Source organism: Uloborus diversus, chromosome 9 (assembly GCF_026930045.1).
Source record: "Uloborus diversus isolate 005 chromosome 9, Udiv.v.3.1, whole genome shotgun sequence".
NCBI lineage: Eukaryota > Metazoa > Arthropoda > Arachnida > Araneae > Uloboridae > Uloborus > Uloborus diversus.
The window spans coordinates 102104066-102227843 of NC_072739.1; the positions used below are offsets into that span (position 1 = coordinate 102104066).

The 123778-nt window shown below is 33.8% G+C and overlaps 4 protein-coding genes across 4 annotated transcripts in view; 2 read left to right on the forward strand and 2 right to left on the reverse strand.

The window, feature by feature from the left end:
• The window catches only part of LOC129230064 (UPF0489 protein C5orf22 homolog), a 739515-nt gene extending 715597 nt beyond the window's left edge, over nt 1–23918 (reverse strand). The window contains exon 1 of the mRNA XM_054864453.1: nt 23809–23918. The gene's annotated coding sequence lies outside the window, so the exon portion shown is untranslated. The remainder of the gene's footprint in view (nt 1–23808) is intronic.
• Nucleotides 23919–28191: 4273 nt separating this feature from the next.
• Nucleotides 28192–49779, forward strand: LOC129229852 (DNA repair protein XRCC3-like). Its single transcript, XM_054864227.1, has 6 exons — nt 28192–28443; nt 30458–30595; nt 37110–37298; nt 39063–39202; nt 41455–41664; nt 49356–49779. The coding sequence occupies exons 1-6, from the start codon at nt 28344–28346 to the stop codon at nt 49560–49562; spliced, it is 984 nt and encodes a 327-aa protein (XP_054720202.1). The 5' UTR covers nt 28192–28343; the 3' UTR covers nt 49563–49779.
• A 2612-nt stretch (nt 49780–52391) lies between these two features.
• LOC129229595 (mitochondrial nicotinamide adenine dinucleotide transporter SLC25A51-like) lies at nt 52392–75366 on the reverse strand. Its single transcript, XM_054863932.1, has 2 exons — nt 75236–75366; nt 52392–57363 (listed from the first exon to the last, which is right to left on the reverse strand). The coding sequence occupies exon 2, from the start codon at nt 57346–57348 to the stop codon at nt 56419–56421; it is 930 nt and encodes a 309-aa protein (XP_054719907.1). The 5' UTR covers nt 57349–57363; nt 75236–75366; the 3' UTR covers nt 52392–56418.
• Nucleotides 75367–75732: 366 nt separating this feature from the next.
• On the forward strand, nt 75733–106874 carry LOC129230399 (uncharacterized). Its single transcript, XM_054864797.1, has 12 exons — nt 75733–75859; nt 75945–76146; nt 79060–79128; nt 82709–82785; nt 82873–82923; nt 88004–88071; nt 88153–88272; nt 89674–89754; nt 91698–91836; nt 103062–103144; nt 105084–105177; nt 106671–106874. Exons 1-12 carry the CDS (start codon nt 75824–75826, stop codon nt 106872–106874), a joined length of 1224 nt encoding a protein of 407 aa, XP_054720772.1. The 5' UTR covers nt 75733–75823.
• Nucleotides 106875–123778: the final 16904 nt, after the last annotated feature.

Genomic DNA, 123778 nt, shown 5'->3' on the forward strand with positions numbered 1-123778 from the left:
ACACAATAATCCGCAACAGTTGGAAATTTTAAATTAAAGTTTCTTTTTAATGAAATTTTTTTTAACACTATTTCTTTCTTATAAAATTAACTTTGTTTGACCTAAGATATGTTATTTTCGTCTTTTCAGTAAGAAAGACTACTTAATTTAAAAAAAAATATACCAACTCAGCATTCCGAAGTGGAGGGGGGGGGGCGGGGGCACGTGCCCTGTGAGCTTCCCGTCTGGTTGCACCACAAATAACTATTAACATTAACTAACACTTCATTAAAGTAGGTCCGATGAAGCAATCCCCTGTCTCATTAGTAGTATGAATACAACTTAATGTGCTCTGAGAATGTTTTCTTATTTACGTAAAGGATTTACTCTGTTCGGTTTCTGTATAAACAGTAAACAATTATTTCATAAACAGCAATATTATCTTTACGTAATGTTGTAGGAAGTTTTATAATGCAAATGTACTGAGTGTTTTTTTTTAAACCACAAGAAAAAGATATGTTAAAGAGGAAATATTTAAAAAAAAAAAAGAATTTTTCTAGTATTTTATTCAATTTTTTTTTAACCCAATAAATGCAAAGCCTGTTACACATAAATGGGATTAAAAACGAGCTGATGTGTGCATCACATGACTTCCTTTTACATTAATTGAATGATATTAGTTCCTTGGACTTGGAGTAAGTAAAGAAACACAGGGCCCGACTAAGTAAAAGTGAGGCCCTAGGTCCACAATAACTTGGAGGCCCCCTGAAGACTTTATAGCGCAATGCAGTGGTTGATTTACAAGTTTGAGGCTTGTCGGAATGCATTTTTTGGGCTTTGTCTATCACAGAACTATGTAAATCATTTATAAAGTCAGCTTATTCATCCCGAGGCCCCTCATAATTTTCACAAGGTAAATTCACTACTGGCAGAATGAACAAAAGTTTTCCATTAGGGAAGATTTTTTTTTCTTTTTTTAACAAGTCATTACATTTTTATTATAGTTGTAATGTATGAATAATTCTTTAAGTATTTTGGGACCCCTTAGGAAGATGGGGCCCAGACCCAGGCCTAGTTGGTCTGTGTGGTAATCAGGCCCTGAAGAAACATTTCAAATATTTTCATCCCATGTTAGTTGCGATCCGAAGCAAAAAAAAAAAAAATTATACTTTTCCCAATATTGGCAATTTTAATGTAATTCAATGGTTAACTCTCTAAATATCGCCAATAGTGGACAAATTGAAACCAGATTATAAAAAAACCCCAACAACTCTGTCGCCAAGTTGGCGACATATTGACAAGTGTTTGCCAAATTATAACGCCACTTGAGTTTGCATTGAAGTTAACATTGATTTCCCCCCAAAAAGGTGCAAAAGACACCCTTTGGAATATCTGAATGCAACCAAAAAGGGAGGTGCACAACTAGACCCCACAAGGAGTCTACATACAAAATTTCAACTTTTTAGGATAAACCGTTCTTGAGTTATGCGACATACATACGCACATACATACGTACATAAGGACGTCACGAGAAAACTCGTTGTAATTAACTCAGGGATCCTACGTTCTTAGACATATATCCACGTGGTCGGGTTGAAAAAAAAAAAAAACCTCAATATTCATTCGGGGGAGAGCAAAATGGAAATTAAGGTCATGCTCCTGCGCCTGGTCTTATTGGAATATCAGAGACTGCACTAGACGTTTTGTAAGCACCCCCCCGCCAGCGTTCGTAGCCTTATTACCTGCTGAGATAAAACAATGCAACGAAAGACGAAATAAATTATTTTCAAAAAATAAAGCATTTTCAGTCGACTCATGTGACCAAATTCTTTGGGTTAGCTTCTTTCTTTTATTTATTTTTTTTAAACAAATTTTGAATTATGCATTTTGCTAAAAATCCTGCATTATGAAACAAATTGAAGGTCGTTTCATAATTCAGCACTACGCAACCATCGGAGGCACAATCATTCACGGCATTTCTTTAGACATCTGCTGCCATCTATTAACGACTACAAAAACTTTAATGTTATTGGAAACACCATGTTTCGATGTTATTGTATTTTTTTTTTAAATTATTAAGTTTGGTTTTAAAAATTGTGCAATAAAATATTTCGAAGCTTTTTTAGCAAATTAAAACGGCAAGTTTTTGCTCAATGTGGAAGGAGGCGGTAATAAGAGTGACATCACTTTTTTTTCATGACATGTGAGATGTGACAAGGGGAGGGCATGGGTATGGCGAAGTGTGACATTTTGTGACAGGGGGAGGAAGGTTAAATTTACAGTAAAAAATGTGACATCGTTCGTGGGAAGCTTTATAAACTTGAAATTCTTTTCGTAGGGTAACCTACAGTGGATCCACCAGTGGTGCCCAACCTACGGTTCGCGAAGTTGATCCATGTTTTCTGTTGTATTATTTTATGTTACAAATCAAAAAGAACGATTAGTGAAAATGGCCCAAATTTGGAACCAAATATTCAGAAAAAAAAATTCTGAAAAACAGATGCATTTAATAAAATAAGCATCGAATAATGATAACGACAATCCTTAATTTTAATTTTCTTTCCTTTACCACATTTTACCATGTTACTTGAAAAGAATGAGATATTTTGAAATTTTATTTGTGTTCTGGCGTCTGGCCCGCGAACATGATTTTAATATGAGTATAATTGCAATTTTTGTGTAAAAACAAATAATAATTTTAAAAAAACAATAAGTAAGGCAAAGGAGCTGAGAAAAAAATATTTTTCTATAACGTTATTTACATGTGACCAGTGGCGCAGGGAAGGGGGGGGGGGTGAGTACACCATTGGTTTCAGAGCCATTGGTTTTAACATAAATGCAAATCTTAATACAGGTGTTTATGCATATGAAAGGGATGTTTTGATCAAAAAAAAAACCCTTCAAAAGATATTTTTGAGCAAAAAATCCCCTTCAGGAGGTATTTTTGTTTAAAAAAAAACATTCAGCAGGTTTTCTCATCAAAAAATCCCCCCCCCAGAAAGTATTTTTGATCTAAAACCTCCTCCAGAAGGTATTTCTGGATGCGCTAGTACATGTGACACACAAAAGCATTATTAGTCCAGTCATATTAGACATTAAAATCGCAAAACACGATGTAGTTGTGATTTTTTAATGTGTTGTTTGGATCAGTAAGGGTAGTGTAAATCTAAGTTTGCAGTTTTAAAAAACCTGTGCTCGCTGCGTAATTCGCGAAAACATTTTTCGAAATCCATTTTTGGATAGCGCTCAAAAGTTGCGTAGTGAGCTAGTTAGCACTCACAAGAAATTTCTTGGATTAGTAAAAAATATCTAGCCGGCCCTATTTTATACTGAAAAACCGAAAAAAAAAAGAGAGAAATATGTTTTGCTAAAAAAAATTTTACCCAACGCGCCTGACTGCTTATTCCAGAATGCATTTTCTAGAGTCAAACAACATTGCCAACGGTAGCTGTTCGGGATGAGCGAAATATGCATTATTTGAGAAAACTTTGAAAACTGTCTGCTTAACTTTGTCCGGAAACTGCCAACCTTGCAAGAGAAATCATTTTCCAAAAATGTTGGGGACCATACTGGCAGATCGGTTTCATTTTTAATTTCAAACCATATTGAAGCATTAAAAAAAAAAAAAAAAAAAACGGTTTGCAGTTGTCAGACATCGTGCATGACTGAGTTTGCCTGGGCTTCTGTCAGCAACGCTAGAAGGGCAACTACCATCTTTTATGGCAAGACAGATTCGATACAAATACTGTTGTTCAGTACTTAAATTTTGTATATCTTCCACATCCAAAGCCAGAACATTGCAGTCAATTTTATCAAATTTGACCACTGGATTTTTTTTTTAAATCTCTGAGGAGCTGTCCGATAGCTCCAGAATATGAATGTGGTCCTTTGTGCAACCATCCATTTACAGAATAAGATGCCTCAGTGGCAACTCATAAGTATGAAGCAGAGATATGTAAAATGTATCCACTGTAAAAGTCTTCTGACATATGAGGCAGTGAGAAGCAAAGGGATATAAGTGGACATTTTCAAGTTTCGAATAAAACGCGTTTAAAGTTTCGAGTTAAACGCGTCCTAGGTATAGGCTTTCATTGATTTTTTTCTAAATCATGCTGCAAAACAGCAACTACCAGGGCTACTAGTACCAACTCTTGCCTCAAGACGGAGGAGAGGTTCACCTACCATGTGTACTGATTATCTCTAAATTTTTAATTTTGCTACTTACATCCCTTTGCTTCTCACTGGCTCATATGTCTTATGGAAACGAATTACTCCACCTATTCATCCGTATTTACAGTTGTTCCGTCGCATCCAATAACCGATACGTTGAGCAAGCTCATATTACACTTTTTCGCAAAGCCTATAATACCTTGCGAAATTTCTTTTGCACTTTCACCAGCTGTTAGTGGTATATATCTAAAATAGTAGTAAAATAACCTTAGGAATAATAAAAGCAGTTGAGCGCCGTTTATTACCAGGAGAAACAACTGAAACTGCAAATTAGAAAATTAGCATCTTGTATAACTATTTTTATGTGAGTGTGTGTATTTTTTAAAATTGGCGAACAAATGTTGCATAAAATTGATTGAATTTTCAATGTATAATCTAAGTATCGCAATATTTACGTAACATTTCAATATTAGTACTTAAGTACTTTTCTCCGCTCACACCCCACCACTTAGCTGTAAGCCTTAGATTTTACCGTCCGGGGGGTCCGCATAGCGGGCCCCCCGCACGGCTGGGTGCGGCGGTCGGAGTACTTAAGTACTTATTTCGAAACTGTTTTTTAAACTAGCGTTGTTATTATTATTATTTTTTTTTTCATTTTCTCCATGTTTCAGTTTTAAAGGGGCGCAGCTATGTATTCTACGAAATGCATAAATATCTTAGAGAATTACAACTGATTCACTGACTGATACTTATACTGTCTGCTGGAACTAGTTACAAACTAATTTATTTCTTGCCCCCCCCCCCTTTTTTTTGAAGAAAAAGTACATTTTTGCGTTTTTTTTTTCTTTTTTCAATTTTTTTAAGGCTAAATGGTAAGCAAATTTAGCGAAATTTTTTCAGGGAGATAACAGATCCATATAGCAACTTTTCCACACTATCCAAAAACAGATTTCCAAAAAAAGTTTTTTCAACCCACCCTCATATGGATACCCACTTTAAAGCACATTAAATTTTGAACAATTTAAGCTAAAGTGCCGTTCTGTTCGACCAATAGTTTAGAAGATATCGTACTTCGAAAATCGGTCATTTTTGGAGGAAAACAAATGCTTCGATCACATTAAACGCCAAATATGGACATGAATTCCCACTCTAATTGAAAAAAACTGGGCATACTGTTACAGTACATTTAATTGGGTTTTCTTTAAGCCAAAAACGAAGTCTAGATTCAATAGTTCTTTTACAATTGCAAAACGGAAAATAATCGGAAATTCGATTTTTTATGAAATGAGACAAAACACTTCTCAAGAATATATGGAAGATTCTATTCTAAAAAAGGGGGGCATAGAATGGTATAATACGACTCGAATGTGTGTTTATGTAATTTATGTGTGCTGACAAAACACGGCGGTTATAGAAAACTTAAATATAAGTCAATGATTAATAGCTCTATGCGAGTAACAAGAACATTCATCCCCCTACATCTAATCTATTCCCTTAACATTGATGAATTTTCGGCCGTATTTCGTTTTTCGACTAGAAAGTGCCCAGTATAGTGCCCAACATTTTTGGAAAATGATTTTTCTCGCAAGGTTGGCAGTTTCCAGACAAAGTTAAGCAGATAATTTTCAAAGTTTTTTCAAATAATGCATATTTTGCTCATCCCGAACAGCTACCGTTGGCAATGTTGTTTGACTCTAGAAAATACATTCGGGAATTAGCAGTTAGGCGCGTTCACAATTCTAGAAATAAGATGAAGAGCTCGGATTGTGTGCGATTTTTTAAGCTTCCTAAACTTAATTTTGAAGCCGTTGGTTATGTTGATTTAGTTGATTGGGCAAACTGTGTTGTAAGAGAGACGCCTCTATGCAACTAAAAGACCAAAACTTCAAAGAAATGTCCAAAGAATAGCCAAAAGAATTAACTTTCGAGAAATTTCCCTGTCACACGCAGGCTGTGGAACGTTGTGTGAAACTAATAACCGAAGCTGCAATAAAGGTGAAACTGCACAAGATGGATATATTCGTGCCAAACTTCAAGCTAGGAAAGAACTTCCATCATTTGATAGTAAGGGACAATATTATTCGAAAAGATAATATTCATTATGCGTGCATGAGGTGTTATAAATCAAATTTGTAGATACGTTTTCAAAATTTTATTCGCTCTATATGTAATTGTAGAAAATGTATGATACTATTGCGTGATAATAATTACTATGATTAATAGTGCCATTTAATTAATCAGTCTATGAATAAATTTTGAAAAATACTTTTCATATTGGTTCTTGAAGAAATCCAACATTTTTTCATTTTTCTCAAATTTTTGATGTCAGAAAGGTGCGGTTAAATATTCATTAAAATTGATAAAACATTTTATGGCTCGAACTGGCTCATTATATAACATTTTCGTTGCATTCCAGCAAAATATTTGAAATTTATTATTATTTTTTTTAAATATTTGAGCAAAACATATTTTTTTCTTTTTTTTTCGGTTTTTCAGTGTAAAATAGGAACGGTTAGATATTTTTTAACATCCAAGAAATGTTTTGTGAGTGCTATAGCTCACTACGCAACTTTTGTGAGCTACCAAAAATGAATTTCGATAAAAAAAAATCTTCTCGGCTTATTTCGGTTTACCCTAATCCACATTTAAAATCAAAAGTTTGATAGTTTAGGAGTTATAAAGGAAAAACTAAAAAAAAGTCCGAAAATTTCGCAGTTTTTCGCGAATTACGCAGCGAGCACAGGTTTTTGAAAACTGCAAACTTAGATTTACACTACCCATACTGACCCAAATAACTTATTAAAAAATCAGAGCTACATCGTTTTGCGATTTTAGCCCCCCTTTTCTGTATAATATAACTGGACTATATCGAGGAAATGACAGGAAAAAAACTCTTTGTTGGTCCGAAAAGTGCAAAATCCAATGCTTACAATCGATGAGCGATTCGTGCTGGAAACATTACCCTGTTAATATAATTTTCTTTGCAATAAATGACGAGATTGTCATCTTGCCCCATGCGACAGAGTTTTACGAATTGTCATTTTACTTAAACGAAATCGTCATCTTGACAGGCATTAGGGGCAAGATGACGAATCCCTACATTTTCTAAAACTTGCTCAATATGTCATGAAAATTTAGAGTATTTTTATATTAATCACGTGGCTTTCTAGATTAAGGTTCGATAAAAAAATTCAATAGCAAAATATCAGTAGGCATTTTTTCACACGCGCGTGAAAAATTTTAAAAAAAAAGCTGTTAAGGTCGTCATCTTTCGCCTTGCTCCTTTAATTATTCGAAGGAGCGCGAGGGGGGGGGGAGTAATACTAATTGAATGGGGAGTGAAATATATTTCGGGGTAAACATGGAGGTGGCCCCAAAAAAGTCATTTGTGGCGGGCCACATTAATTTATGTGCACGGCCCTGGCGTCAACTGCATTAGCAAAAAAACATCAAACGTCTATGTTTCTGGTTTTCTCGGAGGTTCATAACTGTGTATGTTCAGACTTTTCTAACAATTCTCCTATTTTCCCAGGCTATTTTATTTATTTTTTAAATTCCCTGACATTCACGCTACATAAACACGATAAGTGATAATTTCCTGCCCGTTAAAAAAAAGGGGTCGGGGGGACGATTTCAAGAAACAGACATCATGTTAAACGACCAAGCTGTTGACAATCCAAATGACATGTACATGAATTATTCAATAAATGCTCTTTTATCAGTGCAAAACGTGATAGCAATTCATGCTCGAAAGCAATTATAGTTTTTGATTATAACAACGAACATAAGATCAGAATCAATCCTTGAATACTAAATATTAACTCCCTGAAGATTCCTGACACCTTTTTTTATTCCAAGCAAATACCAGCAATCCAACACCTTCGACCAAACCTTAGACAGCTAAATTGCCGTCCAATCTTTCATCGTCAATCAAAGATGTCTTTGCCATTCCAAACAGATCGTGTCTGCAATTCTTTTCTGTTCCGTCACGGAAAAAGAACAAAAAAATTGCCAAACTAATAAAAGCTATAGAAGATGAGCCCCTCCCGCGTAGTTGAAGCTGGTGCTAAAAAACACAGGTTGCACTTGGGACAAGGTTAAACCATTTAACAAGGTTAATCTGTCAAAATCAGAAATTTTGTAAACTGTAAATACGCAGCGCTATAGTTTTGACAACACATATTAAATAAATTACCGTCACAATTGGAAGTAAAATATTTATTGTATCCTTAACTGGGTTCGAAAGTAGGAATAAAAGTTAGGCATCGTTGGTACCAGTTGCTCAAAATGGGCGTAATTTTAAAAATAATTCAAACAGGTTAAGCAGAACTTTCAACTTCCAGCAGTCACGATAGTCCTATTTTGGAAAAAAAAATTCCTTTGAGCAAAAGAAAAAGACATTTACATTTACAATCGTAAACTATCACCCTAACGTGGATCAAGTCCTTTTCAACCTGAACGCCTCATTTATGAACGTAACATTTTTTTGCCAAAATCTACAACGTTCAGAACTCAAATTAAGTCGGAATGGACTTGATCCACTTTAGATCTGAATGCCTCATATAAAGAGTACAGGGGAAAAACCCTGCCACACAGATTTTTCAAAGAAACGGCAAAACGCTACCATCTAGTGCAGGGCTCTCCAACCTACGACCCAAGAGAAGTTTACAAACTGGAAAGTTATTTTTTTTTTTTTAATTTTAAAACATACTTCTCTTTAAGCATCAAAAAAAAAAAAAAAAACTGGGGCACTTGCCTCTCCCTAGCGGAGAGTTTTAGCTTTCACTTTCCTCCCTAAAGTCACCAAAGATAGTTTAAAATTGCGTTTTTGTTATTTCAATTTCAAAAAAATTTCAGGGGGATAGTAGCTCTTTTCCCCTTATTTGATCAAAAAATCCTCAAATAGTTTTTATTATTTTAGTTCCGAACGATTTCCGATGAAAGATTCCGATGGCCCCTTAAACGTCTCAAAACCTTAAAATTGCTTTTTTGAAACTTCAATATCAAAAAATTTCTGGGACAGCTCCTGAATTCTGAAAATTCTTCTAACACCATCAAAGATATCTTAAAATATGATTCTAGGGCAAGATGAGAAGAACCTATTGCCATTCTTCATTCCTGAGCATTGTTTTCTTTCAGAAATTTTAAAACACTCTCCCTTAAACTGAAAAATCTCTTGAATACTTTTCTTTTGGAAAGCTGGTGCACACTACAACAAAAGAATAATTCGCCATTCTGTCCCGTTATCTTCAGAAAAAGCTCAGAAAATCGTCATCAAGTCAGAACTCCGAATATTGTTAATACAAAGCACTCATGGGTTTACGGGAAGCCCGATAAGAGATCACGGAAGTGTGACCTTCCATTGATATTCCCCTGACTACTGTGACCTTCCAAAAATTTCCTTAATCAGCAAACTTTGTTTGACGATTCAGAAAATTTTGGAGTTCTATTTCGCAAAATTGTCATTATTCGTCGAAATTTGGAGTTCCATTTGGCAAATTGAGAATTTCCGCCCACCCAAAAATAGTTCAGAGAGCGGGGCTATAGTGCCTAGAAAGAGTAGTGTGCCGACCGGCGCTTTTTTCCCCACGATTCTTGAAGACAAATTGTATGAAAACCGCTAGATGGCAGTGCGGTCGAGATGTACGTTCAATTTCGCGGTGTTTACATTAGTAGACGCGGGATTTTGCTACAATTTAGTTCCGCGTTTCTCTTTTTTACGTTTATTTTGTGAATATTTCATGAAACAGCGTTTAAGGCTTTTAATGGAGGCATCAAAGTTGAACATTGGAAGAAATAAAGCTTCATCTTGTTTCGTACCAGGATGCAAAAGTGGGTACAAAACATGCAAGGAAAAAGTTACGCTTTTTAAAGCTCCAGCAGGTGAAGAAAAACTAAAGTGGAATTCGTTAATTCCCAGGTTAGATAAAGTTTTTGATAAATATTGCTCAATTTGTGCTCTGCATTTCGAAAAACATTTTATTGAAACGCATTTTAAGCATATTATAAATGGTTAGGAAGTTTTGATTCCTCGGGGAAAGACTTTTTTTAAGATGAGGCAATTCCGACAATTTTCCCAAGTCTGCTAACATACTTTACTAAAAAATTACCAAAGAAAAGGTCCATCAGGAATTATGCAGTTAAGAAAAATGTTCCCTGTTTGAAAAAAATAAAACTTGATCTTTCCGCAGATGAAACTGAAATAACCACGTCTAACTCTATTATAAATGAAATTGTTCATATTAATTTGCCTAACGAATATTGGGTTTGTATGAAATTTAAAAAATCTCCAAATATTGTAGTTTTTGTATATAATGAAAATTATGTGGAAAATGATATTGACGATAAAAAGATCATTATTGAAGTAGGCACAAAGACAAGGATGTTTTCAAAACAAAACTTTACACAATTGACTGAAAATTTGATACTTATATTTTAAGGCAAATGTATTATCAATCGAGATGGCTTAGGGCGCAGTTTGTTGTTGTTTTTAATGCCACTTGGGAGACTCAAGCCCCATTCATGTAGCCAGCATGAGTTTAAAGCAGAATGGAGCGACTCCTGAGTCAATGAGGCCCCTGAATGAGAAAGAGACCGACTTGGGTACGGTATATAGCAGCTTCACCTCCACAGTTTATAGGTCTGGAGAATAGGTTGGAAATCTCCAGCAACGCTAAGCCTGGTAACTGTTAGCGACCGACCATTCGACTTTCGGACAAACGGAATCAACGAGCACGTAAGTTATATTTAAAAAGAAATTTATTTTTAATTTTAGCCTTTTAAAATCCTGTACGAAATTGATAATTATTTTTGTTATCGTCCCCCGTTATCGAGATAAAAGGTATTTAAGTCTCCCGAAATTTTAAGAAAAGTGGCAAATTTAAACACTTGGCGAGGGATTGAAGGTACCAATTTCTCACAGAAAAAAACAGGTCGGAGTCGGTAGGTTTTCAAGCGACTCCGACTCTTCGATTCAGACTGAGAAGCCCTGATAATTTTAATTAGCTTAAGAATTTCGAAGCAGTTTTATTTTGAAAATAGCGGTACCCGCAGGACTTTGCCGGAGGAGAAAATTAAAAGTTCATTTGATTAGCTTGTATATTTACAAATAATGGATGATGAATTTCTCGGCAACTGGCTATGTTCATTCGCTCTTCCCACGTTACGGTTCCACGTCATTATAATTTCGTAATTTACTAATTTTGCTCCGGAAACTGTTCTTAAAATTGAAATTAAAAAAAGAACAAAATCGAATTTGAAATCGCTTCGAGGTGCACACCCCCATGCAACAAACTAACTTTGTATCAAATTTCATGAAAATCGGTCGAACGGTCTAGGCACTGTCCGCGTCACAGAGATCCAGACAGAAATCCGGACAGAGAGACTTTCAGCTTTATTATTAGTAGAGAAATAAGAGACGCGCAGTTATTGAATACTTAGGGGCCATTCATTAATTACGTAAGGATGATTTTGGCAATTTTTGATCCCCCTCCTCCATGTAAGGGTACGTAAGATTTTTCACCCCCCCCCCCTATTCTTACGTAAGATTCCATTTCCTTTTTCAAAATGAGAAAATAACAAATCTTGGAATCGTTACATCACTGGAATCGTTATTAAATTCACATTATTAAATTTAACTTTTTGCGTAAAGAAATAGTTACTGAAAAGTTAGAATCTAAACTGAATGTATTTCGACATTTTTTTTTTTTTTTTTTTTGATGTAATATTAATTAAAAATAAAACATGCCATACATAATGTGACTCTTTTATTATATTTTACACTATTCATTCTTTGTAAAACAAATAAAAAAACATCTTATCCTAACACGTTTCTTACCTTCCATACGCAAAGGGAACATAATCTCTGCCTAATCACTTGTTGACCGCGCAATTTCTAATGTGAAATACCGACTTGGAAAATATTACGTAAGAATGAGTTTAACCCCCCCCCCCCCACCCAAAGGTACGTAGATGCTTTTCCAACTCCCCTCCCCCTCGGGACCCTTACATATTTAATGAATGGCCCCTTATAGTCTACTATTTTCATCGAAGATAAATTAGCATAAGGTAATTTTATATTCTTCAAAAAATAAATGAACACCCATAACAAATAGCACTTATTACAGAATTTGTCTTTTGCGCAGAAATAAGTTCAATCCGAAAAACGGGGCTTTTAAACTGCGAAATGAGCATGCAATCGCTGATTTAAAACGAGTCTGATTGAGGAGCATAACGTACACCTCGAGCGCAGCGCCATCTGGTTTTTCCTCAGATCTGACCTCACTTTTTCCCCGTCGATCGGCACACTACTCTTTCTAGGCACTATAGCGGGGCTCCCCTGCATGGGTCAGCACTCAGCAATAGAAGATAAGTTTTAATCACTGACACAAAGACCTTCTTGATGGATTATACAACGATATTTAAATTTTCTTTCCCCAAATAATGTTCAAGCAAAGTAACAAAAACCTTTATGTTGCTAAGAGTGCAAGAAGCACAATGTGACAAACAATATCTAATCTCATCAACTATGTTCTCTTTAAGTGAAATTAAATTTTTAAGTTCTCTAGAATATCCTCACCTATAATCAGGCCTGGATCCATAAATTTTGGGTCTCTCTGCAAAAAATCAGCAAGGCGCCCTTGCCGTCCACAGGATTGCTCTACCCCCCCCCCCCCCGCAAAAAAAACTCATTTTTTTTTCACGAATGACTGTTGTGTTTTTAACTGCTTCAATCTACTTAAATTTTGGATTATTTGTTTAAAAGTGTTTTATTTATTGATTATTATTATTATTGTTTTAAGGTTTTTAACTTAAAACCTTAACCCTTGTGTAAACGCTTCTGGGTAGCTGCGTTTTTTATCCTGGTTTTTGGAAACTCATTTTATTTACAAGTTATGTCAGCAAGAAAATGTAAGAAATTATATGCTCCACGCGGTTACATTGCGTAACACTTGACAGGGATCCCAAGATTAATAACTGGGATCTCCATAATTGCGCAATGGGGCTTTCCGCGATTGCCTTGCGCAGATGCATGAGAGCGCCTGGTTCATATGGCTATAGACAGTCATGAAGGCATGACTTCAAAAAAACCTCCTGACCGAATAGCGGGATAACTTTATGGCATATCTTTTGACCGATATTCAGGAAAAAGGGCAACTTGGCTGCCCATCATGTATATTGTGAGTAGAAAAATAAATTAGTTTGTGTGTGCTGTGAACATGGTCTCTTCAATTTTCTCCCTCTCCAAAATTTGATTTATGGAAAATGTGACAAAGAAGAAAGGGCGAAAATCCTCTTCAGAAAACAAGTATTCCATAACTTTACATTGTGCCCAGGGGTGCAAGTAGACTCAAGTAAAATTTTCTGAAGACAGTATGAAATTTTCGGAAACTATAAGGAAGCTCGAAGCATCCCCCCCCCCCCTCTGTAAAAACTCCTCAAATGTACAGAAATAATTGAAATCATGGGGGGGGGGGAATTTGAAAGTTTTTTTTTTTTTTTTATCTTTCAGTTGTTAAATGTGTCAGCCCAAAATTTTCGGAATTTTCTGAAATTTCGGATCACAAACACCCCTGCTTGTGCCCCTCTCTTTCGCATATGTGCTTTTTTGTAATATGTGAAGAGTTTCAATTTTTCCTCCCATTTTTGCCAAAATATTACAGAAATATATTCAACTGTTAAAACTTGAGTACAATTTTTAAAAAAAATTCTTTTTTTTTTCGTTTCTTGGGCCGTGGGTCCCTTAGAAGCGTGGCCCCCTCCCCCCTTCGGCGCCGCAGGATCTGTGGGTAAGTAGATCCGGACCTACCTGTAGTTGAAACAAGTTGGTGCAAACAGGGCCGGACTGAACTCCTCGAAGGGGCGCAAACCTTAGAACTTCAGAGGGGCGCATGATATGTATGCACTTATTTGCCAATTGTAGATTATATATAACAAGGTGGGTGCGAGGGAGAAACGGTTTTCATGATGTGTCATTGCTCATTACTAATTACAAAACTTCTTGCATACGTGTTCACACGAGAGGTGCATTTAAACTTTTATTTGGGTGTTTGCGGGGTATTTTCGAAGGGAGGGGAGTCGTCGCCGTTGTGTGTGTGTGTGTGTGGGATTATATATAATATTTTGCCTGCTACCTTTTTTTTTTTTTTTGATTGACCTGAAGAGAGGGAATGGGTATTAGGAGAGTAGTGCAGGGTTTTCCTTTAAGTGAGATATGTATGCTCTAAAATTTAGTGTTTTCTCCTAACAGGGGCGCAACAAGAATTTTCTTTAGAGGGAACACATGAAAATAAAAAGAAAGATAAAAGGATTCAGATCTAATAGGGAAAAGGAAGGAAGGAAAAGGTGGAATCCGAGGGTGCTCCCCCGGAAAATTTTTGACACTTGTAGTTTTAAAAACGCAATTTTAGACTTTCTTTGCTGATGTTAGGGGGAAAAAGTACATTGGTTTCAGCGGATATTCTAGAAATTGAAGCCTTAAAAGAACGATTATAGGCCAGATTTACTGAATTAGGGTAAGGAATGGAGCTTCAAGGACTGGCCCCAATCGATTAAAAAAAAAAAAAGATCGAAATCAGTTATTCCTCTCCCTTTAAATTTTCGAAATTAAAATTAAAACCTCATTTGTCGACAAACTTTGAAGATTTTACGTTAAGGAGATTCTGGAGCTTTTCCCTGGAAAAGGTAAGGAGGTAAGTGTAGTTTAAAGAACCTATTTTTTTTATGCATCGATTCCCAAAGTATGTTCCGTGGAACACTATGGTTCCGCCACGAATTAGTTATTGCAAAACAAATTTTCTACAGTAAATTAATAAAAAAATTAAAGAAAAAATAATATTAAGAATTTAAAATGCCACGACAGATAGTAATTGTAGTCGTCATTGTGTTTCGCATCGCCATTCCACATGACAAAAAAAATTCCATCTGATTTGAAGCAAATTTTTCCTTTAGCTTTAACAGTATTTTTAACAAGTTTCATGCCCTCCAGTTAAGACTATACAGCTATATTTATATTATTCATATTAGAGACATGAGTAGTTAACACAAATAACTACTTTCCGAGACAGAAATATGCTTGCTTTCCGCAGGAAAAGTTTTTATGAGATTGAATGAACTTCCTGACGAACCGAAGCTTTTTTAATTGGAACAAAAAACATCAGTATCTATAAGCTTTCAATGTTTTTCCACGCGGAGCGATAGGGATAACTGATATGTACCGAATTTCGTCCGATTCTATGCTTTACGCTTTGAGTTGGAGTGCCCACAATAAATCGGTCAAATATATGTAGACGCATACACACGGACAGATTCGAAAAATACTTAAAGTAGGTTGGACACAACTTAAAACTGGCTAATATGTCAAAATATGAAAAAAATCTCGAAACCGAGTTTCTTCTATATAAGTAATTATCATAGCGAATGATTATTACTTTTCATTTGATTTTCAGATCGTTAGCATTTTGTCTTAGGGTTCCTTGAAGTGTAAGTGAAGTACTAAGGGTTCCGTAGCTGAAAAAGTTTGGGAACCGCTGTAATAGAGGAAGGCGGTTCGGAGACCTTTGCTCGAATATAAGTCTTAAAAATGTGATTGTAATACAGTGGACACCGGTTAATTGAATCACTGGTTAATTGAATCAACCGTTTCAATGAATCAAATTGTCAAAAACAGAATAAAATCCAGCTTTGTTGAATTAGCCACTTTATGGAATCAAAACTGTTTAGAGCAAACGTGATTCATATAAGCGGTGGTCACTGTACTAGAGCCAGTAATTTTTCGAAATTAAAGCTCCAAAAAACGTAGTTTTTAGCGATTTTCGAACTTGCTGGGTATTTGGGGTCTCTCCGAGAAATTGAGAAATTGAAGGTTTGGACATGAAATTTCAGATGTTACATAATGCTTTCGGCGTGGAAGGGGGGGGGGGGGGGCTCCGGAGGAGTAGCATTTTGAAGACTTACTTATTTTCAGACGAACTAGGAAAAAAAAAAAAAGGAATAGGGGTTGGGGGGAGGGATAATTAACTGAATAAGCTGTAACTATTAAATATTTTTCATTCAAATATTTCTTCAAAATAAATTAAGATTTTCCCCGTACCGTATTATTGTTATTATTATTTTTACATTAAAATCACTTTGTTTTCCCAATACGTGTTCTTTGCTTCTCTTCAATGATAAAGAATAGTCTAAAAAACATTCAACTCAGCGTTTTGGGGGAGGGACACCCTTCAGGTTGCGCCACTGACCTCCAACCAAAATTTCTTTAATAATTGCATAGAAATTTTGCAAAAGGAACCTGTAAAGCTTTTATGACGTTTCTACTTCAACTGATTAAATTTCATTGACTTTCTTACTCTTTTTGAAAGAATTAAAATATTATTGTTTACCGATACTTGATAATATTAAATACTAGCAAAAATACCCGGCGTTGCCTGGGTCAGTAATAATTATTAGAAAAAATCGTTACTTGCTTTTGTTTTCTGTTTGAAGTGAAAGAATTTAAAACACATCTTTTTGACGTGATTAAAAATCGAGTTTCTTCCTTACCCATTAAACTAAAATAGCAATAAGTATAAAGAACAAAGTAGTATTGATTTAGAAACGAAAGCACTATATTTAAGCATATACAAATTTAAAAAACATGAAATTAATCTTCTCATGTTTAAAAAGATTAATCTGTTGATACTTTTTTTTAAACATGGAGTCTAAAACCTTCTCTCTATGGCTAATGAAGTACGAAGTGATTAAAAAAAGTAGCTGCGCTCGTAATCCCCTTATACTTGCTTTAGTTATTTCGGGAAATTTCAATCATTGTGGCTCTTGGTGCGATTTTACCGAATTTGCGAAAGTCGTTTCGGGGTACCTTCGATGATGCTCCCCCATTCTTTCCTTACTTTGTAAAACGGTATGATATTAATTTTCGTTAGAGAGATATCGTCGCCAGATGCTGAGATATTTTTGGTCACCATAAAATGGCGCTAAACAGTTTCATCCGAAATGTTACCAAAATAAGTAATAAAATTGGTGATAGTTTGAAATTGTGCAAAAAGGAAAATTAATGGAAGTTTTTGTGCTGTTTATGGATTTGCCTAATTTATTTGCTGGATTATTTAACACAGTAAAAAAAGTCTTTTGAAAATTCTTTGCTTGGCGATATTTTGTCTACATGGTGAAAGCTGAGAAACATTATGACGTAGTCTTCGGCTTCAAAAACAGCAACGTTGAAAAAACTGCCAAATGCATCAGCTACGGAAATCTTTCTGCAAAAATTTTGGCGATCTGCTGGTTGTTTGGATAATGAGTAAGTGTTCAATCAGCATAAATAATAATAAAAACCATTAATTACATTAAAGTTCCGTTTAAATGGAAAATCATCAGCCAAATCATGCATTATTTGCCAATCTTGTGCAAAAATCTTACTTCAAGATTTGACTTGAGAAAAGCCTTGAACAATCACGAAAAGCAAAGAAAGTCAACAATACAACAATTGTGGCTATCGACAGGGAGTTGAGATGATACACTAAATACTGTATTGAGTTGAGGAAAGCCTTCGAACATGGATCTAAAAAGCTCATAACTCGTTTTTTATTCTACTTAGAAATTTCGAACAGGTGCCATCTTCAGCAGAAAAATCAGAGCTTTCGATGGACAAATAATGTAAATATGTGCAAGTATTTTTTCATCCCAATATTAGAGAATTTATACAAAAATTGTGTTTTATTGTCCCCTTAGGGGGTTTTGCTCCCCATAACGGGACGAAAACTACCCTATGTGTTATTCTGATGCATAAGCTATATTATTGTAAAGTGTCATCAAAATCCGTTCAGTAGTTTTTGCGTGAAAGAGTAACAAACATCCATACATCCATCCATACATCCATACAGACAAACTTTCGCATATATAATATTAGTAAGATTTCATTACAATAAAAGGAAAATAACATTATTACCACATCCCAAGCTAAAGTAACATGACTAAACATATAAATAAAAACGTAATATAATGTTATCTGAAAATAACGGAGTAAAAATTAAATAATATAAATCTATATATAATTATGAATAAATTTTAAGAAATAAGAAAATGAACTGAAGTCAATAATAGCGATTGTGGAATCAGATAAGGGAAGCTATGAATTAACAATATATGTACATAATGATGCCTCTTAAAAGGAAACATTTTCCTCAAAAAAGTAAAAGGTAATAAATATAAAGTTTAAATCATTAATAAATCTTCTCACAATGATAAAAGTAGTCTCATTTCTTGACTACCTTCCCACAGTTCGTCACTAACTTGTTCATTGTAAATTGCAAGAAGTTTCTGATGTCTGAAAATGTATTTTTAAAAAGTCTTTTCAAAATTCAAGGTGGCAGAAACGGACCCTTCAAGAAACTATTCGCCTACAACAATGTATTAAAAAATATCCTTGAAGACCTGAAAAATGGGGGAAGAGACAGGCCCGGATTTACGTAACCGCACGCCGCACAGTGGTTCAAGGGCGGAAAAAATAGCCATTTTTTACTTTTAAGATAAAAAATATTTTATCCCGTAATTACTTAGCCCTTGAGTTGTAGTAACTTACTCCATACGGGTTTTTTGAAAAAAAAAAATCGTTTTTTACAAAAATGAGCCGAGATTGTTGAATAATTATGTTTTTACTTTTTTCGGACGTACGACTTTTACTTCAGTTTTAATCCGTTCATTAATGAGGACTAAAATTTAATAAAAGTTATTTTTGATTGGTTTTTCACACTTATAGGATGCATATTACATCGTAATTAAAAATTAAAAATTCATCAAAATTGAAAACTACCTGAAATAAAAAATCATTATTTTCTTAAAAATATAATGAAAAGTATTGTGAAATATACTTTTATCGGCGGCTTCCGGTGGGCTAAAATTTACATATATCAATAGTTTAATCCTTCCTGTAAATAAACAACAGCATTTTAGCTGCGACCACCTGCGACTGCAGTCGTGGCAGATGTTTTTGTTTGATCTCCGCTATTTACGAATACCAATATAGTAAGTTAGAAAATAACTCGTAACGGTATAACGGGGGTAAATTGCTTTTTTATCAAAGAAATTGGTCATCAAATTTGACATGCTCCAGACTAACGTACGTCACAGTTTCACTACTTTGCAGGAGAGCTTAAAAACGTTTGTTTACTGTTTCCGAATGTTGGGGCTTTTGAAACATTCATCAATAAGTATAGAGGATTTTTTAAAAAGAGTTTTTATGTTATTATGGCTTAATGTGGAGCATTATTCTACATGCAATGCAGTAGTAACCTGAAAATAACAATTTTCGGACCCGTTTGGCTTTAAAGAACATACATATGAGAAAGAAATTTTTAAAACTCATACAGAATTCTATATAAAAAGTTAAATAACCATTCTGTTCATAAAACAATGAAATTAGAAAATCATTAGACGTTTGAAATTTCTGATTTCCTTTTCGAAATCATTCAGTATAAAGCTGTTCTCAGTTTGTCAACATTGCCAGAAAATATTGTTTGAGGATATCAATTGCAATAAATAAACCTTGCGTGTGGCATACAACTGATTTAATTTATATTTTTTACTAAAAAGAGAAATGAATTTAAACTACTGAGAAACCCCGATTTCACGTTTCTCAGAGGCCTGAATCAAACATAAAATATGGGAAAACGTCAATTCAAATCCAAAAACATAAAATATGGGAAAACGTAAAATAAGAGAAAAGTACAAAAAGCAAAAATCAGATAAGGAAACAAAAATAGTAATCAAGTTTGCTACGATAACGCTTATAAAATGTAAAAATGCGAAATTTTACGAAAAGAACATTATTGTACACCCAAGTTTAGATCATTCTAACACATTAAGTAATGAATTCGGGCGTTTAGGTTGAAAATAGTCAGTAATAATGAGTTATTGAATCCATAGTAAATAGAAGCATCTTCCAGGATTAGAACACTTTGCGAAGTTTTTTCCTTGTCTTTATGATCAAGAAAATAGTCTTTCACTATTATTAAACTCTTAAATGCAGTATTGAAAAAAGAGACGAGTTGTATTTCCTCTTCTTGTTCATCTTCATTGGCGGCCGAAAAGTCCATAAGGTCAGCTACGGATGGAGCAAAAGCGTTTCTGTTTTCATGGATTAACTTTCAACAGAGTGGATTATGTTTAAAAATGCACAGAGGAAAACACTTTTCTTAATTTTAAAACATTTTTTCTCTTGTTTTAACTACCAACGGAAAACGTAAAATGCGGGAAATTCATAAATAACAAACTTTCCATCCGGGTTAAATTAATAAGTGTACGGAAAAACTGGGACCTGATGATAAAAAACGTAAAATGTGGGGAAAACGTAGATTCGAGGGACGTAAAATCGGGGTTTCGCAGTGAATACGATCAGCAAGTATGAAGATAAATATTACCATGCAACAATGTTAACAATTTTCCAAATCATTTTTTGAGAATATTCAAAGTTATTGAATTTTTTCTGCTTTTTTGTCATTCTGAACCACTGTGCGCCGCAGTGCGGAGGGCAGGGCACACCACAGAGGGCCTCCTTTACCCTAAAATCAGTCTGACTCCGGGCTCTTCGCCTCTGACTCCGCAAACCTGGAAAAAAGACATTTTTGTCGCGATAACGTGAAATGAAATAACTGAAGGGATATATATAAATGCAACAGAGCGCTAAGAAACTGACTAACAATTACAAGAACGGGATGTTTGTCTTAATTCTAGATTGAATGAGCTCTCTTATCTGCAAATGTTTTTTTAATGTCACAAAATATCTGTTTAAGTTTAAGTAATTTTAAAATTAACGATCGCAACAAAGGGGCCCCTCAAAAACTTCTTTTAAAGACCTGAAAAAAGAAGGAAAGAGGGTGGGGGGGGGGGTCACAATATGGCTGCAGGGCGCTTTAAAATGACAGAAGGGCGCAATTGGGCGTTTAAAATTTTTCGATAACAGGTACGAGGTGTTTGTCTGCATAAGGAAAAAAATTCTACATGGCTTTTTAGAAGGCAAAAGGGCGCAACAAGATGTTGCTTTCTGCCAAATAAAGATGAACCACCTCTAGAGGCTCGATAACTGTGTGAATGCAATAGGAAGTACGATAGCAAGAAAACTGATGATTAAAATTGCAATGGAAAATATTGCGGTCCTAATACACTCTTACAGAAACAAAACGACCTGTACAATTTTTATTTAGGAAAAAAAAGGAAGCAAAATTTATATTACTATTAAAAATGATAACGTAATATATGCAACTGGTAATTGCTTAAGGAATCACCCAAGATAAAAACTGAACTTTCTTTCATCTACGTCTACCCGCTCTCCTTCCTCCATCCAAATTACCAATGTAAAATTTCCCTGCCAGAATTTTCCAGGTGATTCTGGGTATTGAGTAAGCTATCAGCGGTTCCTGGTTCCGGGAATTTATGTTACTCGTCAAGCCACCTTAGTCTAAGGCAGTGGGGGACTAGGGATTTTGACCGTCAAATAACTTTTAAAGTCGCCCAGCACAATGATTGAAAAGAAAGAAACAAGTTTTGAAAAGGAAGGCAAAATAATTCGAGGCTACTCAGTGATTAGCTAAAAGGCTTTTATTTGCTGTAAAACTTTTGCCTGAAGAATTTCGAGGTGCCAGGAACAGAGAGTAGAAAAATTGATAGTTAAAGGAAAAAAAAATTTAAGTAAAAAAAAAATTTTTTTTTTTTGCAAAGAACCTTTTTGAACAAAAAAAAAATCCGGCGTAGGGGCGCACCGGCCATGTGGCCGGTTGTCCGGCGGGCCAGTCCGGGCCTGGGTGCAAATCCAGAAGTTATTCTAAATTTTAAAATTATCATTTGTATAACGCACAAGTATGCTAAGTGCACATTGCTTATGATGTCATAGCTCCTATACAAAGCTAGTGATAAGTGCTTGCAATATTGCAGTGAAGACAGTTAACATGCTACTCACTTGATTTGTGTCATCTATTTCTATATACAATGCATGACGGCTTTTCCAGATAGAGCTATATTATTTCGACCATATTTTTGAACATTAAATATAAAGTAACAAATAGATTTCAATGGTTTTCTTTGACTATAAATAGCAGTGTTAGAAATCCTTAAAAAAGGGGGGGAGGGACTGATCCACAGATAAGGTGATTGGTTCACCCAAAGTCAAACATAAAATATGTCCCTTGGAAGTTTCTGTTCTCACATTATTTGTTTTTGGTAAAATTTACAAACTTTATTAATTTTAACTCATAACTGATTTTAGTCTAAGATAAACTTAGTAAAATATAAAAGCAAAAAAAAATCTGAAAGAGAAAAAGATAATAATGATAACTACAACAAGTACACATAAATAATTTAAAATGATTCGATTGAAAGCGAAAAGCTCCTGGCCGCACCTACTAGTCTGATTTTGCAGGGATCTGAATCAGTGGCGTATAGAAAGAGAGGGTCATGGGAATCATGGCCCCCCCTCCCCCCAAACCGTCAACAATAGTATCCATCCTCATTGCATTCAAACACTTTATGCATAAAATGTAAACGATTACAGAATCTTTTCAATTCATTAATTATTTTTGAAAGTCAATATTTGAACTACTACTTCATTTCATTGCTTATGAAAATAATTTACAATGTTTATCCTCAATTAGTTGCTTTATTCCTGGTCGATATGGTGTTTTTTATTGACCCCCAAGCAGTTTCATAAAATGTTTGTATCCAAAACAGTAAGTTCGTTCATGGGGGAAGGGAGGGGGTCATTCCTTCAGCATGACCCCCCCTCCCCCCTGAAAACGGATTTCTGTATCCGCCCCTGATCTGAATCAGGTTTTAATTGTCTCAGGCCAGTGGAACACCAATGACGTTGAATGTAGTTTAGTGTTCAGAGTTTGACAAAGTTCCTGAAAGATTTTTCAATGAGTGCTGTTGCCACTATTAATAATCTTCCGTGCCACTATGTGGTACACATTCATGAATTTTGAGAAATCTCTAATGCAGAACACAAAAGATACCTTTTGGAGAAGAGAAGGTGTGGGTTTTTTTTTTTTTTTTTCAAAATAGCTCCTGTCCTGCTACCTGTTCATTCTAGAGCCAACACAATCCACATGTAAATAAGCGTACATACTGTGTGTCTTACTCAAGAAATGAAGCACTCTGTGTTAAAAAGTTAAGTGATAAAAGCAATGTTATAAAAAGTGCAACATTCGCAAAGGATTGCAATTTTGTTTCGAGTTAGCAAGAGATCAATTTTTCAGTTCAAATGAGAGTGCAAAACAAATGTCTGCAATCTTTTGCAAATGTTGCACTGTTGTTACAAATAATTTAATGATTTATGCTTTTAATTGTTTTTACAATTATTAATCACATCATCACAAGCAATTATAACAGTAATTATGATTACAACAGCAAAAAACGTTTGTACTCTTAGAAACTTTTTATTAGAAAACTTAAAATAATAATAATTAACAATTTAAAAATTGTGCCTTTAATTTTAATTATTTAAACTATGGAAAAAGGGTAACCTTTTAATTATTTTTTTGTTTAAAATAAATCCCAACCAGTTTATAATAATAATTAGATTTCAATTACTCAATCTGATAATATTACCTGAAATAAAATATTAGCCCAAATCTGCAATAAGAAAGAAAGATAAAATGCTACTGCAAAACTCACTTGATTTGTTTTGAATGTCTATCAGCACCAATTTTAAAACTGTGCAGTCCATTTGCGAGCTGTGTAGCCCAAGGAGGTTTTATCCATGCAACATTTGAGAAGTGACCCGCATATACGGCAGGCATTATCCAGTTTTCTATACTGAGGGAGCTGAAAGCAAATTTTAAGACCAATGAGTTTTAACCATTTCACTCTCTTGTCCCCCCCCCCCCCCCGTTGAGGGAACATCATAATTCTTGTATCAGGAGCACTACGATGGGGGGTCACTGTGATCTCCCAAAATTGTTTCTTATTCGGTACATTTCGACTGGTGTTTGGGAGACATTGAGACAGTTTTGCAATGTTGCAATCATTTTTTAAATTTTTTTTTAATGATGTTCAAGGTCATTCATAGATTCAGGCATGTATGCATAAACACATATTTTGTTTATTTATCTTTCGGTAAAATTCAGAGTTTTATTCGGTATGTTAAGAACTTCTTCCCTCCAAAAAAGTTAGGTTCTGGTGCTCCTGTCCAGCAGCATACTCGAATGCTCCCTTTAAGCCTCGCCACTTTAGTTTCAATATGACACTCAAATGTCCCCTTTGAGCAGTCATCTAAATTCTAATCTAGCATGACGCTCAGATGGCCTCCGTGAGGGGACATCCTATTTCTGGTATAATACCTCGGACGCAGACTCCTGATTTTGAATTTCTCCAGGGGGGATCAAGTGGTATAAAATCAATGTAACTTCTTTCAAAAAAATAGCAGACCCACACCCACTTATATTTAGATACATTGATTTCTGAAAGTCAGAAAGGAGAGAGGGGGGATTGTCCTCCTGATCCCCTAAACGATGGGAATGCTTGGATGTCCCTGACGATGAGACATTCAGGTTTATTTTTGGATTCCAGGGAATCTGCATATTATAACATGTATTTTTGAGAAAGACAAAAATCAAGCAAAATCATGTGCAATTTGATTAGGTTTGGGTCAAAAATTAAAATTTGAACAAAATTGTGTTTGAGTGCATAGAGCTAAAACTTTGACAGGTCTGTCATTTAGGGAAAGGTCAAGAGGGGGCCATTGCCTCCTCCCCCTAGCTTAGAGAAACTTAGTTGCATGTTTTTGCCGGGACATGGTTTTTGTTGTTTTTAGGTACAATTTACATTGAGCTTATAAAGTTTGACCCCCCCCCCTCCCCCAGAAAAATTCAAAATGAAAGGTCTGCACTTGGGGGTAGGCAAAACATCTAGGGGAGAGCGGGGCTAAAAGTTCAAAAATTTCGAAGATCTAACTATCTTTCATACTTTAATTTTAAAATATAAAATTTGAGAAATTTGTTGTTCTAGAGCTTGATGACGCCACCTTGCGGTGATTTGAAAAAGTAGCTAAATAGGTAAAACAGTTGAATTTTGCTTAGACATGGCAGATGTCTCATTGGGCAGATCATATCCTATGCAAATCTTCATCTGTTTAGCCGTTATTTGCCAGAGACTGCAGCTTCTCTTTTGTGAGTTTAGATTCGTCAAACTGTGTGGGACTTTCATTATCGGAGGTGTAAATTACAAATGCAAGTAACCTTCTGTTTCGTGATCCAGAGAAAGGTAGTAGCCACAGTCGCTGAAAATGGTAATTAGAATATCATGGATGTACAATAAACTCCTGGTTACCCGTAAAATAGGGTGGCATGGTAACCGCAGACAAACAAATTTTGAGAATAGTTGCTGCTGTTGCACAATAGGTAAAAAAGAATACTAGTACATACAAGCAGTAAATGACCTGGTTAGCTTATAACAATGATTTTTTACAGTTGGAAAGGTTTTTAGGAGAAAGCATTTATTGCTTAACTATATAAATATAGACCATAGTTTGTCTTTAAATCATTTTGAAGCTTTAAAAATAGAAATTGAAGAAATAGTTTTACTATCTGAACATAAACATTTCAAAAATATATTTGCTTGATTTAAAAATAGTGCTTTCAATGAAATAATAACAGTATGCATGAGTTTAAAATAATATATCTCACAGTTCAGACTTCAATATTAGTAATATTGACACATTTTAAATGCTTAATTTGCTACATTGTTGCTTTTAAATGAATAATGAAAATGATACTGCTGAGGTAAAAATGAAAAACAGTCATATTTGATATGTTTTTGTTTTTTCCCCTTGCTTTCAGTTTTGTAGAGGGGGGAAAAGCAGGGGAATGCGAACCCAAATATTTGATTTTTTATCGTAAAAATAAAGCAAATTTAATGTAAATAGGTTTCAAACCACCTTTTTGTTGGGTGAGTCACTCCTTACCCCAAGGTGTGCCCCCCAGCCCCCACTTTCTCCCTCTAAAAAAAAAAAAAAAAACTACAGCACTGTGTATTATGTAACATTTTAATGCATGGAAAAAAGCTCTTTTGAATATGCTTGCTTGATCTGATAATAATACTAATCTCAATGATTTAATAATATTACAGAATTACTTTTTTTCTATTATCTTAAATTTTGATGCAATGAATAAATAATAATAATGATGCGTAGATAACTGTATTGAAATAACTTTTTTTTTTCATGCATGTAACATATAATTGAAAACTTTGAATACATTTGTTTAATTTTATATTAGTTTCAAATAACTTAATTTTTTTTTTGCATGAATTAGCAATAATGGATATCGTAATAAAGATTTGCATTGCAATATACGGAATTTCCACCAGCATTTCTATGGGAATGTTTCAATTGAAACTAAAGACTGAAATGTCGTCAATATATAACAAATACACAATATTTTGTACAATACGAATTTGATTTTCACTGCCTTTTTAATTTAAGGCATATATATACTTTTTAAAGGTAGCAGGCCTTTCTGAACATTCTATCAATTTTTAATATTAGATAGATACTAAACTTGACTACTTTCACAAACAATTGAATTATATTTTTTTCAAACAAAATATTATTTCAGAATCATACTTCAACACATGATCCTTGTCATAAATTTTTTCAATGTCCAAATCCTTCGGAATCATCATATCAGGATGAGAGTCAAAGTGAACCATAGTTCCCCCTTTGAATGGTATTCGCTTTGAACCAATTGCTCGGTAAATGTGGTGAAGAGCCTAGAAAGGAAAATTAAATGAAATCATGTTTTCAAATGTTATGATTGTATGTAATTAATAAGTTTCAAAAATTTTAATGCATATTCTCAATAGCGTACATAGACATCAGTGCCTCCCCCCTCATAAAACATGTTTTTTAACATAATTTTAACATAGCATTACTTTATCAGAGCATGTGCTCTCACAATTCTCAAGCAATAACATTTGAAAAAAAAATGCACTCATAAAGTCATTTGGAGATTTTTTTTTAATTCTGAAAAAGTGGCATCTTAGTCAACTATATGGTGGCGTAAAACTTGAAAAAGCAATTTCTCAGTTTGAGCTGGAGTGTAGATACTATATTTTTCCATAGCATTGCAGACATATTATTTGGATGCATAAACAATAATGCCCCCAGTGTCGTCCAAAGAGCCAAATGTAAGCCTGGTTCAACCTCATGCGAATGCGCTGCGTGATGAGATATTTATTACTTCCAAACTTTTTTTAAATGAAATTCGGTTAAATGTTTTTTTAAACTAAAAAAAAATGATATCTTATAACTTTTAGGCCATAATGTCAATGGTGTAATAATTAAAGCACAAAATTTCCCCCCAAATGTGCATTTCATTTATAACCAACTTCATATTTCTGGAGAGAAGAACCAATATATATTCAACGTAGGCGCTGTCATGTTGAAGGCGCTGAATGCCCCTTGAAATAACTTCATCAGCTGCGCAAGATATTGATTTAAAATTGACAACATGCCAAATTGATCGTACAGATAATGACTTTAAGTTTAACGCAAAATTCACCTCATTATGATCTTCAACAATAACTACTGGCATATCTCTTTTCTGTTTCTTAGACGACATGCTTTTAATTAAAACTCCCGCGAAATTTTCCGAAGGACACGATTGTTTACGTTTGAAACAGTCACAGTTGCAGAGCACATAAAAAATTACATAACCGTCTATGGTTGCGTTCCATGAACTCAACCAGTCGACCAGTGACAAACCGTAGCCGGGTTACCATTTTCAGCTGTTGATGGGAGCACGTGATCATTAGCTGTCACGTAATCACCAAATCGGTCGCCACCGGTCGTCGAAAGTAAGCTATTTCTCTGGCTTTTAAGTGTTTGAAGCAATTCTTAATTTAAAGAAATATTGCACTCTATTAATTTATATCCTAACTTATAAAAATTGACTCCTTTTCTGTATAACAGATTTAATAACTGACGATTTGGTCTTCAGATACATTAATATTTCTTTTTCTCCTCTTTTTGTTGGCATCAAATCGTTGCGTAATGCGCGGTTTGCTCAATTTGTTTACTTTGATTTTGTTTAATATTATGAGTTTCTTTTGTAGCATTAAACTGGATGAGCAACTGAAAGTTTCAGAAAAAATGTTTTCTTTTTGAAAGAAGAACTGAAGGTACCGAAATGGAAAATATTGAGTAGAAGGCAATGCTATCTTCCATTATGTCCGGTTTCAATTCCACTAAACTTCAAACTGTGGTTGACAATCTTCCTGTCAATCCAACCCTAATTGCAAAACTTAAAGCAGGTATTAAACGTAAAGGAAATAAAGTATCATATTATGTTATAATCGTTATGCCCTGCAGTTAATTGTATCTAGAAAGAATTTCATCTTCCCGTTTTTGACGTCTATGTTGCTATAAATTTGTTCGTTTTCTTCATTTTTTTCTGTTTTCAGTGAAGTGTATTCTTAGATAGGCTTGCCAGATTTCTGAAATGCTCAACCGGGACACCTAGAATGACCCCCCCCCCCCCCCCCCCAGCATCGCGAGTATTCAAATTACGCACCCTTGACTGGATTTTAGAATATTTTACAGGACTGTACATCCTCAATGCTATGAGTCAGTGGTTACTAATTATGAACCTAAAACAAGAGTATTAAGAAATAACACAAGCATATCATTTTTAAATTTTTATGTCTTACATGTTTTGCCTACTAGTTATTTTGTAAGAAGAAACACTTTGAATGAGGAATAAAAAATTGAACAATATTTACTTATACTTTTCATTGGCAGGGACTTTTTTTAGAAAGCCCTTTTTTCTTTTAATCTTGTAAAAATCCTCATAAGATATTCCGCGATATTAATTTTTAAGTCAATGTTGCAAATGACAAAGTAATAATCCTCGATAATCCTTACCAGTTAATTATTTTTAGACTTTTTTTGGTCAACCGTAATCAAATTTATATTTTCCCGGGACATGAAGTAAACCGGCCAGGACAATAGGATCTTCTCTGAAAACTGGGACGTCTGGCAAGCCTATATTCTTAGGAGGAGACCTAATATAGTTTTGTCATTGCTTTCAGTGATTGGAGAGTAATTGAGAACCGATAATTGTTGTTTATTTTCAATATTTATACAAAAAAACAATTTTCAACCTGTATATAAAGAGTTAAAACTTGTTAATTATCAATCTGTTTATAGTGAGTTATAGTTGCCTTTAGTTTTCGATTCGTACATAATGCGATACTTTTCACTGGAAACTTATTCAATGTAAGTTGAAACTATTTCAAACAATGCAGAATACTGTTAACTTTTTTTTCTCTGACTTACAGATCAGGTAAAATCCAGTTGCTGCATTATAATCATTAACAAATTATTACCAAACGATTTTTATATTTGAGTAAACAGATTTCATACTGGAATTGCACTTGTGACCAGTTGACTACTGAACTAATTTAAAAGAAATGAAGATGCTCTAGAAGTTTTTTGCTATACAGGGGGACAAAAATAAATAAAGGTTAAAATTTTTAAAATAAAGGTTAAATTTTTTTAGTTACAGAATGTAACTAAATAATAAAATGGAAGAATAATAATGGAATTTTTTAATAATGGAATTTTTTAGTTACATAATGTAAGTTAAAACTGAATATAAAAAGAAATTGCTCAAGTTTTAAAATAAGTGCATATATTTAATCATCAATTTGATCTAAAATCTATTATTTTTAAAAAATTGTTAAAATATCATGTAAAACTTATACACAGAAACCATTTTTTAATAAAATTAAGCTTTTTTTCTAGCAAAAAATGTTACACATTTCACAACATTCCTTTGAGTTATAAATGGAACTGATATTTTTAGTCTTGGTAGTAAGATAAATAAATACCTTTGTGCTGAAAAGTAAAGTAAGAAATAACAACGTCATAAAAGCACAAATTGCAGATTACTGCAGACACATGTTTCGGCGTTATAGGGAACACCTTTTTCAATGCAAAAAGTAATGAACTTATGGATGAAAAACTTCCGATGTCTTTTCATCAAATTGTTTTTAAATCAAGCTGATTGAAATCGGTGAATCCTGGTAAATACGAATTGATTTGATTACACCCCTCTAGCTTTAGCATATTTTTGGAGAGCTTAAGGCACTTTTGGACGGTAAAAACCACCTGTCGTAAACCAGTTTTGGACAGTCCAAAACCCGTCAAGTTTTGTTTGGTGATATTTCTTAATTTATGCTGCTACCCTCCAGCATTTTGATGTAAAATTTATGAAACTCAATGATTGTGTTGATTAATTTATTGTTCTATTATTTTTGAAAACAGGCAACTTGTGTTCATTAAAGAAGATCCTTCATCTTTCAATACCAGAACTTCAAAAGTGTGCTAAAGTATCAAAAGGTGAAGCTAAAATCATCATTGAAGCGGTTTCTCATGCAGTTCTTGAAACAGATCCAATATCAGGTTATGATTTATTATATTTTATTTATTTTTAAAATTTGTATATTTATTCTGTTTCTGAGTACTTTAGTTAGGTGATAAGGAGGAGGGATACAAGGGAGCGGCAAACATCCCCCCCCCCCTTGAGGGACCATGAACTGGCAATTTTTCCATATTGAAGTCCTGAAACGCATGTGTGGGCTATCTTTGATGACGTTAAGGAAAGAAATGGGGGAAATTTTAGAGTGCTCTTTCAGTGGAAAACTTTCGGTGACCTCCTTGGCCAAATTTCAATATTTTAATTGTTTTAGATAAAATGCTGTGGCATCCCTGAGCGTGAGGAAACCAGATATGTAGTAAGAGGTAAATTTTAAAATCAATCACGCCCTCCTTGAAATATTTCTAAATCAGCCCTCGGGTGAAAGTTGTGTCCAAAAATCTATTATTTGTTATATACACTATATGACCAAAAGTATTGGAACACTTTCCAGTTACTTATTGGAAAGTGTCCATTTTTAAGAATTTCTCAAGAAATAAAAGACCAATGAATTGCTTTTTAACTTTTATCACATAAAAGGTGTGCTTCAATTTTAATTTTCCAATAAAAGTTAGATCACCCTCACGTTTTAGGGATCTGTAACAAAATATTTTTTGATCATTCATCGTAAACAGCTGAGAATAAGCTGTAAATTTTAAAAATTAGTTAGCTTACTATGTACAATTATTTTACATACTTTTGAGCAAAAATCACTGATATTCACTAAAATATAATCATTTTTTTTTTCAAAACTATGAATTTTATTTGAAGGTTTTTGGCTCATATCACACAAAGCTTTCCATCAAAGCTTACCAAACTTCCAGAAAACTTGACAACATATATTACATTACACCCTGGTGTCCGTCATACCTACCCAGAGAGGTATAATACAAAAATTTGAAATTAAAATGTTGAAAGTTTGATAAAATATGACATTTAAAGCCATTAATTTTTCACTGAGCATACGCAAAAGATAGCGATTGATAACTTTCATAATCTAAAACCCAACAAGATTCCTCATATATAACAAAATTCCAGTTCAATATCTTAAAAATTCAGAAAGTTATCAGCAATCTAATGAGCAAAGTTTCTTGAATGGACAACAAGTTGTGAGACGTCGTTTGCAAGATTGCAACATTTGCTTGCCATTGTTCACTATGATTCATGATAAAAACAGATTATTTGCGAACGATCCCTTACCATTAGTCGCCTATCCAAGAGTTATTGAAATTCAGCTCATAAGATTGCTGATAACTTTCTAAGTTTTTAAGATATTCAACTGAAATTTTATTATGAGTTGAGGAATCTAGTTGGATTTTAAAATTTTTAGATTATGAAAGTTCACAAATGCTATCTTTCGTGCATGCATAGTGAAAACAGTACAGGTGTGATATTCCCCCCATTTAGGGACATCTGATTTATTGCACAAAATTGAAATATTTTTCTTGCCAATGAGGCGATAATTTTTTAAGCATGGCATACCTGGAGGAATTAACCTGTGCATGGCAACCCGAAGGAACCTTAGATCTGTTCAAACTTGTTGACTTTTTAGCATTCCATGTCAGATAGTTTCTTGTGTTCCACGTTAGATAGTTTCTTGTTTTTTCATGCAATATACCTTATAGGAAAGCTTATTTTATGTTGGTTTAAACTAGAGACGTACCGAGTACTCGGTAACTACTCGGTACTCGGCATACTCGGCCAATTTGCCGAGTACTCGGTACTCGGCCAAATTTTGATCAGATACTCGGCCAATACCGAGTAGTTGCAAAAAATTGAATATTGTCCAAGACAGATATTAAAATTTATAAAAAAGGGCAAGCATATTTAATATTCTGCAGTCATTTACAAGTCAATTTTAAATTTTGAGAATAATGAAGTTTTTAATGCTTAAATGGAATAAATCTTTATTTTAATGTCCCCCAAAGTTAATAAAACTTATTTATTAAAAATTGTGCAAAAAAGGTAAGTATAGAAAACATGGAACTTTTACATAAAAAATAGATTTTTGCTACAAACAAAAATTAGGTTTAAGAAATAAAAAAATTCCTTTGCTTAAAAAAAGGGAAATAAAACAACGTTAAAAGCATAGTGCAGGAACACTGCAGACACATGTTTTGGCATTACAGGAAATTCCTTTTTCAATGCACAAAATGTGAGCTTGTAGATTTAAAGGCATCCGACAAAAGTCGTTTTTTTTGTCGAATGTCTTAATATTCTTTAGCTCACATTTTATGCACTGATAAAGACGTTCCTTGCAATGCAGAAACACGTGTGTGCAGTGTTCCTGCACATTTGCTTTATTTGCTTTTAAAAACTATTTATGTTTGGTGCACTAGAACTAAAATAGATTGGTATAGTTTGTCTTAATTCCAACTTGATCAATCATACCTTTTATTTATTTATTTTTAATTTTAAAAATAATTTTTTTGTAAAATTTTTGACGTAAACAAAATTTTTTAAATAATGCGTAATTAAATTTCAGCAGGAATTTAGTTTTGAAAACTTTTATATGGAAAAGAGGTCTTATACTACTATTTCAATAAGTTCAAAATTGATCACATGTGTGTCAGTGGTTCTTCTTAAAACATAATTAGTACTTGTTAACTCGGCCGAGTAGTGAAATGCCGAGTACTCGGTAACTCGGTACTCGGCCGAGTAGTGAAAGGCCGAGTACTCGGTACTCGGCTACTCGGCCAAAGTGCTACTCGGTACGTCTCTAGTTTAAACTCAGTGGTTGTGTTTTGATGAATAAATATTAGAAAATGCCAGTTTCTTCAAACTTGAGCGTTAATTAAGAGTAAAATCCAACTTGGGATGTGTCTCGGTAAGACGCTATTGTTTCATCAGCTTGAGTGTAAGGATTTATACAATAAAAACGTAAGTTTTTCTTTTTTTAGAATTAAAAAAAAAAAAGAAAAACCTCTCACTTCCGAAATTTTTTATGTTTTCACAAATTTTTGAGGGTTTCTTGTAGTTTTTAATTTTATGTCAACTGTATGTAAATTTTTTTTAACAAAAATAGTACGGTTATTTTATTCTAAAAGTTAATTCTTATCAATGCCAAGAACTATTCAGGCATATTCTGTAAACGTGCCACATTTAGGTACTGAATTTCTGAAAATAAGTTGACTCTAGAATTTTGTAAAAATATGAAGGTGTTTATGTAAAATATAGTAGATATTTTTGGTATGTATTTTGAAAGCATTTCTGAATAGCAAATTAATGCATAGTATTTTTGTATTGTTTATGTTTGCGATGTTCTGTCGAGTCATTTTTACTTTTCATACATCGAAAATTGAATAACTAAGCTTTTTCTTGACTGAAATAGTTATATTTTGGGGATGTTTTACGCTTTAAATATCGCATATTGAATCGCTTTGCTCCTATTCAGTAGAGTATAAGAAAAGTTTTTGTTCACTGAAATGCATGGTGGAAAATAGCTTTTATTTCTATTGGAATATATTTCTTTGGTGAGCTATGATTGTAATTTGTTAATTTAAGCATTTTAAATACCTTCTAGTAATTTTTCTTTGTGTAAAAAAACTTTCTAGTTTCTGGTATTTTTGAAGCGTATAATTCGCGATGTTTTTTGTTGTGGTTTTATTTTGTTTTTATATATATTGTGTTCTGAAGTGCTTTGATCATGTTTTTTTTATCTGAATTTTTCCTATTGGCACTAAAAAAAGCATCGTTAAAAACGATGTATGACATATGTCGTCATATATCGTTTTCTTGGCGCCAACAGGAAAAAGGCGCCAAGGGTGGGGTATATGACATTAGTTTCGTTAATTGCTTTAAATGTCCATATTTTATCAAATTTTCAACATTTTAATTTCAAATTTTAGTATTATACTTTTCTTGTATGCTTACAAATTTTCTCAAAGTTAGGTAAGCTTTGATGGAAAGCTGCATATTATGAGCCAAAACCCTTCAAATAAAATTCATTAGTTTTGAAAGAAATGCTCTTATCTTCATGAATATCAGTGATACTTTCTTGAAAGTATGTAAAATAATTGTACACGGTAAGCTAACTATTTTCTGAAAGTTACAGCCTATTCTCAGCTATTTACAATAAATGATGATTGAAAAAATTTTTGTTTACCTCAATTTGTTACTACTAATTCCCGAAATGCAAGGGTGATCTAACTTTTATTGGAAAATGACAGCTGGATCATACCTTTTATGTGACAAAAGTTACAAAGCAATTGGTCCCTAATTTCTTGAGAAATCCTTAAAAATGTGAATTTTTGAAAGTCCCAATACTTTTAGCCATATAGTGTGCATATATCTTAAGAGATATTTAGTTAATAGATACATTTTTATTACAATCACATATGTCAATCAGAAATTGCACAATGCTCTTAAGATGATATAGGCTTCATATGCTCCTAATTTACTTGACAACTTTTGATGTAGACCAAATATTGAAAAATCTTTGGTCATTTGTAAGGTTACATTACTACAAATGTTTTTATTGCAACTAAAGCATTGCTATATCATGTCCAGGGATGAGATTTTTCCGGCTTTTGCCGGAATTCCGGCTTTTTTGTTCATCTTTAGAACCTTTCCTCCTTTTTTTTTTGCTTCTTTCAAGCCTTATTTTTCTCAAAAATCGGGAAAAATACGATTTTTTCAAATTTTCGGTCCTCGATTTTTTATTTTTTTCTACTTTTCTCCCGCGAATCTTCATCCTCCGCGATATCTGCCTAAAACGTATGTTTTGGAATCATGCCAACGATGTCAAACACGTGCTGCCCCCGAAATTTGCATGCCTTGTTTGAGATTTCAATCTTTTTGCATCCTGCAAGTATTTCAATTATTTTTAATGTTGGGTGGTTTTTCACTATATGCTACCTTATATCTGCTTATTTTATTCATCATTTCAGTAATATTTTTATCTCTTTTATTTATTTTGGAAAAAAATGCAAAAGTCGATCAAAAAATGTGGCATAGCACCCACAGTCCCGAATTTTATTGAAACTTTGCATGGTTACTTTTTTTGTGTATTAAATGAAGTGTAAAAAATATTTATGGGGAATCTCAAACCGTTTAGGCTTTACAGCCTGTTAAAAGTTTTGAGATTTCATGATTAAATGAGGTGGCTGCAAGTTGTTCTTTTGATTCCGAAATTGTATTGGGAAGTTTTTAAAGACAAATTTTGGCTTCCAGTGCAAGGAAAAAGATAACCAATCGTTTATATACATATATATTTATTTTCAATTCTTACAATGAAAAGTATGTTCTACCACATAAAGACATTTTAGATTCTTCTCTCCATTGTAAATTTTTACTTTACAAACAGACCCGAATTTTAAAATTTATGTTCTCACTCATTTAACACTATAAACTCAAATGGTTTTAATGAAAACAAATGTATTTTTCTCTAAAAAATATGAAAAGTTGACACTATTGTGTGATACAGCCAAGATTGACTTCTGACTCTCCCAACCCTTTGTTCAATAGCTCAGGGGTTAGAAATTGATGCCTCTTTTTCAAAATTTACACTTATTTATTAATAAACACTCTTGCAAGGAATGATACATTGCAGCAAACTGTACAAAATTATTACTTATACTTAATTAAATACGTATTACCTTTAAAACTGGTAAATTAGCCTTTTTTTATTGAATTTTTGAAAATCATGGCTTTTAGGTTCTATTTTGATGCGGTTTTGGATGTCATTCCTTTTACGAAATTTTTTAAATTTCCTCCTTTTTGCTCTCTGACCACTCTCATCCCTGCATGTCAAATGATTTTTAAGAGTTTTTCTGATGAATTCTTTCTTTTAGTCTTTTAGTTGACCTTTTGCGTAAAAATAATGCTAATAAGACAATGTCCAGAGTTCTTTGAGGGCTAGATGATATAAAACCAAACAAATAACCAGGCCCATCATTCAGAGATTTCAATTACCTTCCCTTCTCGCTTTGGGAAATTTATGTATTTGCTTCTAATAGACATAGTTTTTGCTGTGTTTTGATATATTATGGTCTCATGATAAAAGTTCTTACTAGGGCGATATGTCCAATGCCCTTCCTCCTAAGCGGGATGGCAGCCCTCCTCAAAAGCTATGAAGAACCCCTCATCCCATGAACGAAACCTACTCCCCAAATTGAGATCAAAACCTCTCTACAATACTGCCTTAATAAATTAAATGCCACAGTCTGTGTTGATAAGATTGACTAAAATTTTATTGAATGTAAGATGAGTGGTAAGTTCAAACGCACAGCATAGAAACAGATAACAACAGGACACAGAAGTTTTGCTAAATCATATCACTGTACTGATGTCTAAACTATTTCACAGAAACATAAAACTTTGGTAATGCCACACAACATCCTTTGAAATTATCTAACATGTACAATAAAATGCCCCTCATAACCCCACCCTGCCTTTAGGAAAATATTTTGTGCCGTTAAAAAATGTTTTTAATGTTTTATATTTATTGATCAACGTTTTAGAATTGCTTCTAATGTAACTAATAAAAGTTTTTTCTTATAGGTTTTGATATTTTTTATGAACCATCTTCTAAAGAAAAGCTATCCTTAGATTCCTTCAAGAATTTTGATGGAATATATGGTGGAACGATTACTGAAATCTGTGGGGAAAGTGGCTGTGGAAAAACCCAATTGTGCCTTCATCTAAGCATTTTAGCACAATTGCCACAATGTTATAAAGGCCTCAATGCAAGTATGAACCGTCTGAAAAATATTATGTATTTATTACATTGTCTGGTGCACTAATAAATTGTTTTTTGGATTTCAATAAAAGTTTTTGCCAAAAAATAAATTTGAACCCAATTGTGTATTTATGTTATTATCAATATTATACATCTTGATTACAGAAAATGGAACTGTCGAGGAAAATTCCCTCCTTGGGTATTCAAAAGAATTCACTTATTCTCCTGAATCCAAGACTATTTTTTTTTTCTCATAAAACTTTGGTACCTGCACTGAAGATGGGCTGTTCCTCGTAATCATTATGCATTGGGCATTTGTACCTAATAATTTTTTTTCTTTAATGGAGCTGTGGCTTGATCTTTTGCAGATCTGGTGCAATCTCCCAAGTGATACTGTTATTGGAATTCTGTTACAGTTTAACCCTTGTAAATCATTTTCAAAATGCTGCATTCAAGCTATATACAGTAAACTCCCGATTATCAGTGGGGCGGATTATCCGTGAGTCAATCAACAATCAGGAACATGTATTTTCGCAGCAAATATCAATGGCTCTTTTTTGTCGAAAATTTACAAATTCAAACTTAATTGTTTTATTTATTTATTTTTTGTGCTTTCTTCATCCTATATACACTTGTTCTATATTGATGTTAAGTTCTGTTGTTCAAAAATATAAACATTTTTACTGTACTGTATATATTTTCTTTGTTTGTAGAGAGTATGATGCATCAATACAGCTAAGTTTTTGAGGAAGGACAGTTTTTACCTTATTTGTCCCTCATTTTAGTGTTTTTGAGGTTCATCCACGATTTTTATTATCTGTGGCATTCGTGCCACCCAATTCTGTCAGGCGTATGTCCAGGATTTTTCACAGGGACCGTTTTTTGTGAAAAATAAAATAATTTTGCTTTTTTTTTTTTTTTTTTTTTTTGTAAAAACGAAATTTTAGAATTTTGAGATGGTGTAAACTGCATTATTGACACTTAAAGTTGAGTGTTTTCCCTCTGTTCTGTTGAGAATATCATTTTTGAGTGTTTTTCAAGTATTCAGGGGAGGAGGGGGGAGGCATCATCGCTCTCTGGGAGATGGGCACCCCTCAAGTGTCAATATTTTTTACCATTCTACATTATGTTAAATTATACTAGAAATGTTATGTATAGCATTTAAAATGATTATAACAAAAGAAATTCAGACAGTCATTCAGCATTTAACCTTTTAAACCCAGACACTGTTAAAGGGCACAGAATTTCGTTGGAAACTTATAAACTCCATGATTTTGACAGTTAATTATCCTTTTTAGCATCAAAAAATCAAACCCATATAATTTTCTCGCAAAATAACAGTTAAATATCGCAAGTGGTGATAAGTTTTCCGTTTTGGTTGATCGGATTTTTGTGAAGGGTCCGTTAACGGACCCAAATTTCCTCTGGCCAGACCCCTGTCTGTGGATAATCGGGAGTTTACTGTACTAAATTATGAAAGAAAATCCAGTGGTTTTGCAAGAAAGTGGATATTAAAAAAGTTTCATGCTTCTTAAAGAAATTAAGAAATGCTGATCAAAAGATGTTTAACTGAAGCCTTTTTTTTTTGGCAAAGCTTTTATTGAAGCTCTTTCCAATAATAAGCGCACATCTTTTTGCATTGAAAAAAAGTTTTTGCATTTTTTTGTTGATTTATCTTGCAAATCAGTTTTTTTTATTGCCTTTTTTTTATAATATGTTTATTGTTATTGCTTATTGAACTATACAATTATTATTACTTTATTTTTTTAATACAGAAATACTGTATATTCATTCTGAAGGAGACTTTCCCATCAAAAGGTATATGCAAATGACTGAACAATTTAAACAAAAATGTGCTGGTTATAAAGCCTTGAATTTAAGTGATAACCTTATCTTGAAAAAAGTGTCAAACCTGGTAAATATTGAACTTTAAAATTTTTGTAAATATTTATTAGATAATATTCTAATTATATCTAATAAATATGATTGTAATATAGTTCATATCATCAGTGTGTATGTCTCCAATCTTCAATTTGATGTATGTAAATGTAGTAGAATGTGCGGTATAAGTATACCATATTACCCAGCATTATCCAGCATGCCGGAAAAAAGCGAGGTTGACCAACATGCCGGGAAATGCAAATTTTCCGGCATGCCAGATAATTTGAATTTTTTTTTGCAACAAAACAAAAGTAAATTTCCCCATTCAGTTCCAATTAGAAACCAAACCAAAGGGGGAAAAATAAACAAATTCCGAAAGTAACCTTCTTTCAAAAAAAACATGTGTATTGCATATAATATGAGTTTGTGATTTATGGTAGGTCATTACTAATGGATTTAATTATATGCCAATAAAGTAATCAATTCAGAAGCAATCTGCTGCGATTTGTTCATGATTTTTTTAAATAAATTATTTTAGGTTCCTTTTAGAGAGGTAAGTTTAATTTTTATTTATCGACTAGCTATAGTAAATTCATTAGCACTGGTTTAGGGGCAGTAACTTACTTCTTAAATGTTTGCGTACTTAGTTCTAATTTAATTTTTATAAAATTATTTATTACTAAACATTTTTTTTTTTGTTAAAATAACAAATGACATTGTTAGTAAATATTTTTACAAAATTTAACTGTAGTATTAATTTTTTTCCCTAACCTCGATTTTTCCCGCATGCCGAAAAGGACCAGGCAAGTGTTATTGAAAATCTGGTGATCCCCGAATTTTGGGGCATGCCTGATAATGGGGGTAATACAGCATGTTTATTTGAAAGAAAGCAGTATACTGCCGTGTGCAAGTAAAGAGCAGTTACTGCAGGGTTTTTTTTTTTTTTTTTTTTACATTTTTGTCACCTATTGTACATTATCTTTACTGTACAAGCTTGCTTATTTGGTTTCTGCTGAAAAAAAGGTACGAGAAAAATGTCAAATCCTAATATTATCCTATTGTTAGTATTGAATCCACCACACATTTCTTCAATTATCTCAAAAACTCATTTCTGCAGATACTGCCGTTTACCTGCACACTGCAGTATAGTATTCCGTACTTGATAATTCATATTATTTTATCATTTGGTTCTAATATCTAAAAAAATATTTTATTTCCTTAATTATTTTGTCATATTACTTCAGTTGTAAAAAAGATAACTCTAACTTACTAGAATAAGATTCTTCCAACGATCTTGATTTTTTTTAAAACTATCCTAATTATTTAGTTTTAAATTTTGCTTTTCCCTCCCTCTAGTAATACAAAAACATACCAAACAAGACATGCTGCACCAACATAATGCTATCAATTTTACCAATGGTTTATTGTTGCCAATCTTGTTTTGGAAAAAGACCTTTTTAATTACAAATTCCAAAATTCTGGGTTTTTAATTGACAAAAATGGATGTCCAAAGTGGCCATTATTAAAGATATATTTAGGGCTTCAAACTGGAACTGAACCGAAAATCGGAAATTTTTTCATTTTGGTTAGAAATTCATATGTATTTTCCAATTTTTTAAATTTTCTCACTCTATTCCAGAACTTGACAGACACATTCAATGGGGTTGTTTCCTTCATTCAAAAGTACTACTTTTAGTCACAGAAATTAATTGAATAAATTTAAAAAAAAAAACATGAGCCCAGAAAATACTTTCATTTTCCCAACAGTTATTTTTTAATGAATTTTTTAAAATGTCCGATTTTTCAAACAAGGCGTGTTCTTTATGACGTCACAAACGATGTACTTCGACGCAACTTTCTACCGCATTTCCAAATTATGATAATCAGGAAGCGAATTAAACATTCACTCTACACTTGCAATCAACCATATCGTTACCAGTACACATGAGTAAAGATGCAAATTAAATATTGTGCTCTTCTGAATGGCAACAGTGAATGGCCTTTCATCATTTGTGATGTCATTGGAAGAAGCGTCAACAATGAAAGTAACCGATTAAAGTAATTTCATTTTAAATATTAAACTTAGTCAAATTCTTTAAAAAATGATCTGATCCTATGTTTTTAAGCATGCTCTTTCACACAAAAAATACTTATAAAATTTTGGAAATGACCCCATTCATGAAAGATATTTTTTCTATATAATTGTTTGTTTTTAATTGAAAATTTGAAAGTCAAGTTTTGAAAGCATAAAAAATTCACTCAAGGATTTTTTTTTTCGAATTTTAGAAGGAGACTATGCATGTTCTGCAGCAAAGTATACCGGACCTACTAAAGAAGGAAGTTAAACCTAAAATCCTTGTCATTGATTCTGTTGCTGCTGTGCTGCGATGTGAATATGAGTCCATGAATATGCGTACACTCCTTATTTTGCAACTTGTTACACAGTTATGGAACTTAGCAAATAATCATCAAATGTTTGTTATTTGTGTCAATCAAGTAAGATTTTTATTTAATTTATACATGGGATGTTTCCGTTAATCAGCGGAATTCCACGAATTTCATTCTTGAGATTCACAGTTTTTGTAGTTATTCTGTTTATAAAATGTTTTAAGAAGAAAAATACAGGAATTTAACAGAAAAAAAAACACACTTGTAAAAAATACCTTTGCACTTTTGTTGAGCATGCTTTGTAGTGTCTACTTTCAGAGCTGCCAACTGCTACGAAAAAATCATAGTTTCTATAAACTATAGCCTTGAACTACGACGCTACAAAAACTTGTCAAAAGCCTACGATTTTCTCTACTTTACTTTTCTTTATAATCACAGGAAATTTTTCAATTGTTAAAGATAATATCCATATTATAATCATTTAGATAATATTGCTTTTCTAACAAAATTCTAAATGTTTTAAAAAGGAGTAAAATAATCTTGCCACAACTAATTTAAAACAAAAGAAAAAAAACTTAATATTGATTAATTGCATTTTTTTCAAAGCAAAGTGTTACTTATCCAGGAGAGAGGAAAAACTTTTTTCTGGCACACATGCCTCATGCAAAGGATGGGACGTGCACTCTTTTAACTCTAGAAAAAAATGTTTTTTGAGCAATCACGATTGCTTATTGTTCTCATTTGACAGTCCTTGATGTTGTGGTTCATTTTTACTTTCTTCTATATCTAATATATAGAAGAAAGTATTGGATTCGTGAAAATTTTCAAATTTTGACGGATTCGAACGTTTTGAGGTGTGCTGAGTCCATTTCGACTATTTTTGGAAAATGTCTGTGTGTGTGTATGTGTGTGTGTCACGTCTGTGTGTGACCAGTTTTTTGTGGCCGCTCTACAGCAAAACTACCGCATGAAATCGAACGAAATTTGGTACACATATGTGCCCCTATGTGAACTTGTGCCCATTGGTTTTTGGCTCGAATTCCTCCAAGCGGGGTAGAGCAATGGGACGTTCTTTGAGTTACGCGTGCTTGCTATTCCTCAGGAAGTAACTGGCGGAATCAAACAAAATTTGGTCCATATGTTGCCATTAACAGGAACAGGTGCTGATTCAATTTTGGTGTCAATAACTCAAACGGGGGTTGAGCTATAGAAGGTTTTTTGTCGTCAATTGTGACTGCTGTATCTCAAGAAATAATGAACGGAATGAAAGAAAAAATTATCGGCAAGTAGCCCTTAGTTGGTATAAGAGCTGATTTTATTTTGGTGTCAACAGCTAAAAAGGGAGTAGTGCAATCGCCCGTTCTTTTTTTCCATTGTGAGTGCCCTATCTCAAGAAGTAATGCTACGTTCTGGTTGAAATTTGGAATATATGTGAATCCATATTTAAACAGGCTTTGATTCAATTTTGACGCCAATGGCTCCAAGAGGCATTGATTTTTTTTTTTTTTTTTTTTTTGCGAATAAAAATAGCTTTATTATTGCATCAATAAGAAAGATAAATCGTAATAGATTGTCATCTGCGTATTTCTCGTGATTTTAATTGTATGGAAATGATCGGAAATAGTATCTCAATGATTTAAAATTTTTAACTGTTGCCATCTTATGCTTATTAACAAATAAAATATTTGTAATTTATTCAAGCAAGACCTTTAAAATAACTTTCAATTTTTGCTCTTTGCTTTGCTTTTTCAATAATTCCGACATTGGAATGGTCGTCAAGTTTTTGCATGTGTAATTTTGTTTTTTGTTGGGAATATTGTTTCCTCGTCAAGCATGGGGAGGGATCAGAAAAAAAAGAAAAATATAGAAGAAAGTTTCGTGATGGCCACAACATACTAGTAATTGTATGGAAATGATCGGAAATATTATCTCAATGATTTAAAATTTTTAACTGTTGCCATCCTATGTTTGTTGTTGGGCAATTCAAACTGATAGCTCAATCAAAACCCGAAGTTCAAAGAACTTAAAGCAGGTTTTAAACTAACAAACCCAACTGAAAATTTGTGGAATGATCTGCTCGGGAAGAAAGGACATACAGACACATATTTAACAATTAAATAAACATTTTATTAAACAATAAATATGTCAAAACATGGAAATAATAACAAGTGTAAATGAAATTCACATTCCCCAACATTTGAATAAAAAATCCCCCCAAAAATATCAGTAGGAAACATTTCTTAAAAATAGTATCGTTTAAAGTTCCAGTAAAATTTATATGACTAGATTAATGTAAGTACAACCTTGAGTCCAATGCCATAAACGGAATAGTTCATACGAACGAGTTAAAAAGTTCATACCAAACAACCTATTCCTTCCTTAAAAGTTGGCACAACATGTGAGGGCACGATCCACCAATTTGGATCCCATATCAAAATTGTCCGTGACCATTCCATGCCACCATGCTGAATTCAGAAAAGAAACCTGTCCTCCTGGACAACAGGAACCATCCGTCCATCTAATGAACATCCAATCCAGCTCTCGAGCGTGGACCTTCCATGGTCCTGTTTGTTAGGCCTTTTCACAGCAAAAAAAACAACTTGATTTAAACTCTCAATTTTAGAGAGAAAATCCCTCACTTAAAAACTCATCTCAAGGCAACAACTGGAACATGCCCGCATTTCTGGCTGGGCTCAACGACAAAACTTCCTACATCTTTCAAAAAGAATCCACTATATAATGTGGAACTCCGGAGCACACAGCTCCCAGGCACAATCTCAGCACCTCAGAAAAACATCGGACTGCAGTCACAACATAGTAAAACAAGAGGTGAAACAATAAGAGAATGATTGATTGAGAGTTCACTCTTAAATAGCATTCCCTATCTCCCTACACGATGGCGTGACGTATATCAAAAAGCATGCATAAATTATATTGAGGAAACAACTCAACACAGTTTACAGTTTAAAACTAAATTCTCTAAAATTGTTTCCCACATGCATACAGCAAGAATTTACTCAACATCTTTCCTATGATGTCACATCATCGTGACGGGTCAACAAACGCATGCTATGCATGCAGGGAATGTTGACTCTGGGGAACCATTTGAGCGCCGGTAAAATAACGGGATGACTTTCTAAGTTCGAAAAAGAAGGAAGTAAGTTCTGGAAACTTTTCTAATCCTTCTAAAACTTTACGAATTTCTCCAAGAAAAAAATAATGGCTCTAGGCCAACATTTGTTAACAAATAAAATATTGGTAATTAATTCAAACAAGGCTTTTAAAATAACTTTCAATTTTCGCTCTTTGCTTTGCTTTTGCAATAATTCAGACATTGGGATGGTCGTCAAGTTTTTGCATGTGTAATTTTGTTTTTGTTGGGAATATTGCTTCCTCGTCAAGCATGGGGAGGGATCAGAAAAAAAAATATATATATAGAAGAAAGTTTCGTGATGGCCACAACATACTAGTTCAGCTTGGACCAGCAGCACCACTGCCCACCGGCGGCGGCACGGCTACTCTGGTCCTGAGCACTGTCCACCGGAATCCACTTCTGCTGGGTGGTGGCGTCCATGTCCTACACATGCATGCTCATACACCCTCGCCTACGTGCGCGCGCGCCTTTACACACATACACAGACCTATGTGCACACACTTAAGCCTGCACACACACACAACTATACACACGTAACCACCCAGGAGGAGGGACATGCTTGGAGGGGGAGCCATTTCTAGAAACAATAACTCTAATGAGTAGGATCTTGTCGCAACTTGTGATTGCGAAAAACATAATTTGAATTCAAAGTTTCAGAATTCAAATTAGAATTGATTGGAGGAAGAAGGTCACAGGTTTTTTTCTTTTTTACTAATTACATTTTTATGGCTCAATGTGAAATAGTCTTCTGCATACAATGCAGTAATAAACGAAATCGCATTTTTTGGACTTACGTCAATGTAGCTCTGAGGTACATAATTTAAAACGTAAATTATACATTGTGTATGTTGGTTCGTAATTAAATGTGCCATTTTATCTCCCCCCCCCCCCCCCCCCCCCGTCCCGCCCGCATGAAACTCTACTTCTAATTTAGTTTTTCAAATGTTGGCAGCTCTGTCTATTGTTTAGGAAATAATGAGTAATGAAGAAAAACAATAACATGTTTAGAGATTGCTACTCTACTCCAGAGATGCTCTAAAACATTTTTTCGCAACCTGTATGCCTTGGCATACTGGTGTGCTATGGTATTTTCGGAGTTGTAGAAAATAGAACACAGATGTATTTTTCATGCAATACATCAACAGTCCAGTTATCCCATCCAGAGACAGCAGTTTCGTCCTTGTTAGGGACTCGCCAGTTTGGAGGAGAAAATAACTGCTGGAAGCATGTCATCTCATCAAGTAGTTCTGCCTTAGTCCTGACTTAGGAGTGGTAACATACTGCTTAATATAGCTGTACTTTTCCTGCACAAGAGTTAAGGTATGATGTTGCTAGTTTAATTAATTGCCAAATTGAATTGAAAACTGCATAACAATGGTGAAACATTTATTTTACCAGCTGGTTTAGAAAACGTGCAGGGAACAATAGGTTACGATGCAATGAATAAGGTGGTCAGAGTGACAATTCTAGGCAATATTATCGGCAAAGACTTAAAGATGTGACAGATGACATTAAAAAAAAAAAACACTGGTTGATAAGCTACAAATAGCTGGTATTTTTTAATTTTTAGTTGATGAATCAACACACATGGAAGGTGAATTATTCTTGCGAATGAGGGCGGAATTCAAGATCATTATATTTCCTGAAAAGATCTTTCTCAGCTTGCAACTGATGATGAAATATTCCATGTTACAGCTAAATAAATAAAAAGCGACTTGATTCAGTGTTATAATTCCACAAGCGTTTGCAGCGATGAAGCGGTTACAATGACGGGAAATGTTGAAGAATTCATGTTGAATACAAAAAATGAACTTTCAAGTCTTCAAATCAGTTTGTGGCAGCAGAACATTTGATCATGATTCAAGTTACTGGCACAGAACAGTATGACTGGGTTTGTGATCCGTTGACGCATCAGTGAGGAACTTTCTTTGAACGTTCAAGAGAAATTTATAGATATCAAGAGGGATCGTTCCTTAAAACTTGGTTTCAGTGAATTCCTTTATCAAGAGCAACCATTCCTTAAAATTTGGTTTCAGTGAATTCCTTTGGACGCATGTTGGCTCTTAGTAAAAGAAGTAAAAATATCTGATCACACTATTAATGAGCTGTTACTTTAACCATTTCAAAAATACATATATTTGTGATGTGGGATTTTTGCATGGTCTCTTTTCAAGAATAACAAATATCATGTCTAGATCATTGATTTAAAACTTCGTCTCGCTCTTCCCAACAAAGTTAAATAAAAAGTGCCTCTGCCTCTCTCTTTCAAGACAGGCACAAGTGTCTCAGTAAAGCTTGGTACTTGCTGACCATAGGAAGCACTAAAATTTATGATGAACTTAAATTCAATTTCTTAAGAAAGTAAAATATTTAAAAGATAATTTGTTATATCCATATGGAAACACTTGTAGTTTCTTTTCCTCACTTTGACTAGTGAACAATGAAAGTATTAGTAATATTGACACATGAAATTTGGGTCAGTGTGTCGCAAGGATCTAGCCAACTATCAAGTGTGCTGTTAAGTAAAAATAGGCTGAGAAGCACTGCTTTAAAACAATGCAAGCTTACTTTGTGAAGTGCAAGCGAAAGAACGCATACATTGTCTTCAGTATCCAATCATTTTGCATCCTTTTATTCAGAAATTTTCAAAAATGTTCACAAGTGTTTTTATGCTTAGAAATGTTTATTTTTAGCTTATTTTAATGTTCCTTTGATGTGTCAAGGATAATATTTGCATTTTGCTGATATTTGTGTGGCTATCTTTTTGCATTAGCTTTCCTTTTTATTTTTTAATTATTTTATCATTATTACACAACACAAAGCATATTGAGAAAAAATTCAAAGCTATTGTTTAGTATAAATGATTTTTTTTTTAATGTATCGGCATAGCCAATGTAGGATATGACACAGTGGATTATTCGCCACTGCTTATTATCTGTCAACTTTCTTTCCGAAATACCTAATTATGTTTACTACCTGCAGGCAAGAAAATACAGATCAAATTTGCCAATTGTTGCATTTTTTCTACTTCTGGGAAGATGGTTTAACCACTTTTAGTGACTGTAGTGTTCAAATGTCCAACCATCATGAGTTCTGCTTTTATGTCCATTGATAAACAGATGACACCTTTTACTAGCAAAAAATTAATAACAGTATGCAACTGTTGCAAATACTATTGGTTTAAAAAAATTTTGAATTCTAGCATTATTTGCCAAAATTTTGGGTTAATTGCAATGCTAAGTGACAGCGGCGTACGCAGACAAATCAATTCGGGGGGGGGGGGCTGAGCTCGAAAGTCTTTGAGCTGGGGGGGGGGGGGATACTTATGAACTGTAGCTAAGAAAAGTTCATGTATCGCTTTTCTGATATCAATACGAATGTAAGATTTCAAAAATACATCATAAAAAAGAACTTGTTCTTTATTATAATTTTTATAATTTTGAAAATTTCGGGGGGGGGGGGCTGTAGCCCTATCAGCCCACCCCCTGGGTACGCCACTGCTAAGTGATACAGTAAAGCCTCGTTAAGTCTTTACGAGGTCGTTTTTCTTTAAGGGGGGGGGGACCAAAAATTTTTGACCACTTATGCGGAGTGACTACTTATGTGGAGTGGGAAATTAAGGAAGAAAAAAAAAAGTCTTACAAATATTTATGAATAGCAGTAGAATTCTGTGAGAAAAACAATAGCTAATGTAAGAAATGTCTATAAATTAGTGGAAATTTTAAAAAGGGGGGAAAATACTAATGATAGTTACTTTGTTTTGTTTTCTCTTACTTATACATTACTTAATAACAACAACTTATTTTAATGTAGTCATGGTACATTAATACAATCCTTCAATGTTGACTGATGAAGTTGTTGCTTACGGAAAAGAATTATCTCTTCTAACGTACATCAAGCTTTAAATTTTGTGTTTTTTGTTCCTTGTGAACGGATGTTAAATACTGACTAACTTTCTCCAGGTATTAGATTTTGTCTGTCTTGCTGAAAGGAGTTAGATTCATATTCTCGGCACTCGGCAGAGTCACAGCAAGAATTATACTTTGAATGACCAGAACCGATGATCGAGATTTCAAGGAAAATAGATATCAAACAGCCTTTCAACTAAATCCGACACTATTTTCTAAGATCCGATAAGGAAATGGAATTTTAGAAAACAACTTTTGAGTGACTAGTTAAGAGGGTAAAATTAAATTTGGTGACCAGTAAAGGAGGGTCATTTTACATTACTGTGAATGAGACCTTGTCGGGACCAAAGAAAAACGACCACTTAAACGGAGTGACCACTTAACCGGTCGACTACTTATTGAGGTTTCACTGTATTTAAGGTTTAAAAATGAATACTTCTGAGCAGATGGTTTGGTGTAAGTTTCTTTTTATTATGTTCTGCTAATGACCTCAACATCCATTTAAATGTATATGTTCCCCAGAGATTTTTTAAAAAAAATAACACATTAGTTTGATAATTTCATTTTTGATACCTATTTGTGTATATAAACCAGTAACTCAAAAAAATGTTTTTGGGGGTCTCATGAGGATATTTTTTATAGAAAAAATACAAACCAATATACATTTTCTTTTTTATTAAAAACACAATCGTAATTTGCATTTTGTATCTCAAAGTAAAAAAATGTGTTTTATTCAGATTAGTGGCAGCGTCCAACAAGCAACTGATGTTCCAGCTTTAGGTTTATTGTGGGCCAATGCCTTGACAACAAGACTAAAAATTTCCAGAGCCAGCCCAAATGGAGAAATAGTTCCTCGCATTCTGGAAGTAATATTTTCATCCTATCATGCCAGAGTGAAATCAGAGTTTATAATTTCTAGGAATGGAATAGAACCAATTGTATAGAGTGCAAAGTATTAAGTTTCAAAAAAATCGAAATATTGAGAAGCATTTTTTTAAGTAGTGAAGTAATGAAAAATATAGCTTAAAGTTAGCAAAAAAAGTTGAAGCTGTGATCTGGCTGCAACAAAGTATTGTATAAGAATAATTAAGATGTATTTTCAATTCACATTATACTTATATATACAGGGTGATTATAATTAAAGTTCCACTTTCAAAACGCTGTAAAAATAAAACCAGTGGTCAGAATGACCTCAAATTTGAACGGAATATTATCGAAGAAGGGGGAAAACGTATGGCAGAAGAAAAATAAATAGTTGGAATTTTTAGCAATAGATGGCGCTGAAAGTGTCAGAGTATATAAATCAAAACACCTGTCATGCGCAGGACTCATTGAAATTGTTATAAAAATGCCAAATACACATTTTTTTCCTCATTTCGCATCTGAGAAGTTCACTATGACTGTCTCACTGAAAGACCTGGCCGTCCCGATCACCTGATCTTAACCCGTGTGACTTCTGGATATGGGGCTATCTGAAAGCTGTTGTGTTCAGTGCTCCGATTGCAAACTTTGCTGAGCTGAAGGCATGCATCGTGCAACACATTCTAAACGTGATACGGAAACACTTCAATCAGTCGTAGAACATGCTGTTTCTCGATTTCAACTTGTTACAGAAAAGGGGGTACATCATGCTGAACATCTTTTGCGCCAGTCTTACGAAAATTAAAGACCAATTTGATTTTTACTAATCCTTTTTATGCGGTTTTTGGCCTCAGATGTGATATGACCTTGCTGTGTTGGAGGGGCTTACTTCAACAGTATCACACCTGTACCCTCCTGCATGCTAAGTAGTACGGTGTTTTAAGGTATAGTTTACACCTTAGGTAATATTTTATGATTTATTTGTCATTTGTAGTCGACCACTATTAAATTATGATGCTTAAAGCGCCATCTGTTGCTAAAAAATGTAACTATTTTCTTCTGCCATCAAGTTCCCCCCTTCTTCGATAATATTCCGTTGAAGTTTGACGTAATTCTGACTAGTGGTTTTATTTTTACAGCGTTTTGAAAGTGGAACTTTAATTATAATCACCCTGTACAAATTGAACCAAAAAAAAAAATAAAATAAACATTATAGCATAAGTACAACTAAATATCACCAATAGTTCAGTTTTGATATAGTTTATAATATTTTTTCTTTTGGAGCCTTTATTTCTTTATTAAAGATAAAATGGTAACCATTTTGGATGACTTGATTTTTCATTCTAATTGCCTCCATATTGTTCATGTAGAGCTTTCTGCAGTCTACTAGTGACTAATTTGTTTTTGTTTTTTTTCATTAAAATCAGATTTGTAAACAGTTGTAAGATTGATAATATAATATTGCTCTTTTATCGTATGTGATCATAGAATTGAAGGCTTTTCTGCAAAAAAAGGTCGCTCCTAAGTCTATGTGTTCAAAAGGTCTGCATTAGAGCTGGAAACACCAATACCTTTTTTTATGTATTTGTTTTAATGTATGTATGCTTCTCAGTACAGTCATACAAGAGAAGTTATGAAAAGTTTTAAAAAAATAGAATGTGGTTTGATGTTTAAGCTTTAATGCAAACCTTTTGCAGCAAGCCCTTCAACTAATGGAATTCATCAACATTTGTAGTTTTATTATGTGTTAAGAAGTGCAAATAAATATAAGTTTTCATGAATACAATTGTTTATTTGATTGTGTCAAGTATTTTAATTGAGTCAATTTTAAAAATCTGGACGGGTTTTTTTCTATTCAACAAAAAAAATCATGCAAATTAACACAAAAATACTGAAATGGTACCAAATGAGTTGTCACTCATATATTTTCCTTTTTTACTGAATAAAAAGCTCTATTTGGTGAAAAATTAACAAATTTGCTGTTTTTGCCATCATTTTCATGGTAAATGTTAAATCTTCATATAGATAATACCCAATGATCGAGTAACTCGCAAGTTTCAACAAAAGCGGTTGAAAATTACTGGACTTTGGGTTAAAGTTTCAAAATGTCACCAAACAGGCAATTGCTTTGTTCAAATGTAGTAGAGCAGAAGCAACTTTCACCCGTCATACCTTGACGGGCAATTTTCTAGTTTTTCATTGAAAAACTATGAAATAGTCATCAGTCTTATGGTTCCTTTTAGGGAACCTATGCTCGCTGGAACATGTAATGGATTATTGATCATTACGACATTATAATACTAGACTTTACTATTCTAATTGCTACATTTACTTTTTACATGATACTATATACAAGACAGAGTGTGTCGCCAATGCGCACATCTCCGGAGTTCGTTCCGATCAGCTCTGTCCCGAGAGGATGTTTTTCGTCAGTGGCTTCTGACGTCACTACAATTACGATAGCGGAGTTCAATTAGTTCGATACACCACAATCAGTAAAGTCATTGTATTTGAAGATGGCTTGAAACTGGTGGCGTCAGCTTTGAGATCCTTCTGCAAAAACTTTGAAGAGAGCATCTTCAAAACATAATGCTCAATTTTTTGTACCCTGTAGTTGCCCCTGCAATCTTTCAGCTCTCCCACATTGTGGTTCCCTATATCATGGCCAGTTTTCAATGCTCACAGCCAAAACATTGGGTTAGGGTCATTCTCTTTAAAATAATAAAAATCATGTCTGACGTTTTTAAATTTTCATGCTGTAAGTTTTTTGTTTGTATACTCTTGCACCTTCAACTCCTTTCTACAAACTATCATACCATTGCCGCTACATCCCTGAACGAATATAAGGTATTTTTTTCAACCAAAGAATGATAGTCTTACTTATCTATGCAAGCAACATTCAGAAACAGTAATGCATAAAAATCTTTAATAAATAAAACAATAACAAATGATTTTGTATACATAAAATATATACAGTGAATGCTGTAACAGTGAAAATTAAAACAGAAATATTGTGATTAATCAGCACTTTCAAACGCAAAAGCTGCACATTTACATTATTTTGCGGGAGTCATACTGTAAAACATTATCGATGACTTGTGTCAGTTATGCAAGTAAAAGATGCTCAAGTGATGTATTATACACATTTAATTAGTCTTAAACAATTTCAGTTAAACAAGAGAAAATTCTCTTTGCAGATCAGGTTTTAATTATTCTATCAATCTATTAAAACTTTGTAGCAATAAATTGTTCAAATACTAAAGTATGTTTTGGAATGATATTTTTGGAGCAAGAAGTACTTATTTTAAAGATTAAGTTTACTACATACGTTTCAACAATACTGTGCACTCAACATACCTGCAATAGTTGTTTTACACCATGGTATATGTTAGACCAACAAATATCATTATATTGGTTATCTTAAATAAAACACATGATGTTACAGCTAACATACCAGAAGGAGAAAATCTTTCTTTCATTTCATGGAATGATTGTTCTTCAATTATAATAAAATGGATAAATATTTAGCTTAAAAAACCAACAATCAAAAGAATTTTATGAGAAAGCATTAAGAATAATAAATACACATCTGTACTGTGGGAGAATAGTTTATGTACATTTGTTTTTAATTGTACTTTTAATAAATCCAGTTTTATGGTGGCTCAGTAACCTAGTACAGTCGAACCTGTCAATCTTAAATTTCAACAGAAAGCTGAAAATTTTCATGTAAGGAAGTTTGGAGACAGATATTTTAAAAAAGTTATAAAAGTGTGCAATTGAAACAAAGGCCAAGAGTAAATGGAGTTTTTTTACATTTATAATGCTGAACAATCAATGTTTGTGATTAATATGTTTCATTGGCAATAAAGGGGTTGTCCATGTGCATAAATGATGCCACACTTTTTTTTTTACATTTTTAACTCCCTATGTCCTAAAGTGTTGTATTTCACATTACTCCCTAAACCCCTTTGTCATATGTCACAGTATTTTTCATAAATATTTTTAAAAATCCAAGATGTCACACTGTTTGTTATCCCCTGCGTCCTCCTTGTCACAATTTCACGAAACCTCCTCCCCCTCAAAGCGTGATGTCATTTGTGAACAGCCCCTAACCGACATTTTGCCTTGATTTTATGCAAAGGCTCGTTAAGAAATGAAAACGACTTTATTATTTTCCTTTAAAACTAATGATTTTCTCTAAGGTACTCATAATTGTAATTAAGAATAATTGAGGAAAGATTTTCAAGCTGCTGTTGCAAAGGGGGAAAAACACCTCAACAAGCATTTTAAACAAAAACTCATACTAGATCTTTTTGGTTTATCTATCCGTACATACAATATGTAGTTTGATCAATCACTTTTGGTTAATTTTAACCCAAAATGACCGTTTTGAAGATGTGGTTCTTTGCCAATACACCTTTAGAATGTCCAAACTATTCCAAAGATCAACTAGCAAAGTATTTTTCTTTAAATAAATTAAAAAAACACATTAAAAAACACAGAAATAACAAGTGCGAGAGCACATCAGAAAACATACTAATTTCATGTCAAGTAATGCCTCTTTAGGAAACTTATCTAGATGTTTTTCACTTTAGCTACCCTACAGTTTATGATGTATCTCATCCATGTAATATAGAAGTTTGAGAATGGCTGACCACATGAAGGACAGACCCAGATAATACAGATGAACACGCGAATGCCATTCTCAAAAATTTTTTGAAGTTTGCAGAAAATTTTGATATTTTTTAAACTTTTTTTTAATGAGTAACAGATACTGATCAGCAATTTTGAGCTGCCCCTAATTAATAATATTATAAAAGGAGTAAATATAATTGAAAAAAAATATTCTAGTTACTAAGAAGTACTCTACTCAATCTCAACTATACATTTTTCTGTTGATCGCAAAATAAGACTCTGGAATAGCACCATGTTTTTATGCAGAAAATTTTTAAGAACTCATGCAGACAGTTTTAAAGTTTATCTAGGTCTGATGGGGGATAGGGTTTTACTACTTATCTCAAAAAAAAAAAAATGCTACAATACTAAAAATGTATTAACAAAATTATTTTTATGAAAACTTTAAAAGATTAATGTAATGATAAAAATATTTATCCTGTGGTTGCATCCATTGAAAGACAGATAGTTATTAAAGAGAGATTGAGCTTTTAAGAAACAATCTCTTTGACGCTGCCTTTGGCATTTGAAAAATAGCTTGTTAAAAACACATAATAAAATTCAAGATAAAAATACAAAATTCTGACAAGTTTCGAAATTAAATTATTTTTAAATTCCCAAAACTGAAAGGTATCTTAGGTAATAAACTTACCTTTTCAAAACATTCACTTATTTGAGTTTAAGAAAAATATTTAAATTTTATTTCAAAATGGTTGTTTGCTTGAGAGAGAGAAAAAAAAGTAATATGACAAAATGTTGATAAGAACAATGATAACAAATTTTTATTAGCAGACAAAAAAAAAAGGTAAATTTCATTACAAAAATGACTTAATTTAAGACAAATATCAAACTAACATTGATTTTAAAATCTCCTCTGCTCTGATTTTTATTTATTTATTTTTCCCCCCTTCCAAGGTAGGAAGAATTTGCAAAAAAGGTCTCATTACAATTATAAAAAAGTGAAAATGATTAATCATGCAATATACATACTTTAAAAGATATAGGGGAAATGGGACTAGCCATACTAAGTAAAATAGCTTATTTAAGTGTCACAGAAGATTACTCAAGTAAAATAAGATTAGTTTTTTTTATCACAGGCATGTTGATTATTGTTTGAAATGTTATAAGAAAAAAAGCTGGATTTGGCTGTACTTGTATGTTTTAATGTTTTGAAAAGTTTGTTACAAAAAAAAATCTTAAGAAAAAAATAATAAAACTCAATATTGCCCTATTTCAATTGAAACACAAATAAATCCTAAAAATATATGTTCAGAATTTTTAAAACTGATATACTTTTCCCAGCCCTCATCTTTTTATAAAACAAAATTGGTACAAAGATAATCTTTCTTTGCAACTTTTGGTTTTACTCAATATTTACTTCACTGCTTAGTGTTATGTTTTGATCCTCCTCGGAAAAATGATCAATCTATTGTTGCAATACCAACATAACTTAGTAACATTACTAGGTATACATGTACTTATATCTAATGATATTTTCATTAACTAAAAGCCAATCGGTGATTTGGCAACCAATGTTAGTTTCGTACAAAGTAATTAAGCACAAATATGGATTAAGATCACAGCAGAATATGTACTTTTTTGAAACAAATCTAGTTTATGTGAAATAAACTTAATTCATATCAGAATTGAAAATTAATCCTTAAGACGTGCATTAAGGTTATACAAACCAGTGTCCAAGGATTTTTCAAAGAAATAACCCTAATGACGTGTCTTTAACGAAGAAATAGTGTTAGTGGCATAGCCAGATTTTTTTTTTTGAGTTGATATGATTAGTTTTAGTCCTTTTCTATAATCAAAAAAGAACTTTTCCAAGCTTCAGAAGGAGGGGATGGTTCCCCTAATCCCCCCTGAGTAGTGTACTGCGTTAGGTAGATTACGTTCGCATAGCGCTACCGGTCAACCTCGGTTGGTTGATGGCGTCTAGGTCCATAGGATGTTTGTTGACTGTGGTCAACCAGTTATGCAAACACAAGGTTGGTGGAACTATTAATTAACTAATATTAAAGCTGTTTGTGATGCATCAACCTATTTCATAGAAATTCTTTACGGCAACAAAAAAAAAGATACGTAGAAAGCATACATAACACATAAAAAGACATATGAACACCAATGTCAATGACAAGCCAATACCTCCTATTAATTCTATCAACACAAATTTTAAAAATTCCATTTTGCTGCATGACAACTTTACAACATAAATTTGGCAAAAAAAATATCAATAGCTATATTTTACACACCATCTTGTCAGGAGTTGAAAGTTTCATTAGAAAAGAAGCATTTTTTCAACATCTGATGAGATGCATTTATTATTCCCCATGAAATAAATGCCCTGGTATAATTCACGTGCACGCCTAGGTACATTTTTCGAATACTCCGTCCTCTGTCATTGAAGGTAATTTTGAAAGCTTCAATCAAAGATACAAATGGCGTACCACAGCACACTTGCATTTGCGTTTTGACTACATTTACAGGATAAAAAATGGTACTAGTAAGAGCACCAACAAATGCACCACTAATGAAGTCATTGATTAGATGGTGCACTACAGAATCAGACTGAGGTAAGACTAGTTTGACTTTATCTTTCAAGCTGAAAAATAAAATATTTCCTACTGAATTACGCAGCAAAATTGGAGTGAATCCCCTGTAATATTCTTTCATGCCATACTGCCTCAGGTCAACAAAAGCATGGTAAGTGTTGCGGAATTTCATGTTGTAGTGTCTATCTTGTAGAAGAATCTGCACTCGTTCAAATGGCGTAAGCAAAGCTTCCGTACTTCCAGCCAGAGTGGCTGCTGCACAGAGAACCGTCAAAGGCGAAATACTCTGGAATCCTGAAGAAATAGATTCACTAAAGGTTTTATATGTTCCAAACATTAAGGAAACTGAGGCTGTCTTCTGAAGCAGTGGGGGAAGACAACCTCTGTATAAAAATTGCAAACCTTCTTTTTTTAGCTGACGTATAGCATGCTGGGAATCCACAGCGTGAAGCATTTGTCTGAACATTACTTTATTGATAGGAAAGGTGATGACAATATTGATAAATGCTGATCCCCAGCCACAAATAAATTCTTCATATTCCTTTATCTTTTCTGGAACAATAAAGGACTGATGAGCAGCTTTGTCACGGTTACTGCCTTGAGAGACGGCAACTGTCATTTTATTCACACAGCACATTTGTGACCCTAAAAACTGAAAGAAAAAAATCAATGGAAAATCACAGGGCATTCTATAATGAAATGAAAAAAGATCAAAAAAGCTTTGTGCTGCAATATGAATGAAGTGAATAACAAACATAAATAAAGCACAGATTCTCAAGAAAATACAGCATATAGCTATTTCAAGGCTACAATGGAGCCTCTTCATCAGTGCAAAAAAAAACTCGGCACACAACAAGAAAGTTGTGTGATAACTGAATGTTACCAAGTGAACACCGTTATTTATGCCAAATGGGTCATTCAATAGAAATTCAAGATAAGAGACAACAACCAACCAATCACAAAATTACAAATCTAACCCAGGGAACATAGCAAGTAGGTTTTTGCATTGATGAAAAGGCTACATTGTAGTCTTGAAATGGCTATATGCTGTATTTTCTTGAGACTTTGTGCTTTATTTACATTGGTTTTTCACATTATTCATGACATGATTAGCCAGCAGCATATGAGATAAACAAATGTATTTTGTAGAAGATAGGAAACAATTCCGAGGAAATTGACTGCAACCTTTTTTGGTTAGTTCTTTTTAGCAAGTGAAATAAAATAAGGAGTGGAACTTAGTGAAAGAACTCATGAGACAAATAAGTGCAGTGGTGGGAAAAACTTTTTTTTAGCGAACTACAACGCCTTTTTTCAAAATGTAAAAACTACAAACTACTTTTGAAATGTAGTAACTACTTTCCAAAATATATGTAAATAAAAATCATACAAATTAGGGTGTCTCTCAAAAAATGAAAGTCAAATTTTCAAGTTGCATACCCTCTTGTATTTTTCCTCATGTCAAAACAATTGTGAAATAAAGTTTCACATAATTTGCACAACGACAACGCATGCCGACTTGCGTATGAAAGTGTAAAACAATACTTGTATGCTCGGCCAAATGGGGGGAAAAAAACTTTTGTTAGAAACTTAAAATTTCTGTTGATAAAACGTTGCTCCTGTATCCCACATGAACCACAAGAACAATTATTCAAATTACAAAATATTTAAATATGCCAAACTTAGCGTAAAATTTACAATTTTATTTATAAAAAAAATTTTCCCAGTTATCTTTTAAAAAATTACATATAAATTTAAATAGAATATCAAGTTCAAAAATTATTGACAAACATATTTACAGATCAACAACTGCAAATGAATAATAAATAACAGAATTTTTTTTGAAAAGTACTAATCACTTTTCATAATGCACTCAAAAGGACAAAATAACTTTTTTGGGTCAGAAAGGACAATTTAAGAATTCCTGTAGTTTTTGAAAAGTCCAAGAAAGTGACACCACAAACAAAGGAAAGTGTGGCTCAAGTCATGAAGAGAATGTTTTATCATTATCTAGCTTTCAATCATAACTTTGAGTGTTGAAACATGCATATTTTTTTTATTGGGAAAGTTTGGTTTGAAATGACGAGAACTGCACTTTTCTTCGTTTGTGGTGTCATTTTCTTGGAATTTTCGAAAACTACAGGAATTCTGAAATTGTCCTTTCTGACCCAGAAAAGTTATTTTGTCTTTTTGAGTGCATTATGTGAAAAGGGCTTAGTATTTTTTGAAAAAATTCTATTATTTTGTCCTTTTTAGTGAAATGTATTTCAGAAATAATAGAATATTTTTACCCTCACGAAACTTCCCCTTATTTTTTCATATAAATGCTTGGTACTAAAAGGGGAAAAACCTATATACATGTCTAAAACTTTAAACAGTTGGCACTAAAATTTAATTCTTGTTCCTCTCTAGGATTTATGCTTGCTAATTTCATGCCGGCTTCAGAGAAGCCTTGATTCAAAATTTTCATTTATGACTGCTTTTAACATTACTGTTGCAAGGCAACAAAATGTGTAACAATGGGTTTTATATTTAATCATTTAATAGGGAAATTACATGAAATTTGCTGTTTTCCATTCTAACTGAAATAATTATTTTATTCTAGAATTTTAATTTTTCAGTGCTAAGTTGTACCTTAGATTAAACAAATAATTTAGTGAAATCTCGAAGTCTCTAAGTAGTCCAGTTGCAGAGATATAGGCAAAATCAGGCCTCAGATTCCTCTGTGACAACCAGGCCAAGAGTGTAATAAAAGTACTTAAAAGTAATATATTTTAAATGAAAAATTTAACTCAACCTAGAAAAAATCCATATCTTTGAGTGTGAGACTTAAATATTGCAGGAAAACAAAAGTTTCTATTTAACGCTAATTACCTACTTTACTGTTTATATTTTTCAGCTTGAAAATTTCATAAAATTAAACATGCGTTTCTGAAAATATGTATCAAAAAGTTAATTTTTTGAAGAAAATTATAAATTTTAGGCCAAGTGTGGGATACGGAAATGTCTTTTAATTTGAATAAATGTTTTTGTGGTCCATATGTGGGGTTATACGAGCAGGGCCAGATTTGAAAGTATGGAGGCCCCGGGATAGCGAAGGAGTGGTTGCCCCTATTCAGGGTTCGAAAAGGTCATCATATTTTTGAAAATATCCGATACTTTGATATATATCCGAATATTTTGATATATATGTATATATCCGACATTTTTGACCCGTGAAAGTTAGGATATTTTGTAAAAATTTTACTGTGGGGGCCCCTTTGTTGTGGAGGCCCCGGGGCAGTAGCCCCGCCTGCCCTCCCCTAAATCCTGTGTGTGTGTGTGTATATGTGTGTCACGTCTGTGTGTGACCAGTTTTTTATGGCCGCTCTACAGCAAAAACTACCGTATGAAATTGAACGAAATTTGGTACATATATGTGCCCCTATGTGAACTTGTGCCCATTGGTTTTTGGAGCGAATTCCTCCGAGGGGGGTGGAGCAATGGGACGTTTTTTGAGTTACGCGTGCTTATTATTCCTCAGGAAGTAGCTGGCGGAATCAAACAAAATTTGGTCCACATGTTGCCCCTTACAGGAGCAGGTGCTGATTCAATTTTGGTGTCAATAGCTCAAACGAGGGTTGAGTTATAGAACGTTTTTTGTTGTCAATTGTGACTGCTGTATCTCAAGAAATAACGAACGGAATCAAACAAAAAATTTTTGACAAGGAGCCCTTAGTAGGTATAAGAGCTGATTTTATTTTGGTGTCAACAGCTAAAAAGGGGGGTAGCGCAATCGCCCGTTCTTTTTTTCCATTGTGAGTGCCCTATCTCAAGAAGTAATGCTATGTTCTGGTTGAAATTTGGAATATATGTGAATCCATATTTAAACAGGCTTTGGTTCAATTTTGACTCCAATCGCTCCAAGAGGTGAAAGCACTTTGATTTAATGACGAAAATTTAAGCCTTGCTAAAATATTTTTGTTTCTCAATCTTCTCTGTTCATATAAAATGCACAAAATTTCCAAATTGCAAAATTACAAATATCTTCATTTTCACGAAAATAAGTGCTTTTTTTAATATAAATATTGCTGAAATATGAAAATTACGATGGCAAACAAACTAATGCCGTCAAACTGATAGAACGTATGGCGTCAAAAGAAAATGTCTGAGGTCAGCTCATATTTTTATGAGTCTTATTTCAAATTGCATCCACTGATGTACTTGTGTAAAATTTGTGCCAGTCAAATTCGTTTGAACCTTGATATTTTTTTTTAAAGTTTATTTAAAAATATTTTCCAAAAATCGCTACAAACTACTAGTTTTTTGTAGTTAACTACTCACTACACTACTTTTTTTAAAAAAGTGTGCTACACTTCAAACTACTAAAAAATGTAGCTACTACAGTAGCGTTGCTACTGGTGACGCGCTACTTCCAACCACTGAATAAGTGTATTCGAGAAAATTGGTTTTAAAGTTTATAGCTTACTTTTCTCTTTTTTGCTTCACAAGTTTATTGATACAAGGTGGTTGTGATAATCAAAGGAACATTTTATAAACTGTCCCAAATGTTGTACATTAAGCTCTACAATTATCACTGCCATTCATGGCCTGGCTGTTGATTATGACTGTCGTTCACAGCCAAACAAAAATTGATAAAATTACTTAAACTTATCATTTTTCTTGGTGTTTGCAGCAAAATTTCAAACTGTTACAATATAAAAAAGAGCACTTGTACAAGTTGGTGCCTGAGCCCATGTCTGTTAGGTTTTTGGTTTTAGAGGCTTCAGAATCAAAAAACTAAGTTGGAATGGGGGGCATGGTTTTAGGAGCAGAATTCGAAAGGGTATTAACTATTTGGATTTTAGTAGAAATGGAAATAGGATGGCTAATAAGAGAAAAGATTTTAACAGTTGGGATTCAAATAATTGTGCAACATTAAATAAAAGTAAGATGGGCTTACTTAAGGTTTTTTATACAAATGCTCGTAGTATTAGGAACAAGATGGAAGAATTGAAAAGCATAATTATAGATGAGAGGTTGGATATTATTGGAGTTACTGAGACATGGGCTACCAAAAGTGATGATGATTTATTATCTATTGCTGGGTATAATTTGTTTAGACAAGATAGAGTAGGTAAAAGAGGTGGTGGGGTTTTATTTTATGTCAGAGACACTTTAACTTGCAATGAATTGGTAATTAATGATAAACCTAATGAGATTGATATGATTTGGCTGGAGTTGATGAGCAATAAGGGAAATAAACTACGTTTAGGGAACATTTATAGGCCACCCAACTTAAGCCAGGGTCAAGATGAACAGATGTTTAGTATTATTAGTGACATTTCAAGCAAGGGGTCAGTCATTATAATGGGAGATTTTAATTTTCCAGGAATTGATTGGAATAATTTTTACCATAGTAATAGCAAAGAAGAGGAATTTTTGAAAGTAATTGGTGACTGTTTTTTAGATCAAATTGTTACTCAGGGTACTCGACAGGACGTGATTTTGGATCTAGTTTTCTGTGATATGGAAGGTTCTGTTCAGGGGTTATGTGTAGGGGAACACATTGGAGACAGTGACCACAACAGTATTAGGTTTGGGATTAAATTTGATACGCACAAAGTAGAGAATTTTAGGTTTGTGCCCAATTTCAGAAATACTGATTTTGTGGCACTTAGGCAGAGATTGAAAGCAGTTTTTTCTTCTGCATTGGACAATAGCGATGTGAATCTTCAGTGGGCAGAGTTTAAGGAAAAGCTAGCGAAAACGGTTGGGGATCATGTTCCTTTTAGGAGAAAGGGTGTCAACACTAAAATTTGGCCAATGTGGTTCTCCAGGGAAACTAAAGACGCTCTAAATTACAAGCAAGCTGCTTTTCATAGGTTTAGAGAAACTGGTCGCAGTGCAGATAGGCTCCAATATTGTAAGGCAAGGCGTAAATTTAAGTATTTGGTACGGATTCAGAAAAGAGAGTTGGAGCAAAGACTGGCAGATAACATAAACAGGAATCCTAAGAGGTTTTTTTGCATACGCTAATTCGGGGAAAGTTCGAAATAGTCATACTGGGCCACTGATTGATGAGCACGGAATTTTAATTCAGGACGATAGTGATATTGCTAATGTTCTTAATAGCTTTTTTTTCGAGTGTTTTTAACGATAACTGTATCTCAACAGTTGACACCAACAAGACACAAGCTATAGTACAGCTTGAGGACTTTTTATTTTCCAGGGATGACGTTTTACTTCATTTGAAAAAAATTAAAGAGACTAAGGCCCCGAGACCTGATAATATTTATCCAAAAATTTTAGTTGAATGTGCGGAGGAATTAGCAGATGTTATTGTAAATATTTTCAATGCTTCTTATAACACGGGGACAGTGCCAGAGGACTGTAAGCTGGCTAACATTACACCGCTCTTCAAGAAAGGGTCTAAAGGGAGTGTGGGAAATTATAGACCTGTGAGTCTAACTTCGGTGGTTTGCAAAATTTTTGAAACATTGATAAAAATTAAGATAGTAAATTTTCTAGAGTCTAATAATCTATTGACTAGTTTTCAGTATGGTTTCAGGAAAGGCAAATCTTGTGCAACTAATTTATTACATTTCTATGACAAAGTTACCATGGCTTTCGACAATAAGAAGCCTGTAGATGTTGTTTACATTGATTTTCAAAAAGCTTTCGATAAGGTACCGCATGTTGCTCTACTTAGCAAATTAGCTGATATAGGAATAGGAGGGAAAACTTTCATTTGGGTAAAAAACTGGCTGACCGGAAGGAAACAAAGAGTAGTTGTAAGGGGAAATTACTCTAATTGGAGTGAGGTTTTAAACGGGGTTCCTCAAGGATCAGTGTTAGGGCCTGTTTTGTTCATTGTTTCTATGAACGATATTCACAAAAATATTTCTGGGAACATGAATTGTTTTGCTGATGATGTCAACGTTATGGGGACTGTAGATAATGAAGAACAAGCAAAACAGCTGCAAGAGGATCTAGATCATATTACGGAATGGGCTGATAAATGGGGTATGGCTGTTAATGTTGGAAAATGTCAAGTGCTACATTTAGGGCATGGAAATAAGTGTACAAGTTATTATTTGCAAGGTTCAGTCATTAGTCAGGCAGACAAAGTTACCGATCTGGGGGTCTTAATAAGTCAGGATTTAAAGTTTAGCCAACAGTGCAGCATTGCTAGTAACAAGGCCAATAAGATGCTTGGGTTTATCAATAGATCTATTTCAAACAAATCTAAAGAAGTTCTTCTGCCCTTATATAGAAGTTTGGTAAGACCTCATTTGGAGTATGCTGTTCAGTTTTGGTCTCCTTATCTTAAGAAAGACATTAATGTATTGGAAAGGGTTCAAAGGCGAGCTACAAGGCTAATAAATGGACTTTCTCACTTAGACTATGATTCCAGGCTTAGAAGGTTAAAAATGTAGTCTTAAGCAAAGAAGAGACCAAGGGGACATGATTCAGTTGTTTAAATTTATTAAAATGAAAGATGTTACGGAGCTGAAGTTAAGCACTGAAAACAGGACAAGGGGTCATTGTTTTAAGCTATTTAAATCTCAGGCTAACATGGATATTAGGAAAAATTATTATTATAGCAGGGTAGTGGAACCTTGGAACAGTTTACTGGAAGAGGTGGTAATGAGCAAGGGAGTAGATAGTTTTAAGAGGGCCATTGATCTTCACTGGGGATTGTAAGTTGACTAGGACCAGTCTAGCTGGGCCCAGAGCCTGTTGCTGGTCGTCACTTTTGTATTTGTATTTGTACTTTGAAAATTCCATTTTACATACTTGATGGTACATACAATTTACACAAACCAGTAATATGTAATATGGCCTTTTCAAGGTAAAAGAATCTCAAAGTTGGTATACAAATTTTTCGGTTCAATCAGCCATGTCAGTTGTTTTAAGGGACATTTTTAGTTTTATTTTGTGTTGCGCCTTGCACTAGACATTTCTTGTGGCTGTAAATCTGAAACCAACTTTTGAAGTCCACCAAACTTCCCCTCATATTTGAAGTACCATCATCGCAGTTGTCTTAAATCCCTAAAAGGCAAGCCTAGGCTTACAAGAATGTCTCTTAGTATATTAAATGGGATCTTTGCCTTAAAATCTGGAGTTTAAAATAGGCCTATGATTTCCATGTTCATTTTACATCGGGAGGGGGGAGAGTGATTTTTGCTTATTCAGGGAAGTTTTTACCTTTATCATTTTTTAAACGATGTCCTTTTGATTGTTTTATTCTTTTCCATATGGGGGACATTGCAGCGGGATTTTCCGTTTGTTCTAGATGGGTAGTTAGTTTTTTATACAGTGACCTCCCATTTGTATGACCAAAGGGGACAACGAAATTTTCGTGCACAAATAAGATTTGCGCATAAGTGAAAAACCCAGCTTTAATGCAACAAGTTAACATCAGTTATAGTAATATTAATAGTATACTACTGATACTAATGAATAAATACGCAAATAACTTACGTGTATTCATTGTAATTTAATAAAAATAAAATTTGGGGTTGTACGTTTTGTCATTTTTATACACTGTACAGTACGTAAGCGAATTCTTCAAAACCTAAAAAATGTAGCGTGATCAGTGCTACAGTCTACGAGAATGCAAAAGATCCTCGATAGGCTATGTCAATGCTTACTGCTTGACCACGACTTTTAGTTACGTCAACCTTTTCGTATGTAACCCGTTCTTCCCTCTCAATGTCAATCACAAGACTAATTCCACCCCCAATTGCACACTTGTGCGAAAAAGAACATGTTCTTGGAAGAATCCGAACAATGGAATAAAGGCGTGCGAATGCATTTCAAGAGACACAACAAGAAGGGTACAAATCTTCCGATAAACAAAGCGTGTATAGGCGATTTATCTAACACTTGAAAAAAAATTTATCGCGCATAAGAGAAAGGTGCATTTTCAATTTCGCGTATAAATGAACAAGAGTTAACATTGTTTTCCTATATCACTGGCCAGCGCATGAGAAAAACACGTATGCCAGAGGTCGCGTATACGCGAGAGATCACTGTACTTAATATCTGAGGTTGATTTTTATCCTTTTAGTATGGCTGAAGGAACAAACCATACAATCTATGAAGATCTTTCAAGTAGGCAAGAAAAAATAGTTTATAAAACAACTGCTGAGTTGGCATTAGATAAATCAAGTTGTAATAAATATACACCTTCCCATAGGCAGATTTAGGACTGAGTTCCTGGGGGGGGGGGGGCAGGATTTTTTTTTTTTTTTTTTCAACAATATTAGTTGTAATCAAGGCTGTTTTAATTTCCGTGGCCCTAAGCTTTTTCAGGTTTGGGTCTGTTTTGTAATCTGCACAACTTTTACCTACCAACAACCTACCCAATTTTAGGGGGTCCGGGGGGTTCTCCCCTGGAGAAATTTTTGGAAAATAAACATAAAATCCTGCATTTTGAAGCCTTATAAGGGGGTAATTAGAACTAACAAAATCTCCAAAAAAGTAGCAAAATACTGTTTTGTGAATTATGATAAAAAACAGTAAAAATTGTCTTTATGTTGACAAATTAGTGACAGTCCTCCTCTGAGAGAGAAAGCGAGGGAGCTGCCCATTTGGACAATTCATACTTTATAGACTTGATAAGAAATAAAATTGAAGCATCCTTTGCTTAGGAATTTCAAAGACTTATCTAATCCCTTTCAAGGACTCAAGAACAATTAAAATTATTTCAGGCACTTCATTTGCCCTTTCCAGTCTGTGAAATTTTGTACTAGATTGTACAGTTTTACAGTGTTCAAACTTTGCAAGAAACAACTTCTTTAAGTTTTCAAGAGAAAAAAATATAGATTTTTCATTGCAACAACTTTTTTTCAATTACAAGCAGTGCAGAAAACGAAAAGAAATAGTGGTAGTTTTTTTTTTTTTTTTTTTAATTTTCCCGGACTGAACAGATTAACAATATGCAGTAGAAGTAAGATGGAAACAAGCAATACAAAAGAATTTCCAAAATACTGCACTGCATTTGGGATTAAATAAACAGCAAGATATGAAAAATGTGAGTCATAAAAATTTATCTCAAGTAATATTACAAAAACGTGACAACCACAATTTTTACATTTTTGATGCAGGATGAGGCAAGGAACTAAATTTAACATATGTCGGCATTTATCCCTCTACCCCCTTTCACTTGTTATAAATGCTTAAATTTATGGTTTGTATCCATACTTTTCCAAATTTTTTAAGATTTTCAAGCACTTCAAAATGAAATTTATTTTTTCAAGTTCTTTCCTTTTTACTTTCTTCTATATCTAATATATAGAAGAAAGTATTGGATTCGTGCAAATTTTCGAATTTCGAATTTTGACGGATTCGAACGTTTTGAGGTGTGCTGAGTCCATTTCGACCATTTTTGGAAAATGTCTGTCTGTCTGTATGTGTGTGTGTATGTGTGTGTGTGTGTGTGTGTATGTGTGTCGCGTCTGTGTGTGACCAGTTTTTTGTGGCCGCTCTACAACAAAAACTACCGCATGAAATCGAACGAAATTTGGTACACATATGTGCCCCTATGTGAACTTGTGCCCATTAGTTTTTGGCGCGAATTCCTCCAAGGGGGGTGGAGCAATGGGACGTTTTTCGAGTTACGCGTGCTTGCTATTACTCAGGAAGTAACTGGGGGAATCAAACAAAATTTGGTCCATATGTTGGTATTAACAGGAACAGGTGCTGATTCAATTTTGGTGTCAATAACTCAAACGGGGGTTGAGCTATAGAACGTTTTTTGTCGTCAATTGTGACTGCTGTATCTCAAGAAATAATGAACGGAATGAAAGAAAAATTTATCGGCAAGTAGCCCTTAGTGGGTATAAGAACTGATTTTATTTTTGTGTCAACAGCTAAAAAGGGGGGTAGCGCAATCACCCGTTCTTTTTTTCCATTTTGAGTGTCCTATCTCAAGAAGTAATGCTACGTTCTGGTTGAAATTTGGAATATATGTGAATCCATGTGTAAACAGGCTTTGGTTCAATTTTGACGCCGATCGCTCCAAGAGGTGTTGATTTTTTTTTTTTTTGGCGAATAAAAATATTTTTATTAATGCAACAATAAGAAAGATAAATCGCAATAGATTGTCTTCTGCGTATTTCTCGTGATTTTAATTGTATGGAAATGATAGGAAATATTATCTCAATGATTTAAAATTTTTAACTGTTGCCATCTTATGTTTGTTAACAAATAAAATATTTGTAATTATTCAAGCAAGGCTTTTAAAATAACTTTCAATTTTCGCTCTTTGCTTTGCTTTTGCAATAATTCAGACATTGGGATGGTCGTCAAGTTTTTGCATGTGTAATTTTGTTTTTGTTGGGAATATTGCTTCCTCGTCAAGCATGGGGAGGGATCAGAAAAAAAAGAAAAATATAGAAGAAAGTTTCGTGATGGCCACAACATACTAGTTCTTTTTTGTTGAGGAACAAATCATGAAATGTTTGGGAATTAGGGGCCTTCAACAAAGCGGGTGCCCTAAGCTATAGTTTGTTTAGTTTACAGGTAAATCCATTTTTTTTAAAATCTTTGTTTCAGTTTCTAATTTGTTGAAATAATCGTTGATTATTTTAAGTATTGCAGCTGAATACATAGCTCGTTCAGTGGACATTTTTATTTATATACTTTCCCTAATAGCTTGCAGTTCAAAGTAGTCGTTTTCAACACATTTCTGTATCCCAGTTACTACATGTAATACAATGTACCCTGCCCCCCTCTCCCCCACCCAGAAAAGGACCATCGCTATTCTCTTCATTTTCTCTTCTAAACTATACAAAAAAGAAAAAAAAATCAAAAATTTTTTGTTTTAAGGTTTTGAAAGGTGTTTGTTACTATGTAAAAAGTTCTCCCAAGACTGGGGGGAGGGGGGCATTGCCCCTCCATCCGCTCATGCACATTCCAACACCAAGCAGCTTAAAACATTTTCGGTACAGATGTGATATACCCCCCCCCCCCCCCTTGGCGAGGATAGAATTTTTAGCTCATTTCGAAAATCGCCAACGCTGGCGATAAAACTTTTTCCGGTAGCCCTAGTAACCCTGCAGAATATACCTGGGAAGTACAGATGTGAACTAATTCTTTTCGCACGTGTGTCCGTGGAGGTAGGTGCACATATGTTCCGCTCTTAGGGGGATTTTACGACGTGGTGTTGTTTCATGCAATATACCTTACAGGAATGCTTATTTTGTGTTAGTTTAAATTCAGTAGTTGTGTTTTGAAGTAAAAACATTAGAAAATGCCAGTTTCTTCAAACTTGAAGGTTAATTAAAAGTTAACTCCAACGTGGTGTATATCTGTAATGTGCCATTGTCATATGATGTATTGTTTTAGACTGAGTGTGAATATTTATACCATATAAAAAGGTAAGTTCTTTATTTTAGAATTCAAAAAAAACCTCTCACTTCCAAAATTCTTTGTTTTTACAAATCCTTGAGGGGTTCTTGTAGTATACATAACTGTGATCATACTCCGACTGTAATGTATATTAACAGTCGGAGGGATAACGGACCGAGCGAAGCGAGGTCCTGGCGAGCCAGAGGTCTCATAGTACTTTCGTAATGAGACCGAGGCAGGGCCGGCCGAGCCGAGGTCTCATTACGAAAGTACTATGAGACCGAGGGCTCGTATCCCGGAGAAATGATGAAAAAAAAATTAATGCATTAATTTCGACTTGTAATTAATACAATAATTTATTTCATTGTATTTTAATATATTTACAAAAAACCCCGGCCCTGTACATTTTTGAAGCATATATTCGTGATGTTTTTTGTTGTGCTTTTATGTTGTTTTTATATATATTGTGTTCTGAAGTGCTTTGATCATGTTTTCTTATCTGATTTTTTCCTGTTGGCGCTAAAAAAGCATCGCTAAGAACGATGTATGACATATGTCGTCATACATCGTTTTCTTGGCGACGCTTTCTTGGCGCCAACAGGAAAAAGTCGCCAAGGGTGGGGTATATCACATCAGTTCCACATTTTCTTTTAATTTATTTTTTTCAACAAAACGGTTCAAACACTTGATAGTTTAAGATAAATAAATACCTTTGTGCTGAACCGTAAAGTAAGAAGAAACATGCTTTTTTGACGTTGTTTTTTCTTAATTTACTTGATAGTTGATTGAAGTTTTTCAACTTCTCAATTTACAAATTTGAACAGAACAATGTCTATTGGGTCTTCTACATATATTTTAAAAGTTAAAATTAAAAGAGATTTATTAGCCAAACATCTTTGAGCTTTGATTAAGCATGCAAAAATTCTACAAAATCTGCTTGTATACACAGAAATGTGGACAACTAACAAATGCAGATATGACGACCAGCAACAGGCTCTGGGCCCAGCTAGGCTGGTCCTGGTCAATCTATTATTCCTCAACAAAGATCAATGACCCTCTAGCCAGGGGCGGCAAATAGGGGGGTCAAGAGGGGGCGGTCGCACCCCCAAATTTTTTTGAGAGGAATGATAAAAAACGAGCAAATTCAATTTACGTAAATCGCAAACCAATGATCATGAAAAAAGAATCTTGCTGGTTCTTCGTAATGGTTGAAGAAACTCGACATACGTATTTTCAGACATGAGCAAGTGTTTTACGTTTTTTTTAAAAAATGATTAGAAATTCATCAATCCTTTCCCGGCCTTTTCAGAACAGAAAAGACTGACGAAGAATCATGGTTAATTTTAACTAAAGACGGAAACCTTATATAGGCTAAATATTTCATTCTTGTGTGCTCTGTGTAACCACCCTTGTGAGAGGCCCGGGCAGTGGTGTGGCTGCATGATTTTTACTAAATTCCTTGATATTTTACATTCATTTTTACTCTCACCTTTTAAGTGTGTCTATTAAATGAGTGTTCATCACTTTCTTCTGCTAGAAACACATTTCAACTGCTCAACTCTTTTAATAGATACGTCTTAAAAATTCATACTATTTAAGAAAAAAATATCTCATGTCAACAAATATCTTTTCTGTGGGCTCTTTAACAATGCAATTTCAGGGTAACACAAGAGGGCTTTCAAGAGGCAACACAAGATGGTGTTTTAAACCATAAAAACCCTTCTCGATAATTCCCAAGCATTGATTTCGGAAAACTGCTCTTTCAATAATGAAGAAACTAATGTCCTTTAACATGTCTTCCTCTTCATATGATTTTTTACTCATTTTGTTTGTATTGCGGAGAGTTTTTGAACAATGCTTTACTCTATCAAAACATCTTCAATCAGCTAACCTTAATTTTTGGACTGTTCAAGCTTCAGTTTAAGCTACAATTGAAACTATCAATAAATTTCACATGGATGTATATTTCAACCAAGCGTGAATCTTTTCAAAAAAATTCTTGCTCCAGAGAATTTTAAAAAGGTGCAAAGAATATTCAAATGAATTTAGAAGAGGTGACCAAAATGCACATGATGATGTAAAGTCAAACCTTGATTTAACAAATTGTATAAAATAATAGATTCAGTTTTTAATGAAATTAACAGAAGATTTGATGATAAATATTTTCCTGTATTGTTGGCTCTTTATTATCTGGATTGGATGCTGAAAACGAAAATAAATTGATTCAATTATGAGTAAAATTTATAGCATGAGGCAAGAAAAATTGTTTAAAGACTAGCCTAGAATAGAAAATTCAATAATGATAAATGAAGATTATCACATTTTTTAAAGTTACCTGGGTGATTTTGAAGAGCAAGATGTGAAAGGTGTGTTTTCATACGTAACTTTGTTACTTCAATTATTTTTCAACTATTTCACTAAGTTCAGCTAATAGAGAAAATCGTTTTCGTGTTTCAGGAGGTTAGAGAATTGTTTTCGAAGCACAATGGAGAAAAAAAAAAAAACTTAGCTGAAGAAAGAGCATGACATTGGGCATTGCTGGATTAGTAATAAGATTTCCTCTTCTTCCGTATTTTAAAAATCAAGCATCAAAACTTTATCAAAAGGTGAAAACTGTAGTATCAAAACACTTGGTGTGACAACATATTCTAAAACGAACTACAAATTTTGTCATAAAAATTTAAATTGTTTAGAACACTTATTTTTATTAACTCTAAACTCATACTATGATTACTTACTTGCTGTTAGCCAATATGTGTTTTGGTTCCATACTGTGGTAATTCATATTTAAGAAACTCGACCCCCCAAATGAAATGCTGAAATGCCGCCCCTGCCTCTAGCTATCCACCCCCTTGCTCATAACCACCTCCTCCGGTAAGCTGTTCCAAGTGCCCAAGACCCTACTAAAGAAGTATTTTTTCCTATGCAGGCATGGCTCCTCTGGTCTTGAGCACTATCCCCCGGAATCCGCTTCACCTGGGGGATGGCATCCCTGTCCTAAACACACACGCTCATCTACACACACTTGCCTATGTGAATACACAGGTCTATGCACACACATACGCACAACTATACACACGTAACCACCTAGGAGGAGGGGCAGGCTTAGCAGGGCCGATCCTAGGGTGTCGGCCGCCCATGTGCAAAGACCTAATGTGCCACCCCTCAAGAGTAATTTGCATATTTTGACTAATGTTTAACGTTTATATATATCTTTCTTTTAAATTTCTATGCCGAGTTCGAATTTAAAAAAGGGGGGGGGGGGGCAGAAGAATGATCTTATAAAAAGGAAAAGAAATTTTTTATAGTAAGAAACTCCTTTAGTACAATTTATATCTTTGAAGAAAGTAATAGATACCAAAATTTACTAGTCGTAAAAACGCATTTTATAGTCTTTCTTCGGTGACATTAGAGAAGGGATGGAGGCAGGGGAAGCATGGGGGGAGGTGTCAGGGGAGGAGGATTGCTCCAAGAAAATTATCGAAATTGGTGTATGAAAGATATTTTTAGTTAATCTTTGGTTAGTTTGGTTTCAAGGACAAAAAAGTCAAGTATATTCAAGGTGCATGGAGAAATTTTCGAAATTGACGTCAAATATCGCAATTTTAGGAACTTTTTCGAGACTTTAGGTGAAAGTAATGTTGTAGTTCTTTCCTAAAATTCTTTCAAAATTGAAATCAGTTGAAGCTATTTTTTAAGACCCTAGCTTAGGAAGAATCGGCGTTCTTCCCGAAAAATCTCCGAAACTGAAATTGTAAACCAGCAATTTCGGGTTACCTTTGTTGACCTTGCAAGAGGGAGGGAGATTCAAATCATCTCCTATCGAAAGATTTCGAAATATAAGTTTAAAACGCAAATTTAGGCCGACTTTGGTGATGGTAGGGGATCTGGCGGCTAACCTCCGGTAATTTCTCGGCACTATTTTTTCAATAACCCGTTTTTGGCTAGATTTGAAAACAATAGGGGAAACGTGGAAATATTCCAAACCAAAACATTTTTCGGAACTGAAATCCATTATAGGTTTTTTTTTGGGAAGGAAGGACTTTGAAGCTCTTAAGCGGATATTTCTAAAATCGCAATTTTATGTTATCTTTGGTGACGTTAACAAAACTGGGAAGCTTCTACGGATCCTTCGGATATTTTTCAACATTAATATCTGAAAAATACAATTATGGACTTTTGTCCACCTCACCTCGACGATTGATGATATGCCCTAGCGCCGTGAAAAGTTACATAAGCCTGGTAGTTCTCCTCCGGAATGCTTTAGAAATATGAGTCCCAAAATCGTATTTTAAGCATTGTTTGATAAAGATGGGACTAAGAGCAGGGGGAGGTTCAGTGTGCCCTCACAAACTGCGTTTTTGAAACTGAAGTCAATTTCAGGCTGGTTTAGGCAGAAAGCTGTGGCTCCACGAAACTGCCTAAAAACGAAATTTTCAGGTATCGTGATTGCGTTGGAGAAAAGGGGGATCCGGGGTCTTTCCCCAAAAGTTCTTGAAACTGATGTTTGAAAAACGCAATTTTAGTTTGTTTTTCAATACGTTAAGGGAGAGGGGGTGGAATTAGGAGCTTCTCTAAAGACGCTAATTGAGACTGTCTTTGGTAAATGTTTGCGAATGGATTTCGGGGTCCTCCACTGCAAAAATTTCGAAAAATGCCAAAGCAATTTTATATGACGTTTGATGATAGGAAGGGCTGTCGTCCGGAAACACGTTTTGCATTTTGGAGCCAACATTTTTAGGCTATGTTTAATTAAGTTAAGGTGGAAGAGGTGAATCAGAGACTTAATTGGAACCTTAAGATCGATGGTTCAACCAGCGAAATTTTCTGAAAGTAAAGCCCTAGAAACGCAATTTTAAGTCTTCTTCAGTTTCGTCAAGGAGGTCATACCATCTTTTTGGGCCTTCGTTTTTGGAGCTACATTTAAATTTGATTCCAGGAGCAAGGGCGCTGTCCTCCTACCTGATCTGAAATCGGGCAGTTCATTCAAGATTTTGATCAGAAAAATTGTCGTAAAGGGGAAAAAGTACAACATTTTAGTTCGTCATTCATATATGTTACTCTAAAGGGAGTCACAATTTTCCACTTTCTCTCCATGCTTCCACGATTGTTAAACACAGGGTTTGTTACATAGTTTGTTGTTTGAAATGCTTGTGGGAGTATCTAATCAGTTTAGCTTTTTCTTTAATAAATAAAATATGTCTTCATTTTTAGGTCTATAAAAGCTTGGGGGGTAAGCATTAGTCGCCACCCTGGGTGCTTCTTTTAGACGGCACCTTTTCATGCTTCAGAAGGGGGCCTTTCCCCTCCCCTGTATCCATGGCTGATTACCGTTTCTGTCACAAACTTTGCAATCAAATGAAGCATGTGTGTTAAGTGTAGATATTAATGGACAATGAACCAACGCAATGTTCCCTAACATTCTATTTTTCTTAAACTATGCTATGCTGTAGGGAAATCGACAACATACTTCGAAAATTGAACATTTAAAAATAAGCATATTTATTCTACTTATTATAAGTTATCTTGTGAGAAATTTTGCTTGATTATAAGAACTATATGATGCGGCCGCCCCTTGCTTTGGCCGCCCTTGCGCCGCGCACACTCTGCACACCTGCTAGGATCGGCTCTGAGGCTTAGGGGGACAGGAGCCGTTCCCAGAAACAATAACTCCAATGAGTAGGGTCCTATTGCAACTCGTGATTGCGAAAAACATAATTTGAATTCAGAATTCAAATTAAGTTTTCTTTTTCTTTAAGTGGACATTGTGCTCTTTATCTCTCAGAACAAAAAATTATCATCAGCATATAAAAAAATTTTAACATTATCTCCCTTCCCTCAAAGACAAAGTTTTCCAGAAACATATGTAAATTAAAGTTGATCTATTTGAAAGCCCGATTTGTAAACAAATGATCGTAGACATATGAAAAACACCAATCCGTGATCGAAGCTTTAGTACAACTATTCGACACCAATGCTTAAACTCCAGTGTAAATAATATCAGTTCAGATCACTACTTACGAATTTACGTAAGTATTAACAATTATTTTTCTTTTTTATCATACGAAATGAAATACAAATATAACATCTCAGAATAAATGAATTCAAATGCAATTTTCGTACAGACAGTTTCAAATCGACAAAAAAGTTTCCTTTATATTTTTAAAAGCAGCAGAAATTTAAATTACCAATTTCAACTAGATGAAATTTGAAATTCAGATTCCGACATTCTTAGTCCATAATTTATAAAAACAATTTTACAAGGATTTCAATTTATATTTCTCGAAAAGTAACTAAAAACAAAAGGTTATAATTTGACTAAAATGTTATTGAGAGAAGACAAAATTAACATTGCAAACATCGACCAGCTGAGACAACATCAAAGATAATGGTAAGCAATTACATAGATGTCATATTCTCACTTCTATTATGTACACATGGTAGAAACTGATAGGAACAGTAGTAATTGTAGATGACGCAGTAAGCACTCGTTAAGAAAGCAAAAGATTTTGCATTTGAAAATGATACTTTAAAATACTCATTTCTTTTTCATTTTGGAGATTGATTTGTGTGAACTGAATTTTAAAAAAATAATAAAACTAGAAGTGTTTATTGTGTGTAGTTTCGTTTTCATTCTGTAACTGTTACCGCAGTCACAGTTTCTGCTTTCCGAATTTGTAAACAATAAATTGTTCTCGACGCTCGACGGCTGCATAATGAGATAACTTTCCCAATTTGGCTTATTTTTTAAAATCATTTGTTCCTTTTTGAACAAAATGCGGAGGCGACAATTAAGTAGAAGCATTGTCGCGGTATAATTTCATTTATTGTATCTATGCTTTTCCTGCGTCGACGTCGTCTGACTGTATCTAATGCATGATTTTGTTTTCCATCTAGAACGAACCTTTTGAGGAAAGAGCTAGAGATGAAAGAGATGCGGTTGAAGAGCCATATCCGGAGGAAAGATTAAGTGGATGTTCAGGATGCGTGTATGATTATTCCAATGTTTTTGCATTCATGGTGATTCTAGCATTGTTACCACCTTTCTTGAATTTTGCAGCTTTAAAAAGAGAAAGCACTGCCTTGTTGCCAAAAGAAGGTATGCATTCCATTTTTCTTTTCTTACAAGTAATTCATGAGCATATTCAAAAGCGGCAAGACAGGTCATCGGCCTTTCTTCCACAATGTAAAATATTTAAACTAAAATAAAAGAAAAGAAAATGATTCATTGATGGTTGCTTCAATTTATAAGATTATAGATGAATTCGGCTCTAATACCTTCGTGCTTGGTTTTGAAGGTGTATATTTCTTCTTTGGGGGCTCATTGAAAAGGGGAAAGTTGGAAAATTTATCTCTAATTACAAACTAAAAATTTCGTAGTTCCTGATTTTTCAACAACTTTTAAATTCTAGGAGTGCCTTATTCTTGTAGGTATTGCCGATCACTTAAAGTAATTTTTCTATTATCGTCAAGATAGAAAGTAAATAAGTCGCCAAATCAAGTGACCTTTATTGGAAGTGTACTGTTTAGTTTAGTTACTATGGAAGTACTTCATGGCATGCCCAGACATGCGTAGCTAATTTTCAACAAATTTAGTTTTTCTTCTCCCAAAAGTTTTAGTTCAGGGTGCCCCTCCGAAAAGTTTAGCTCTATTGGATCAGAGATTTGAAAATTGCTGTTCCACCTTCTTTAACAATAGCACCAATAATTTTCTTTCTTTTCTTATTAGAGACTTAACTTAATAAATGATGATGATATCACAAGTATATATCCTACACTGTACTTTCTTATTTCTTTAGATCCTTGGACAAATTAAAAAAAGTATTGTACTTACCAGAACTGTTTATGCAAATTTCAGTCTAAATTCCATTTTGATCACCCCGGAATGAATTTTAACTAGTTTTTGGCATATGCACAAATAAACAGCAGTATCTGCAGGAAAATGAGTTCAAAAAAGAAACGTGTTTTGGATTCAATGCTTACAACAGGAAAATCTTGTAATTAGATGTTGTACAATAAAGCAAACGTACAATAGATGACAAAAATGCAAAAAAATTAAAACTAAAAATTTTGCAGTTACTGCCTTTTACCTACCCTTGGCAGTAGTGTGTACCAAGTATGGGGCTACCAAGTTATTCATTTTGACCACCTCCAATTAATAGTATAGCTCATTATGTGTTTGCAACATGCAGTGACCTCTCACTTATATGCGACCAAAGGGGCCAAAGAAATTTTCGTGCATAAGTGAAAAACCAAAAAATAAGCTTAATTGCAATAAGTTAACATCAATTACAGTTATACACTAGTAATACTAATGAATAAATGCGCACATAACTTCCGTGTATGCATTGCGATTTAATAAAAATAAAATTTGAAGCTGTACGTTTTGTCATTTTTATGCACTGTACAGTACGCAAGCGAATTCCTCAAAACCTAAAAAATGTAGCGTGATCAGTGCTATAGTCTACGAGGATGCAAAAGATCCTCGATAGGCTACGTCAATGCTTACTGCTTGACTAGGACTTTTAGTTACATCAACCTTTTCTTATGTAACCCATTCTCCCCTCTCGGTGTAAGTCACAAGACTAATTCCACCTTCAATTGCACATTTATGCCAAAAATAAGGCTTTCTTGGAAGAATCCGATCAATGGAATAAAGGCGTGTGAATGCATTCCTAGAGACACAACAAGAAGGGTACAAATCTCCCGATAAGCAAAGCGTAAATAAGTGATTTAACTAAAAAAAATTTAGGAACTGATATGATATACCCCACCCTTGGTGACTTTTTCCTGTTGGCGCCAAGAAAGCGTCGCCAAGAAAACGATGTATGACGACATATGTCATACATCGTTCTTAGCGATGCTTTTTTAGCGCCAACAGGAAAAAATCAGATAAGAAAACACGATCAAAGCACTTCAGAACACAATATATATAAAAACAACATAAAAGCACAACAAAAAACATCACGAATATATGCTTCAAAAATGTACAGGGCCGGGGTTTTTTGTAAACATATTAAAATACAATGAAATAAATTATTGTATTAATTACAAGTCAAAATTAATGCATTAATTTTTTTTTCATCATTTCTCCGGGATACGAGCCCTCGGTCTCATAGTACTTTCATAATGAGACCTCGGCTCACCGGCCCTGCCTCGGTCTCATTACGAAAGTACTATGAGACCTCAGGCTCGCCAGGACCTCGCTTCGCTCGGTCTGTTATCCCTCCGACTGTTAATATACATTACAGTCGTAGTATGATCACAGTTATGTATACTACAAGAACCCCTCAAGGATTTGTAAAAACAAAGAATTTTGGAAGTGAGAGGTTTTTTTTGAATTCTAAAATAAAGAACTTACCTTTTTATATGGTATAAATATTCACACTCAGTCTAAAACAATACATCATATGACAATGGCACATTACAGATATACACCACGTTGGAGTTAACTTTTAATTAACCTTCAAGTTTGAAGAAACTGGCATTTTCTAATGTTTTTGCTTCAAAACACAACTACTGAATTTAAACTAACACAAAATAAGCATTCCTGTAAGGTATATAGCACGAAACAACACCATGTCATAAAATCCCCCTAAGAGCGGAACATATGTGCACCTACCTCCACGGACACACGTGCGAAAAGAATTAGTTCACATCTGTACTTCCCAGGTATATTCTGCAGGGTTACTAGGGCTACCGGAAAAAGTTTTATCGCCAACGTTGGCGATTTTCGAAATGAGCTAAAAATTCTATCCTCGCCAAGGGGGGGGGTATATCACATCTGTACCAAATTTTATTGCACGTAAGTGAAAGGTGCATATTAAGTTTCGTGTATAAATGAACAAAAGTTAACATGTTTTCCTATATCGCTGGACGGTAGTGAGGAAAACGAGCATAAGGGAAAAACCCATATAACAGAGGTTGCGTATAAGGGAGAGATCGCTGTATTTTTAGACTTAATTTTCAACTTTTAGAGTATTTTTTAAATCACAGCATTTTCCCTCCCTAGGTGAGCAGATAGATATGGGATGTGGTCAAAAGATGTTCATTATGTGCATTGGTGATGGTTTACCTACGGGTAAGTTTGAGTTCATCAGTTTTAAACTGTTAAAAAAATTATAACATTGATTAGTTTTGCATTGATTTATTGTGTTTCTAATTAAATTAATTAGCTGATTTTCAAATGCTGCTTAGTTATGTTTTGGACATCACAAATCATAGCATTGTTGAAAAGTCTGAGGTACAAAGCAGAAAAAGCAGTTTTGCTAAAACAAACATGGATAAATGTCAGCTTAAAACTGAGCTGGAGCAGCCTGAGAAATTCTCAAGAAATGCTTTTTGCTAGGGGTGACAAATAAAATGCATGCAAAAAAAGACTTGGTGTGCCTTTTTTTTTTTTTTTTTTTTTTTTTGTTCTACCAAATAAATTAAAATGAGCTGAAATAAATATAAACTAAATGAAACTTTGAAAAAGTTCTTTTACATCACCTTTACGTACTGCCTCTCAATATCTTAATCAGTCCCTACTCATTACCTCCTCATAAGAAACCATTTTTTTTTCCTCAGTGTGTACTTTGTTATACTATCAGGACTTTTAATAGTTTCTCAGCCACTGGTTTTCCAAAGTATGATTTCAATTGGTAAAGGGGGACAATGGTAATTTGTTAAAAATTCTGAGATAATGTTTAAAAATGAGTACTCTACATAAAATTGACGCTGAAGTTTATTTAAGTTACATCTAGATTTGCTTCCCTTTTCTTTTCATTAATTTTTTCCTCCATTGGAGGGATTAAATATTTAATCCTTAAAACCCACCCCTTTGACACAGCCTTCGTTTCCACCTTGTACCTTGAAAGTATCCATGAATGTTAATCAATTTTTTGCATACCAGTGCTTTTCAGTATAAGTTTTAAATAGAATTTAATCAGTGGTTTTTATCTACATCATTTTGCACTTAACACTGTATAGTTACACTTAATTTAGGAACATTATAAAAGTTACGTGACATGAACAGGCATTAACTTTTTGTTGTTTTGAATTGCAAGTTTAAAAATTATTTTTCAAATTTATAATGGAGATGAAAAATGTTTAGTGAAATGATGTTTTATTATTAAATTATTGTGTACAGTAGAACCTCATTTATCTTGCTCCATTTATCCAGATCTCCAGTTAATCCTGCTCAAGTTTGAAGAGATTTTTAAGAATTTTGTATACACTTAAGTAGGAGATAATTTGAAATAATGATTGCAAGAACGTAACTAGAAGTATGCCAAACATTCACTTATTTTAACTTGATTAAATCATGGCCTCACTTGATTTGCTTACGCTTATAGGCCTTGACAATCACCCAAATTCCTTGCTACAAAGAGGACACAACAGGCAATCCCCGCTTTCCATTCTTACAATCAAAATGTCCAATCCCTGTCCAATCAAAAGTAAACAAACTTTGAAATGTTGCCATTGATTGGTGGATACACAGGATTGGGTTCAGTGCCTCTTGCTTTCAAAATGGGCGACATATGAAGTTTAGCATTTTTCGAGAATTTCAAGAGCAGATCATCTTAGGCTACTAGTTGCATCGGTTTAACGCAGAAAAGTCCTAAATTGTCTATTCCTGTAAAACATAAGCAAATCAAGTGCGGCCATGACTAAATGTATTTTATGTTGATTAATTTGATTGACTCCTGCAGAGATCATACAATAAACTATAGTAATCAACAAACATCATGGCATACTTGGAGAGTCAGTCCAACATCAGTGCAGCTGAACTATAAATCATAATGTGTTTGCATGAAACATCCTATGGATTTTTGTTACAAAGCATTGCTTTTTTGCTGTAATAATAGTTAACTCTGCTTATTTACAAACTGTTGCTTGTTACCCATAGTAGCTGGATTTTTGTTTCTCTGTATTGCCTTTGGTCCCAGTCCAGATAAACAAGTTGTACTATAGTGCTGAAGCTTTTTTTTTAAATCTGGATCATAACTTTTTTGTGTGTCTTCTAGATTTTCAGAGAATATATCAAGCATTGATCATATTTGTTTTAAAAATCTGTCAATATTCTGTACAAGGCTAGCTTATTTTGTGCTAAGAATCTTTTTTCCTGAGAAAATTGAGTGTTCTCTAAAGTTAACACAGAATGACAAAATTAAAATTCTTCATTGAATTTGATAATAACAGATTTTTTAAAAAAATACTAAGCAGTTTTCATAATGCACTTAAAAGGACAAAATAATTTTTCTGGGTCAGAAAGGACAATATTTAAGTACTCCTGTAGTTTTCAATTATTCCATGAAAATTACTCCAAAAACAAGGAAAAATGCATCAAATTAGGTAGAGAATTTCTTTTCTATATCTAACTTTGTGTCATAAATCTGAGTGTTAAAACATGCATATATTTCTGGGAAAGTTTGGTTCGAAATAGCTTGAGTCGCACTTTTTCTCACTTGTGGAGTCATTTTCTTGGAATAATTGAAAACTACAGGAATGCTTAAATATTGTACTTTCTGACCCAAAAACAGTTTTTTGTCCTTTTGAGTGCATTATGAAAAGTACTTAGTATTTTTTAAAAAATTGTGTTATTTATTCTTTCTGGTGTAAATGTATTTCAGAGATAGAATAATGTTACCATCACAAAATTGCACTTCTTTTTTTTAAATGCTTCATACTAAAAGGGAAAAAAACTATAATGGTGTCTAAAACTTAAAGCATTTGGCACTAAAAATTAATCCTTATTCCCCTCTAGGATTTGTTTGTTTGCTAAGTTAATTAGAACCATTTAAATATTAAAGGTTTGCAAAACTAATTCATATCTCCTAACATACAAGTTACTTGTGATAAAGATCCTAATATGTGTCTTTACTTAGCCACGTTTTCGATTATTGGCATAGGATAAAAATCCTTAGAAAGTAATGATAGTGGATAAATTTCATGCTTGCTCCAGAGAAGCTTTGATTCAAAAGTTTTATTATGATTGCTAATACTATTGCTGCTGTTAGATGTAACTGTGAACCGCACGCAATAGTAATGCACGTACAGTCGTTTTCCAAATGTTTAAATTATTAGTTGGTTTTAAATAAATGTATTGTGTTGTTTTGTACATGTTTGGCTCCTACTTTTAATATCGCTCTCTAAATAAATAAACCAACTGACATGGTGTCATGAGTTAAAACCAATATAGTAAGTGGATTGCAAAACCATTAGAGACATTTTGGTTTTCTCTAAATAACCATTTTCATCAAATTAAAACTTCTGTTTATTCTGTCTGTGAACTAATTTTTCTCTTATATTATTGAAAAGCTCTGCGTTTAATACTTTACTGGTTATGGGTAACTATAAACCAACTGACAGCTGCTGTAAGGCAACAAAATTTGTAACAATAGGTTTTATATTTAAACATTTAATGAGGAAATTGCATGAAATTTACTATTTTCCATCCTAACCAAAATAATAATTTTATTTTAGAATTGAATTTTTTAGTGTTAAGTTGTACCTTAAGATTAAGCGACCATTTAGTGAAATCCAAAAGTCTCTAAGTATTCTAGTTGCTGAGATATAAGCAAAAGCAGGCCTCAGATTTTTCCTTGACAGTCAGGCCAAGTATAATAAAAGAGCTTAAAAATGTTTTGAACTGTAATAGTAATGTTCCTTTTCAACAGTGATACTTGAAGCCCCTACTGGTACAGCATCAGAAGTGTGGTTTTTAATTCAGCAGAAATTGTCCAAAAGTTCCAAGGTACTTCTCACTTAATAATTTCAGTTCTAAAAACGATCTTTTAAGTAAAAGTGATACTAAAAGTAAATTCCTTTTTCTGTTTTTCAGGTGTGTGTTTATGACAGAGCTGGTTTAGGGTTCAGTGATCTTCCTCCTTACGTAAGTTTATACATGTCCATTTTCGCATTTTTCCCCTTTCAATATATTTTAATTAGAATGAAGCAGACAAGAAAAAGTACTTTCTAACTAAAATTCTAGATTGGCTCAAAAAAAAAAAAAAAAAGGGCCAAGTGCTGCACATTAGATGATGACAAAGCTAATTTATTTTAACTGGTTATTTTTATTAAAACCGTTTAATAACATTCACTAATGCAGCTTTGTTTTTTTTTGCAAGTGATTTAGAAGTGCACCAATATTGTTTTGCAATGACTTAAAATATATATTCTTAAAAATCAGCTAATGAGCTTTTAAAATATTTATCAAAAATGAAAATTGTGTAGCTTATTGCACCAGTTTTCCGTGACAATATTCTTTTTACCATGTAAAGTGTCAAATTCGTCCATGACCTTCCTAAAAGAAGCAGTTTTCTGATACTCTGTTTTCTCAAGTAACTCTAAGGGGCAAAGAGGGAATGTGGATATGAAGTTGGGAAATGTAAAACAAGGAGAATGCTGTATTTGTTCTAAAAGTTTTTAACTCTAATTTGTGTGGCACCAGTTCTAAGAAGCCACGAACCCAAGATATTAACAATTCACTTTGAAAGATAATATTGACTCCATAATGATGTGGATAATGATGACTTTTACATGGCATGGACTGGGACCTCTGGTACAACTACACTTACCACTGACTGGAAATCTTCATGTCAGCCACTTTAAGACCATTTACAGTCATTGATGGGTTTCGTCTACCCAAACAATGCTTAGATTTTATTATGGCAATGCGCAGTGTAACCTAGCAACAACCCTTTGCAATTGGCTTAAAGGGCATTTTGGACAACCCCAGTGATTTGACCAAATAGATTGTTTACCATGAATTTCATCAGTTATTTATGGGACATAATCTAGCAGTCAGTTTGTTCACAAAATCCTGCACCAGCAACGCTTTCACAATTATTTGCATCTACAGTGGTAGCATGGCCCAATCTTTCTGCTGGGGCCTTCTATTGACATTTTGAGTCCAGGCCACATCAAGTATCTTGAACTCTGCCAGGCAAAAGGAGGTCTTACACAATATTAGTAATCATCCTCTTTAGCTTAGTCATCTCAGCACATATGTGTATTAAGGTAGATTGGAAACATACAGGGAAGGCCTTCCCTTTTTTTCTGCAGTGGCTTGCTAAAGACTGAGAATGATGATGGTGATATATTTAAAGAGGGATAGGATATATTCATTCATTGTTTAATTAATTTTATCTTTTATCACATTCCTGTGATTATTCATAGTTCACATAGTTTCTATTATTACCCATATTTTAATGAAATGAAACTTTTTTTAAAATTTTTGTAAAAATCATATTTGAATCGATTATTTTGGAAAGAGCATAACTGCCGTTTTTTGCAAAATTGAGTTAGCTATGGTTTTACTACATTTGTATTTAGAGAAATTGACTAGTGTGGAAGGGAAGTCAATCCTTGCACAATAAAGCCCTTTATTTAGGTGCCACATTTTTCGTTGAGTGCAGAAGGACTCAAGTCCTGTACTTATGCCCTTTCTACAGTAAACACGAATGAAGGAATAGCGAGACGCAATGTGAATATATGGCAAGAGCGTAGAAGAATTAAATTTTTTGGCGTAATGAAGTATAACAAATAACTCCTTTATTCTAGCATTATTACGGTAATGATAGGTCCGTCAGTCAGGGGGTCAGAGGCGGGGGTTCGAAATCATGACCGGGGTAGAGATAAAGCAGAGAAGTATCAGAGTGAAATCTGCTAATTTCTCGGGGATTTTGTTAACATCACTCTAGAAACTAAAAAACTGTGCACTTTCAATGAGGTATGCACTGTTTAAAATAAGAACAGCAATGCAGGAGACTTTTTCTAGAAATAACACTGAAGAAACTTAACAAGATGCTGATGACTGAGAGGAAATTTGTTTGTCCTTTGCGACCAGGATTTTGGGACAGTAAAACGAATGTAAAACAGATGTGACAGATTTTTACCATGTGAAATTCTGAAATAACATCAAGATTCATCTTCAAATCTGTTGAAAATAATGAAATCTGAAACTACAAAAACAAATTGTTATTTTACATTTTTCAATCTCCCAAAGTGAGATTTTGGAAAAGATTCTATTAGGCAACAAATGTTTTCAATTCTCAACATTCATGATGTTTAAATATTTGATAGAACACCAAAGGAAGTTTCAGGCTAGCTATTTTATAGACGGTTTTCAAGAGCATACTGCAAAGTCACACTTTTTGGCTGAACTACCTTTGCCAATATTAAGTACAAAGGGAACACTTTCATAATATAAGAAGAAATAACAGATATAATACTAGGCATGAGAAGGATGGAAAAAGAAGATTTTCATAGAGGATGTATTTGATGACTATGAATAGTTTGAAACAAATCTGTTTTAATTGATTTACATTTTCATCACTCTAAACTAGCCTTTCAGGTTATTGATTGCAGAAAGGGCATAAGTCCAAATTTTCAAAAAAAAAAAAAATTTTGTGACAAAATGAAACGTAATTGAAGATGAGCTAATACAGTGAAACCTCTCTGAGTGTCCCCTCCTTTTCGCAAAATTTCTGCCATTGAGAGAGGGTGACTGCTTTAAAGTGTTTTCGTTATTACAGTTGCAATATAATTCTATAATATACAATGTAAGCAGGACAAATACACAGAAGGAAGTTTGAGACCGTTCTAAAAGGGAAATAGTATATTATTTAATTATTGTTTACGTTTTGAGAAGAAAGGACTTAAGTTTTTAATCTTCTCCAACAATTGTTTTTAAAATCGAATTCAAAATTTTGCTTGTTGCCATTCAAAATGTTTTTCAATTCAAAATGATAAATAAATTGCTCTAACCAATTTATTTGACATTACATCTGAATTTCCGATGACTTTATTTATTATCCTCAAAATCACTTCAGTTGAAAGTTCAGTTTGCTCATGATTACAAAACGTAAATTGGCTGTCAGAGGTAAAATTAGTGCCTGAAAGGCATAAAAATATATTTGCTCAGAAGATATTAACTACACACAGCGAACTGATTAGTTAATTCAACCTAATCCCAAACTTACATTAGATTTGATTGAAAAACGCTTATTTTCGCTGACTTGTTAACAAGAAAATGATTCTCTCAGTCGGTAGTGTAATTTTCACAGCTTTTCATTGCTGTTTCATACTGAAAAGAATTCGAGATCGTATTCTATTAATTCTCTCGCCGATTTTCCGCGTTCATATTGCTCAGAATTTCAATACGTAATTCAAGATTCATAAAATGATCTCCGACAGTGTTGTTTGTTACACACAGATTACTCATACACACTCACCAAATAATAAAATAAACATGAGTGACCATTCATTAAAGGCCAATAAGAATTCTCTTCTTTGAACTGAAAATCTGTAGATTAGAAACAGAAAATGAATAGATTTTCCTGAAAAATGGAATGGACACATCCACTTACGGCCGTTCAGAAGGGTTGTGTGGCTGTTGCTAGGAGTGTTTTTAACATTACGTCTATGGGCTAAAAAATCCATGCCACAAAAAAGTGACCGTTTGAGGGGTGGCCGCTTGGAGAGGTTTCACTAAAATTCTTCTTAGATTAGTCATAAAAATTCTTGTAGAATATAGTTATTTTATGAGTGAAATGAACACTTTTTATTAAATCCTTAAAATTTTCATTCGTCAGACCTATGCCCTTTCTGAAATACAGTGAAGCACCGTTTATACGTTTCTCTTTTATACGTTTTTATCAATTATACGTTTTTTAAATTGGTCCCTGCAGAGTCTTATACACAATATTCAATAAGAAGCCTGTAGATGTTGTTTACATTGATTTTCAAAAAACTTTCGATAAGGTACCTCATGCTGCTCTACTTAGCAAATTAGCTGATATAGGAATAGGAGGGAAAACTTTCATTTGGGTAAAAAACTGGATGACCGGAAGGAAACAAAGGGTAGTTGTAAGGGGAAATTATTCTAATTGGAGTGAGGTTTTAAGCGGGGTTCCTCAAGGATCAGTGTTAGGGCCTATTTTGTTCATTGTTTTTATGAACGATATTCACAAAAATATTTCTAGGAACATGAATTGTTTTGCTGATGATGTCAATGTTATGGGGACTGTAGAAAATGAAGAACAAGCAAAACAGCTGCAAGAGGATCTAGATCATATTACAAAGTGGGCTGATAAATGGGGTATGGCTGTTAATGTTGGGAAATGTCAAGTGCTACATTTAGGGAATGGAAATAAGTGTACAAGTTATTATTTGCAAGGTTCAGTCATTAGTCAGGCAGACAAAGTTACTGATCTGGGGGTCTTAATAAGTCAGGATTTAAAGTTTAGCCAACAGTGCAGCATTGCTAGTAACAAGACCAATAAAATGCTTGGGTTTATTAATAGATCAATTTCAAACAAATCTAAAGAAATTCTTCTGCCCTTATATAGAAGTTTGGTAAGACCTTATTTGGAGTATGCTGTTCAGTTTTGGTCTCCTTATCTTAAGAAAGACATTAATGTATTGGAAAGGGTTCAAAGGCAAGCTACAAGGCTAATAAATGGACTTTCTCACTTAGACTATGATTCCAGGCTTAGAAGGCTAAAAATGTACAGTCTTGAGCAAAGAAGAGACCGAGGGGACATGATTCAGTTTAAATTTATTAAAATGAAAGATGTTAGGGGGCTGAAGTTTAGCACTGAAAACAGGACACGGGGTCATTGTTTTAAGCTATTTAAATCTCAGGCTAACATGGATGTTAGGAAAAATTATTATTTTAGCAGGGTAGTGGAACCTTGGAACAATTTACCGGAAGAGGTGGTAATGAGCAAGGGAGTAGATAGTTTTAAGAGAGCCATTGATCTTCACTGGGGATTGTAAATTGACTAGGACCAGTCTAGCTGGGCCCAGAGCCTGTTGCTGGTTGTCACTTTTATATTTGTATTGTATTTGTATTTGTATTATTCTATACCTATTATATGTTTTTTTTCATTTGTACGCCTTTTTCATACAGTCCCTTCAAAAATGTATGAACTGTGCTTCACTGTAATTGATTCATTTATATTTTTTAGAATGACAACTTTCATGATCCCAAAGTTGAAAACAAGAAGTTTGGTTCTCAAGTTGCTACCCTGGAACAGTAAGTGTGTTTCACTTGAATCCATTCTCATCTTGAAATACTGCTTGCTGCTGCTATTTTTTTTTTTTTTACTCTTTTCAGAATGACTTTTGATTTGCATCATTTAGTTACTTTCGGTAAGCCTCTTCCTCGACCCTTCATTTTGGTTGGTTCTGAAATTGGTGGTCTGATTGCAAGACATTATGCTTTGACACATCCTGAGTATGTACACTTCAAAATTTTAACTATTATTACAGGGGTGGCCACCTAGAAGGGGTCATAACGGAGACTGCGCCACTGAAATTTTTATTGGGGAGGGCTTGTTTTGAGGGATACTTTTCTCTTTTGGGGGGGGAGGGCATATTTGCAATATTTAGGAGGGTGCGCCCTTGCTCTTAGGGGAGGCAGCACCCCTGATTATTATGTACACACACATACCATATTTTCCTTCAAAATATCCACAGATAATCTTTTAAAAAAGTGAAGTTAATTAGTGGGGATTGTGCACACTGCTGCAGATTATTCGTATCGAACCTCTATTTGCAGCAGGATTAACCAATAGAGACTCTTACCTTGCCTGTAGGATTCTTGAGATTACTTTGCTTGAATTTTCTTGTTGAGAAAAAATAAGCAGTTCTTCAGTCAAGGAAGAAGCAGTCTCTTTTTGCACTAGACTAGACTGGCTGCTCCTTTGTCTTGACTATTTGTCTTAAAGTTATTAGCATACTATAATCATGATTTCAAGAAGAAATAATTTTTTTTATTTACTTTGACTATACCTTAAAAATTATTACTTCTCACATTTTTAGTTTAGTTGCTAAAATTGTATGTAAAGTAAAACAACTTCATTTTTTGACATTGCATTATCCACGGATTACAGGAACATTTTCTTTTGTTTCAGGCTAGTTTTAGGACCTGCGAAATAGACACTGCTACAATAATACACAGAAAATATAGTATACATTTCCAGTAAACTCCCAATTATTCAGGATCTTTCAACCCTTTGCTGGTGCTGACTTACTGAACCTACAAAAATGTGCCCATTTAAATTTCACAAGTGCAAAATCTGTTTTTAGAAATTCCTATATATTACTTTAAATGTTTTTTTTTCCAATGAGATGAAACCTTCCTAGGTCAATGAAATCTGACTAGTTGAAACCTGTTTTTTATATCTAAATTCTTTATATGTTTAAATGAGAGACTGAATTAGTTTTGTTCGCCAAAACTCCCGTCCCCTACACGTTTATAGTTTAACCTAATTTGATATCTTTTATTTGATCTGTTTTCATGATTTGCTGCAATGTATTTTCATGCATCTTGTTTTTAAGCCTGCCATTTAATGCTAGGAAGTGCACTGATTTTGGCACAAAACTTTTGTCTCTATTTCCTTTGATAGTTTTCAATCTTCTGCTCATATCTTTACTCTTTCTGAAGTAAAATATTTTTTTCGTCAATCCGGAATTTCACCCCTCTTTTATAAAAAATTGTTTACGCCACAACAAGTTCTTGAAAGTACTGTTTAAATGTTTGGTTTTTCATTTCTCATCTCTTATTCTTGCTTATGCTTAAAGTTCAATTTCATACATTTGCTTTTTTGTACAAATTCGATGTACTCTTTTTCAGGGATGTTGTGGGCATTGTTCTTCTGAATCCTTTAAATGAAGATTTATTTTGGAGACAAAATGAAGAGTGGGATTATTATTGGTAATGAATGTTTAAAAGCTGTTTTTAATTTTATATCAAGCATTTAAAAGATATTTTAGTAATTAACTTTAACGCTCTTTAGAACAACCTCTTATTATTGTGACCCTTCCATTAAAGCATCCAATACATGAAGTCCTGCAATAAGGAATTTACTATGCTGCAACTATGTGGGGTCCCCACTATATAGGGGCCCTGAAGGGGATTCAAAAAGACTCAAGAAAAATCTTTTTTGTCATTCTGTTCATCTCTAAGAGGGACCCAAAAATGTATTGCAATGGAACCCCCAAACCTATAAGTCTGCCATTGAAGTCTTGTTTACTGTTCCATACAGAGCCGTGTCCAAGGGGAGGGTTTTAGGGGTTAAACCCCTCCCATTGGCGAAAAATAATAAGGAAAATGAAGAAAATATGTTTTTTTTTTTTTATCTTAAATTAATTTTAATGTAAAGTTTGTGTTCAGCGTTTTTTTTTTTTTTTAACTTTCTCTCTTTTCTTAAGTTTTTCTGCAATTTACAACTGTTAAAGCTTTCTCAACTGAAATAATATTTCAGAAAAACTAAGGTTGAAGAACTGCTGAATGATCTATCAATGCAAAGCATTAATATTGCTTATTGTAAGGAGGTTATGATGAATTTAGCATATGTTGTAGCAATGAAAAATGCATTCGTGATGGTGTTTGGTAATGTAATTTGTATCTGCAATAACCTCTTTCTTGTTTAGTTTATTAAGCATTATTTCAATTATTTAGGACATTAAACCTAATATACATTCTACATTATAAAATAATTTGTGGATAAATTTTAGTATTTATTGCAATGTACCGCATAGTAAGCAGATTTAATTAAAAAGAAACAAACAAGGTTTTATTAAAGTGAACCTGTAAAATGAAGAATTCCTTTGGTCACCTGCGCAGTCAAAACTATCCCTCAAAAAAAAAAGTGTGGGGGGGGGGGGGTCAGCAGCCCCTCCAGGTGTATAAACGCCATACTGGGATCGGCAATTTGTCGTAAACTAAAGGTTGTGGGGGGTTCAATTCCCCCTCCCGCAGGTAAGATTAAAACCCCTCCCTTTATGAAAATCTGGACACGGGCCTGGTTCCATAGCTGCTGTGTTATTTTTTTCATCCATTAAAGTGCCAAAAAAAAAAAAAACATTCAATCCAACATGAAAAGTCCAAATTCATTTTTTTTTTTTTTTTTTTTTGTAATTTTCTAGATATTACTTCTCAAGAAGTTTGAGGAGTATTATCTAGCACTTTAATGTTTCTAAGGGTAAAAGATTTACTTTGAAATGACATTTTTGATGAGGAAAGGGTTAAAGAAATGATGAGAGCCACACACAAAATAATATACATTGTAAATAAATATTTTTTTTTTTTTTTTGAAAACTTAAAAAATGGAAAACATCTACAATATCTAAGTAAGAGGAGTAACTGAAAAAAATTGCAAGCAAGGTAGAGGCAAACCATGATCTCTCATTTTTTTTTTAAAATCAATTAATTTTTTTATACTGTAAAATCTTTCCTCCAAAGGTCACCCCTGCCTCCATATCATTATCTGGTATGTTATGAAACATCTATTCTTAAATGAAATTTTTAAAAAATTCCCCAAAGTTTCCTAAAGCTGTTCTTTTAAATTTTCATTTGTAAATATTTGTACAAAATATAATGCTATACACTGCTCACGTTTCCTTTACAAACCAGTAAATATCCCCAAATGAGCTTTAAAAGGTGCACTGTGTGACTTTTTCTGGGATCCTCCTATAATGTGTTATTAAACATAAATTTTTTAAATGAAATTTAAGTTTGAACAAATGTGTTGTGATTAATTAGCTCTACAAGATAAGCATTTCTTTCTTTACATTTTCCTTCTCTTAATTTTTGCTGCTAGGTGTTTTGGTTCAAAATTTATTCTGATTAATAAGTTTTTTCCCCACCAATTTTAGGAATTCTAAAGTCGTACCCAGACTGGGATCTTTGGAAATAATGGCTTATTATGGTATTAATCGAATAGCAGCATTACTTGGAAAATTGGTTGTAGATATACCCAATGAGAATGTTCCAGATGATATAAAGCGTACTCAGGTACATTGTAGAATTAGTTTACTAAATTTTTATTTATGAATTATCTTTTAATCTTTATACAGGGTGACAAGAAATAACTTGGACACACATAAGACATTATAATTTTAATACTAATGAAAATATTACGACCAAACTTCAAGATTAATATCAATACATTATTTTGTCTAATATATTTTCAAATTTTCAAAGTGGCTACCTTTAACCTTAGTACAGAGCTATAAACATATCACAAAATTTTTGGCTATAGGCCGCAACTCACTTACTGATATTTATCCCATTCCTTACATAAGGATTTCTTTAGGGCTGTAAAAGTTTTATGAGGTTTAGCACACACCTTGGTCTCCACGATGCAATTTTCTGCTAGGGTCACATTTTTCTCAAAATGCAAAAGTACTATCCAAATTGCGAAAATGAAACAAGGCATTTTCGCTTTTTTGCTCCAATAAAATATGAAAAAAAGGGGGAGGGGAGAAGGGGATAAGAGATGCACCATCCAAGAGAGAAAGCAAGCATGGCAATATTTAACTTAATCTTATTTATAAATCTTAGTTAACATGTATAAACTGCTATTAAGTTCAACAATATTTCATCTTAATGGGCACCATGTCCCCCAAATAAATGCATTATTAAGGGTTTTAAAAAAAATTCTCCCACAATACTAAAAACAATTCTGAATTTTTCATTTCAAATTTTTTGAAAAATATTACCTATTGTACATTTACTTCTTCAGATATGTCAAGATTGAATTTTAGCATTTTGTTATAGACTTTCCCAAAATTTTAACTTTTTTGCTAAACAATTTTAAAACTCAGCTTAAACCCTGCCATGATTGACCAAACAGAATAATCCATTGGGTTCAGATCTGAGGAACAAGGTAGCCATTCTTGAGCTCCAATGAAGTCCGAAAAATGTGTCTTGCACCAATCTTGAGTGTTTTTGTAGAGTTTGTGAGGCATGGAATCCTGTTGGAAGGTCCATTTTTTATTTACGAAGAACTTTTCCGACAAAGGTAAGACAACATATTCCAAAATGGGTTTGTGATATGTTTCTCGATTGGTTTTTAGCCCTTGATCAACAAGAAAAAAGAAACGAGCTGATGTGTGCCTCACATGACTTCCTTTTACTCCAATTCAATTTTTCCCATTATTGGTAATTTTAATGTGATTCAATAGTTTGCTCTCTAAATATCACCAACAGTGGCCAAATTAAAACCAGATTTTAAAAAACAATCGCCAAATTTTTCGCCAAGTTGGCGACAAGGCAACCAAAAGACTGGCAATATATCGCCAAGTGCTCGCCAAATTGTAACACCACTTGAGTTTACATCGAAATTAACAGTGATTTCCCCCAAAAATTGGCAAAAGACCCCCTTAGAAACACCTGAATGCAACCAAAAGGAGAGGTGCACAACCAGACCCCACTAGGAGTCTACGTACCAAATTTCAACTTTCTAGGACATACCGTTCTTGAGTTATGCGACATACATACACACATACATACATATGTACATACATACATATGTACATACAGACGTAAGGAGAAAACTCGTTGTAACTGTTAAACTGTGAGCTTTTAAAAGTGCTCAGCTTATTAACTTTAAGTGGAAGCTCAACCAGGACGTATGCTACTTCTTGAAAAAACATATTTATCTTGTGCAACATCATGAAGAGCCAAATTTAAAAAGTAACTTGTTTATTATGGCTATGATATATACAATGACACGTTAAAGGAAATGTTGAGAATACGCTCTTTACAATATTAAGTAGAGCATAATACTTTAAATGACTTCAGAATCGAACATTCTAAGTCAAAGTATGAAACGTTAAACATACTGAGCTATGATATTCATGTCAAGAGCAGTAAGCCGAAACTATCAGCAAAAACGGACAGACTCGACTGAGCTGCCGAAAGAAACAACCAAGTCTGACTTGGGTTGCAAATGGAAAAGGGAAGAGAATGAAGCAAAGTGCCGGGAGCTTAAATGCTACCGGCAATTTGCATATTCTGCTGACACGATCTTGTTGCAAGAAGGAATGAACGAATGAGAAAAAAACCTAATGCAAATTAAGGTTGCCAACACTTTTGGAAAATAATTTACTTCCTTTCGTAACAATGGCCCGCCTCTTGCAATCAAGATCGTATCAGAACATTATGCAATAAAAATAACAATTTAAATTGAAATATTTCATTTCAGCATCTTGACTTGAAATTCTGGCACTGCAAAAATTAAAGTCTATAGAACAGCACTATTTTTTTTTTTTTTTTTTCAAAAAATCAAACAAGTTGATGAGTTGAGCTGTTGACCCGCATCGGCTCCAGCGAACTTTGAAGGATCCAGAGGACATCAATATTATATTGGGAATGACAACATCAAAAGTCCTACTCGTGCTTTTGCATTTAAATGCTCCAGAATTTCCAGATACATGAAAACAAATGACAACAGTCAGTAACATAATATGAACATTTTTACAAAAAAATTTGCCAAAGTACACATGGAAATGTAATTGGACTTCGCATTTTCTTTTTTTTTTTTTTTTTTTTTTTTTTTTTTTCATTTTAAAAAATTTCTTATGAAAAAGTTTAATTTAATTTTGTTCAAAGGTTTTGTAAAAATATCCGCGAAATTTTGTTTTGTATTCACATAATTTAAATCAAACAAATTTTCTAATATTAAATTTCTTAAAAAATGAAGTCTGATGTCTATATGTTTTGTTCTACTGTTTTCTATTGGCGAATTTGAAAAATTAATTGCTGCTTGATTGTCGCAAAGTAAGTTAAACTGTGGTTTGATCTGAATAAATTCAAACTTTACAAGTTCATTTATTATGCGAACAATCCAAACTAATTCCTTTGCAGCTTCAGTAAGTGACACATATTCTGATTCCATTGTTGATAAGCTAACACATTTCTGTTTAAAAGTTTTCCAAATGATAGGAGATTGATCAATGAATAAAATCATTCCGCCAATCGAAATTCTATCATCGCGACTTGCTGCAAAACTTGCATCACTATAACATTCGACTTTTAAATTTGAAACTTTAGACAAACATAATTTCAGAGATTTTGTGTAACTTAAATAGCCAAGAAGTTTCAGTAGAATATTCCAGTGATTCAAACCTGGGTTAGATTGAAATTGAGATAATATGTTTACAGCGTAACTTAAATCTGGTCGCGTTCTACTTGCAATGAAGGAAATGCAACCCAAAATGTTACGGTAAGGCAATTTAGACATCATTTCAGTTTCTTCTTTAGAATTCGGACATTGATCTTTGGAAAGTACAGTTCCTACACCAATCGGCAAAGAAACAATTGGAAAATTGTATTTTTGATATGTTTTGCATACTTTATTGATATAGCTTTGTTGATGAATAAATAATGCATTGTCTATTTCCTCAAATTCAACGCCTAAAAGTTTTTGCGTTTTTCCGAGTACTTTGATGTCAAATTTAGATTTCAGACTAATAATAACATCATTCAGACATTTGTTATTTTTACAAAATACTACTATATCATCAACATAAAGTATTAAAATTACACTTGATTCAAAAATATAAACACAATTTGCCCATGATAATTTCTTAAAATTTAAACCAATAAGAACATTATGTATTTCCAAAAACCATTCACGACCCGATTGATGAAGTCCATAAATTGCACGATTTAATTTACAAACATAACCAATTTTCTCAGGATCTTGAAATCCCTGGGGTTGTGACATGTATATGTTTTCCTTTAGAGGAGCATATAAATAAGCACATTTTATATCAAATTGATGATGAATCCAATTCAGTTTACACACAAAGATAGAAAAAAATAATCGTACCAATGAGAATTCAATGACTGGACTAAATACCTGGTCATAGTGAATACCTTTTAATTGTCTATGACCTTGAATTACCAGGCGACTTCTGAAACGAACAATTTCATTTTTATCGTTTCTTTTCACAGTAAAAACCCAACGATTGCCAATCACTTTGGAATCAGCCGGTTTAGGCACAAGACTCCAAACGATCCGGGTTTGCATAGTATGAATTTCATCTGACATTGAATTGTACCATTGGTCTGCCTCTGGTGTTTTTAAAGCATCATTGAAAGATTTTGGTATACGAACGTCTAGTCATGTTTCTGAATTACTCATGTCTGTAAAATTTACTTTCCCTGAAAATTTGTTTTTCCCACTGAAATCAAAATTTTCTTTCAAATATTCTATTTTGTGAGATCTGCAAAACGCTTCAACATCATTATAAGACCGCAGTCTTGCGTTTGCACCTTCAATTGAATAATAGATATCAGTTCGTGATTTGTCAGGACGGGGAACAGCTTTCCGAATCCAAACAATTTTATCTGGAATTAGGGTTTGACTAGTACTTTGTTCATCGTGTTCCAGTACGGACACTGGTACAACATCATTTTCCCCCTCACTTAAACTTTCCCGATCAGAATCATTGTCGGAATCTGACGAATCCAGAAACTTAGTTGGGTCCAGTGAGGCTCCACTGCACTTAGATTCTGCTTCAAATCTAACATTAATCGATTCCACAATTTTCCGTTCTGTAGGCAGCCAAATTCTATATCCCCTTGTTTTTAAAGCATACCCGACGAAAATACCCTTTTTGGCCCGCATATCTAGTTTCCTTCTTAAATTTTTGGGGGTTCCAAGAAAAACAGGATTACCGAAAATTTTCAAATGCCTGACCGAAGGTTTTCGCCCAGAATAAAGTTCAAAAGGTGTTAAAGTTTGACCTTCATGGCAAACACGATTCCACACATACGTGAAACATAGTAACGCCTCAGCCCAGAACTGATTTCCTAATTTACTGGAATGTAAAATTGCCTTTACAGCGTCTAGAGCTGTGTAATTGAATCTCTCGCTTACCCCGTTTTGCATTGGAGTATACGTATTTGTACGTTCTGGTCTTATACCCTGTTCCTCTAAATAGGTCTCAAATTCGGCACTGCAGAATTCTAGTCCATTATCAGTTCGGACATTTACAATTTTCATATTCAAAAACCTTTCAGCCCTTTTTTGATACTTTTTAAAACATTCTAGTGCCTGACTCTTTTCCTTTAGCGGAAAAACAGTGACTTTACGAGAATAATCATCAGTTATAGACAGAAAATATTTAAATCCCCCAATTGCGACATGTGGAAGTTTTCCACAAAGATCCATATGTACTAGTTGTAGGGGTTTTTCTGATCTGATCTTATTCAACAGCTTGAAAGAGACACGTCTAGATTTAGCTATTTTACAGGATTCACAATTTAATTCAGTTTTCTTAAAATCACCTAAACCATTTACAGCATTATTTTTACTAGTATTAACAATATATTTAAAATTAATGTGACAAAAACGTTGATGCCATACATTTAAATTGTTGTCAAATTTTCTACTAGAAAAAACACTATTAGATTTAGATTTTAAATCGCCGGAGTTGGAGTTCTGACTAGAATTAGAATTTCCGGACTTAGACTTTACTTTTACATCATTTTCAGAAAAAAGAATCTGATTTTTTGGCTTCGCCGATAAATCATCAGTTTCGCGTTCTTTAAAACTGTTAAGTTCCTTTACATTTTTACATTTATAGATTTTATTATTTTTAGTTTTTGCATTTACGCTTCTAGGGTATTTGGGCAAGAAAGAATAAAGCCCGTCTTTACATTTTGCAGATATTATAATTCTACTTTGATCTTTAGATTTTACATTTAATACTCCATTTTTACATTCAAATGAATAACCATTTTTATCTAATTGTGAACCAGACAAAAGATTTCTCCGTAAGTTTGGAGAATAAAGAACATTATTTAAAACTAATTTGTCTTTATTACCTTTAGAGTCCAAAAGTAGCACAATTCTACCAGTTCCTTCAACCGGACAGCTTGGCCCTTTAATTGCTGTTGTAAGGCTGGATGCATTATTTGGAATATAATGCACAAAGAGTTTTAGGTCATTGCAACAATGATGGGTCGACGCACAGTCCACGTACCAGTCATTGGATACTTCTGTGGAGTTGACACTGCAAACAAAATTCGATTCTTGCTTCTTTCTTTTGAAGCATCTCGCTTTCGTATGGCCGCATTTCCCGCAAAAACTACATTTTATTTTGTTTTTCTGTCCCGCTTTAATGGAAGTTTGAAAAGTTATAGCCGATGACTCAGAGTCCTTTTGCACTAATTTTAAACGAGATTCTTCAGCAAGTAATTCAGTCAAAATTTTATCAAACGTAAATTCATCTTCTTTCCATCTGTAAATTGACTGTACAATCTGCCCAAATTCAGCAGGCAAGTAACGAATCAACTGGAAAGACTGATAATATGACGGGATAGGTTTTCCCAAATCCTCTAACTGTTTGATAAGAGTTTTTAGTCGACTTGCATAGATATCAACCTCTTCACCTAACTCAAAGTGACAATTGAAAAACTGGTCTGTCAAATCAATAATTCGTGCACGAGAGTCTGGTTGGAAATGCAGTTCTAATTTCTTCCATGCTTGAGAAGGATCCTCAATCTGATTTATCAAATTCTTGTATTCATCAGATATGTGCAAATAGATTAAACTATATGCTTTGTCTCTGCGTTTACAAAAGTCTGAAGTTTGCGGCGAATCTTTATCTGGCTCTTTTTCAACTTCGGTAACTAATCTCCAGCAATTTTTGCTCATTAACAAGGCTTTCATATCGTTTAGCCATGTGGAATAATTTTCCCTATTTAATTTCGAGATTTCCATGTTGAGCAAAAAAATTTATCTGGCCCGCCGTCTGATAGACTTCTGTATCATGTTCGATGTTGAAAAAAAAAATTTTTTTTTTTAAAGAATTTACGCATACCATCTCGTCAGGTTGGGCAAACGGCCCATAACCGATTTGTTAAACTGTGAGCTTTTAAAAGTGCTCAGCTTATTAACTTTAAGTGGAAGCTCAACCAGGACGTATGCTACTTCTTGAAAAAACATATTTATCTTGTGCAACATCATGAAGAGCCAAATTTAAAAAGTAACTTGTTTATTATGGCTATGATATATACAATGACACGTTAAAGGAAATGTTGAGAATACGCTCTTTACAATATTAAGTAGAGCATAATACTTTAAATGACTTCAGAATCGAACATTCTAAGTCAAAGTATGAAACGTTAAACATACTGAGCTATGATATTCATGTCAAGAGCAGTAAGCCGAAACTATCAGCAAAAACGGACAGACTCGACTGAGCTGCCGAAAGAAACAACCAAGTCTGACTTGGGTTGCAAATGGAAAAGGGAAGAGAATGAAGCAAAGTGCCGGGAGCTTAAATGCTACCGGCAATTTGCATATTCTGCTGACGCGATCTTGTTGCAAGAAGGAATGAACGAATGAGAAAAAAACCTAATGCAAATTAAGGTTGCCAACACTTTTGGAAAATAATTTACTTCCTTTCGTAACAGTAACTAACTCGGGAATCGTCAAAATGGATATTTCGCATGTCTATACGTTCTTAGGCACTTATCCACCTGTGATCGAGTTAAAAAAAAAAAAACTCAACATTTATTCGGGGGTGAGCAAAATGGAAATTAAGATCGATTTTTGAGTGAAATTTTTTTCGCAAATACAATCCTTCCTTTTCTGTAAAAGGAAGTATAAAAGTGGTGTTTTCCCACTAATTGGTGTCGTTGACACATACAGCAATGGAAGAAGGTCTTGGAGACAAGAATGTGTACTAAACCTCATAAAACTTTGTCATCCCCAGGGACTGATTTACGGCAGAGCATTCGGGGCCCGGGCCCGGGACATCAAAGGAAAGGGGTTACCAAATTTCTGTCATCATTTTTTTTAGGGACCAGCGTTCGAGGCTTCTAAGTAAAGGGAACAAAAAATTTGTCATTTGACATTTTTTTTATTAATTGAAAGAATATTAGCCAATTGTTGTGGAGAACGATTATTTTCGCTATTGAAGAAAATTAAGTGTCCTTTGCGTACTCTCATTTCGGATGGTAAATTATCTTTATTAGCTCTATTATCAATAGAAAGAAGTTTGACCTATAACTTGATTATGAGGACATTATAGATGAATTTTCTACAAGAAAACAAAGGAGAAAATATATAAAGAATCATTGATGCACAGAAAGTACATTATGATTTACCTTTACCATTTGTATCAAAGTTTTTCCATCTGCAACTGTAAAAAAAAAAAAAATTTAACATGAAAACCATAAATTTATTTTAGATTTATATTAAATGATTTCTTTGCAAAACATCTTAATTATTAACTTTTTCTTATGAAATCGGTATTTTAAAGTTTTCTTTCTATCAAAATAATATCCAACACACACATACCATCATATTTTTTGTGTAGGGGGGGAGCAACATATTTGTCAGTGCCCGGTGCACCCAGGTGTGTAAATCGGTCGCTGGTCATCCCTAAAAAAATCCTTATGCAAGGAATGGAGTAAAATATCAGTAAGTGAGTTGCGGCCCAAAGCCGAAAATTTTGTGACATGTTTAAAGCTCTGTATTAAGGCTAAAGGAAGCCACTTTGAAAATTTAAATTTTTTAGACTAAATAATGTGTTCACATTAATTTTGAATTTTGATCGTAATATTTTCATTAGCATTAAAGTTATAATGTAATACGTGTGTCCAAATTATTTCTTGTCACCCCGTATGATGGAAGCATGGTTCTAAGGTGTGTAATATTTTTAATGATTGATGTATAAAAAGGAATGAAACTATTTTAGAAAAGCATTATAATTTTATGAATTCCTTATTCTGTTCTGTTATAGCTCATTAGCAGTTTGTGCTATGTTGCAAACCTTAAATGGGGGGAAAGTGCAATTTTAACTGTTACTGTAACTACCTCAGCCCAGTAATCACCACATCTTTCATAACCTGCAATAATTTTAGATGAGATTGTAGATAGGGTAGACCGACCAGTGAGTGAACACCACCCAGTGAATGAACAGCGCGTCATTAAAAAAATAATAATAATAAGCTTCCAAAATTTTTTTTCTGAATAAATTCACTACAAAAGCGTTCTTTATTGATATTCTAAGCTATCTGACACCTGATTGGTTATTTTGGATACGTATTGTTTTCCTGAAAAAAATTTTAAAATTTTACTGCCGTGAATCGTTCTTTCTCTCTTTCAAAATAATAAGGCTGGTTTCGTGCTAGGAATTATTTTGATACATATTATTTTTATCGATAAATTTTATTTTTTAACTCTACGAAAGAAAAATTAAGTATACATATTTAGGCAATGGATTTAAATTGTTTCAGTCAATGCAGAATGCGTAGATTTTCAGGTAGAGGGGTGTTCAGTCACTGGGTACGAAAAATTGCAAAAACCCAGTGAATGAACAATGGCAAAATTTATTTTGATTTAAAAAGAAATTTTAAGTTTCTTTGAGATATTTTCATTTTTGTACTTTTTTGTAATGCAGATAGTTTTATATGCTTCTTTATTTATGCATTTCATTATGTATTTTATAATTTCTTTATTTTTGTCTTTGTAAAGAATGCACTTTTTACTGAGTTTTATCTTTTATCTATCTATATCTCTATCTGTATATTAACCTACCTACCTACATCTATCTTTCTATATCTTTATCTCTCTTGATAGATAGACAGGTAGATAGAGAGATAGAGAAATATAAATATATATACAAAGAGAGAGAATAGATAGGTAGATATGTAGGTATGTTTGTATATAGATAGGTAGATAAATAGATAGAGGGAGATATAGAGATAGACATATAAAAAATAAGAGGTAAATAGATATATAGGTAGATAAATATAGAGATAGAATAGGTAGGTAGATAGATAGATCGATAGATTTATCGATAGATAAAAAGATAGGTAGTGGTTAATAGATAGGTAGGTAGATAGAGACACTAATATAGAGATAGATAGCTAGGTAGAGAGACTGAAATAGAGATAGATAGTAGGTAAATATACTAATAAGGAGATAGATAGGTAGATAGATAGATAAATAAGTAGATAGTTAGGTAGATAGACAGATAAATAGATAGATAAGTAGATAGATATATAGATAAGTATATGGATAAGTAGATAAGTAAAGAGATAAGTAGATAAATTGATCGATAAGTAGATAGATAAATAGATAAGTAGATAGATATATAGATAAATAGATAGATATAAATAGTTATATAGATAAATAGATAGATATAAATAGTTATATAGATAGATAGATAGATATAAATAGTTATATAAATAGATAGATAGATAAATAGATATAGATAGATCTCAAAGAAACTTAGTTTCTTTTTGAATCAAAATTTATCATGTTCATTCACTGGGTCGTTGTGCCATTTTTTCTTTAAACACCTAAAAAAGTCGGAAGCGGTACCATTTAAGTTCCCGCGATTTTTTAGAAATATTTACATAGATCAATTAAAATGTTTTAGCTATTACGATCTGTATAGTATAGAATTTAAAATTACTAGGATTTTTCAAAAATGAAATTGTGCTTAACTGTTCATTCACTGGTCGGTTTACCCTAAATTTTTTTCCAGTGAAAGTTAAAATAAAAAAAGAATCTGCTAGCGCTTAAATTGATTGTTTGAAATAATTAAAAACCCATATATTGACAGCTTGGAGTTTTTAAAATGTACCACAGACTGTAATAATTCTCATGCATCAGTATTTTGAGGTATAAAAAAAAATCCTATAGATATATCTAGAAATTTTAAACTTTTTCTGTGATAGACATTTGTTGGATAGAAGATTATTTTCCTAATTAAGGGTTAGATATTTATTGCTGGATATTATAATGTGCCTCCTATCCTTAGAGCAGGAGTTAAAATGTAGGAAGCAAGTCCAATCATTTGCTTAGCAAAAGCTGAGGCAAAGACCCCAAGTCACGTTTCTCAACAACGACGAATGGTTGGCAAGTTTTGCATGAAACAAGCGAGAGAAACCTGGTTTCTTCTAATACTTTGCTTTAAAATCTATCAGTGACTTGGGGTCTTGGTTTCATGAATGAAAGTCTTCACTGCCTCCATTTTATCTCTTCCCAATGCTCACATCTATCAAAAGATACTCAGTAACTGTAGAGATCCTGAAACTTATGGTGGGGAAAATGTTATTATCTTAAAAAATGCGTGTAAATAAATAAGATAATATTAAGAGAAACTTTAAATCTTTTTGCAATGCATAACAAGTACTTAATGTTAAATATCCACTGTACCATGTTGCCTGTTTTGCTTTATTTTAATTTACTTTTTGTTTTCCAGATATCTCATTTGTGCAATCCATATCATTTAAAGACTGTAGTTCATGAGCACCTTCTCCTAAATACAAGTTTTCATCAAATGTTGTAAGTCTTTTTTCTTTCTTCTAACAAAAATTCAAAATTGATTTTCTTAAATTTATATGATTTTGTACCTTTAAATTCCTTAAAAGGAACTGAATACTTTTTTTTAACACTCTGCAAATATGTTTCATCCTTCAGTGTAAATAAACTGATTTTTGGAATCAACCACCCCCTTTTTTTCTAAAAATAAGTGAACCTTAAGCAATGTTTGCAGTAGTTACTAGTGAATAATTAAGTAATTAACTATAAATAAGTCATTAATTTTAATGGTATATGTATACATGTATGTGTATGTTTATAACAACAAGAAAGTGCTCGATGTTTTCCTTAATGGGGTCGTTTCCAAAATTTTAAAAGTATTTTTTTCTGAAAGAGCTTGCTTAAAAACATAGAATCTGACCATTTTTTAAATAATTTCTTTAAGTTTAATATTTTTAAAAAATTACTTAAATTGGTGCTCTTTCATCGTTTAACACTTCTGATGACATCACAAATAATGAAATGCCATTCAGTGTTGCCATTCACAGTCCAAAATATTTAATTCACATCTTTACTCACGTGAATTGGCAACGATATGGTTGATAGCAAGCGTAGAGAGCAATTGTAATTCGCTTCTTGATTATCATAACGTGGAAATGTGGTAGAAAGATGTGCCATAGTGCATCATTTGTGACGTCATAAAGACCACACCTTCTTTGAAGAATCAGACATTTTAAAAAATTAATTAAAAAATAACTGTTGGGAAAATGAAAGTATTTTCTGAGTCCATGTTATTTTTTTTGCTTATTCTATCAATTTCAGTGACAAAAAGTACTACTTCTGACTGAAGGAAACAATCCCATTGCACTTTCAGAAACACTTAGATATCTCCCTGTGGGATAAACTTTTTTAGTTTTTTTAAGTTAAAAGCTTATTTTTCATTAAAACTCAAAATTTTGCTTGTTTCTTAGTGTCTCCTTCTCTATTTAGTCTAAATGCTGGAACAAGTTTTTATCTAGTTTACTGTAACTGTAATTGAAACATCAATAAATCATAATGCTGTGGGCAGATAAGCGGTAGTATCTGCAGAAATGAGTTTGGGGATAATTGAAGAAATGCATTTTGAATTTAATGCTAATACAAATACAAATGTGACGACCAGCACCAGGCTCTTGGCCCAGCTAGGCTGGTCCGAGTCAATTAATTAGTCCCCAATGAAGATCAATTGCCCTCTTAAAGCTATCCATCCCCTTGCTCATTACCGCCTCTTCTGGTAAGCTATTCCAAGTGCCCACGACTTTACTAAAGTAGTAGTTTTTCCTAATTTCCAAGTTAACCTGAGATTTAAATAGCTTAAAACAATGACCCCTCTTCCTGCTTTCCCCGCAAAAATTTAATCCATTTACATCTTTCATTTTGATAAATTTGAATAACTGAATCATGTCCCCCCTGACTCTCCTTTGCTCCAGGCTGTACATGTTAAGCCTATTAAGTCTGGTATCATAATCTAAATGTAAAAGTCCCCTTACTAATCTAGTTACCTTTCTTTGAACCCTCTCCAATACAAAAATATCTTTCCTCAGATAAGGCGACCAAAACTGATCAGCGTACTCCAAATGAGGTCTTACTAAATTCCTATATAAAGGCAGAAGAACCTTCTTAGATTTCTTTGAAATAGATCTATTGATAAACCCAAGCATTTTGTTGGCTTTGTTACTAAAAATAATAGGGAAATGTTGGAATTAGACGTTTTTTATCACACTTTTTTCTGCAGCAATGGAATAATCAAACTTGTATAAAGGTAACATACGATAAATGACAAGAATAGAAATTGAAGCATTTGCAGTTACTGCCCTTTACCTGCCCACAGCAGAATAAATGCAAGCTGTTTTTTTGGTGTTTTCTATACAGTGAAAATTTTATTCATATCAATTTCTTGACATTATGTTTTTTATAATTGTAGTGAAGCTTGGCAAACCAAATCTTTCCCAAAGAATGTATCTGTCACTCTCATAAATAGCATGAAATTTGAAAAAATCCCTCCACTTGTAGAACTAGTAAGTACATCGTAAATTATTAGTGAAAACAGATTCCAAATTGATGTTTTCCAAATCTTTAATCAGATTTGTTTCTCTCTGCGATGTAAATGAAAAAAGTAATAAAAATGTTGTTATATGCTCAAACCATTGAGAAGAGATAAAATGGAGGGAACGAAGACTTTCTTTCATGAAACCAAGACCCCAAGTCACTGACAGATTTTAAAGCAAAGTATTAGAAGAAACCAGGTTTCTCTCGCTTGTTTCATGCAAAACGTGCCAACCATTCGTCGTTGTCGAGTCACATGACTTGGGATCCTTGGGTCAGCTTTTGTTAAGCTAATGATTGGACTTGCTCCCTCCATTTTAATTCTTGCTCTGAGGCTCAAACATGTATTAAATAGTGAAACATGTTTTTTTAACACATAAACCATTTGCCCTCATTCCCCAGTTATCGAAATATTAGGTCGTAAAGCCGAGAGAAATTTTAAGAAATGTCACCCAATTTTACAAGAAATAGAAAGATCTGGAAAAGGTAACCAGAATGTTTTTGAATGTTAACAAATCAATGGTTGTTTTAGTGTCGAATTCTAGCTAAGTTCGCCTATTTTTAAAAAAGCCTCATATTTCAATAATTGTTGACAAGGGGCAAATTATTTATGCATCAAGCAACATGTTTCAATGTGCTCTTTGAATTGATATCAATTTAGAAACTTAATCACTACACCAACATAGTGTTTCCTGGTTAGAAACAAAATTATTTTAAACTGTCTTATTATCCGATATGTTTTGCATTAAAAAGAGGCACTCGTTGTAAAGACGAAACATGTCTTCAATCTAATTTGTATATTTGCTATATAATGTTGGCTATAATTAATTTAGTTAAAATTATATTTGAAAATCAGTGGTTAAAGCCAGCTGGTTGAACCAGCCTCTTTAATGAATCAAATCCCTAAAACAAAACAAAATCCAGCATTAAAATTGGATAAACTGCTGGATATTTGAATCAAACATGGCGCTGAAATGAATCAAGCATATATGACTAACCATTTCCCTCTAACATGTGTTTAACTAGTGCAGTCTTATTTTCTTTGCCTTCTTTTAGATTTTTCAGGAGTTCATAATTACTTTTTCATACTGTTTTACTATAAAAATTTTCAAATAATCAAAGAATGAATATTTTTGTAAACAACATGTTTCAAATGATACTTTATCTTGTTAGAATAAAAATTAAATAAAAATATCTTAAATTGTATGTAGAATTCCACATTAAAAAAATTACTCATTTCGGTGTTATTGAATCAAAACTGTTGGAAACAAATATCATTTTAATATTACTAATTTTATATTTAGCTTGTGTGTATAACACTATTTATGTTCTTGTAATACGAATTATAAGAATTTTATTCTAGAAGCATACAGAATTAATTCTGCATGTGACATAGTATGTATTTACGTTACTGTATATGAACAGGGATTTTGTTTCTTGCTTACTTTCCTCTTTTGTTATTCAGTCTTGGCAACAGTCGCAACTTTATTTGCGCCAGAGCTTGCATCCCGTCTGCCAGCACTTCATAACAGATGAGAAACTTGAAAAGCTTTATGAAGAGGGAATCCTTGTAAGCGAGACTAAGCAGCTGGTTTTTCGGTGGAGAGTCCAAAATGATGTTTTTCCCACAGTTCACACATTCAAAGAAAGGAAAATAGCTCGTGAGTGATGAAAACTCGCAAAAGCCATTGTTGTCTGTTACTGTTAATTGTTGTTGACTTTTTAAAAGGTGAAAAAGCAAGTAATGTGAATTGGAAAGAGAGCATGGTATTGATTAAAATCCTTGGAGTCCAAAACCACATTGAAAAGAAAAAAACTGTGCCGAAGGTTTTTTAATCTGTAATTTGAGCACCAAAGAAAGATGATGGAACCTTTTTTTATAGGAAAAATAACAATTGCTTAGAAATTCACCACTAAGGGGTGGGTTACAATCTGCAATGCTTACATGCAATACTACTCATATGTCTTGCGCTAAAACTCCCTTAAAACATTTTTAAAGTACTGTCAACTAAGACAACTTTGCTAAGTGAAACATCTTTGCTGGCAAATGGCAATCAACAACGTTTTAACACATTACCATTTACTTCTCTGCACAAAGGTATTTATTTATTTCTTATCTTTGTTGGTTTTTGAAAGCGACATTTGGTGAGATACTAAGTTCCTTAACTAGCTAATAGATGTGGATCTTCATGGAAAAAATACACCATCGAGGATGGCAGGAATTTACCCCCATGATGAGGGTGCTTGAACGCCCCTTGTCCCCAAAGAACGGTTTAATCCATCTACGACTCTAGACACTGGGTTCAGGTACAGGACCTGGTTGGGTTAAACCTCCTACCTGCATAATTTACTACCCATGAGCTAGATACAAATTTAGTCAAAGATTGGTAGCTTGTGGAAGGTCGGAGTTTAGCATTATCCAGGCCGCACCACGAGAAGCATTGCTACAGCCCCTAAAAGATGTTGAAATGTTTTCATTAGACAAAAAATCTGCTACATGTATTAGCTGATTTTGGAGCTTATTAGAGCACCAAAGTGTCTTTATTTTGAAAAACTGGTGCAATCTCGCAAAGTTGCCCTGCTTGATGGTACCGCAAAAATAGTGGGGTAAAAAGCTGTCAGAGGGAAGCAAAAAAATAAATAAATAAAAAGATAAAAATAGCCATAATAATTAGTAAGCAAAAATACCAGCATAGAAGGATAGTTTGGTCTCAAAATTGCAATTGTATTTTTCATACATTTTAATGCACTTCAAAAGCTCTGCTTCATGAAATTACAAGAGATCAGAGTTGCATTGAATTATTTTACATGTTGTTTGATACTTTCAAATATGAAAGCACGTCTCTTGTCTAAAAGAATTTTTTTTCGACAAGAGAAGCTTTTAGACAGCTGCTGATGAGAGTGCTCAATACTTGAAAAGAACTTATTACTCACTAACTGACCATTTTTCTGTTTCAAAAATTGCAGAGTCCACTGTTAAGATGACACAGATTTTTTTTTAATGTTTGAAGGCCATAGATTTCTAAAGCCTTGCTTAACTTAGACAATGTACTGTTAGATTTTAATAGATGGATGTTTGTAAAAAGAGTCAACTGTATGAAGTGCAAAATCATTGAACAAATTTTGCTTTTTATATAACAACTAGCTGCATTGCCCGGCTTTGCACGGTCTACCTCGAAAATAAAAGTTAGGTCATGTGGCGCATGTTCAACAATCAGGCTTCAATTAGAGGGAAAAAAAGCTGTAAAATTTCTTGTCCAAATAATCAGTGAAAGAAAGAAAACGTCAAATCAAAAATTTCCGAACAAATTAAACGCAACTTTCCTGAATATCTTCTGCTGGCAGTACAAAAAAAATAAAGAAGGTAAATCGCCAAATAATAATCAAAAGGAGAAATTTTAACCTCAAAACAAAAACAAAATTTTATTTTGTCACAGTCGAGACAAAAAAAAATGGCAACCTTCTGAAGTTTCATTCAAGCTAATTTTAAATAAGATAGCGCAAACGATAATTTTCCGATATAAAATTTCTGTTCCATTAGGCTTAGCAGTGCTTTTTAATTTTTTCCCAGGGATTTTACAGCCTTTTTTTCTTATCTGATGGAAATGAAAGAACTGTATGGGTGGTTTTCGCAGGCTTTCGAATGGGAACAGAATCAAAGAAATCGGATAATTCTTTTGGGTAGAAAGAGCCATTTAATACCATTTTTGGGCCCTAAAATTAAAATTTGAACGGTCTAGTTTTTTTTTTTTTTTTTTGGCGTTCAAAAAATTCGTACTTTCCTTCTCGGGTGCCCAAGTACCTCTCTGCCAAATTTGGTCCAGATCCGATGAAAACTGTGGATTTGTATAGGGAACATAAACACACACACATATATATTCTCTGTTTTATTTATATGGATAACCCAAAATAATAATGAAAAGTGTTTTTTTTTTTAATCAGGAATTTTTTTAAAGAATGTAAAAACTCCTGAAATAGCAATTGGGTTTTGGGATTTTTTTCCTCGCAACCGAAATGAGTAAGGTTTTAAAACATAGTACAGTCAGACCTCGATATATGGTCACCCGCTTAGAAGGTCACCCCACATATAAGATCACTTTTCTAAAGTCTCGGCTTGCTGAATAGGAATTCTATGTTATGTACTACCGGATATATGGTCAAGTAATAATACATTAATCGCTTATAAGGTCACTTTTGTCTGACTTTGTTAAATGATTTCATTGCCTAATCGATTCACTTCCAAGAATTTTCCACGATATACGATCCTTAAAAAGTGAAAAGTCATTTTTCTTATTAACGTAGTAAATTAACAGTAGAAAGTGAGTGTTACAACAGTGATACTAAAATATGAAGGAGTAACGTGAGCACTCAGTATGTACATACTGCAATTTTTTGCCAGTCATTAGAAGCCGAAGAAAATTTTCAGAAGATACTTCGAAACCATTTTGCTTAAACTAAAGAAAAAACGCGTCAGTCCCGTATTAGTGTAATTTTAAGCGAGGTAAGTTGCACATCAGTTCTTTGCTTGGGCATATTTTAAAGCAGTTTTCTTCTAAATGGAAGTTTTAAAAAAGCATTTCAAAATTTCTTATTAATTCCAAAAATTTCAGTTGGTTCAAATCGATTCAACTATTATAATTTAATTAACTGATGTTTTTGGACATATTAAATTTTGAAAAGAATCAATGTATACATCCTTATTTATCAATAAATATATATATGAATCGGTTATAAGGTCACCCCACTTATTAGGTCAGTTTTGTGAGGTCCCATGGAGTGACCTTATATCGAGGTCCGACTGTGTTTCAAGCTTTTGGAGCATTGCAAAGAATCAGTATTACTGTAACTTTTCTATGCAGACTTAAAGATAGCATATCCTTGTTATTAACATATCCTGTCCTAAAAAGATGATAAATGCAAAAAAATAAATAAATAATTTGAGTTTTGACCTCTTGAATTCAAATTATGTTTTTCGCAATCACGAGTGTGTATGTAGGCATGTGTGTTTATACGTGTGTGGGGGGTATGTGTTTGTGTGTAGGGGGTATGTGTTTGTGTGTAGGGGTATGTGTTTGTGTGTAGGGGGTATGTGTATGTGTGTAGGCATGTGTGTTTGTGTCTGTGTGCAGGTATGAGTGTGTATGAGTGTTTGTGTGTGTGGGGGGAGGGAATGTATGCATTTGTAGGCATGTGTGTTTGCGTCTGTGTGCAGGCATGAGTGTGTGGGTAGGTGTGTGTGTGTGTAGGTTTCTGTATGTATGCGTGTGTGTGTATGTGTTTGTGTGTGTATGTGTTTGTGTGTATGTATGTGTGTGCATGTGTTTGTGTGTGTGTGTAAGTGTAGGGTTTTGACGCAACCTGGAGACGGCTATCGCTATTGGAGCTGCATTGTGAGGAGCTGGTGATGCTGCACAGGGTGCTGGTGGGAAAATAAAATGATAGCACATCAAAACTGTCAAATGAAAGCAATAAGCAATCGTGATTGCTCAAAAAAGGATTGCTTCTTCAAAATTAGACAATCTGAAAAAGAAAAGAAAAAGAAAACTAAAGAGCATACAACAAAACATATCATAATTTAAATTTGTTTAATGAACTTTTTCAAAAATGTTGTATAAAACTTGTAAATATTGTGATGTTGAGAGGCTTATTGTGCTTTTCAATCAGTAGTTCCCAGATAGACCAGAAAAGTCGGCTCAGAGTGCTCTGAACTTAAATTTTTGAATTGAGAAATCTAGGGCAAAATCAGCCACCGCACCATGCAGTAACACTTTTTCTGCACAGTGCCAAAAATTTTGGTTGTCAATGCAGCCTGACAAATGAAAGTCTGTTTTGTCCGTGAACAGTCCATGGCAGTATTACAGGCATACAGTAATGCAAATTCAGTTCCATGGTTTCAATGAAAATAATAAACTACATACTACCAAGACCACAACAATGACAAACCCAGCTCTATTATTACTGGAGAAAATGTGGGAGTTATTTCTGATGCACCTTGTATAAAGACTATGTTGCTTAGAAAAGGGTCTACAAACAATATAAAAAAACTCTCAAGTGTTCCCAAAAAACTTGGAGAATCTCTATTTTAAATATTTTTCAAAAGTGGCTGGAAGACTTTAGAGGTGATATTTGTGATATTCTACAGATTTTTTTTTTTTAATTCTTTAATGGCACTTCTGATTTTAATCTTGAATTGCCATTAATGTTAGCTAGATCACAGTGGCATAGCCATGGGGAGATTCCAGGGGATCTAAACCCTTCCCGAATTGAGTAAGATAATTCAAAAATTAAAATGTCAATTTTTTCATGCATAATTTGCCTCCTTCTGCAGTCCAAAAGAACGCGACTTTGAGGACGTACAATTAGACATATTTAATAATCCTTAAATAGTATAAGGAAAATCAAATTTGAACACATAAAGTTATTTTTCTTTTTTCAGAAAAAAAGCAATTATTTCACAAAAAAATGATATTACAACCCCATGCACTTTCAGTGTAGTTCCTGGTATAAAGCAACTTCAAAGCCAAAGCATGGTCTGAGTCTTCTTGTTAAAAGAGAGTTGGGGAAAAAACGTTTTAAAAGCCAGAACAATAAGTTTGTTAGAGGATTTGAGGACATCTGCTGTTGAGCTGGTGTTTCTCTTTTTTTTAAACTTGATATATAACTGGACCCCCTCTGAAAGGAAATCCTGTCTATGCCACTGCTAGTTCAGTGTTATGATGCTGATCTTAATTGTGATTGCCATTGATATATGTTAGTTTGATGTTATGAAACAAATGCCTGTCTTTATTGCACTTTTACTATGTTTAATGTTTCAATTTGTTGTAACTATTATTGTACTTGCTGTCTTATTGTCCTTCTCCCCCCCCCTTTTTTTCTCAATTCAGTAAATTTTAATTAATGACCTAGGTTTATGTGATATTTTTCTTGTTTGCAATTATCATGAAAATGTGGTAAATTCATGTGTTCTGTTGTTATATCTAATCTTGATTGTGATTTAAACAAATATGTGATCTCACTGCATTGCTGTTTCTTTCTGTTATGGTCATTGTCATACTTACTGTGATACTGCATAATTATTTATTATTTTTAAGATTTTACCAAATGACCTGGGTATATGGGATATTTATTTTGTATACGGTAAAATTACCATGAATTTTTTTTTTCATTCAATGTTGTTTTGTTGCTACATGTGATCTTGGTTGTGATTTAAACAAATATATCATTTGCCATGTTTATTTCTGTTGTTACCATTGTGGTACCTTCTGTTTGATTTTACATTTATTTACTAAATTTTAAAGAATTTAATTTTAAACTGTCTCTGGGACTTTTTTCCTGAGTCATGAAACTTCTGTGTGCTGTTAAAAATAAATTAGCACAAAAAAAAGAAGAAAAAGAAAGAAAGAAAGAAAAAAAACAGTGCTCAGAACTACATACTTAAAGAAAATGCACTTAACTAGACAACCGTTTCTGGCAAAACCCATTGGTTCAGTGTCCCTGTTTTGAGTTATTTTACGTTCAGCTATCAGAATAAACTATAATATGGTAGCTATGCCTAATGCAACAATTTTGTGGTTCTTTTTTAGGGGGGAGGGCGACCCCTCATAAAATTATAACAGAAAATTATAGTGCAGCCCAATTAAACAGGACAAAAAAAAAAATTCCTTTAACGGTTGCATTTTAAGACTAAAAATTTGTTTCAATTAAATAAAATGAAAATGTTTTATTTATTTATTTATTTATTTATTTATTTTTAAATCCTGGGAACATTAAGTTAGTCAACAAAGAATAAAAATGAGAGAAAGAAGATTGTTTTACTTTTTGCAATCATAATGATAAACAAACAACGAATGTACAAAACATCATCAAAGGGAGTAGTTTTATTTACAAATGTCTATAATTATGCTTTCAACTGTTACTTTCAGCAGACAGTTGAAATAATTTAATCTGTTCCTCATAGCTATTATGTTTTCATTAATTTGCATCAAAACTCAATAAACAATTTGAAATTGCTCCCCAGTCTTTTTCAACTTTTAGCGGACACAAGTAGTCCAAGTAAAAAATGCGTCTGGATTTATTAGAATCCAAATGCAGAGAAATGTGAATTTTACCATTGCATTATCTTTTTAATTCGAAACCAAATGGTTTTATTTTCCTATGCTATTAGCCAGTTCTTAAATTTAATTAGTAATTGACAAGGATGGAACATTCTTGTATTTCCATTAATTAAAAGAAATGTATGTTTGGTACATGTATTTAAGTGCCAATGGTAAGACATTGTGGCATTTACTTTAATTAAAAGCATTTCATATTTTGTTTTGAACATTTATGAAGATTACCAAATATAGTTATACGAGTTGTCCGTCATTTCTTTTTTTCTTTTTTTAAATTACTTTTACAATATTTTTCATTCTGTAACGTATATATGGTAAATTAAATATTTTGAGGTTTCTTTGTGGGAAAAAGTTCCTAATGTTCCCATCTGTTCGGAAAGTTCCTGAACTAGTATCGACTAAGGGAGAAAAAAAAGACCCACCCACCCAATATACAAGCAAAGTATTAAATATACACTCAGAATACAATATGATAAAACTCAGCAGTTTTTTAGAATAAGATTTAATAAACAAACATATACCTTTCCTTTTTTAATTAATAAATTAAAAATAATATTGTTTTGTTCAAATGAGTCATTTTCTTTTAACTAGAGTATGTGGGCAGTTTATATTTTGAAAAATATTTTTCGTTTTTCCCTTTACAATAGAGTTGAATGTATTTCAATCACGGGCGAATACAGAATACCTACCACTTTCGGGGGGTATGCTGAAAATTACCCCCCCCCCCCCCACTGTAAATGAATCTACTGTTTTGACTGCCAAAAATTTCTGAAACTGCTTGAGTGTAGTTAAAAAAACACCATATCAGCCTGAAATAAGACACGTAACCGCATAAAAGTTTCTAATTAATTTCACAATGAAAAGAGTGTAGTAGTATCTCAGATATTTACGTTCAAAAATAATTAATGAATTGAAAATATTTCTGAAATTGTTTTTATTATATTCACAAAGTGTTTCAACACAATAGAAGCAGATAATATTGTCGACAGTTTAGGGGGCGGGGGGTGACCCCCATGTATCTGTGCTGGATTTAGGTAAAATTCAAAAGATATTAGCAAAAAAATTTTTGTCAATGTTGAACATATAAAATTAAAAATTCCAAATGTAAACATGCATGGAATCATTTATGAATTTCAGCGTGCATTTTTAAATTTTGAGAAAAGAAAAAAATTCATACCAATTCCAAACAATAATTAAAACTGAAATTTCTGCAATGTATATATTTTTTTTAATTTGGGAAAATTAGTAACATTGATCATTTCTATGCCTTGCATTTCAGAGGGGAATCACAAAAATTACAGTCAACTTGCCTACTATCATAACTATAAACCAAAAGGAAAAAAAATGGTATAACTTTAAGTAAGGTAGAAAAACCTTCATACAAAATGTGTCTAAAGCACTCATTTAGCCTTCTCTACAAAATTAAGTTTATCAAAAACAGGGCAATGACATTCTGTAAAAATTAAATACTCACCAAGATTTGACTCAACACCAAGTTATATTTCACTAAATTTAATCACCATTTTGGTAAGGTAGCTAAGGGGCAGTTCCAGGCCCGTGTTCAGAATTTCATAAAGGGAGGGGTTCTGGTTTCAATGTTTTATCGTTCTTACCTGCACTATCAGAAAAATACAACAGTGGGTCAAATAATTCATTTCTGTTTAATGGCTACAATGAGGGGCGCAGCGGTGTGTGGGGAAGGGGGGAGGTTCAAATTCGCAGAAGATGTGTTTTTAAGTGATATATTACCAATTCTATTATTGTATATTTTATATACAGTAAAGCCTAGTTTTTATTCGGCTCATGTTTATCCGGATCAAATTTGTACAGTTAAAAATATATATTTCCTTAAATAATAATTTAAAACTGTGAGTATAAAACAGTGGTGCAACTAGAAAATAAGTTTTAAGGGAGACATGTTGATAAAAAATCTAACCTGATAAGAGGAGTCGGGGGTTCTCCCCCGGAAAATTTTGAAGTTTTTAGTATTGAAAACAGAATTTTAGACGGTTGGCTCCGCGGAAATTTGTAGAAATTAAAGGCGTAAAACGTGATTATAGGCCATATTTATTGACGTTAGGGTAAGGAATAGGGCTCAGAGACTCTCCTTGATCTTTTTTCTTTCTTGAAAAATTGATAGAAATTTATTTCTCCTTTCCTTTTCAAATTTTCTAAATTGAAGTTCCAAACACGCAGTTGCAGACAAACTTTGAAGATTTTTACGGGGAGGGGATTTTAAATCTGTCCCCTGGATTTTTCTAAAAAATCCTAAGAAACTTAAGCAGTATCCTAATATATTAGAAACGGGGGAGGTTCAGAGGTTATTCCACTTACATTTTTAGTAAGTTTTGTTTTAAAAAACCTAATTTTTGATGATATTAAAAAAAGGCGGCTCGAGGACCCTTGCTCGAATTTTTTCTGAAACTGGAGTTTTAAAAACGCAGTTGTACGACCATATTTGGAAACATTAGGGCGCTTTCCACACTGAAACAAAGCCAAACCCGAGTTAAGGTGATGTTTTACAATTTTAAGCGATGTTGTTAGATACTCGGGGGCTTTTTCTGGAAATTTTGCAAAACTGAAGATCTGGAAACAAAATTTGAAATGCTCCATAATGCTAATGGCATGGGGCGGGGGGGGGGGGGGGGTTCGGAGGAGCAGCACTTTGAAGAAGACTTTCTTATTTTCAGACGAACTAGAAAAAAGGAAAAAAATTGCTGGGAAACTTCAAAGATAATGTTTTGTTTTTTTAAATACTATAAACAGACTTTTCAACATTAAAGTTAGTTTCAAATCAAATTTACACTTTTCTTTGGTTTCTTATTATGTTTCTCCAATGGGAGGGGTTTAACCCCTAAAACCCTCCCCTTGGACACGGCTCTGGGCAGTTCATAAATGATATCTCGCTTTGAGGGGGAAAGGAGTTTAAAAATTTTTGACTTCTTGTGATAAGAAGGAGGGAGAGGAAGGGGATTACAAGAAGTGTGACATCATACATTTTTTATAACAATTTGCTTATGGAAAACAGAGTGACATGTGACAAAGCGTTTGAAGCCTGGGTATCTTAATAAATTAGGATTTCAAGTTTAATCAACAGTGCAGCATTGCAAGTAACAAAGTCAGCAGAATGCTTGGGTTTATCAATAGATCTATTTCAAACTCATCTAAGAAGGTTCTTCTGCCTTAATATAGGAGTTTGACAAGATCTCATTTGGAGTATGCTCTTCAATTTTTGTCTCCTTATATCAGAAAAGATATTTCTTTATTGGAAAGGGTTCCAAGATAGCTTACTAGACTAATAAGGGGACATTCAGATTCAGATGCCAGACTTAAAAGCTTTAATACATATAGCCTGGAGCAAAGGAGAGAGTCAGAGGGGGCATGATTCAGTTGTTTAAACTTATCAAAATGAAAGATGTTAATTATTTAAAATTTTGCATGGGAAGTAGTATGAGGGTTCATTGTTTTAAGCTATTCAAATCTCAGGCTAATCTGGGAATAAGGAAAAATTACTTTTTTAGTAGGGTCATGGGCACTTGGAACAGCTTACCGGAAGAGGCGGTAATGGGAAAGGGAGTGAATAGCTTTAAGAGGGCCATTGATCTTCTTAAAGGACTTATAAACTGACTAGGACCTGCCTAGCTGGGCCCAGAGCCTGTTGCTGGTTGTCTCATTTGTATAAAGGGGAGAGAGGTAAGGGACTGTCCATAAATGATGTCTCACTTTTTTTCAGGATTTTCGAACCCCCTCCCTTTTTGTCTCTAAGTGTCACACTTCATCTTACCTCCTCCCCCCCCCCCGTCAGGTGCCATGCTGCTTTTCATAAACCTACCCTTTTAAAAAAATGCATGATGTCACACTTCTTGTTACCTCTCCCCCCGCTTGCCAGTCACAATTTCACGAATCCCCTTTCCCCTCTCAACGCGGAACATCAATTGTAGACAGCCCCAAAGACAAAATGTGACACTTTGTCACACAGGGGTAGGTCCAATTTGTTGAAAATAAGTGTGACATTCTTTATGGACAACCCCTAATGGGTTTTTAAAAATATATTCTGTGATTAATAACCACACACACACAGAAGCAACAAATTAAAAAAAATTTGAATTTATTTTTGCAAACAAATCGTTTCTAAGAATGCAATCTTACATAATTTTTTTAAGTTAACTAAAATATTGGCCCTTTGATTCAACGAATAGTACGAACCTGTGGAACAGAGGTGGAAGACCTCTGAGTTGATTGTTTAAACCAAACTTGAACTCACTTAAGAGCCTGTCCATGAATGAAGTCACGCTTTTTTTCATCAACCCCCCCCCTCCCCTCTTTTTCACGATGTGTCACTCTTTACCTTACCCCTTTCCCTCTCCTTGTCACACTGCTTTTCATTAGCTTTATTCTTATTTTAAAAAATGTGATCCTTGTTATCCCCTCCCACCTTGCCACAATTTCGCAAAACCTCTCTCCCCGTCAAAGCCTGGCATCATTTGTAGATGACCCCTAAATACTTTGACTCCTCCTTTTACTGTCTGACCACGGATTGTATGGAAAGGCAAACGTCCGGTTCACTAGCGGCAATGGACACATCTATTAGTTTTTAGGGATGTCAGTTTTTGCAGATGTATGTTAGCCTCTAAATTGAGTGGAACACGAGCATCAAACTTTCATTTTTCACCCTCATTCAGATGACCATGGCCCCACTAAATGGCGCTGATGCTAAACGGACCTTGACAATTTATGACTTTTCTGTGTTAAACCGATGTAATTATTATGAGCTCATGCATCCATCAATCAATGTCAACCTTTCAAAGTTTGTTTATTTTTGATTGGAAATCGCCCATTTTGATGGCAAGAGGCGCTACAGGGAACCCCTCATCCACCAATCAATGGCAAGGTAATGGAAACAGAGGAGCGCTCTCTTTGTTGCAATGAGTTTCAGCGATTGTACAGCCTATAAGAATGAAGTGGGACTATGGATAGACTTGTCTTAACTGGACGTTTGCCATTTCCATAGAATCCGTGTTTGGACTAGAGCAGTTTATTACTTTAATCAGATTCAAGTGTGAGGCAAGAAAATTTCCCTTTTGCTCATTTAGTGTAAAGTTTGTTTAAACCGTTAATGTGGACGTCACTAAAAACTGGTCGAAGTTGATTCAGAGGTAACTAAAACGGAAACTTCAGTTAAAATTCGAGTTTTTTTTTTTAATTTTATTTATATATTTATTTATTTATTTTTACATAAAATCATCGGCGGCTCGTACGGAGGGGCAAGGGGGAAAACTTCCCCCTCAGTTTTAAAATTAAAGGGGCTTTGCCCTTCCACTTTTTTAAGTTCAAAATTAACGATCGATCAAAAGATGAGAAAATTGATCGATTCACGTTTTTAAAGAAAAGATAATTGACTTAATAAGTTTGGGGGATTTATATTTTTCAATTTATTATTTCATAAAAAGTGAAATGGAACTTTAAATTGAAAGAAAGGACGAAAGGAATCTACTGTGGCCATCCACTCGAATATTTTAGAGGTCAATTAATCAATAAGAACGTTCAACTTCAATTCATAAAATAAAAGTCAGCAGTGGCGGATACAGCCGGCGGGCAACCGGGCATTTGCCCGGTGGGCCGGTCATGCTTTGGGCCGTTCAACTAACAGCAAAGTATTTCGGGCCTGTCTACTAACAGCAAAATGTAAATATTGCGCGGATGTGTTTAGAATAACGCAAATTCGCAAAACACAGCCTCAGCTCCTCTTTACGCATGTGTTAAAGCTTGCGGGTGGAGGGAGGCAGGTCCGTTACCAAGAAGGGGGAGGGGGAATTTCTGAAATGGGGCTGCCCAGGGCCTGAGTTCCACACAGGCAGACTAGGCCTAGGACTGGGGCCCCATGTTCCTAAGGGGCTCCACATTTTTCAAAGAATTATTCATAGTATTGCATTGATATGGAAAATACATGTATTTAAAAAAAATATGACTTATTAATTGGAAAAAAAAACTTCTTTAAAGGGGAATTTTTAATCATTCTGCCAATAACGAATTTCCTTGATCACGATTATGAGGGGGCCCAGATGGGATTCATAAAGGCACATAAGTGATTTATACATAGTTGTGTGATTAGACAAAGAGACCTCCAAAAGTGCATTCGTGCTTTAAAAATGAAAATCAAACACAGCATAAGGGGGCCTCCATATTAATGTGGACCTAGCGCCTTACTTTTAGTTCTTCGGGCCCTGGGCTGCCAATGTATCTTTAGTGGTATAATAAAAAATAAATGAATAAATTAAAAAAAAAAAAAAAAACAGGGAAACCTTAGCGGTCGTAAAAAGTTAAATTACTTTTGATTTCTTTGATGCTTTTATTTATAAATGACAGTTCAAATTGCTCTAAAATGCAACTTACAACAAGGGCCGACGTGAGGTCCTGTCAGCTTAGTTGGAGAATAGGGGCCCGGCTCTTAATTGAACTCGTACAGAGGGTAAAATATCCTAATGGCGAAAGGTGTAGAAGGGGGCCTGTGAAAAATATTGACCTATGTCATTTTTTTCCCTTTTTGCTCTCGGCGACTCTGTTTATAACAATTGGAATAAAAATGACACAATATTTTTTTCCGAAAAAATTAATTAAAAAAAATGCAATTTTAAAATTCCATTGAGGAGCATGAAAGGCTCTACATTATTAAGATTATCAAATTAAAGGCCAAATGCCGCCGAAATGTGAGTTTCAAACATTTTTTGACGAAACGTAAAGTATTCTGTACGCTGTACAAACTCACGGTTTCGGGTCCCTCAGTTTAAAAAGAAAAAAAGTTGACAAAAACCAACGTCGAAAGAATTCCGGTGGTCCCCAGAACCTCCCCCCCCCCTCTTAATATCATCGAAGATCGTGTAAAATTTAAATTTTTGGGCTTCAATTTTGAATAACTTCATAAGAGAACAGCCGAACCCACTCCCGCCATAACATGGAATTTCAGTTTCGAAAATTTGCTGTAGGAAAGCACTCGAACCTCTCCCATTTTTTTAACCTTTCCAAAGATGGTTTTAAACTGGGTTTTTAACTTAACAGTTTCAAAACTTTTCTGGGAAAGTGCCCCGTCTCCTCCTCTCTCTCGGCATCATCAATGAAGAACGTTTTAAATCCCGTTTTTAGTGCTTCAATTTCGAAAATTTTCCGGGGTGAGCCTCCGGAAAACTCCTTTTCCTAACATCACTGAAGGTCAGCAAAAATTTCGTTTTTGGAACTTAACTTTCGAGTAACTGCCGGTGCCGTAGTCTTTACCAAAAAAAGGCTTTTAAGACTTCAATTTGAAAATTTTCTGGTGGATGGCCTCAGAATCTATCTCGACTTAAAATCACCAAAGATCTTCTGAAACTGCGTTTTCAGAGCTAATATATTTTTAAAAATTTCAGAGGAGAGCCCCCGGAACCGCTCTTCATAGCATATACTCGGAGATAATTTAAAATTCTGTTTTTGGATTTCCACTTCCGAAAAATTGTAGCAGGAGAAGCTGAAACTACGCTCCCCTAACATCGCCAAATATTGCCTAAAATTGAGCTTTTAAGACTACAATTTCGAAATTTTTTCGGGGGAGAGCCCCCAAGACCCCCCTATTTCAGACTCAAAGTTAATCTTTCCATTAAGTTCATATTGCTAATACTTTAATGACTCCCAGAAGCCAGAAAGTTAAGTCCAATTTCTCTCTTTGTATTGATACATGCGTTTGAAAAAAAAAAAAAAAAAAATTAAGAAGCTGTAAAACTCGTACCCGACCCCTCCCACCAGGTTTTTGACCTCGTATCGAGTCTGGGGGTCGTCAGGGCATGGCAGTATAAAAAAGGGAATGTTTATGACAGGGCCCAGTAATGTGTGTTTGTGTCGAGGAACCCATCACGTTCTAAGACGGCCCTAGTCTTTCACCCATGAACATCGCTAGATCAGTTTCATAAAACAAGACAATTAAGTTACTTGTTATGACTGCAGAAAAGGATACACTAAACAAGCAGTGTTATCATTACGGAAATATTCAATCAAATTCCGGGCATCATAAAAATACTTAAATGGGCAATTACAATCACAAATTTCCCCCAAAATAAGGTTTAGGATATCATTTAAGTATAACGTTAGGTAAAATTTAATATCTATAAGAGCTATGGGGCCGCTACATCTCCTAATGCCAGGGCCGATTTTTTCAACCAATCCGCCACTGAAAGTCAGCTATAGAGGCACCGCTCACCTAACCTTCTCCCCTCCCCGCACCTCCTTTGACTTCCTACTTTTTTGATGCAACAGCCGCCTATGCATACAATAAAAGGTGGTGAAATAATAAATAAAATTATAAACGATGCACGCAGTTCAAATTTTTATCCATGGATGCCATTTTCCTGATATATGGCACTGAATTTTACCCCCATTTTTCAATGCATCCTGTGCTGTATCAACGAACGCCCTTAATCGTATCAATAATGATGTTTTATGCACTGTGATTGTACAGGGTTTTAATGTAACACACGTGTTGTAAACGTGCATTGTTTTGAACTTATTAATTTTTGTTAAATGGACGTTGGTGCTGAACTCTACTTGATTTATTGTAACATCTGTTGTATAATAAAAGATGACTTTTGTTTGGTGCATTGCAATCATTTGTTTAATGTTTAATGGCTGCAATGAAGGACTCGTGAGGTGGGAGGGGGAACTCTTAGTTTAAAGTCGGATTGCCGATCCCAGTTTGATATTTGTATACCTGTACGGATTGCCATGCCCCTCTTCCCCTAGAAGGATATTTCTATTCTCTTATAACATAGCATGCATATCAAGTTTTATGTTCTGAAATAATGCTTAATGACCTTAACAAGGAGGAGCTGATACAAATTAAAATTACTCTATCAAAAGCAATCACTATGCATATTCAAAGCGGCGATCTGCCAGAGTCTTCTAATCTCATTATAAGACGCAATATTATAAAGCAACTGAGGCTTTGTATTGACAGACCTTTTTCGGCGATTCTTCCACCATTGTTTTTAAAAAATATTTTTTCAGTCGGTAAAGAAAGGGCAGTAGTAAATTTCGTAAAACTTCAGAGAGAACGTTATATGGTACAGTAAACTCCCGATTAAATCCGCGGAATAGGGTGGCACGGTAACCGCGGATAATCCGAATAATTGGTGAAAAACGATACTTAGTGTATGCAATAGATAAAAAATTATCACTCACACATACATTTAAATTATAACTGAAAACATTGCTACATTGCATCCACTAAGATTGAATATAAAAAATGTATGCAAAATCTAAAAGCGAACAACAACACAATCATAAGTTCCAAAAAAAAAAAAAAAAAGAAAAAAAATGAGAAAGGACCCGCGGATAATCCGACCGCCGATAATCGGGAGTTTACTGTATTTGAGAGGGGTGCGCTTTTGCTCTTGAGGGGAATGGGTCATCCTTGGGCTGATTAAATAACGTTCAACCACAGGCGGTGAGACTCGATTTTTCACCGCCTCAGACGGTAAGAAGGGGGCGCAGCCCCCGAAGTACACCGCCGCTGGTACACTTCGGTTGTTCGAGGAACGGAGATGAATACCAGCATTCCGCAAAGATCGAGGCGGCAGCATAGAGCGGCTAACCTAGTCGCACTGGCGGCTAGTCAAGCTTTCAAATCTGGAAAGTGTGTATTCTGAGAGAAAGTGTGTGACTACACGTATTTGCAAACGGTTTTATGTTGGCAGGCTGGCCTAATGCTGGAGCAGGCGTATTTTGCAAGCTTTTATCGTTTTACAGTCCTATTGGAAAGAATAGGAAGTTCTTATCATTTACGATCAAAGCTCTAGATTATCGGTTCAAGCTTTCAATCCTATTTGAGCCCTTCTTTTGAATTTCCCGTAAACGTTATCTTGATTTTGTACTAACTAATGTTTTTCTAGTCTTTCGTTTTGGACCGAATATTTTAAATTAAAGTATAACAAATCATTGTTTCCTGACGTTTTTACATCTGCTCGTATCTAACAATGTTGATCCGTTTTTATATGATCGCGATTTTTTTCCTTTCTTTTTTTTTCTTTTGGTAAAGGACGGTTCGTTTTTGCGTTGAAGACCTCCTAATTCCCTGAAAAATATTCGTGCCAGGTGACATTTTGTGGCTGATAAATAAACCAAAGCCTGCATGAGTTCTCACATTTGCTTTCATTTAGCATTCAGTTATAATTGTCTACAATTATATTACGTTTAAAATTTTTAAACATTTCCTGTGAAACTTCGTTTGTTGTTTTTGGAGAATATCCAAATCTTTTAATTTGTTGTTAAGATTACTAATAGTGAATGGGTTATTTACTTTTTACACTGTCTGCATACTTAAAAAAAAAAAAAAAAGGCTACCAAAAGTGCATTAGAGGCTACCATTTTTTATGACTGATAGCCAGTGCCTACTATTCAGAAATCCTAGTCAAGAGCTTTATTTACGATGGTAAAAGAGAAA

What these genes read in the sequence shown, in the direction of transcription:
- LOC129229852 (XM_054864227.1), top strand. Translation starts at nt 28,344, where the DNA reads ATGCTATCTTCCATTATGTCCGGTTTCAATTCCACTAAACTTCAAACT. An exon ending in TGAAACAGATCCAATATCAG is followed by an intron (nt 30,596 to 37,109) that starts GTTATGATTTAT and finishes TTTTTCTTATAG; the next exon opens with GTTTTGATATTTTTTATGAA. An exon ending in TTGTTATTTGTGTCAATCAA is followed by an intron (nt 41,665 to 49,355) that starts GTAAGATTTTTA and finishes TGTTTTATTCAG; the next exon opens with ATTAGTGGCAGCGTCCAACA.
- LOC129229595 (XM_054863932.1), bottom strand. Translation starts at nt 57,348, where the DNA reads ATGTGCTGTGTGAATAAAATGACAGTTGCCGTCTCTCAAGGCAGTAAC.
- LOC129230399 (XM_054864797.1), top strand. Translation starts at nt 75,824, where the DNA reads ATGCGGAGGCGACAATTAAGTAGAAGCATTGTCGCG. An exon ending in TAAGTAGAAGCATTGTCGCG is followed by an intron (nt 75,860 to 75,944) that starts GTATAATTTCAT and finishes TTTTCCATCTAG; the next exon opens with AACGAACCTTTTGAGGAAAG. An exon ending in ACAAGTTTTCATCAAATGTT is followed by an intron (nt 103,145 to 105,083) that starts GTAAGTCTTTTT and finishes TTATAATTGTAG; the next exon opens with TGAAGCTTGGCAAACCAAAT.